Source organism: Adiantum capillus-veneris, chromosome 16 (genome assembly GCF_014529385.1).
Source record: "Adiantum capillus-veneris isolate H3 chromosome 16, ASM1452938v2, whole genome shotgun sequence".
Taxonomy (NCBI): domain Eukaryota; kingdom Viridiplantae; phylum Streptophyta; class Polypodiopsida; order Polypodiales; family Pteridaceae; genus Adiantum; species Adiantum capillus-veneris.
In genome coordinates, this window is record NC_140946.1 from 26,971,963 (window position 1) to 27,116,141 (window position 144,179).

General features: G+C 42.0%; 2 protein-coding genes across 7 annotated transcripts; one reads left to right on the forward strand and one right to left on the reverse strand.

Moving 5' to 3' along the window:
• Positions 1 to 31,323: 31,323 nt before the first annotated feature.
• LOC147438759 (ARM repeat superfamily protein) lies at positions 31,324 to 93,796 on the reverse strand. 4 transcript variants are annotated; one of them, XM_086484740.1, is made up of 22 exons: positions 93,504 to 93,796; positions 92,973 to 93,169; positions 58,434 to 58,604; positions 58,222 to 58,332; positions 58,032 to 58,109; positions 54,367 to 54,560; positions 54,214 to 54,274; positions 53,999 to 54,073; positions 47,838 to 47,915; positions 47,527 to 47,589; positions 47,368 to 47,451; positions 47,112 to 47,290; positions 37,372 to 37,411; positions 37,134 to 37,277; positions 36,938 to 37,057; positions 36,554 to 36,772; positions 36,290 to 36,463; positions 35,982 to 36,206; positions 35,384 to 35,852; positions 35,073 to 35,287; positions 34,754 to 34,895; positions 31,324 to 31,525 (listed from the first exon to the last, which is right to left on the reverse strand). In XM_086484740.1, the coding sequence occupies exons 1-22, from the start codon at positions 93,646 to 93,648 to the stop codon at positions 31,371 to 31,373; spliced, it is 3,339 nt and encodes a 1,112-aa protein (XP_086340866.1). In that variant the 5' UTR covers positions 93,649 to 93,796; the 3' UTR covers positions 31,324 to 31,370. The 4 variants fall into 4 exon arrangements, with proteins under 4 accessions (XP_086340866.1, XP_086340868.1, XP_086340869.1 ...); XM_086484742.1 differs by having other exon boundaries at positions 31,330 to 31,525; positions 92,973 to 93,148; XM_086484743.1 differs by lacking the exon at positions 31,324 to 31,525 and adding an exon at positions 33,407 to 34,617 and having other exon boundaries at positions 92,973 to 93,148.
• A 27,289-nt stretch (positions 93,797 to 121,085) lies between these two features.
• Positions 121,086 to 124,158, forward strand: LOC147438760 (GPI-anchored adhesin-like protein). Of its 3 annotated transcripts, XM_086484746.1 has the most exons (3): positions 121,086 to 123,592; positions 123,665 to 123,777; positions 123,946 to 124,158. In XM_086484746.1, exons 1-3 carry the CDS (start codon positions 121,155 to 121,157, stop codon positions 124,014 to 124,016), a joined length of 2,622 nt encoding a protein of 873 aa, XP_086340872.1. In that variant the 5' UTR covers positions 121,086 to 121,154; the 3' UTR covers positions 124,017 to 124,158. The 3 variants fall into 3 exon arrangements, with proteins under 3 accessions (XP_086340872.1, XP_086340870.1, XP_086340871.1); XM_086484744.1 differs by having other exon boundaries at positions 121,088 to 123,777; XM_086484745.1 differs by having other exon boundaries at positions 121,090 to 124,158.
• The last annotated feature ends 20,021 nt before the right edge of the window (positions 124,159 to 144,179 follow it).

Consider the following 144,179-nt stretch of genomic DNA (forward strand, 5'->3'; position numbering starts at 1 on the left):
ATAGTGGTTAAGCCGTAGGCAAGCCCTGTAGAACTCCACTATTAACACTAGGTTGGTAACCTAACAGGACATAAAAGTGTCCTTTCAGGGTTTTGAGAAAAACCTCCAAAACCATAGTAGATCCACTCATTTTGTAAAATCCTTTCATGAGGTTATAGTTCAAGGCCTACTACACATGGAAAAAATAAGAAACTTGTAAAATTTCTCATCTTTTGGTCACACCAAGCCTCCAAAGTTGATGGACCAGTACATTTTCATCAAAACAGTCATTTCTTACGTTTTGTTGCATAAAAATAAGATTAGGGATTTTTGTAGGACTTGAGATAATTCCCTGCTTAACTTCAATAGTTGGTGATCAAAACATATGATTGCTTCTCACTCACTATTTTTTGTTTTGCCAAAAGAAATAGGTACAAAAAAGTTGAATTTTTTTCATTCTGCAAACCTATCATCAGAGTTTCTATAGCCACGCTCAATACAAATAATATATCCATGTTTTCTTATTTCCCTGTTGTCCTTTAGGTTCATAAGGAGCCATGGAGCATGTCAAAAGAATAATACATCTCTTACGAAGGGGAATCTTGGGGACAAAAATGAAGTGCTAAATACAGCAAACATGAAAAAACTGGGTTCAACATTATGAGTTGTAGAATCCTATAGAAATTATTCAATATCTAGCCAAATTTGATGCTTATGACTATTGTTACTACCTACGAAATGCATATAGTTCTCACAAGAAACTAGTAATATTGAAAAAGCTATACTAGATATACTAGAATGTTTCGTTTTCTTTAATAATTGAAAAAATCAACCATCGTTGTATACTATGCAAAATAGGGTATTAGGTGCCCCAAAACTCAAGGAATGTTAGTTTTATGTTACAATATGCGACATACAAAATCAAAGCTGCATTTGGATATCATGAAAGCCACCAAAAAAATCATAGAAGAGCTAAAATTGGCCAAAAAACAAGATTTGACAATTTTTGTAATTTGGTCATAACTTACAACTTTAACATTTATTTCTCCCTAGAAGCACCAGGACATGTTGAGGACTACTAAAGATAGTTTACTAGCATTATGGACCTCACAAACATGAATTCTAGAGTGGTATAGTTGCAAAAAGTTGAAAAAAGCCAAAAACAGGACCCATTTTTTTACACAATTTAGGTTGTGAAATGTTGTGCAAGGACAAGGTTAAAGATGGAATTGATATTTCAAAAAAATGTCAAGTTTTTTTTAGCTCATGAGACAACTTTCTAGATAGATTGCACCTCAAATTCCATTTTGAAACTCTTGACATAATTCAAGGAAAATGGTCACTTAACAGGACATAAAAGTGTCCCAGGACATAAAAGCGTCCCATTACCAACCTAGTGTTAAGACCATAGCTCTCGACGGTGATGCCCCGTTAACTGCATGAAGCCATGCGCACTGCAAGGCTGAAAAATCCCTATTCTACTTACTCACAGGCAATTAATAATACCAACCATTAATAGCTAGCTTGAGGACCTCCCTTCTTGAGCAAGAAAAGAGAAACCTTGTGCTCTGATACCAATGTAACATTTAATGGCCTAAAAACTTATGTGTAGCAGAAATTAGCATGAACATAGTGGGCATTTCATTAGAATAGATTCCTAATGAGAATTACAAGAGTGCATGGGTGGAGAGAGCAACAAAAAGCATAACACCTAGTTAGATAGCATCAACAATACTTTCAAAAGAGAGAGAAATTAAGCTATTGACAACAGTTGAGGACCGGATTTTCATGGAGCTGGTCCCCCCTACAAAAGGCTTTGTATTATGGTTTCTCCCATCAAGAGAGACAGTGTACAATACAATTCTTTGTGTTCCTTCAAGACTAGCTAGTGCAATGAAGATGAAAGCTTCATGCACTAAACAAAACACTTAGAAAACACAACTTTAATTATCCCCGTTCTCAGACCCAAGACCTCACACACCTTCGAAGATGGTGAGAGCTAGCAGGGTATGAGAGTAGATTGAGAGGAAGAAGGAGTATCTTACGAGAAAGATGTACATCTCCTCACATAATCACTCATATTAGCATAGCTTTAGCTTAGTAATTAGCTTGGTAGAGGAGATGAGCATGCATTGAAGCTTGGCTCTTGGTTGGATTTGCATCCACAAGCCAAGAGTGTGTCGATGTAGGCTTCTATCTCACAAGCTTGGAGTAGGTGATGAGCTCTCCATTAAAGCTTGGGAAGAGATAGTCTTCTCTTTCTTCACACATGAGATTGTGTGAGTGTGTGTGTGATAATGCCTTGCAAAAATCAGCCCCCTCTCACTCTTGGGCGAGCCCTCTTGCTATTTGCTCTTGCTCCAGCCTCATTGGCCCTCCCCAAGTCAAGCCAATGACTATTAAGCAGCATAAGTGATAGCCTTTTGACATGTGTCCCCCTTTCCCCTTTTGTGAGAGCTTTAGGTAATTTAATAATTAAACTAAACTCTCATTGGACCCCTTTGCCTCCTGGCCAATAGGAATCAGGCAAGCCATTGGGCTCCTGAATGCTCATTGGACCCCTTGGGAGACTGTCCAATAGTCTTCTAGGAGACTTAATTCTCATTGGTTCTTTTATTAAGTGTTTTTAAATTAATTAAACTAGATTCACTCTAGCCTAATTCTCATTGGTCCACCTCCAAGGCCATCCAATAGGAATTGGGCACACCTTGTGGGCATATGGGCTAGGGAGCTGACATGTGTCCCTAATTCCCTTTGTGTAAAGGGAGCCTGTGTGTGTGTGTGTGTGTGTGACTTTCTCTCTCATCCCCTAGAAGAAGGGCTCGCCCCCTCCCATGTAGGGATATGTAAAGACTTTTTAGTTACACACAAAGCATCCAATTTCCCCTAGGGTTGACCTTTGGACACAACCTTTGAATTTTGGAACCTTAGCATTTTGGAAGTCTTAATGGGCTGAACCTTAGGGTCTTTTTAGCCCATTTTTTCACATGGCTCTTTTGCAGATGGCCCCCCTTTTGGATCCCTATTTTCCCTCCTTTGGACCCCTACAATGGCCGGTCTGCTAGCTTAACCAATATTCTACCTTTTTCTCCCCTCGCACTTCCCCACATTAAATGATCAGTTTAATATGAGAAAATCATTTAGGAGAATTAGATATTGATTATTATGACATTACCTCTCTCTTGAAATCATAGTTGTCCTCGACTATGGTGTAGAGAAGATAAAGCATATTCATGAGTCCTTTTCTTAGCGGGTAGAGGATCCCTATGTTACCCTACGACATCATTACACAATGGATGACTAGTCCATTTGGCGCTTGAGAGCCTAAGGCTGCCGCAAGCATGTCTGCACATTAGTCCTATCAATCTTCCATAGTAGAGTGACAAGCTCTACTTGGTGTTTGGGAGACATCGTCTCCGCAAACTTGATCTAAGCATGCATACTACTTCATTTTTGTGCACAATAAAGAAAAAGAGAGTCTTATATGACAAAAAAAACTTTGTTCATTTTTAACATTTTGTACATTTGCTTACTCTTGGGAAGCATTGTAAGCATTGATAGGTTTAGGTTATCCTTCAATTGTATTCCGTGCATCCATCTAGCATCTTCAAAAGGATAATTCTTAAACTTAATACGATATCGTCGGATAGTCTTACCACCTCTTAATACCTTGTCTTTATGTCGGAGAATGGACTCGGGTTGCAGCACCTCCTCTTGGTCCTCGATCTCCGGTAGGTCTTCAATAGTTGGTTCTTGAGGTGGCTCTCCTTTGTACGGCTTTAATAGGCTCACATGGAAAGCATTGTGTATGAGCCAATGATTGGGCAACTTGAGTTGATAGGCCATCTCATTGATTGGCCTAAGAATCTGGAAGGGACCATAGTACCTTTTTGCTAGTTTAGCATAGTACTTTTGGTGGCCCGTAGGATTCTTGCCCGTCGTGTGCCTTAATCGAGCCTTGGGAAACTTTAATAAGACCCAATCATTTTCTTTAAAGGCTTGGGCTCTTCTGTGCTTGTCAGGAGCAGCCTTTTGCCTTTGCTGTGAGATAGAGATAGCATCCGTAATCTTTTGAAAAGATTCTTGTAGGTCTCGGCTATACTCATCTGTAGCGAAGATCTTCCCATGTATCTTAAGTAGCAAGGGACTTTTTAATCGTCAATGATTGAGTCCTAGTTTATCGACAGTCATGGAAGACTGTTTGTAAGTGGTTGGGAAAAAGCACCTCACTCTTACTGCTGCTATTCATCTCGTGTTGGATGGGCAACTTACAAATATTTCTTTTGCTAAAGGATCTACTAAGAGCATATGTTAGCACAACGCATTTCTGAATAGATGATTTTCTTCCTATTCTAGAATTTGCTTAAGTAAGGATTTCAACTTTGAACACCTGTTGTGGTCGGGTTGGATATTGTTTCAATAGTTTCATAAGTCAAGGACTTACCAGGTATGCTGACAAAGTATGTTGGCAAGTAACCTTCATTAGGGATGAACATTTAGTTCTATGTGTTCCAATATGTTCAAAAGTCTGACATAAGGCCACACCCTACTCTACTTCTTCGTAGCTATGAAGTTTTTTTTTTAGATACTCACACGAGTTGGAAATCTGGCTCTCAACTTCATGGACAGTTGCGCCAATGTTTTCTTGCATTATTCCAGTACCTTCAAAAGAACTGAACACTGGTTATTCCTTTGGACAACTCTTAGTTATGGTTCCTCCTTTACAGTACTCAAGTGAGTTATAAATGGAGTTACCATTTAGACCCAAGTGCTTGCAAACGGACAACAATGTTGAAAATCAAAATGTTGCTCTTGGTTTCATTGAACCTCCTCACTGCATCACGTTTGGGATACCAACACAGAAAACATCAGTCTTCTTACAAAGATATCACCACTTTTGTTTTCGAGGACGAAAACTCTTCTTTAAGGGGGGAGTAATGTCAGGACAAGGGTCCTGTACGCTAGGAACTAGGATAGTCATGGACTACGGCCAAGGGTCGGGCTAGACAGGGGATCCGTCTAGGGCAAGGGGCTAGGAGCCCGCTTATATAAAGAGAGTTTGGGAGGAGGATCTCAGGTCTAGTTTCCCTAGTTCTTACACCTTTACACAAAGGGAATACTAGACACATGTCAAGCTCCTAGCCCAGTTGCTCCCAAACTCCCCTCAAATCTTATTGGATGGCCATAGAGGTGGACCGATGAGAATTAGGCTAGAGTAAATTTAGTCTAATCAATTTAAAAATGCTTGATAAAAGAACCAATACAAATTAAGATCCCTAGAAGACTATTGGACAGTCTATCAAGGGGTCCAATGAGAATCCAACAACCCAATGGCTTGCCTGATTCCTATTTGCCAGAAGACAAAAAGGTCCAATGAGAGTTTAGATGAATTATTTAATTACCTAAAGATCTCACAAAAGGGAAAAGGGGGACACTTGTCAAAACACTATCAATTATGCTTCTAATTTGTGATTGGTTAAGCTTATAGGAGACAATGGGAGGCCAGCATAGCAAGAGGGATCGACCAAGAAGCGAGAGAGGGCTGCATTTTACTCTCACACAATGCTGCACGCACGCACGCACACACACACACACACACACACACAACTCATGTGTGCAAGAAGAACTCCATCTCCTTCTCCAAGCATTGAGAAGTAGAGGCCTACACCCACAACTCTTGGCTATGGAATGCAAATCCAACCAAGCGCCAAGCTTCAATGGCATCCTCATCTCCTCTACCATGCTAATTACTAAGTTAAGCTATGTTATTAGAGTGATTATGTGAGGAGAATACTTCTTTCTCGTAAGATACACCTTCTTCCTCTCAATCTATCCTCATTCCCTGCTAGCTCTCACCATTTTTGAAGGTGTGTGAGGCCTTGGGACTGAGGCTAGGGACACTAGGTGTGTTTTTCAAGCATAAATTGGTGCATGAGGCTTCCATCTTCATTGCACCAATGAGTTTTATCAAGGAACACCAGAATTGTATTGTACAAAAGTCTCCTTTGAAGGGAGAAGCTATAATACAAAGCCTTTATGGAGGGGGGACCGGCTCCATGTAAATTCGGTCCTCAACTTGTTCTATTTCTCTCTCTTTTCAAGTATTGTCAATGACAAATTAGCTAGGTGTAAATCGCTATGTTGCTTTCTCAAATTAAGTACTCTCTTTATGCTCATTAGGAACTTGTTCTTAATGAAATGCTCACTATGTTATCAATTTCCGCTACACACAAGTTACCGATGCATTAAATGTTACATTGGTATTAGAGCTATTGGTTTCTCTTTTCTTGCTCAAGAAGAGAGGTCCTCAAGCTTCTACAAACGTTTGGTGTTGTTAATTGCAAAAGACTAAGTAGAATAGGGATTTTTCATCCTTGAAGCACGCCTGCTTTATGCAGTTAACGAGGATATCGTCTAGAGCTATGGTCTTAATAATGGAGTCCTACGGGGCTTGCCTATGGCTTAACCATTATTGAGCTATTAGAAGCTTGATAGGAACCGGTGTTGTCTTGGGTCTGTTAAACCCTCTCTTCTATTTCTTGCAATTATTAATATTCGAGCCACGGGTATAGATGCTTGAGTGCTTTATCTTTGAAGGTAAAGAGGAGTAGCAACTAGGGCTTGAAGTGCCAAAGTACAAGTAAAAATTTACACCTAAAATTTGCTAGTATGGCTGACAAGGGAAAAGAGATTAAAATGAATGTTGATAGCTTTGATTTTGCTAATGAAAGAGCAACTAATGATGCCCCTATGCTTGTAAATTATCTTGTTTCTAGGCTGCTTCAACAAGTCCTGGGCAATCCATCCCTCCAAGGTGAAGTGCTACAACAATTGCGCACCCATGGTATTTTCCAAACTCCCCACCAAGAAGAGAGAGTACCTAGGAAGCCTCCTTGTGAGACTTCCAAAAGAGGACTCTCTCCGATAAGGGAAGAAGAGAGCATCCGTACGAAGGGCTCAAAAATTTACTACTTGATGATGCATCTCCCTCTCAAAGGAGAACCCAAGTTTCAATGGTAGAACCCCCATTGAAAGAACGAGAAAGAAGTGAGTCTCCTGCCACCTCGATGGAGATGGCTCCACAAAGATGGCTGACAAAACGCTCTCCAACACCCCCTAAAGGGAGAAGATCATCACATACTTCTCATCAATAATTCAAAGAGGGAAGAGAGAAAATAAGAGAAGAAAAAGGCGAGAAAGAGGTCACCCTCTTCTCCATCTTCCTCATCCTCTTCCTCTTCTGAAGAAAGTGATGGTGCAGACAAGGAGGAACAAGGGAAGAAAAAGGCGAGAAAGAGGTCACCTCTTCTCCATCCTCCTCATACTCTTCCTCTTCTGAAGAAAGTGATGGTGCAACTCTTGAACCGCCTAAAAGAAGAGGCCATAGGAAATCTTATGCCACCTGGAAGAGGTCATCCAAGCTCAAAAAGTTCAAAGAGGAAGGAAAGAACATCTCTTTCCTTACCTACGATGGCACTTTTGGTGTTATGGACAAAGTCTTGGCCTTTATCCAACAATTCGATGCGGTGTTTGAAGATGAGGGCTTCATGGAGTCCTCTAAGCTCATGCTTAGGATCATGTTTGTGGAGATGACATTTCCCAAACACCAAATACAGCTTGTCACTCTACTATGGAAGATTGATACGGACTAATGTGCAAACATGTTTGCGGCAGCTAACGCTCTCAAGCACCAAATGGACTAGTCATCCATTCTGGGACGATGTTGTAGGGTAAAATAGGGTTCCTCTACCCGCTAGCAAATGGACTAATGACTAGGCTTTATCGTCTCTATAGGACGGCTATGATTTCAAGAGAGAGATAATATCATTAAAAATGATGTCTTATACTCCCAAATGATTTTCTCGTGTTAAACTGATCATTTAATATGGGGAAGTACCAGGGGAGTAAAAGCTAGAATATTGGTAAGGCTGCCAGACCGGTCTCTATCAGGGATCCAAAGGAGGGGAAATAGGGATCCAAAGGGGGACAGTCAGCAAAAGAGAAATGTGCTTCAATGGGGCTTAAAAGACCTAGGTTCAACCCCATCAAGACCTCCATAGGCTAAAGTTCCTAATTTTAGTTGTATTGTCCAAAGGCCAAAATAGGGGAAATATTGGATGGTCATGGGAGGACTAAAATTTCTTCCAAGGAGGGGGCGAGCCCTTATTGTAGGGGATGAAAGAGAAACACACACACACACTCCAAAGCTCCCCCTTTACACAAGGGGAATACGGGACACATATGAGGCTCCTAGCCCAGTTGCTCCCAATCTCCCCTCAAATGGCCATAGAGGTGGACCACTGAGAACTAGGCTAGAGTAAATTTAGTCTAATAAATTTAAAAATTCTTGATAAAAGAACCAATACAAATTAAGATCCCTAGAAAACTATTGAGCAGTCTACCAAGGGGTCCAATGAGCATCCATCAACCCAATGGCTTGCCTGATTCCTATTGGCCAGAAGACAAAAAGGTTCAATGAGAGATTAGATGAATTATTTAATTACCTAAAGCTCTCACAAAAGGGAAAAGGGGGACACTTGTCAAAAGACTATCAATTATGCTTCTAATTTGTGATTGGTTAAGCTTATAGGAGACAATGGGAGGCCAGCATAGCAAGAGGGATCGACCAAGAAGCGAGAGAGGGCTGCATTTTACTCTCACACAATGCTGCACACACACACACACACACACACACACACACACACACACACACACACACACACACACACACACAACTCATGTGTGCAAGAAGAACTCCATCTCCTTCTCCAAGCATTGAGAAGTAGAGGCCTACACCCACAACTCTTGGCTATGGAATGCAAATCCAACCAAGAGCCAAGCTTCAATGGCATCCTCATCTCCTCTACCATGCTAATTACTAAGTTAAGCTATGTTATTAGAGTGATTATGTGAGGAGAATACTTCTTTCTCGTAAGATACACCTTCTTCCTCTCAATCTATCCTCATTCCCTGCTAGCTCTCACCATTTTTGAAGGTGTGTGAGGCCTTGGGACTGAGGCTAGGGACACTAGGTGTGTTTTTCAAGCATAAATTGGTGCATGAGGCTTCCATCTTCATTGCACCAATGAGTTTTATCAAGGAACACAAGAATTGTATTGTACAAAAGTCTCCTCTGTACAATACAATGGGGCTTAAAAGACCTAGGTTCAACCCCATCAAGACCTCCATAGGCTAAAGTTCCTAATTTTAGTTATATTGTCCAAAGGCCAAAATAGGGGAAATATTGGATGGTCATGGGAGGACTAAAATGTCTTCCAAGGAGGGGGCGAGCCCTTATTGTAGGGGATGAAAGAGAAACACACACACACACACTCCAAAGCTCCCCCTTTACACAAGGGGAATACGGGACACATATGAGGCTCCTAGCCCAGTTGCTCCCAATCTCCCCTCAAATAGCCATAGAGGTGGACCACTGAGAACTAGGCTAGAGTAAATTTAGTCTAATAAATTTAAAAATTCTTGATAAAAGAACCAATACAAATTAAGATCCCTAGAAAACTATTGAGCAGTCTACCAAGGGGTCCAATGAGCATCCATCAACCCAATGGCTTGCCTGATTCCTATTGGCCAAAAGACAAAAAGGTTCAATGAGAGATTAGATGAATTATTTAATTACCTAAAGCTCTCACAAAAGGGGAAAGGGGGACAATTGTCAAAAGACTATCAATTATGCTTCTAATTTGTGATTGGTTAAGCTTATAGGAGACAATGGGAGGCCAGCATAGCAAGAGGGATCGACCAAGAAGCGAGAGAGGGCTGCATTTTACTCTCACACAATGTTGCACACACACACACACACACACACACACACACACACACACACACACACACAACTCATGTGTGCAAGAAGAACTCCATCTCCTTCTCCAAGCATTGAGAAGTAGAGGCCTACACCCACAACTCTTGGCTATGGAATGCAAATCCAACCAAGAGCCAAGCTTCAATGGCATCCTCATCTCCTCTACCATGCTAATTACTAAGCTAATCTATGCTATAGAGTGATTATGTGAGGAAATACTTCTTTCTCATAAGATACACCTTCTTCCTCTCAATCTTTCCTCATTCCCTGCTAGTTCTCACCATTTTTGAAGGTGTATGAGGTCTTGGGACTGAGGCTTGTTGCAATTAGGGTTGCAGAGAAACACACACAACTTGGAGAAGACGAAGGAAGCTCAAGGAACACAATGGAGAGTGTGTTACTTAGTGTGCAATGGAAAGATAGATAGCCCTAGAGTGATGGGCGCATATACAATGCTCGGGGGGAAAAACCTCCTAAAGAGGGAAAAAATGCCCCGGTGGTCCTAGTGTGTTCACACACATCACTACCACATGTATATGGTAACAAATCCCCCCTGGAGTGATGCGGTGAACGAGAGCTGGCACATGAGTAAAGGGAAGTGCCATGCCCTAGGGACAGGATCAGTCCACAAAGGGGAGTAAGCCCAAAGCTTTGCGGAAAGATTCAAGCTTCTCACGAGACAATGCCTTTGTGAAAAGATCTGCAAGGTTGTCTTGTGTTGGCACATAAGCCAAGCTGATCTCTCCTGCAGAGAGCCTCTCCCTGACATAGTGGTAATGCACCTCAATGTGCTTTGTGCGAGCATGAAAAACTCAGTTCCTCGCAATTGCCAATGCGCTCTGACTGTCAGTGTAGATAGTGTTGGCAGTGTCCTTTCCAACACCCAAATCAGCCATAAGGCGTCTGAGCCATACACACTCAACCGTAGCTGTGAAGACTGCCCTATACTCAGCCTCACAACTCGAAGTGGCCACAGTAGGTTGGTTCTTGCTCAACCATGATATACATGAACTGCCAAGCATGAAACAAAAACCAGTTGTGGACACTCACGTGTCAAAACAATCAGCCCAATCTGAGTCCGAAAAAGCATGTAAGTCTGGCGGCAATGATCCCCCCTTGGGATAAAACAAGTCAAGATGTAAAGTGCCACTAAGGTAGCGGAAAATCCTCTTGACAGCCTGCCAATGCTTAGACCCTGGGCTATGCATAAATCTTCTGACCTATGAGACTGCAAACTGAATATCTGGCCTCGTGTTGCATACATAAATGAGGCATCCAACAGCATTTTGGTAAAGAGTGACATCAGCAGGGTCGCCAGCATCATGTAGACTCAACTTCAAACCTGTTTCCATGGGAGTGGCAATAGGTTTGCAATCCTCAAGTCCAAACTTACATAGCAATGTCTCTATGTAACTTTTCTGGCACAAGGCAATACCACCATCACACTGCTTAAACTGTATACCCAAGTAATGATGCAACAGCCCCAAATCTTTCATCTTGAAAGTAGCATTCAAATCAGCCCTAAATTCAACAATATGTCTCTCATTTGATCCAGTGATCAGCAAATCATCGACATCAAGAACCACAATGAGAAGTACATCACCCTCACGCTTTACATACAATGTGCTTTCTGTTGGACTGTTACGAAAGCCTTTTTTGACCTAATGAGTGTCAGCTTTCTCATACCAAGCACGAGGAGATTGCTTCAACCCATACAAAGCCTTCTTACATCTGCACACTTTGTCCTCTTGTCCTTTTATGACAAAACCGCGAGGCTGCGTTACATAAACTTCCTCAAATATGTCACCATTCAAGAAAGCAGTAACAATGTCTGATTGATGTACATCCCAACCAAAATGAGTTGCCAATGCACATAGAAAATGTACAGTAGTCATACGACAAGTGGGAGCAAAAGTCTCTTCACAATCTATGCCTTTTTGCTGTGCATAACCCTTTGCAACAAGTCGAGCCTTATGGCGATCGATCTCACCATCCGGTTTGCGTTTCAACTTGTAAACCCACTTTGTACCAATGGCCTTTTTGCCAGGAGGCAAATCACATAAAGTCCATGTGTCATTCTTTATAAGTGCATCATATTCTGATTGCATGGCAGCCATCCAATTTTCTTAATTTTGTGCTTCATCAAAAGTCAGAGGCTCCTCAACATCATGTAAGCTAGACACAGCCAAAGCATAACAATCTGATGCATACGATGCATGGCGAGACCCTGAACGAGTACGACTAGACAAAGGTGCATCCAAGTTACTGTCACGCAAAGTGTGCACCAACCATTTTGGCATACCTCTAGCCTGCTCATTTTCAGCCCTTTCCTCATCAAGTACATCATTTACATCTGCATCAGTAATAGGCTGATCTAAAACATTTTCAGAAACCCCCATAGGCTGTACATTTGCCTCATTGGAACTTACATTCGTATTTCCACCACTGAAAAGAGGCAACAAGGTGTCATAAATGTCCTGTGAGCTTACATTATTGTCTCTGGTACATGACAGCAAGGGCTGAACAGAATCTTCCACAAACACTACATCCCGTGAAACCAAAATACGTTTTGTTTGCGGATGATACAACCTGTAACCTTTGCTTTCAGCACTATAACCAACAAAAATACATTTGACAACCTTATCATCTAATTTTCTTGGCTGCACTTGTGGCACCAAAGCATATGCCAAACAGCCAAAAACACGCATGTGCTCAATAGAAGGCTTTCTATCATGCGATGCTTCATATGGAGTAATAGACTGCAAAGCTTTCGTAGGACACATGTTAAGTACATAAGTGGCACACATGATGGCCTCAAGCCAAAAAGAATGCGGCAAAGCTTGACTTTTGACCATACATCGTGCCATTTCCGTCAGTGACCTGTTTTTCTTCTCAGCAACACCATTTTGCTGAGGTGTATAAGGCACTGTACATTGGTGTTTTATCCCACGACTAGCCAGAAATGCATTAAATTCATGAGACATATAATCCCCCCCTCGATCGGAACGGAGGGTGCCCATAGTACATTTCGAGACATTTTCAGCCATAGCCAGAAATTGTTTGAAGCACATAAAAACTTCGGACTTCGCTTTAAGCGGAAATACCCATGCATGCCTGGAGTAATCATCAATGAAAGTCACGAAGTACAGGTAATTGCCCAAGGACGGCGTTTGCATGGGCCCACAAACATCACTATGCACAAGCTGCAACCTGCTTGTGGCCCGAACTGAACCATCCTTTGGAAATTTAGAACGCTGCATCTTACCCAAAATACAGCCTTCACAAACATGTTTGACAGGTGCTTCAAGAGGTGGCAAAGAAGCAACCATATCAAATTTCTGCAAACGCAACAATCTGGTAAAATTCAGATGACCAAAACGTGCATGACAAAGTTTTGCATCTGAAATAGCCCTTGAATCTGCAACAGCATTTGCAAAATTTTGTCCACACTTGTCATACAAAGTGAGCTTATACAGCCCACGGCACAAAAGCCCAGATGCAACAATTTCATCACCAAAACTCAGATCATGAACTGTACATCTGTCATCCACAAATTTGACTACAAGTCCAAGTCTAGCAAGTGTAGATACAGACAAGAGATTCTTCTTCATCCTAGGTACATAAAGTGCATCAACAAGTGTGAAGGAATTGCCATTAGCAGCAGTGAGCACAATCTTTCCAACTCCTTGAACTGGATAAGAGGCGTTGTTGGCACAAGTGACTGAATTCCCATGAGGGACTGACTCGAGAGAGGTAAAAAATTCACGATGTGAGGTAATGTGCTTTGTAGCACCACTGTCAAAATACCACACATGTGAATCTGCAGCAACTGACAAGCATGCATCATGGACAACAGGATTGTAAGTGCACTCTACGCTAAAATCCCATTCTGCATCAACATCAGCATAACAGTCTCCTTTCACAGAAGACTCAACAATGGCTGCATTTGTAGTGGAACCAGCATTTGCAATGGAACCACCCTCTTTCTTCTTAGCCTCTTTGGCCTTCAACTTAGGACACGACTTGATCAAGTGATCATTGGCTTTACAATAATGGCAACACATCTTCTTTTTGCCCTTATCACCAGAATTTCCAGACGAAGTGCTGCAAGCAGAAGCATTAGGAACATAATTTTTGCCACTCGTAGCAGAACCATAAGAAGTGGCTGCATTACTGTTACCACCCTTTCTTTGAGAAGCAATAAAAGCCTGTTCAACTGCAGGCTGCCTAGTCCTGTTTTTTCTAGAAAGTGACTCTTGCAATACCAATGTGCATAATGCATCAAACTTGACAACTTCAGGATTTCCTTGGGTCATAAGTCTCCAAGTACTAGCAAAAGTCTTGTAGGAATCTGGTAAGGCATCAAGAACAGTCTGCACAAGGGAACTGTCTCAAATGACTTCACCTGCAGAAATAAGCTGCTCATTGATATCCTTGACACTAGCAAGGAAAGTGTCCATATCATCTTCCTCATGCATAATCTTCGACTCCAGCTCTTTACGCAGCAAAGCAATTTTAGCCTCATTACGGCTTGCATAAAGACCTGCTAGAATATCCCAAGCCTGTTTTGCAGATTTTGCTGAACAGATGTGAGGAACAATGGTGCGCTTCACAGACAAGGCAATCAATGCATGAGCCTGCGCATCCTTAACATCCCAACGAGCTTGTTCTGCCCTAGGCAATACAACTCTAACAGCTGCAATCCTTGCAGCAAGACCTGCAACATCCTCAACATCGCCTACATCCTCAAAACCAGGACGTACATCAATGCCCTGCACAATGTTCCAGACACCCTTTGACACAAGAACATGTTGCATCATATAAGCCCACATAGGGTAGTTGTCCCCATCCAACCTGTCCTCAGCAGCAAACATCTTGAACACATCTGTGTTGTCGTTGTCAGCCATGGTAAATGCTGCACCTGATGTGAAAACTGTCCGAAAATAGGAGAAACGGAGCGGGAACAACCTGTGCTATATAGCACAAACCGTAGAAGACTATAAGGCACCTGTTATGCAGAAAACGGCACTGACAGAAATTCTGCACAAAATGACGAAATAGCCTGTGCAGTACTGCCTGTAGTGGAAACGGAGGCCGAAATGAGCCCAAATCAAAATTCTGAGCAGACCAAGGTCTTAGAGCTCTCCCAAAATTTTTGTCGACCTACGAACGCTCGTCAAATCTCACTAAAATCGGAGAAAGTGAGCAGCCGTGTAATGGAGCAGCTGGCGACTAAGCCCGGGAGAACGCGACCTGCTCTGATACCAATTGTTGGAATTAGGGTTGCAGAGAAACACACACAGCTTGGAGAAGACGAAGGAAGCTCAAGGCACACAATGGAGAGTGTGTTACTTAGTGTGCAATGGAAAGATAGATAACCCTAGAGTGATGGGCGTATATACAATGCTCGGGGGAAAAAACCTCCTAAAGAGGGAAAAAATGCCCCGGCGGTCCTAGTGTGTTCACACACATCACTACCACATGTATATGGTAACAAGGCTAGGGACATTAGGTGTGTTTTTCAAGCATAAATTGGTGCATGAACCTTCCACCTTCATTGCACCAATGAGTTTTATCAATGAACACAAGAATTGTATTGTACAAAAGTCTCCTTTGATGGGAGAAGCTATAATACAAAGCCTTTATGGAGGGGAGACCGGATCCATGTAAATTCGGTCCTCAACTGTTGTCAATTGTTCTATTTCTCTCTCTTTTCAAGTATTGTCAATGCCAAATTAGCTAAGTGTAAATAGCTATGTTGCTTTCTCAAATTAAGTACTCTCTCTATGCTCATTAGAAACTTGTTCTTAATGAAATGCTCACTATGTTATCAATTTCCGCTACACACAAGTGATCAGTGCATTAGATGTTAGAGTAGGTAAGGGAGGAAACTCATCTCAACCTATGCCCATTGGCTCTCTCAAAGCCAATGCATGCCATCGTGTAGGCTCTAGCAGTGTGCAAAAGCGTATATCCTTGCTAGAATCATCATCCATATCCTGTTGGTATCCTGTAATGACCTGCATCACTCTATGATGTATCATGCTAGTGTCATTCATCGCATGACGGACAACCCCAATTTTAAACGCTTCCACTGTAGCTATTATGTCAAGTCTTGACACTAAGAGGTTGTACATGAGAGTCCCAAATGTTAATGAAATCCGTGTAACCTCAGCTAACATGCCCATGTCAACTACCTCTGCACTATGTGCAATCCCTACACCATCATGACTATAAACAAATGGATGTGACAAATCAGGGGTGCTCAACATTGTGACCATACCTGTATCCATTGTACCATGCTCTAACTGTCCTAGCATCACCATATCAGTCTCTAGCATGAACATGTCAAAGAACTCCATATCGCTCATCTCCGTGGTAGGAGACATCTCTATCCTAAGAGGATCAATCCAGTGTGTCTCTCTAGAGCATGGCCCCTCTAACTCTACATCTGTAGACATGTCATGCACAGCACTCTGGATCTCATCCACAAAAGTACATGTCTGCAAAGTCACCGAGACTGCACAGTCTCGTACATGTGACTCATTGCTCTGCTCCTTGACTGGCGAAGCCTCAAAATCCATCATGACTACTATAGTCATGCACTCAAAGAGATGTCCTACTCTACATGTCTATCCTCAGACCCTGCATGCACAATGAGCAAAGTGTCACGCTGCTCATCAGCAAAGTGTACTTGCTTAGATTGTGAACATCTGCATGGCAACGGACTCACAGAGACTATGGCATCTTTGACATCAAGAACGTAGAGAAGAGTCGAATGAGCACCGCAATGGCTCTTCACAAGCAAACCTCTCCTCATCAAGTAAGACTCATCAATCAATTGAACATGACACCCATGATCTCTAAGCTATGAGATGGAGATCAAACTCCAATGAGCATTAGGCACATATTAAACATCATGGAGCACAAGAATACTCCCATCAGAGAAACGCAAATGAATGTCACCCACACCATGAACACCATCATGTCTCAGAGCAAAAAACGTGCTAAACCACTCCCTGCTAGGAGTAGCATGGCGTGTCTAGGTGAACCTAGGAAAGTAGGAGTGTCTACCACACTTTTACTCTCAACAACAGCTAATGGAATCCTTCCCTATCTCCAATGCCTAAAATAACATCTCCTCATGTGCCCTGCTCTGCCACAATGCCAGCAAACCACACGTCTGCGCCTCTGAGATCTACCTAATACACCAACCTGTGTATGCAATGATGAACTCGCATTCCAAGATGCCATAATTGAGTGTAAAAGGAGTCTACAGATCATCCCACACAAAGTGTAAATGCATTGTCCACAAGAGCATAACCGCTCAACACACTACAAAAGAAAACTAACTGATCAAACACCTACCACCAAAACTATGGCAAACATCACACATGCACTGGATGCACCACATGTGCCCTCTTGCTGATTCTCTTTCAAACGACATATTTCTTGTTTGGGGAGATGGTATTCAACCATTGAAAGAGAGGCAGTCGGAATGGTGTTCAATGCTACAAAGTTTAGACGTTATTTGCTAAGGAAGCTCTTTCACTTCTTTATAGATCTTCGGCACTCCCTAGCAAAATAACCAAGTCCATAGCCTGGTTCATATACAAGCATATCATATGTTGGTATGGTTGTCCCTTAGAGATATTTTTAGATCAAGGAACTCATTTCATAAATGATACTATCTAGATATTGATTAAAATATTTTCTATCAAGCATTGGAAATCCACATCATCTTGTCCCATATATAATCGACAAGCTAAAAGTAATAACAAGACCATCAAGACTATTTTGGCAAAGATTGTTCAAAAGGAACCACATAATCAGTGTCATAAAATCTAGTATCTAACCAACCAAATGATTTTCTCGTATTAAACTTGTCATTTAATGTGGAAGAATAAACAAGAACAAGGGACCAAGAGGAGACACATGCTTCTAGACCAAAAGGAGAAATGGTTGCATCTCAATAGGGGTCCAAAAGGAGAGGGTCTACCAAAGAGCAATGTGCAATAAGTGCTTCTAGATTTACCTCAACAAGGGACCAAGAGGAGAGATGGTTACATCTCAATAGGGGTCCAAAAGGAGGTAATCTATCAAAGAGCAACGTGCATCTAATGGATCTTAAAATACCTTAGGGTTAGCTTCATTAAATACATCAAAAGTTAGTGTTAAAAATTCCTTTGACCTTAGGCAAGCTAGGGTGACCTTAGGTGGGGATCCTACCCAAGCATGAGGTGCTAAGGTGCTTAAGGTATTTGTGGGAACCTTGCCTAAGCTTGAGGTGCTTCTCATGCTTAAATGACTAAGGTGCTTGAAGTGTTCAATTCAAAAATGATCTCTCAAGAGGCATAAACGGTTTTCATGCTTAAATGACTAGGTGCTTGAAGTGTTCAATTTAAACATGATATCTTAAGAAGCATAAAGGACACATGTCAAGGTCCTCCACATGTGGCCCTCAAGATGTGCTTGAATCCTATTGGATAGGATTTAAAGGGGTGGTCCAATGAGAATTTAGATGCATAAAAATAAATAATTAAGTTCTTTCTTTCAAAGAGGAAAAAGAGGACACATGTCCATATGATATAATTTAATAATATGAGAGAGAGAGAGAGAGAGGGGGGGGGGGGGGGGGGGGGGGGGAGGGGGGGACACACACACACTCTCATTGTGGGAAGTGCAAAGTGCAAGAGCTACATCTCCTTCTTCAAGCTTGTTGAGAAGTGGAGAGCCTACACCAGCACTCTTGGCTACGGAATGCAAATCCAACCAAAATCCATGCTTCAATGCTTAAGCTTGACATCTTCTTCATCTTCATTACTATGCTATTATGCTATGCTAATCAAGAAGAGTGATGATAAGTGAGGACTATTTCTTTATCCTATGGATGATTCATCTTCCTCTTCCCTACCCTCATTCCCCGTTAGCTCTCTCCACCTTCAAAGGTGTTTGAGGCCTTGGGACCGAGGATTGGGATAGTTAATGCTTTTTGCAAAGTTTATATTATGCTTGTGATGCATGAAGCTTTCCATCTTCATTGCATCACCTAGGTCACAGAGAACACCAAGATTGTATTGTATCAAGTCTCTCTCAATGGGAGAATATATAATACAAATGCCTTTTGGAGGGGGGACTAAATCTTGTCCTCAACTATTGTCATGTTCTCTAATACTCTCTCTCTTACAAAAGTATTGTTCATGCCAAGTTAATTAAGTACTATGTTTATGTTGCTACCATCAACCCTCTATGTTCTCAAAGTAATCTCACAAAAATGCTCACTCAATTCTCTTAATTCCGCTATTCTCAAAGTTCAAAGGCCATTTCCATTACAATCAAGATAAGAAACTTCAGACAACATTGTGGGCATTTCAAACAACATATAGGATTACCATTGGTATGGAACGAAGAGTGTCCTACCACTGGAGTTTGCAGTTCCCAGTCTTAGACTTTCAATAGAACATGATATGGATTATTATTCAAATATGAAGAAAAGATAGGATGAATTATTGAAGCTAGACAAAATCAAGCAAAGAGCGATACTAGAATAAGATGTAGTTCAACAAAGAAGGAGATACTAGCTGAGGGAATTCTCGAAAGGAGGTTCAATTTTGCTCTATCATTTTAAGTTAGGACCCAAGAAACCCAACGTAAGAATAGGATGGTTAGGACTACATGAAGTGGATTGGGTGTTCTCTAGTGGAATAGTAAGACAAAAGGATTTATATAGACTAATGCTACCTATTCTGTATAATGGGGCCAAGATAAAGCTTTATTATTCAGCACCAGTAGGACCCCAAACACAACCAGCTCCATTATCAGATACATTAGATCATAAATTGAGGTCATGAATTTATTCTTAATTAGATTTGATCGAAACAAATGCAACAACAACTTTCAAAGCGTGCTGTTCTGAAACTTATCAGGCATGGGACTCAAAGAGAGAATCTGAAAAGTGGACTAACATCTAAACTAATATAGGCATCAAAATTTGAAGAGTCTAATGGTAACTCAACATTAAAGGCCAGATGTATTTAGGAATCAAGATGATAATGATTACAACCTAGGTGCATGACATGTCAATAACAATTGTTATATCCCCAAGGTGCCAAAGGAGTGGGGCATTCATGGACCAAATTAGAGTTTCCATGCGACCGGTGCACAACCCTAAGACCATTTCATCACATCCTACATACACACACAACCTTTTTCACAAGAATTCTTTGTGCAAGTTTGCAACCCTATTCACATCTAGTTTCCATTGCCAAGCTCCTCCAATAAGTTCTTATTCTCCACCTAAGGCACTTCTCAGAGATCAGATAAACACCCAAGAGTGCCGCAGCTAGGCAAACAAAATTAGCAGCACAAGAGTTGGAGCTTCAAGATGTACTTCAACCTACAACAAAATAAAAACAACAAACCACCATCTCTTTTTAGGCCATCAAAATTTATTCCTTCAAAGAGGAAGAGAAGCAACTATTGAACGAGTGGGGCATGCCACTTCTGCTAGAGTTAGCCAAATCCCCATTGATATGTCTCTGATTGAATAGGTAGTTGAAACCTTCAACCTAAACACAACAATAATGAGCACCTAAGAGTCTTCTAATGATCCTAATCTCATCTTGACCTTAGGGATAATAATCTACATGCCATTCTCATTGATTTGTAAAGTTACTTTCATCAGAGAATCGCTCTCATCTTCATATAAGTTCTATGAAACATGAGAATTCAAGTTTTGTAATTTCTCTCATTTATCTTAGATTTCAATTGATTTTCAATTAAAAAATATTTTAACCAATGATAAAATCATGAGGCTTTCCATCAAGGGGGTTAATGTGTGAGCAAGGGAACACATGGGTTATCCTTTCTTAGACTTGCAAACTCATGTATCTAAGAAAGAGAAGTAGAAGTGAGGCATATGAGGCATGAGAAGCATTAGAGATATTGCAATTGCATCATCTCAACCATGTAAATATTAAGCCCATAAAGGCTTCACCAATACTTTGTATCAGAGAATCATTGAGTCACAAATCAATAATACAGAGTGGTGATCCTTGATAGCTATTACACAACCCAATTTGGCTGTGTACACATCCCAAACTATAAAAAACGGGCAAAAAACTTTGGCTCCATCCATGGGAACATGCATGACATTTTTAGGAATAGAGCATCCATAAGAAAGTCCATGACCTATTCTACGTTAGAGGGATCATGTGTAGATAATCAATCCGTCACATTTGTTCTATTAGTCCTCCCAAACAAAAGACAAATAATGCAACACAAGGAAAGAAGTTGAAAGAAACTAATGGCAAAAGGCTAACACCGCTTTGTTTCAAAGTAGCATAGCTGGGACAAGCTTAAGAATGAGAGGAAAAGGGAATGGTATTAAGGCCACCAACACAAGGTGGGAAATTGGCATGTTTGCACCAAATGTGCTTGTCCAAACTTGACAAACTAGAGCACAAGGAGGAGTCAGTTACAAGCTTGAAGCCATCACGTCAATCTACTCGATAAAGGCTCACTTGATACAATTGTAAATATAAAAGTTAAAGTTGTGAATCCCGCATTGGTTGTATGTGGTCCTGCTTTTGGTTCCATGTGTTAGCTTAGCTATAAACATTCCCCCCTTCCTAGCTAGTGTCATCCTAAAAGGTTGGTTGAAGGGGTGGAAAGAAAGGCAAAGCCAATACATGAGAGCCTACCTATGCGTAAAGAGCCAAGGGTTCTTTGGTTGCAGAGAGGTGGAGTTGTTCCTATGCCCAAGATGCCAACTAAAGAGGTTCCAACTATTGAAGAGGTGCCAAAGATGCCAAACAAGGTGAAGGAGATATGTCTAGGTATGGTTGCTAAGGTTTCTTTGGTTTGTGCTAGAGATCAGAAAGTGAGGTTTGTGCTAGAGATGACAAAGTAAGTTTTGTAGATGAGGTTGAAGCGATGGAGATAGAATGATTAATAGATCTCGTTAGAAGTGGAGGTGGAAACATGCTATAGCAGTTCTTTAGATGCAGATACAACCTATGAGATAAATTCTTCCTATTTGAGATATGATGATTTTGATCTCTTGCATGTTGGTAAGGGTGTGGTGGATATGTGTGAAGAGCACAACAAAGAGCAATCAGTTATGTTGGATGGAAGCCAAATGGAAGTATTCAGGCCTACAAATGAGGATATGTAGGTAAAGATGGTGCATTATGCCTATGGTGAAGTGGACCCATGTTCTATTTTGGTGGAGATGGATAGAGATGAATATGTGCATGATGAGGATACAGGATCTTATGAGCAGGGAGATTCTACTGATGTTATGCTCTAGGATAATGTGGTATGGGATGATTTTCTTTCTTCTTTGTCTGAGGATGTGGTAGTAGAGCAGGTGATTAAAGTAAAGGATGATGAATTTTGCAGGTAAGAAGTGATGGTTGAGCTATCTAACCACTTTTTGTGGAAGGGCTTCATGATGTTTGGATTGAGAATGCTACATGTATGGAGGCAAGCTTGAAGATGATGATGGTGGAAGAACCTATGATGGAGGATTGGTCAACACAACAAGTGGGTCCTATTGTGCACAAGGAGGAATCCCTAGTTGCATGACCTTGTCCAAGATTTCAAAAGAGGTATGTGCTTCATGGTTGAAGGGTATCCTTGTGAGTGCAGTTGTGGGGGTTATCCATCAACGTCAAGTTCTCTCTGCTTTACATGGTTGGGAGGGAGGGCTAGGTATGTATATAAAACAGGATGGTGTGCACGATGGCACTCCGTTGGAAGGAGGTTGGACGCAGGGTGATGCTTGGAGTGGTGAAGATATGATATGGGCATTATGTGTACATGGTTGACTATGTGCTTGGGTGCAACATTATGGTGATTTCTACAGACGAATGGATGTGCTCAATGCTAGGTGTTTGATGCAGGTGGTTTAACTAAGGAGGGGGTTTGGCAACCTACTTGAGAAGAGGTGGCATGAAACAAGAATAAGACTTTGTACATATGATAGCATTTTTTGTTTTGCTCAATAGTGGTTTCTAGTTTTGCAGTTCCCAAAGTTCAATAAACATGTTTTTGGTTGAACATAAATGTTCAACAAGGGGTTAATGATGGTGTAGTTAAAGTTGGTAAATGCTATGAATAGTGCAAGGCAAGGGTATGGGAGCTTATAGGTACATGCTAAAGTGGTAAGACAGATATGAAGGTCAAGGGTAGGCAATGGGTAGTAGTTGTGTATGATTTATGTGGTTTTTTGGGCCAAGGTACTCTACTATTGTGCCTATTTAAGGTGGCTACTCAAAGGGTTCAAAGTGTATAAATGGAAGTTCCAAAGGTGGTCCTTGAGGTTTTCTCTAAGCTGGTCCAAATGGCTCCTTAAAGGAAGCTACGGAGTGCAAGCTATGGCAATTTCAAGGTAAAAGTGATTTGCAGATCCCCGCCAGATTGGACAAATGCAGAAGGATGGTAGGAGTGGATGTGAGTACGTGGACCTAAAGTGATTGATTTATAATTCATGTCGGTCTCTTTGGATCAGCAATCAAAGTTCAAACGGCCAAGCTAGACAATTACAAGGGCAGCTCTGTGCCAGTTGGGTTGCCTTGGTAAGTGTGCCATGAGGGATTTTCTTGAGATTTCCAACATTTTCAAAGGTGATATGGAGCATAAGAAGTCCATTGGAAGGTACAGCTCATCAATTAGGGCTCGTTGAAGTTTGTGGATAATGGTGGTAGTGGAGGGTGATTTCTATCCAATTGGGGGCTCGTTGTTTGAGGGCATGCAAAGGCAAAAAAGAAGCAAGATTTTTTTGGGATCAAAGTTAGCAACGTAAGCTTCTACTATGGTTTTAAATGAGGGGAATCTGAAAAGGGAGCAGAGAATGAAGCAAGCTCGAAGGCAGTAAAAGAGGATTTTTTTGTTAGTTTTGCAAAGGTTTTTGGAGGGTGTGGACGGGCAGTCTCCGTGGGAATGCCATGTGGCGAGACAATGAACCCACATGGGGTGTGGGCGGGTAAACTATCATGATATATATAGTGGTTTGTACCTCCCCATAGTGCAACATAAGGAGAGAGAGAGAGGGAGCTCCAATGGAGCCCTCCTCACCCCTCCCCCGTGGGCATTGCGAGCGGGCGTATCGGGCGGGCGGGGACTCTGGCGCACTGTGGCACTGTGACGGTTGTTGGCGGTGCTTCAGTGCCTTTGTGTGTCTTACGGTGATGCTGGTGACTTTGAGGTTGGAGCATGTTAGGGGGTGTTTGTATGAGAGTTTCCCACGGACCCCCTCCCGTTTTACTGGAGACACAAAACCTCTTACTTGGACCCCATGGTGCCGTGCACCACTGCTATGAATAGGGACCCTTCTCGCATAGATTGGTGATCAAGGAAATTGGGTTAAGGGATGGTTCTCATGTGTGCATGTAGAGTAAGTGTCAGAAAAGTGTTCGAATGCAAAAAAAGGAAAATCCACCCCAATAACGGGCCCCCCTTTTTGCCAATTGGAGGAGCAACTTCCTAGAGGATTGCAAGGAGCCAAGAGGTTTTTGGTGTGTGCCCCTCCATGTAAAGAAGTTGGCCATGGTGTGGCCCAAAGGAGTCTGTATGGGGTTTGTGCATGGTATTTTCATTGGAATTGAAGCTACCATAGAGAGTTGCGATGCAAGCTGTGGTATAATCGTCCAAAATGGCAATTAGCCTATATGTAACTTGCCTCCGACAAGAAGTCCATTGATACAAAGTGGATATATAAGTAGAAATGTCATATACACAATGGAAGTGATTGCTCAAGAAAAGGGCATTAATTTTGTTGACTATAACTCCCACTCATCGTATGATTACATTGTATTGTCTATATACTGATAGTCTATAATTCTTGGAATATTAAGCACTAGTTGGCCATAAAACACGTTGCAAAACATGAAAGCTGACATGAGAAGGTGATGCGGCACAACCTTGTGGTTTCAAAAAGGGCAATGAACTAAATATCATGAGCTAAAGGAAGCATAATATGGACTAAAATAAGCACCGCATTGCACATCTCATTTTAGAGGGTTTTCGCAACAGTGCCAATAAGAGCACCTTGTATATAAAATGGACAAGTGATATATTATTTCTCATTGTTCTTAATTTGAATGATTTATTCCTCATGTATCAAAGTGGGATACATAATGCTAAAATGAAGACTGATCTTAGCTCAATATTTGGCATGTTAGATACGGGTCCCTTACATCATAATTTGGGATTTGGTGTAAGCATAGTGACGAAGGGATCATTTTGCACGTGGAAAACTATGCGTAGGCATTAATGCATGGATTTGTTCTTGCGTATGGAAGACATGTTGCCTACACCTATATAATATCAAGTCTTTTGATGTCTCTTTATATTAGTGGGTCATATCCTATTCATTCGTGTATGCATTAGTGGGTCATATCCTATTCATTCGTGTATGCATTAAAAAACCAGACGCTCAATTACAATGAGAAAATTTATGCTTAGCCTAGAAATAGGCATTGGGAGTCAGTTAATATTCGATCTTTGAGTACTTGGTTGGCACTAGGAAACTTGGTTTTCTAAATCCCAAGGGGAGTCCATTGCATTGGGTTTATCTGCTTTTATAGCCTCATAATGGCCTTGTCGGTATGACATGCCTATGTAATGCGTAGTTTTTTGTTATTCTCAATAGGTCATGAATATCACGATCGAGGGACAAGCAACATATTATGGCCAATCCTAGTACTAAGTCTCAATAAGGGGGGGTTTGACAACTATGGTTGAGTGTGTGGCTTAGATACCTTGTGGCTGATATGGGGGTTTGGACAACACTATTCCACCACTATCTATGTTGATAGTCATAGTGCATTTTCATTTGCAAGAAACCAAGGGTTTCATGCTTCTGCAAACCAAATTGAGGTGCAAGGAGAGACTCTTTGCAAAAGAGATAGGCTCAGCTTATATGCCAACACAATCCACATGGCTTGGCACTCCCTTGAACTTCATGTATCAACTATCATTTACCACATTGGATTTATCACCATATTAATATAGTGATGTGTGTAAGCACCCTTAAGAACATTGGGAATTTTATTTTCTTCACTATAGGGTTTTTTGCTCCATGCATTGTATAGATGCCCATTATTGTAGGGCAAGCTCTTCCCTTTGCACTTCCACACTAAGTAACACAACCCTTTGTATTTTCATTTAAAATTTTCCTTCTTCTCTAGGCTTTGTGTGTGCATTTATGAAACCCTTCCAATGCTTGTGACCCAATCATTTTTCAAAGATTTAAAACTGCTTAAAGGAAAAGCATACAAGGTAATGAAAGTTAAGGATGTGCAAGTGATTTTATTGCTCCTTAACGTATAAAGCACACATCCTTACCAATCCCAAAGGCGTTTACATGGTTTTTAAATGTCTACTCTTAACATCTAGCTAAAATTGATCATACCGTGAATAAAGATCTCCCATTGAGTGAAATGAGACCTTCTTGCAAACAGCTATGTAACTTCACCCACAATTGGTATTGTACCCACATTCCTAATGGTTTTTTTAGAGATTGCATATCTTGTATGAAACGCAATCCTCCATTCTTCTTAGGCACAATGAACCATCTATTTGCATATGGTGGGCAAGAAGGCTTCCAAATACCCATGCTAATCTTATGGTTGAATAGCTCTCTAACCTTTGCCAAATGTGCTCTTGGAACTAGGATTGGACGCAAATTCCAAGATACATGAGAGATAGTGAATATGACCATATGTGCAAAGACATGAGGATCAAGACATTCGAACTCATGTGGGTGAAATGCAAAAGCCTACCATCTCTTAAAAGCATTTCTTTAAAACACGTTTTCTCTTCTTGTGTTCAAAACTCCTCACAGCTAACCTTTATTTCTTTTAGAGATCTCAAAAGATCCTTTCCTCCAATACCTACTTTAAGTTTGTATTAACTTCAATGTCGGATAGTAGTTTATATGCACGGCCTTTTGTTTTTGTTTTCCTTGCTCTTTCTTCTTTCGTGCGGATGCTTCTTCCATAGGAACCTCAAGAGGAGGAGACACCCGCAATGAAGCCTCATAACAAGGTCCTAGATCTTCCTTCTTCCATCTCTTGTAACCCTCTTGAAGTGGAGGATCCTTGGTCCCCATTATCACGTTACGTTCTCTTCCACAATTGCTTCATTGTTATGACATTTGCAAGATAAGCATACACTGATAAAGAGTCCATAGGATCATCCCAACTTGTTGTATAGCATATGCAATCACCAACTTGTTGTAATGCCTATTTAGTTGCTTCATTGTTATGACATTTTGCAAGATAAGCATGCACTGATAAAGAGTCCATAGGATCATCCCAACTTGTTGTATGGCATATGCTATCACCAACTTGATTTAATACCTATTTAGTTACTTTCCCTTTTTTGGATGACGCCAATGCATATGGCCACAAGCCATCAACCTCCTCAAAAACATCATGAATAGGCTTTGACCTTTCTTTGGAATCGGCTCTATCTTCATTCCACAGGTAGCGGCCTCCACACTACAGAGATGGCATGATTGATCGCCATATCGCCATATCCTCCAATTAATTTCACAAACCCCCTTTTCCAAATATAGTTCCTAATGGCATATCTGTCTCCCATAAACGGATCTTCTCATCCTTAAGAAAATACAAGATCTATTTTCAAAGAATCAATTGAAGCCTTTTGTCATGGTTTGCGCTATCACACCATATACATCTATGCACAAACCTTTCTTTCCTTTGGGAACTTTATCTAGAAGGTTGTTCTTCTCTTTCAAGCCTCACCAGCTTTAACTTTATTTCTCACATGTCCTTAACAAATTCATCAAGCATAGAATTATCACCTTCGGAACTCACAATAGTAGGCTTTGTTGGAATCTATAGCATGCTGAGGTAGAAGTGGCACCATTGACGACCATCTTGTTTCTACATCGTCGCCTCTTCACAAACAATGAGACCGCATCCTCAACCTCTTTCCACTAAACTTTTAGTCCTTGTTCTGTATTCTTGTTCTCTAGTAGAAACTCTAACTTTGCTTGGAGTTCACAACATAGAACTGAAAGAAAAAGATCTCTTTTCACTAGCCAAAGTACCTCGCTCTATTCTTGACACTTGAGCATAATGTCGCTCAAACTCCCTCAACAGTTTAGCAATGGAAAGTCCCTCTTTTGGCTTGGTAACGCATTCTAAGAAAGTTCTTCAAAATCCTCCATGAATTATTCCTCATTTAGAGCTAATTTGAATTTCTCCCAAGCTCTTTTATGCTCCTCCTTGATTCCCCTTACCTAGTCTCTTCTCTAGTTTGAGAGAACATAACAAGCACAAAACTTCCAATCATCTCTACCGCTCCTACCGGTTGTAATACAATCTCCTTCACATAACTCAAAAAATAATTTGTGACATCTTTCTCTTCAAGCTGGTCCATTTTATTCGCCATAGATTGAATGCTTTTGTTTCTAACAACTCCCTTCTTTCTATTGGTTATTCTTGTTGCATAAACATAGCAAATGCTTGAAACATTTGTATTGCACCTTGATCAAAGCGCATAACGTGTTGTTCTTGTTGATTAAAACTGATGTAAGTCCACCATTAAAACTCCTTAGTTAGCCAAGTCATTTGGATGCTTATTTTTTATGTTACTTTAACCTAAATTTTTTCCAAAATATAAGTAGAAATGGTTGTGTTATGGGACCAAAGGGTAGGAACCTCACTCTTCAACCAAGCCATCCTCTCCTATTTATTGAACGGAGAGCCTTCATGCCGGTTCCCACTCTCCCGTGCTCGGCCACGCTTGCCACAGTTGGCCTCACATTATTTTCTCTTTGAAAAAGAGTTTTTGTCCTAAAAAACAAAAGGGATAGTTTTTCTTAAGAACACCAAAGTTTTCCCAAGTGGCACCTTCTTCATGTTTATCTTTGTACTTAACCAATGCTTATCGATGTACATGATGACACATACATAAATCATGATAGTCAAGGATGCGCTTGGTTGGCTGGGAGATTTAATGAAGTCACCTAGAACATGTTGATCAACTACATTGCCATCCCTATGCAAGCGTTTATGTAAACAACTTAATGAAAAATCGGATGAACATGAGAATGCACCAGTTAAAGAAAATTTGTAGGCCATATCTTCAACCCACTTAGGTGTATTAAAATTTTGAGACATTTTGAATGTTTTGGAACACGTAAGGATACCTCTTCACTTTCGTAAAAGTGACTTGCCAACATTTTTTATCAGCATATTTCTTGTATCTTTATTGTGCTTATTGAGCATTTTGATGAGCAATCTTGGAGCATATCCAAACGATGTTAGATAAAGTTATTGACTTGCTAGATTCTTTCTATAGCTAACTCTACCAGAAGTGGTGACTTATGTTGAAACCCGTACATAAGCATGAATGAATTAAATCGAGTAGTAACATGGTTACATTGCTATAAGCAAGTTATTGGATAGGGAGATAATCTTTATAATCTATTTGATTTTTGCTAACATATACTCGTAGCATATCCGCCAACACTTGGTTAACTCATTCAGTCTGACCATCCATCTCTGAATGATTTGTCGTACTGAGATTGAGTTGTGTTGCAGTCCTGTAAAGGCAAACCTCCAGAAGCCACTACTAAACTTGGGATCATGATAACTGACAATATTGTTAGGTAACCCATAGAGTCTATAAAGATTTTCAACAAATAACTTGCCTAACTAAGGAGTTAGTGGTGGACTTACTTCGAATAAATTTACATACTTTCGTCAATCTATCTATAATCACCTATATCGAGTCATTACCTTGTACCGTTTCATGTCGTGGCAGATACACAATATGAAATAAAAACATTTACCTCATCTTTTATAAAACCATCTTTTGTGCATGGGGATAAAACCAACAATGTATATATTGTGATTTTTTGTGCATGGAAATAAAACCAACAATGTATATATTGTGATATATGCAAAATCGACTATTGTGGTTGCTATACCGATCTAGGGAGTCGTTGCCTTGGATGTAGCATTATTACATGCTTTTTCATTTGATAACATGCCTAATTTGGTCTAACAATGTACATATCTTGTGTTTTTTGGTGGCACACTCGTCTTGCTTACAAACTCCTTAGTTAGCCAAGTATTTGTTGACCATCTTTATAGACTTTATGGGTTGCCTAGCAATATTATCAATTATCGTCATCCAAAGTTAAGTAGTCGCTTCTAGAGGTTTGCCTTTATAGGACTGTAACACAACTCAATTCAACACGACAGATCATTGAGAGACGGGTGGTCAAACAAAATAAGTTAACCAAGTGTTGGCGGATATGCTACAGGTACATATTTGTAAAAAGCAATCAAATTATAAAGATTATCTCCCTATCCTAGAATTTGCTTATAATAGTGCAACCATGTTACTACTCAATTTAATTTGTTCATACTTATGTAGGGTTTCAATCTCAGTCACCACTTCTGGTAGAGTTTGTTGTAGAAAAAATTTAACAGTCAATAACTTTATCCAACATCATACGGATATGCTCCAAGATTGCTCATCAAAATGTTCAATAAGCACAATAAAGATACAAGAAATATGTTGATGAGAAACGTCGACAAGCCACTTTCATAGAAGGTGAAGAGAAATCCTTACGTGTTCCAAAACATTCATAATGTCTCAAAATTGTCATATACCTAAGTTATCTCTTAGATATTGTGGCCCATTCAAAATACTAAAGTGAGTTAAAGATATGGCCTACAAGTTTTCTTTAACCTATATTCATCCGGTTTTTCATTAAACGCTTGCATAGGGATGGCAATGTTATTAATCAACATGTTCTAGTTGACTTCATTAAATCTCCCATCCAACCAAGCACATTCTTGATTATCATGATTTACGTACATGTAATAATGTACATCAATAAGCATTGGCTAAGTGCAAAGACATACATGAAGAAGGTGCCACTTGGGAGAACATTAATGTTCTTAAGAAAAATTATCCATTCTGTTTTCTTAGGACAAACGCTTTTTTAGGAGGTAGTAATATGAGGCCAAGCGTGGCCAAACACGGAAGAGTGGGAACACGCATGAAGGCTCCCCGTGTTATAAATTAGGAGAGGATGGCTTGGTGGAAGAGTGAGGTTCCTACCCTCTGGTCTTATAACACAACCATTTCTTCTTTGATTTTGGAAAAAAATTAGGTAAAAATAACATAAAAAATAAGCATCCATTACTTGCCCATCCTACCCTCCCCCCCCCCCAAACCTTCGACCCCCCACAATAACAAAAAGCATAGGGCTCAAAGAGAGATATGTTCAAAAGTAGACTTAGGTCTATGCTAAAAAAAGACATTATTTCTACAACATGATGTTTGGTTTTGGATACAAGTGCATGGTGAGAATTTCATCAAGGTCAATTCCTTGCATTGCATCATTAGATCGATCCCTACTCTATCATGTCTTCTCATTACCTTATTACCAAGTAAAAACAGATCTAGCAAATCTTTACAAATCTAATTTTAGTTAAAAGGAAACTCAAACAAATAGTCGAGCTAGAGTGCTCTCGCATAACATCAAACAATAGTCCATATTTCTTCTTATTAACTCTCAACAAGATACAATCTTGAAGAGCTTACAAGGGGCATAGCAATCATAGTTGTTGCGTCTGTTCCATGACATAGTTTGCAACAATGGAGGCATATCGTCCTTGCAAGTCACATGAAAGTGCCTGCAAATAGAAAAGACCATCGTGCAATCGAAACCTACAAAGCAACCATGGCAAAACAAAAGGGAGAAAGTGAGACACAACACGTTATGTGTACCTCCACACTCGGAGTGCTACACATAAACGCAAGATGATAGACGAAGAGCAACATGAGCACTAGATACAATCTCCTCCCATGCAACAGTGGGCACCTAAGTGTGGTAGACTAGTTATGCCATTTCCCTCTTGAATAAGAGGTCTTGAGTTCAACTCTCCTCATCAAATAGATCTTTAAAGTCTCTTGGGATAGTATTCTACAATGTTAAAATTCTCTTCTCTTCTTCCTTTTACAAGTGTTTAATTTATAAAAGAAAAGTCTACCTTAAAATAGGTACATTCCACTTTGAGTAAAAAGAGAAATTGTCCATATACTCTATTTACAACATGATCAGAACTTCTCTTAGTTAGGAGATAACAATTGGTGTATGTAGTTTAAGACATGTGAAATTGATTTTTTTTTGGAAAAGAAAAGGCCCACCAATATGTAGCCATTCATTAGTAATTGGTGGGCTTTTTCTTTTCAAAAAAAAAATTCTAGTCTTTTAAAATGTTAAGGATTTTATCAAAACATTTAGAAGTAGGATAAAGCCTTCCAGAAGGGATGCTTAAGGGTCTTGAATCATGAGACGAGAAGGTTCTTGAATTTGATTAGTTTTTATCACCATCATATTGATGATTAGGAAAAGTCTAACTTGTAGAAAAGTCTTGCAACAACTTTTGTGCCATATACGTTTACTTGTTTCTAGGGATACAATTTTAAAGGTAATAGAGAAATCTCAAAAAGTTGTTGACATACTCTTTCTTTGTGTAATCATACTACATTGACCATTAAGGACACAAGCAAATGATCTCGTCTTCCATGTGCACATGCAACTTTTGTGCTATGGCGACTTGGCTTCTATGCCAAAAACTTGAAGCCCAACATTCGAGTCGGAAGACACGCACACTTGCGCACACCAATATTCTTTTGCTCATGAAATGTTTCTTTTGCTCATGATGATGACAAGAAGATCCATCTCTTGCAAAGCAACTACAAGCCTTTATTACACTCCACATTAAATACCCCTTCACTCTTCACATTAAATACCTCTCCAATTTCAAAATTCCCCAACTACCACCTCGTTTCTGGCACTTTTTTATATTCTTGAAATAACCATAAAAGTTTGACAAAATATACCCCCGTTCAATTTGACAAGCATCTCTCAAGGTATTATGTTAGCAAGCTTATATAAGAAAAGTCATGCTTACATTGTGGGCTCATTAGATAAAATTGTAGGGTTTTTGATGACACAAATGCCACTATTTGTAAGCTCATTGAAACGCAGTTAAACAAAGAGCTTTATCATCAGGTTGAATCAACTGTAAAATTTGAACCAATCTGTCCGACTATGGTACAAGGCTATGTTCAGAAATTTCAGAACTTTAAGGGCATTCTGTGAATTACACCACCTGCTAGTTGCCCTCCTTGTTTGCACTGTTAAAATCACTAAGGTCTCAGAAGGTTGAGATTTGGAAGCAAAGGTCCAAAAAAATCCTGTGGACATTTCTTGACAAGAGGACATCCTAAGGCTGGCTGATGAGGCCGAGCAACTTGGGACACTGTTTGCATTGCTTAAATTACTAAGGTCTCAAAGGTTCAAATTTGGAAGCAAAGGTCCACAAAAACCCTATGGACATTTTCGGATGAGGACATCCCAAGGCTGGCTGATAAGGCCGAGCAACTCTCGTCCCAAGTGGCTAGGCAAGCTGAATCAAACCAAAACTGGTCATATGCGGAGGCTAGATAAAGCTCTAATTGCTGGGAAATATTGGTTAGGTGTAATCTGGATTGACAAACTCATAATGCCATGTAGGATAGACATTAAATGTACTAGTTAGATACAACTTGGAAGTGGAACACGATATACTTCTTATATACCTAGATGAATCCAGGATAATAAGCCCAGATTCACCCTTACAGGAAAGTATAGACTCATGGTAGTCACTCACAAGACAATATAGACAATATAAGCATCAGCTCCTTTATGCATAGTGTTGACTAAATACTACGACATCAAAGCCCAGTAGTGGGTGTAACTCTAGGTACCCTCCCAATACAAATATCTGCATACTGCATGTATTGGTGAGAGAGCTGGCCAACAGATGTTTTGTTTTAAGGGCTGAAGTGCTTCAAGTACATCTAGAAAATGAATGGTCAGCAATGGTTTGTTCCCCTTGTGAGACTGGCAGATATGTGAAAAGAAATAAGAGGACCTTCTTGGCTCAAGTCATCATCAGGATGAACTAGTCCCATAGCTCCACTTGCATCTATTGAAGAACCACTGTTGAAGGACTGGGGGCCAAGTAGATCATTTTTTGCCCTTAGATAAAGCAAGCCAGTAGAAATGTAGAATTGAGAAATTGTTGGAGAGCCTGAAGCGAAGGGATTTGTTGGCACTTACTTGTAGACAAGCTGTTTAGAGAGAATACTCACCATGCTTCTCAGCATCGGTGGGGATGTAACAGCTCCATTTAATTCCTCGCACTCTTTTTGTCTTGCAAAACCTGATGGCCCTTGTGCTCCTGCCATCTATGGAGCTCAGCGCACTCATTGCTGCCCTACAGCTCCATTGCTGAACACAAAATGCTCATGAGAAACCTTTGGATTCCACTTTGCTTCTTGTCGTTGATGATCACATTCACTGAATGCAGCCTTTGCATAGTACCTATTTCAGGCCTGCCCTTTCACCATGCACTTTGAATGCACCCTGCACCTTTTATCTATTTCAGGAACCCAACACCTGCTACCCATACTCTCAATATGACACAGTATCTCTCTGTATAACTATGTTACAACACACTGTAGGACAAGCAAAGGGCCTGAATAATTCCTCTATTCCAAGGGACATCTCTTCTGACACGCAGATAAATATAATTGCATGTAGTCGTTTTTGTACTTGAGTCAACCGAAAAACTGAGCTGAATCTGGGAAATTGTCCACAAACTCTGCCACTAGCTCATGGGGCAAAGGAGTCTCACTCATCAGCTTCTTGCCATAATTTTGTAGGAAAGTATACACAGATGGCATTTGGTCACTAAGACTTAAAACACCTAAAATACAGACAACAAGAAAACATCGTAATTTGGCACCTTGAAACAGACATCGAGGTATAAATCTCTGTAAAATCTATGCATGCTTTGTTTCCATCCTTCTTTTGGAAAAACACCAAGGCGGAAAGATGCTTACCAATTTCAAGCTCACAGCCATCTTCCTCTTCTCCACCTTCAGCTTCTTCTAAGGTCTCCTTTTCTAAATCCTGTGCTCTTTGTGCATATCTCTCCAGAAATTGATCCTCAGTTTCTTCAAGCGTTTCATCATCTTCTGAATCCTGTGTATAATGTCAACCAGAAGGATGAATGGGGCATATTTGCATATAGAGTCACGACATTTGGGTTGACCAATGCTCCAGCTACTTTCAAAAGACTCATGACTCACACAAAAAGCGAGGAGATAAAATGCACACCAGTATATCGCTATTGAAAATTTCCAAAGAAAGTTTACTTACATCATCCTCCGCATCAGAGTCATCCTCATCCTCATCCTCCTCCCCGTCATTATCAGCTTCATCTTTGCTCTCCTCCTCAGCCTCTTGCAGCTCTTTAAGCCGTATTGATAGTGTAAGTAGAGAAACAGAAAATTTACGCCTAAGATCAAGGACTTTTGCATCCTGAATCACATTCTCCTTGCAAAGCTCTTCAAGCATCCTTAGCAGAACTGCCACTGAAGACATACAAACAGCTTTGAGCCAAATAAACGGCATCTCGCCGGATTCCTAATCATAGATCTAAGAAAATTCACTGCAGAGGTATACATTACCAGCTATTTTCAGTTCAGATTCCAGTGTGATCCCCAGAGCCTCTTCTGACAATGATAAGTCTGCAAGGGCTTCCCCCCAAGCCAGCAGTCGTGACCCAGCAGCGTCATTCTCAAACAGAACTCGTGCAACAGAATTCGGACAACAGACGTAGCACATAGCAATCAACAGCACAAGAGGTTTTGCTAAAGGTGCTTTACGGTTGTTTAGTTGCATCAAGCGCTGAATAGCAACTTGAGTGAAACGAACTGAAAGCACAGGTGTTATCTCCTCACTTTCAAATGAAATTCTAGACACCTGGAGAAGAGAATGGCCCAGTCTACAAGCTCGCCATGTAGCAGCAGGGTATGCTGTTTCTATCCCAGAGCTGAGGAATGTGGTGATCCCTTCTAGAATAGAGCGGGGTCGGACAGGGACAGCTGGAGGAGGGGGGATTGGAGCAAGCGCAAAATGTGGCAACGGGAATTTTCCCTGGAAATTTGAAGCATATAACAAACATAAAAGAAAAAAATTAGATGCAAAGCCATCCAAACCAAATAAATCAATGCACGTCTGCTTCTTTCAAACCATATTTCTATCAAGAATGCCAGTTAGTCTTACTTGTAGCAAGACAATCTCTTTGATGGCATCAAAGACTGCAAGGTCCTCCTCTTCTTCCCAAGCACTCCATTCAGCAATCAAATCTGACCATGTCGGCAGAATCTCTTCAATTCTCCATTTCACAACAAAGTCAGCTTCTTTGGCATATTTGATCATCACTACAAGAAGCGCGGATGCATCATTTAGGCAAGATGAAGGTGGGGAGAGATCTGGATTGGTTCGCTCCTGCAAAAAGTCGTAGAGTTAAATAATGAAATGCAGCTCATCCTTCCGCGGGTTCCTTAATGAGACTAACAGCAAGGCTTTACCTCAGGATGAGAAAGCCAAGCTTGTTGCAAAAGCTCTGAGATTGCACTGCCTATAGCAATGCAGCCATTTTCCCAATCAGAGGGTTTAATAACAGCTTCGCCACCTTCCTCAGAAAAAGCACAGTCCCAGCTTTGAGCCAAAGCTGCAAGCGCAGAAAATCCGGACTCCACCACCTAGAAATCAATAAGCAGAAGAGAAAACAAGCCAGCTTAGACCAATCAAGTTAATTTTTTTATAATCTTGTTTGTGGCAAGATGATATACCTGGGGCCATGGTTCAGGAATGGGAGGAATACGGCTGTAAAGATCAGCTCTTACAGCTGATATGATAGCCGGTATGTGAGGTATAATCTCCTCTTCACCTACATCTGCTGCAGTACTGAGGAACCGGAAAGCAACACTGGCTTCATCATTGTCCTGTGATCGCCCTCCCGTCACGGCAGCTTGAAGTAAGGGCAGCCATTCGGTGGGTTTATATTCTTCCTGAAACAGAAATCAATGTACAACTACATAACAACTGACACGGGGAAGACGCGAGATGCTTAACAGCACAAGAACAGAGAGAGAACGAAAACACGACTATTTTGTTACTGCTGAATGGTTTAACATTGATGTAAAGTATATTATCATCACAAGATCGCTCTATACCTCAAGAAGGGAAGAGAGGGCTGATGCTGCAGAGGTGCGAACTGGCCTCCAGGTCAAATCCCTTACATCAGGAGCCAGAAAAGCCTTAAGCAGCGCGTTATAGATCTCCTTATTACTTTCCTGATATATAAAAATAAAGAATCCTGATGAGTTTTTGAATATCTAAATTCAGCGCTGGAAAAGCTACTTATAGTACCTCAGGTAGGCAAGATGCGAGCTGTCCTAGAACCCAGTTAGCATTGGCAAGTAGAAACGGCGAAGGAGATGTCATCTTGTACAAACACAGCACGCGATTGTGAAGCAGCATCCGCAGATGATCAGGTCTTTGAGCTTTCAAAAACTGCCACAAAACTTGAGTAACACAGGCTTGCAGTCTGAAATGAGATAAATCCCCAGTTCTTGGTCCAAGTATGCAAGGACAGTTTCAAGCCTACCTGCTGGAGACCACCATACGCCAAAAGAGCTCCATAATAGCTGCCAACGAGCACATAATCCATTCAGACCACTTTCAGGCTTGAGATTCAAAAAATCATAAGCACTGATGAGAACAGCCACGTGATTTCAGCTTGTCAGAGAATTATATAGTGACATCAAGAATAATCAATTCATCATACAAGCTACCATGCTCACATGTGTAACATCATATAATAATAAATAGCGAAAAAGATATTCAAACTCACAAGCCACTCTCCCATTGCAGCAGTGCTAGTGAGAAGCACCTTATGAAGTACATTCTCGAGCACCATCACAATGGAAGGTTCAGATAGTTTTACGTTGCAGATATTGAAAGCTATGACAATTAATTCCTTCGAATTTGCGAATGCTTTTTCTACACACTATCTACGTATGTATGCAAGTGAGAATAGGTGTATATACACACAGAATTATGTCTATTAAGCCACAGAGAGTGAGGGCAATAGAATACACTACGACAAAGACATAATCCCTGCTAATGCGTTTTCTGTTGAGTTGAAAATTCAAGCCAGGTAAAAAGGCATTTGGGCAAGTGAGTTTATCATGTGTACATCTGTCCTCCTACAGAAGTCACCTACTAGCCATATAGGAGCCCTTTTTTATGTTATCCATACAATTATAGATTCATAATTATGCAAAGATTAGTTTAGCAAATATGCATCATGTACCTACATGTCCTTCCATTTTCCAGTCAGTTTGTAGCATTTTTATTTTGTACTTACGTCCTTTTTCCTGGATAGCCAAAAGGCACACCCATGATTTTCTCATGGCCCGATTTTGGCCTCTAGTACCATTAATCAAGCTGGAGCAAGGAACAGAGGTTCCTTCAAATGATTGTTTGCCCTCAAATCCAGAAGCAAAGACTTCCAACTATCAAAATTATATTACCTGAGTGCAAGAAAAAGGAACAGACGCACATCCCCCCCCCCCCCCCTCCAAGTTTATGTGCTAATAAACTTCTTTGTATTAATTCAAGACACTTTTTGCCAATCGGAAAGCCTAGAGTCCCCTAGTAGTGGAGGCACTAGAGAAATATCGGCAAGTCACTGCTGAATGTGCTGCCGCAAATGCCGATAATGAGGTCCCAGCTCATAACGAAGAGCAGCAGCAAGAAAAGAAAGAACCTCTCCTGAGCCATCCACCACTTGATCAATCTAGCAAATCCGTTTTTGTGAAAGGAAGTATGCTTGTCCACCCCCCCCCCCCCCCCCCCGGCATCTGAGACATATAGTGCTTGCCATAATCACTAACCACACAATGGACACGCATAACAAAGCGGAACCACGTGGCATCCATATCTATATGCATATGGGAGATCAAAGGTGGGATTATATCCATCATCATGTTACAGAAAACTTCATGCGTCAACAAATATGCATAGTTGACATGCAAAAGCCGTTTCCTGGGCAAAGAGGCAATATCTGGAGACGGGCTAGAGTCAAACATACAAGAGCATGATCCGAAAGACATAAAGTATAGTCAATCCTCATATCATACACAAAGGCATCATACTGTTGCCTATGAAAGAGATACCAGCAGTCAAGGCGAGCCCGGTAAGAGGAACGAACATTATGCTAGAAAGTGAATCCCTACTGTCCAAAAGCGGCCACAAGTCCAATGCTTTACAAGAACGCATCATACGATCCCATGCCTGACATTCTATATGCAGCATGTGTGACTTGCCAATAGTATTGTCTGCAGGGTTTGGTGCATAAAATCTCCACAAAGAAATGCATCAGAGCGCCAAGAAACACCCAGCAAGGAAGCCAGTTCTCCTATAACCGCTTCCTTTTACAAACACACCACCTTATCTCATGCCTCCGCTAGAGACTTATTATCATTATAGGAAGCTTCGTTTGAGATGCAATCTTGAGCAGGGACACATAATTACGGGAAGAAGCTGGGGTTCGCATCTTAACCGTCTTTTTGGGAACGATCCAAGCATCTCCCGCTGTGTCCTTGTCTTTGCCCTTTCCTATCTCTTTCTCTTTTTCTTTTGAAACTATGGAACGAGGTGTTGTAGACATCGATACATGTTTCCCTTTGCCCTTGTGCACAAAGGAGGCGGTGCTAAAGTCGAGAAGCACCATTCTGTCTAAGTTCCAGTGGGGACTTTGGGGAGAGGAAGTTGCGGAGGCGGTAAGGCCGAAGGAGAAAGCTGCAAGTGCGGCTCCGAACATTCCGATTGCATGTGACCGAATTTACCGCAACGAAAATACGAGTTAGCAAATTTGCCCCATATCAGCTTACAGGGATATTTCCCTACCACTGAGTCACCTGAATTTATCGTTATACCTGCAAGCGTAGGGACATCTATATCCCACAAGAATAGAATCTACTAGTGTTCGCATCCAACCTGGGAGGACAAACCACTTTTTCCAACTGGGCAGCCGACAGCAGAAGAAAGCGACGCCATGTACGAGGAAAATCCACCACATCCACCCATACTGGGCATTTATGTCGAGGATAATCCTTAGAAAGAGCCCATGGCAATACATGTGTCATTTGCATGTTAAAAAACAACGGCCACATTTCGAGCAGGGCATCTCTGGCCTCACTGTCTGCCAACAAAACCTCATAAAATAGTCAAGCTCCAAAATAAACTCCTCGAACCACTTGTCGTTTAAGAAAGAAATCCACCCATTGTCCCACATCCTGTGTCGTGAGGATTTCTTTTTCAGGTTCTGGACCCTCCCAAGCCCTACAGGCGTCCTCAAAATCTTTGTGTAAGCATTCTTTCTTTGCGTCTTTTAAAATGTAGGGATTATCTGCATAAAACCTGAGCAGCTAATTTCTGGAGTCTCAACTTCGAAGCCAACAACCAAAACTCTGTACACCAATCTACAAGTCACACCGGAGCACACCAATGACTGAAACTTTCACAGGTTTGTGCATGCCACAGTTCAGTACATAAGTCGCACTTTGATTTCTAAAGCTTTCTGACAATGGTGAACACACTTTGTACAACTTGCAGCTCTTCTTCTTCTTTTTTTTGTACACACACACTTACTGTACACTTTTTTGTAAATCTGTTGCGCACACCCACACGCTCACTCTTTCACACACTCTCTCTAACCCATCACACTACACACACACTCACACACACAGACACACTTTTTTTAAATGTAAATCACTAGTATTAATTTACAAGTGGGAAACCTCAAGACAAGGAAAACCCACTAGAAGATGATATACAACAGAAGAGAACACTAGTGTTCTCATGGAAAGAAAGCTAAAAACAGTCAAAGAAAATTATGCAGGCATCAACGGAATATCTCCAGCCTCCAAGGCATAGTGTAACGATTGCCCAAGCGACAATTTAAAGTGGTGAAAAGGATTAGCCACAGAGCCACGAAACATCTGAAGGTTGTGTTGGTTCCATAGGGCCCACAAAGCCCAAAATCTGACCCAGCTAAAGAATACCTCAAACTGAGAATGCCGAGGCTGTATCACATCAAAGAGCCAAAACCGTCTATGAAAGGCAACTGAGGGGAAACGAAGATGAAGGGAGCCAAGAGCCTGCGATAGAAAAGACGAGTGTCTACACTACCACAACATGTGCGACATTGATTCCTCAACAACACCACATCGGGAACATGAAGAGGACATGATATGCCTCGATTGTAGGAAGGTACTGAATCTCCCGCCAAACATGACAATAATGAGGACCCAATGTGAAGCGTTGAGCCGCATCCCGAAAAGGCAAAACATGCCCATCAATATCAACCACTTGATCAACCTACGATAGTCCTTTTTGAGAGAGGAAGTATGCCTGACGAGGAGAGCGCTGAGTCAAAGTGGCTGAGAAGACCTTACTCCAATGAATACTCTCCAATCTCAGAGAATTCCCAGAAGGGAATTGACGACCATGCCATGATAAATGCAATGTAACAACCCTCCAATCAACAATAAGGGAAGAAGCAAAGGGCCAACCTGGAATACGGCCTTCAATCTTGCCAAATATGACCTCCCAATATGATGTATGCCAATGACCAAAAGGAGACATAACAATATTGGCGCATAGATAAGAAAGCATTTGAGTCCAAGGTTACTGCTGGGCCACCAGAGCTGGTGGCAGCATGGCTTTCTTGGCGTAGACATGTTTTCGCAAATCCAAAATGTTCAATCCTCCAAGGCGCTTACAAGTGCATATTTTATTCATAGAAAGAAGCCTAAGGCCTTTACGACGAGAGGAGGTGCGCCAAAAATGCTCCAAGATGCATGACATGAGGCTATTCAATCTTTGTTGTGGCTAGGATAAGAGAGACGCACAAGTAGTGGTCAGGTAGATAATTTCCAGTAATGCAATTTAGATTCAAGGCGATGCCATACCCAATCAAGCTTATGCTTAGCAGATACATTCCATCCAATTGGATATCCCAAATGACTCACTAGAGAGTGAGAGGAAACAATCTCACCCGGCCATAATACCTTGTGCCATTCATGAGCATTGAGAGGGATCAACCTAGATTTGCGAAAGTTAACTTTCAGCCCAGCTGCCAATCCAAAGAGATGGAGAACATGCATAATTTGTCGAACATCCTCATAATGATTCGGAGGTGTGAACAGTGAATCATCCGCATACCCTTGACCAATAAAATGCATTCTAGATGGCAGTGTCAGGCCATGTAAGTCTCTAGCTAAGGTTAAGGACTCTAAATGCATAAACAAAGGATGAGAAGCAATAGCATAAAGCAAAGCACTAAGAGGGCATCCTTGCCTGACAGAACGACCTAGAGACCAAGGATCAGTAATGTAACCATCAAGCAAACCAGTGGATGTGCTATGAGCATATAAGAAATACACCACCTGCTCAAGTTTAGGCCCAAATCCAAGCTTTTGCATTACCTCAACGATGTAGTCCTAAAGGACCGAGTCAAAAGCTTTTTCTATGTCAACCTGCAAGACCAACACATCCTGCTAGGTGTACTTTGCATATTCCATACCAAGAATGACATTTGCCAGATTATCACTAATTTGGCGTCGTGGAATAAAACCATATTGAGATTGATGTATGCTTGAATGCACGTAATCTTTGATACGGTTAACAAGCATCTTGGCCATTAACTTATAGACAACAGGCATGAGAGTGATTGATCGCCAATGGGAGGACTCCTCATATAGGACCTGTTTCGGCAACAATTTAAGAAGGCCCTCTTTCCAAGAGGATGGCATGTGCTGTTGTTCCCATGCCCTATTCACCATAAATAGCAACGGGTCCTTGAGATGATCCAAAATGAAATGAAAAAATCAGCAGTGAGTACATCCCAACCCGGGGATTTCCCACGGCCCAAATGCCTTAAGTTGTCCTGCAATTCCTCCTCAATGAAAGGAACCTCAAGCTCATGTGCTTGCTGCGGGTAAAGGATCGGATTTACATGCGATAGAAACAAAAAACGTGCATGTCGTGCTTCAATGATAGGAACCTCAAGCTCATGTGCTTGCTACGGGTAAAGGATCGGATTTACATGCGATAGAAACAAAAAACGCGCATGTCGTGCTTCCTGTGAAAGATGAGTAGGAGCCGCAAAAACAGTCTCATAATGTGTCACCAAAGCTTCAGCAAGCTCCTGCATTGCAAGAAGTCCACTCCCCAGATGGAAGTTTAATTCTTTTGATAGCTTGATTTTGTCTAGTATGATGTAAATGCTTGAAAAACTGCTTGAAAGCACAATCTTTATCTTGAAATGCATGCTGTCTAGCTCTAGTTTGCCACTTGGTCAATTTTCTTTGAGCATCGAGGCGCAATATATTTTGAACTGAAAATAATTCAGCTAGCTGAGCTTTAGAGAGCTGAGAATGATTGACCAATTGCATAAATGTCTGACATGTACTTTTAGCCTGTTGCACTTGCCTTCGTTGGCGTGACATAGACTTTTCCGTACTCTTGAATGACATGTTGAACTCGCATAACAAAACAATACCAAGCCGTGTCAATATGACCATACATCTGGAACAAAAGAGGCGAAATGGTATCCACAATCATATTGCGAAAGGTTTCACGTGACAAATATGCATTATTGATATGTAGCAACCGCTTCCTCGGTAATGTGGCAGCATCTTGCATGTAGCCAAAGTGTAATGATACACTTATGGTAGCATGATCCGAGATGCCAAGCGTATAATCAATACTCATGTCACATATACAGTCCTCATATTGTTGCATATGCAGAATATACAATCGATCCAAGCGAGGATGATAAGAGGACAACGCATTGTACTGGAAAGTGAATCCTGGATCATTCTTATGCAAAGAATACCACATATCCCATGCATTACATCGTGGCATCAAGTGATCCCATGATTGCTTTTCCACGGCTAGCATATGAGAATGACCAGTCGTATTATCCCAAGGATTCGATGCATTATTAAAATCCCCACAAAGAAATGCATTCAAGCGCCAATTGTAATATGCCATATAGTCCATAGCCTCGCCCTATCCGCAGAAGCTGTATAGGCATTTACACCTGCAAATTCCAAGACTCCCCATTCACCATACATTGGAATACCATCCACCTCCCAACAAGATCATTAAAAGCCAGAATTGGTTGCAGTTCATGACGAATAAGCATAAGCACTTCTGAGTAATCACCAGATCTTGCATAGGCGATCCAATACCCACCCCGTAGCAAGATATCTGGCCAACATACTCATGTTGATTGTGCTCTTGTAAAACTACGATGTCTGCCTTACATGTATGTACATATTGCCAAGTAAGCCGCCACTTTGCGTGATTGCTTAACCCACGCACATTGTATGAAATGCACTTTAAAGAGCTATGCAGTATAACTAAGATGTACAAAGGGCAAAGAAAGAGGATAATTTAATTGTTGTTGTGCATAAGCACATCCTCATCAACCAAAGGTGGATGAGGAGGTGCTACCTGATAAGACTCCAGCAATATCGAATGGGATGTACTGGGCGAGGAAGAAAGAGATTCTGAAGTATCCCCTATGACTACATCCTTATAGGAGCGAATGACCTTGTCCCAAGCATCTGCCAAAGACTTGTTATCGTTGAGAGAAGCTTCTTCTGAGAGGGGTTGGGAGAGGAGGAAGAAGGTACATAATTGCATAAAGAAACCTCATTACGTACTTCAATCACTTTTTTGGGGACTGTCCAAGCCTCTGTGACTGAGACCAAGGCCTTGCCTTTATCTTTACTCATATTTCACTTTATCCTTTGTCATTGTGTGATCCACAAGCGTATTAGACAATGCTTGTTTCCCTTTGCCTTTATTTCCACCAATTGCCCCTGTAGGAGGAGAGATTCCAGTGATTGTGGCCTCACATACAGCTCTGGCTAGGGAAGTGGATTGCGGAGGAGGCACAGCTGGGGGAGGGGGGGGGGGGGGGGGGGGGGTTAGGTTCAGGACACTCTGATTGCATATGACCGAATTTACAACAGTGGAAACAAGAATTGGCAAATTTGCCCCATTTAAGCTTGAAAGGTCGTTTGCCAACAACAGGATCACCTGAATTTACTGTAATGCCTGTTGGCGTAGGAGTATCAATGTCCCAAAGGATACAGAAACAATTAGTATTTGCATCCAACTTGGGCGGGCAAATCACCTTCCCCAATTGAGCAGACAGTAAAGGAAGAAAGTGACGCCATGCGAGGAAAATCGAGCACCTCAACCCATACGGGACAGTTGTGGCGAATCAAGCTCTGATAATCTTTAGTGGGAGCCCATGGAAGGACATGAGTCATTTGCGTATTAAAAAAGAGCGGGGACATTTCCAACAGTGAATCCTGCGCTTCCATTTCAGATAACAACACTTCATAGAAACCCCTTGCGCCAAAGTAAACACCACGTACTGCTTGACGCTTTAACAGGAAATCAATTCATTGCCCAGCATCTTGTGCAATAGGCATTTTACCGGGGGGAAATAAGATGACTGCATTAAAGGCGTATTGAGCAACCGGATCCATTAGCTCTTGCACTGGAATACATACTTTTGTAATAGGAATAGGGCCATCCCACATTTTACGTGCATCCTGAAAATCCTCCTGTAAACAATCCTTGATAATTGACAGGGCATCCATGGTGGAATCATCTACTGCTTTCCTTCTTTTGTAAGTACACGTATCTGCACGCTCCATGGAGGACTGAAATGACAGCAACTCTGAAGGGACGGAGGGGAAACACCTCCTTCTACGCTAAGTACACACGCACATAGCAGCTTATGCACAGGACAGAGACTCACACACGCACATACCAAACCTAAACTACAGAGACGACGAGCTGTGCAAGACTTGCGCTGAAAGCTGACTGTCGAGGAGGGCAGTCCAGCGCTGGAACAGAGAGGAGCAGGGGCGCAGGAGCAGGACCGCTACCACACACACACACACACTGTCAAGCTCGCTACCACACACCACTGTATACACACAGGCTCGCACCCTCACGCACACAGACACACACACAGCCTTGATACTGTAGACACAGAGCAGCAGATCGCACAGGCAGCAACAGGGCGTGCAAAACCTGTTAGGGCCCCCACAGACACGCGTGCTGGGCAGAAGGCGGCCCTCATCAGCAGCGCCGGGCAGATGTCGCGCTGGGCAGTAGGTCCGCTTCACACACACACACACACACACACACATGGTGCCATCACCCCAATAGAACCACACTCAAAGGAACAATCCATCTTGCACACAACACACACACACACACACACACACACATGAGCATGCATCACTATATAGCAATGCCTATTGAGTTACTATCAAGGCAAGCTGCAAAAAATGCGAAGAATTAAGACAATAAAAAGGCCATTCATTGTATGTATTGTTTTGGTCTCACAGGCCACATTGGCCTTTTAGAGACGTTTATGTATAATCTCCCAATCTTTCCATTTTTTCTCTTCCCCTTCTGTTGTGCACTTGGACATGGTACCAAAGCTCAGCTAGAGGCTCATATTTCCTTTCAATTATTTCCAAAGCTACTACTGACTGCCACAAAAGGAAGATTTCAAGGCATCTCCACGCTCATGAGAGAGATAACCCACCGAGAGGGATGATTTCTGTGATATCTTGCATGTTCTGTATTTAAGAAAGTACACTTGATTAGGCAGTTTATCAACCCTTAGTTTTATGCTTATTTTCCTTTTTCTCTTATCTGAAAGATTTGAGCTATTATTAGAAGCATACTATTGCTTGCTAAGAGCCACTGAAAAGATTGGCAGCTTAAAGAACCTTGATACAATCTAGCTTGTATGATCTCACAACAAGTGCTACATACTAAAAGGCCGACCAATTTTTTTTTATTTTTATCTTACTATGAGCCAAAAGAACTCCGCCCTCCAAAAGCGTTTAACCACGAGCTAAATTGGGCAATGATTGGACAACAGAACTATTAAATCAAATGTATATGCAGAGTTTAACAAGTCTACAAATTGGGCTTAAAATTTTTTGGGTGATAACCTCAGAATGTGAAGTGTGACAAGGAATACAGTTGCCTGAGAAGAGTCAAAAGAAAAATGGATGAGACCTAAAATTGTCCTGTCCAGACAAGCAGAGAGACATGAACAAGCAGAGAGACAGGGTGTGTAAATTGGGCAGTTTTTATGTAGCAGGAAGAAGGCAATGCTTCGATTGCATCAAAAACTTTTAACACTCCCATAGCTGTGATAATGAACATGTAACAAATGCCAGTCATATATCTTTGGTATAGATGATGATTTTATATGCGAGGACTCACTTGACAACAGGCTCTGAGGTTAGAGGGCTATTATCAGCTGGGACGGAAAATTTGGAAAGGAAAGGAACTACTAGTAGCTCTCCAGCAGTTCCCTGAGAATCTTTACTCTTTCCATTCCTTCCTGCTTTTTTCCTCTTTGTGGCAGATACAATGTTAGACGCCACAACTGTTGGAGGTCCCTGCACCATTCTTATAACGTTAGGTGAGGCCAAAGAATCAAGACCACTAAGAACCTAGAATGTCAGAAGGTTCTAACCTTTGATGTTGAAATTAATCCTAGAAGATTGAGAGCACTTCTTCTTGGAGTATACAAGTCATCCCGCCAACCAGTCGTATTATCCTGTTCACTGAAGATGTTGAGCAGCCAGAATAGTTTGTTTATGCTTACCAACAAACTGTGTAGAAACAAGATTACCATGTCTGAAGGAAGATTTTTCCTCAGATACTCTTCTTGATCCTCATTCCAGTCTAATATATCCTAATAAAAACAAAATGAGAGGAAATCTGTTCAACAAATTCATTTTAAGTCTGAATGATAGATAGTCAACTTCCATAAAAACTTATCAGCCTCGAGCCAGACATTTTAACATTAAGAGCTAAACTATTCAAAGAAAATAATTCAAGGTAAGGCACGGCCTTTTATGCAGCAACTGCCAGATTAAGATCAGGCACAGACTCCAGACAATAAAATTACCTTCAACTACAAGAAAAGTTTATGTTAAGTACCTTCTCTTTCAACTTCAACGCAGGAAAAATTGCTCCCTCCAGTAAAGAAGAAAAATGTGAGGATATAAGACGCCAGCCCTGCAATCATGTTACATTCAGTCAGAAATTATTTGTTGGACTGAAGTGTTTTTTTTTTAATGCATTTAAAAAATCAGTCACCCAGTCAAATCATGTATGAAAAATTAAATACTAACTGCCATAACTTATACCATATAAACTGTTGAGCTTTGGTAAGAGAACATTGTCTGGCATCTTCTCAAAGTGCAACAGAAGAGAGACACGAGCACGACGCACGCAAGAACACGAGATATGAAGCCAGAACTCAATAACTCCAGAGGGCAATGATACAAGATGACCAGAGAGTGGACTGGGCTGCACTCATATAGTGAGCCAATACTGGGTCACACAAAACCTTTAAAAATACCCAGCACAAGAAATCCACAAATCTCGGAACAAAATATACAATGGGTAAAATGTCTGGTGCAAACCTATATGTGCCTAGAATTGTTAAATGCGGCGCAAATGTTGATGGTGATAGCTCAAGATGAGTGCTCTGCATGTACACAAGGTTCCTATTACTTAATGAGAGATGTGTAAAGAATAGAGAGAGAAGAGAGAGAATGGAATTGTGAATAAAGATTCTGTGCATGAGAGAGAGAGAGAGAGAGAGAGAGAGAGACAGAAGATCAACACCAAATGGGGTCCCAAACCCCCCTCCAAGGGCCCCCCACTCTATTGCTAGAGTGGTATTTGCTTTAGATTGCACAAATGCTGACAAAATGGCTCTAAATGCTGAGACATTGAAGGAATCATGCACTTGAACACGTACTAACGGTGCTTGAGAGGCTAAGGGATGAAAACTGAAAACGATAGTGAAAGTTGAAACTGGCTTAGATCTACAACATATTGAGGTTAATGAAAATGTTAGGGGCTGATCTGATGCTGATGGAGGTTGAGGGTGCTCGTGATGAGGCTAGGGGGTGAAATCACAAGGCTGAAAACTGAAAATGCTGGCACCTTATGCTGAAAACGCTGTTCTGCTGATGTTGTTCTGCAAAACGCTAGGGAAGGGAAAATGCCAGAGAGGAGAAAACGCTAGAGAAGGTGTTGACTGCTGAGGGCGCTGGCTGCCCCCTGAGGGTACTAGGTCCTGATCATAGGACACGGAACGGGAACGGGAGCCTCCGGAACGTTTCCGGAAGGGAGAGGGGGGGGGACAGCGGAACGGGAACCGGGGCCAGAACAGTAAACCTAAAATATGCCATGGGGAGGCCTGTTTTTTGACTCTTGAGAGCTTGAGGCTTGAGGGAGAGGGTCAGGATTATCTAGGGGAGGATGGGAAGGATACCCACCTCCCCCCCAAAAAAGCATTCAAATAGCACTGCCCAAATGTCCTTTTTTTTTAAAGGACTAGATTTTTCAAATTTTAAAAATCTGTGTTCCGATCCACGTTCCACGTTCCGCTTGTTCCAAGGTCCGTTCCACCTACCGTTCCGGTTTTGCCTAGGGACGGAATGGCATTTTGTTCTCGTTTCCGTTTCGAGGGAACCCGAGGCTTGGGAACCGTTCCGGGAACGAGAGGGCCCCGTTCTGCCAGTTCCCTGTTACACTGGGACTCTTGATCCTTGCAAATGGAGAGCCAAGGCTCTCATTTATGGTGGAGGAAGAGGGAGGTCGAGCACTAGCCAAATTTATCCCCCACGACTTCATAAATGGGTCACTTATTAACAAATATACTTACCAATATGAGTTGCTTCACATGCTATTAACTACCAAGGGTTATTCTAATGACTAGGGTCGTAAATGTGAACACTCCCTAGTGCTTACACTTAGCAAACACTCGCAAATCTTCTTGTGCAATCAAAAGGTATGCAACTAAGTAAAGTGTCTGGACATGCGCGTCCTGCGAATACTTCCTAGGTTGTACTAAACCCTAGAAGTAGTGTCACGTGCACATCTAACCGTATGTGCATGTGGACAAGCTACTTCAAGTCCAGGGTTCATGTCGTCTTAGGAAGTGTCCTGGCACCTTTGTGAGCCTGTGCGCAGGCCGTGCATGTCTAGGCACTTAGAGTAGTTGCATATCCTCTGGTTGCACACAACATGATCATCAGCATTACAGCCAGTAGCCATCATGAGCATTTTTCAGTGCACAGAACCTATTTTCCCTATTTTAGCCATTTTTCACTTATTATTAATAAGTGACTTTGTTGGGAAACTCGGTAGGGCAATTTTGCTAAGTTAATATAAAAGAAACCTGGCAGTCACTCAGTAGAGCAAAAGAAGCAAAGAGAGCACAGGCTACCTATTACAGCAGGCCCTCTAGCATTCCTTCTCAAGCAAGAACCCTCAACAAGAAGTCCCAACGTTTTCTCATAAGCTGCATTACTCAGCGTTTTCAGCTTGCAGACCATCTTCAAGCCTTAGCATTTTTGGATAAGCAAGATCGCCAAGCGCTTGCAGATTTCAGCCAGTCCTAGCGTTTTGCTCCATTGCATATCGCTAGCAGAATTCAGCCAAGTATCAATTTCAGCCAGCGTTTTTGGGATTATCCACTAATGCAACAGAACTTGCAGATTTCAGCCTAAAGAACCAAGCGATTTTGCCCTACTGCAAAGCCTCTTTGTTGCATCACAACCCTCGCGAAGAAGCCCAGAAACCCTAGCGTTTTTCAGCCAAGAATAGCAACGTTTCCAACCCTGCTACAATAGCATTTTCAATTACCCAAGACAGCGTTTTCAGCCAGCAGTCCTCAGCGTTGTCGTCGCCCTCGTCGTCGCCCTTGTCTCCGACTTAGATCCTCATTGCATCATAGCATCAAGTACTTGCGTCAACACCTTGTATCAAATTTGTGCAATCAATAGCATAGACTTCTCTCGCCATCAAGAGAGGGGCCCTTGGAGGAGGGTTAGACAACAATCTGGTGTCGTATTCTCTTCTCTCTCCATCTCTCAGTCTCAGTACCTGCATTCACAGTGTCTTCCAGTTTGTTTGTGATCATTGCACTCTCTCACTAAAGAAACGGAAGGCTCTCCCTTCCGTAAGTAAAAGGAACCCTTGAGCACAGTTCGGAACACTCATCTTGAGCAAAGTTCAACATTCACTTCCGTTGCACCTTACAAGTAGGAGTTACAACTTGTCCACATGCACATAGGGTTAGATGTGCACGTGACAAGAATCCCTACCAAGAGGGTGAAAGGGTGGCTAACCCACAACCAAGGGCCTGAGTGCACATGAGAAAAGTCGTAATCTGGAGTAAAAGCATTTGAAGGGGGGTCTAACCACCCCCCCCCCCCCCCCAAAACAGATGTTGAGAAGCTGCAGAGGAAAATGTCGGAGTCCTAGCAAAAACTGAAGAGTTGAAATGCGCGTCAAGCCAAGAAACTACGAACCGTCCAGCACCAAGCAAAGATGACCATTGCAGAGGCTGCACTAATCAAGTCAGCATGGAAGCTAAACATAATGGCCAAAAAATAGAACAAGTCACGGAAGAGGATAAAATTGGAAGTGCCAAAGATGAGTGTATCATAGACCATCAGCTAGAAGCAGGCGGAGAGAGGCGGAGAAGTGGTACCCCCGAAGCACAACACTGTGACCAAAGGAGAAAGACTGTCTGAGGACGAGAAGAAACCAAAAGGAACTGACATAGGAGTAGGGCAAAGGGACAAATGAAGTGGGTAAAGGGTGATGTTGGTAGCAGATAACTCCACTGAGGCATTCCGAGCAACAAGGGTAGAAGCTATCTTGATCTCAAATGAACCATAACCATCTGTATCTCTAGCTATTGTATATCCATGTCTCCCACAATAGGTACCAGGTAACATCAGGTCGATTTTCCTAGGTAGTAGCGCCATCCTGAGTAATAGCTCCACCACCACTGTTTGCTAAAGCGATGTCACTTGCAACAGGGTCAAATGAATCTCGATCTTAAAGATGCTTAGAAATCTATTGCAAAGCAGGTAGAAGATTCTCCCAAGTGGTAGCACAAGCAGAGGAAACAAGGGACTGGTAAAGAGAGTCGTCTGCAAGGGAAGCTTGGCCAAAAGTTGAGTATCGAAGTGATCGCCTCGCCACAAATGGAAAGCTCGCCTCAAAGCTGTTGCATAAGAGCCTAAAGAGAAAGGAACTACTAGTACTGCACATTGAGTATAGTCTTCTCAAGAGCAAGAATCTTACCGAGGGTAACCGCCTCATATAGGTTGCAAAGGTAGTCCTGAACCTTATGTGCCGATCGATATGATGTAAGGGAAATCATAAAATCTGCACACTTGATGCAAAGGTAAGAAGACACCCTGTGGTTGGTCTAGTTCCAAGTATCAACCATGGCTTACATAACAACTGATGATGAAGTACCAGATTCGGTAGTTAAGAAGCCAGTTGAAGAGGTAGGAATCGCCTAAGTAGAAACAGTAGTCGAGAAAGCTCAAATAGTAGGACAATTTTGTCTGTCCATAAGCCAATCCCACAAGTTAGTCACCATAAGAATAACCATGATCTTCATCTTCCAAGCTGTAAAGTTAAAACCATCCAACTTCTCCAATGGGTGAAAGATAGGCATTACATTGCCGAGCATAACTACATGGGAATGTAAGTACACCAAAAAAATCTTAAAATCTTGCGAAGTAAAAACAAAGGGTCGAAGAAGATCTGAAAGCGACGCCCAATGAATCAATAAACGTCGATGCGAGGATGGAATATGTGACCCAAATCGATTCATAGGATCCAAGAAATCGCTGAGAGAGCCACAGTATCCGGCCAATATCCATACAATAGAAGGGGGTTGGTAGCACAAGCCGAAGCCGGTCATCGAGAAATCTCGAGAGCTAGAGTGAGGAGCAAGGAGAGAGAATACCCCAGCTGAAAACAGTGAACTCAAAGAATCCAAAGGCCGGCGACAAGGTCACATGGAAGAGAAGCTGAAACCGCCACCCGGTACACATTAGAGGGCGGTACTAATTCAATTACCCTTTAATTTTCACACAAAGGATTGAGAAGAAGAGAGGGCACAGATGCGTCGAGCAACTAGATTGTCACTGGGCACACAAAGACCGACACACTGTAGGCCCCAAAGACTAGCGCCCCTTTCGGTATTTCTTTATTTCTTTTAAAAACAAATGATCCGAACACTAAAACCAAACTCCCACCAAGCTGTCCAAACCTGTCAAGGGCTAAAATTGCAGGTTTTCAACCCAATTTCGGCAACATAACAACGCCAAAATCTCTTTAGGTCAAAAGTACAAGTCTAGGACGAGTTCCCTTGCATTTTAGAAGCTTTCCAGTGAGTTGTAAGTAAATTTCAGTGTGCTGTAACTTCTTGTTTTGGTCATTGATAGGTGCCCAAACTCCCATATAACTACCCCAAGGCCTCCCCAAAGCTTTCCAGGTGTTATGTCGCAATTTAGGTGCGATACCCTAAATCTGCAAATAAACGCAGCAAGCTGAAATTCTCTGTTTTGGATCATTTTGAGCGGAGCAAACGTCTATGAGTGTCTCTGGAGCTCCCGCACGCAATGGGACACTTTCCTTTTGATTTGCACGAGTTTTTACGCGAGAAAACTCTCTTGTTTCGCAATCTGTCGCAATGGACCCGTGCGTGCCTATGCGGGATTAGCAATTAGCTAATCCGGTTCTTGTTTAGAAGGCTCTTGCCTTTGCAAACGTGCATAAAATCCACAAGAATGTACATAGTCATCTGAGGAGCCCAACTAGTGGGACATTACCATATGTGTAAGGGAGAGACAGATGCACGAGAGCAGAACCATCGTGCTACATGAGACAAGGGAGAAGGCAAACTTTCCATTAGAGTTGTAAACTTGAAAATCCACTAACAGAAGCCAAAAACAACCCCCACTCTCATTTTGGGCGCCCCCAACACCTGATCAACTAGATCTACCTTTTGAACGCAAAAGAGAGCCTTAATGGATAAAACTCAAGCATGTGACAACTAGCATTAGCATAGACAAGGAGCAGTATACGCTGGATACAGCAGAGTATCCAGATCTGCATTCATAAAGAGCAATATGACCACAAATTTTAAGTCATTTTATTCAAGCAAAGAAAATTTTAAATCCTCAGTTGCAGACCTCTTCACAGCTATTATATCAAGAACAATTGCACAGAGAAATTTAAAATCTGAAAAGTGTGAAGATAGCTGTACTTACGGGCCCGGTCTCAAGAATATTGGATATAGCATCAAAAGCTGACGATATCACACGTTCCTGCATGGGATGCAGATCCTAGACCACAAGAAATGGTATGAAAGGATAATTTCTTTCCAACGTCCATGCAGCAGTAACTAAGAATGTGCATATATGTGGAGCAGTCCAAGAAAGTTTACTCCAAAGACACTTGAGACAGGAGTAATGACAAGAACTACCTTTGCAAAAGCTGCCTTTTTCACTATATCCAGTAATGCACTTGACAATTTGGGTAAAAGCCTGAAATTTTATCATTTATACTTGTTACAGTTAAGCATATTATCAAGGAAAGACAAGTTCATTGGTAAGAGGCTAATGCCAAACACACATACTTGTCCATGTATCTCCTATGGCGGGTAACTAAGGTGCAAAAAATTTGCAGAGCTCTCTTCCAACATTTTATCCTGGGGAATTGATCCACCTCTTCCAGTTTGGACTGCACCTCAGCACACCCAACTAAGAGGAGCAAATCTTCACACCAGTTTTCCAAATTTGGTAGCAAAGAAGACGGCATATGCGATTTAACCTGCAAAAGAGATGAGCAGAGAAATTAGATATTTTGCACAGATCGTAATAGTGTGAACTTCTTGCTTTTCATACCATCATCAAAATGTAAGACTCCCAAAGTGTAAACATATCATGAGCATACAGTTTCTGGATAAGAAAGGGTGCATCAAAAACCTACATCCAAACGCAAATAAGGCAACAACTTAGTTTTGAACCTTCAAACTTAAAACATCAAACCCTTTCACGATCTGTCTGGACTTTTTCCTTTATAAGAAACTTCGTAGCAGAAATCCCTTGGAAGAGCTCTCCTATGAGCTCTCTACCTTGGAGCACTACTTAGAACTGTCCACCTGTCATAATAATCAATATCTAATTCTCCTAAATGATTTTCTCATATTAAACTGATCATTTAATGTGGGGAAGTGCCAAGGGAGAAAAAGCTAGAATATTGGTTAAGTTAGCAGACCGGCCACAGTAGGGATCCAAAGGAGGGAAAATAGGGATCCAAAGGGGGGGCCATCTGCAGAAGAGCCATGTGAAACAACGGGCTAAAAAGACCCTAAGGTTTAACCCATTAAGACTTCCAAAATGCTAAGGTTCCAAAATTCAAAGGTTGTGTCCAAAGGTCAACCTTAGGGAAAATTGGATGCTTAGTGTGTGTGCCCAAAAAGTCTTTCTGCATCCCTACATGGGAGGGGGCGAGCCCCAAAGCTAGGGGATGAGAGAGAAAACCACACACACACACACACAGGCTCCCTTTACACAAAGGGAATGAGGGACACATGTCAGCTCCCTAGGCCAGATGCCCACAAGGTGTGCCCAATTCCTATTGGAAGACCCTTGAAGTGGACCAATGAGAATTAAGCTAGAGTAAATCTAGTTTAATTAATTTAAAAACATTTAATAAAAGAAACCAATAAGAATTAAGTGTCCTAGAAGACTATTGGACAGTCTCCCAAGGGGTCCAATGAGCATTCAGAAGCCCCATGGCTTGCCTGATTCCTATTGGCCAGGAGGCAAAGGGGTCCAATGAGAGTTTAGTTTAATTATTTAATTATCTAAAGCTCTCACAAAAGGGGAAAGGGGGACACATGTCAGAAGGCTATCACTTATGCTGCTTAATTCCTATTGGCTTGACCTGGGGAGGTCCAATGAGGAAAAAGCCAGCCTAACTTAGCAGCTAGGGCTCGCCCAAGAGAGAGGGGGGGCTGATTTTTGTGGGGCATTCCACTCTCACACTGACACACTTGACCATGTGTGAAGGAAAAACACTCTATCTCCTCCCAAGCTTTAATGGAGAGCTCATCACCTACTCCAAGCTTGTGAGATAGAAGCCTACATCAACACTCTCTTGGCATGTGGATGCAAATCCAACCAAGAGCCAAGCTTCAATGCATGCTCATCTTCTCTACCAAGCTAATTACTAAGCTAAGCTATGCTAATATGAGTGATTATGTGAGGAGATGTACTTCTTTCTCGTAAGATACTTCTTTTTCCTCTCAATCTACTCTCATACCCTGCTAGCTCTCACCATCTTTGAAGGTGTGTGAGGTCTTGGGTCTGAGAACGGGGATAATTCAAGTTGTGTTTGATTAAGTGTTTTGCTTGGTGTATGACGCTTCCATCTTCATTGCACTAGCTAGTCTTGAAGGAACACAAAGAATTGTATTGTACAATGTCTCTCTTGATGGGAGAAACCATAATACAAAGCCTTTTGGAGGGGGGACCGGCTCCATGCAAATCCGGTCCTCAACTGTTGTCAATAGTTTAATTGCTCTCTCTTTTGAAAGTATTGTCGATGCTATCTAACTAGGTGTTATGCTTTTTGTTGCTCTCTCCACCCAAGCACTCTTGTAATTCTCATTAGGAATCTATTCTAATGAAATGCCCACTATGTTCATGCTAATTTCCGCTACAAATAAGATTTTAGGCCATTAAATGTTACACCACCCAACCGTAGGAGTCTCAGGCTTATATAATCCTCGCCAGGCCGTTCACACTTTGGACAAACATGACCCAAGCCTACGTTGTGCCCGGGCTACACACCTCTATGGCCGTCTAAGCCTCCTCTAATCCCGTGTAGTCCACCCCTGAGCTCGGCATACACAGTGTGCTCTATGCACCTATCGGTGCATGCCCTGCGTGCTCCTTGGTCCCGATGCTATAGATGACGCGACATTCCCTGTCATTTGTAAGTCTCCTTTTACCCTACATAAACTTTGCTCTTCCCAAAAACAAAGCACTCACCCTTAAAATACTTATTGCAGGAATTAAGTGTCTCTGCCCCTCATTACCCAGAGAAGTTGGTATACCCCAGGCCTTTCATTTAGCATTATCCTGCCTTTAGAAAGTGCAAGGACTTTTCACCTGGCTGTAGCTGAAGCTTGAGAATTATCAATTGAGATAAGGTCACCACTCAAGACCAATTGCAATTCATGCAGTAGCAGACCATTAGGTCACCAAACTGCAGTTAAATACTTATTAGTAACAACCACACCCTGACAAGGTCAAGGCATGCATTGGATGATTTCTAAGTTGAAACCTAAACTGAACTACACAAGAAACATCCTTAGAAATTTCAGAAAGTCGCTGCTAATCCAGTGATGATGCGGCATGCCTCAATTATCGGCATATTTCACTTTCAAGTGTACAAAAGAAACTTGAGAATAAGAAATAAAATAAGGTCTGCTCTTGCTAGAGTGTCAACCTCTGCTCATGTAGCAGCTCAATAAGTCCCTTGTGCTTAAGAACTCTAAAATCGTTTCCAAATTGCGGTTATAGAGAACAGTCCCATTGCCAATCGATTCCAAGCATCAACATCTGCTGATGTAGCAGCTCAATAAGTCCCTTGTGACTTAAGACCTCCAAATATTTTCCAATTGCAGTTAGTGAAAACAATTTCATTGCCAATCAGTTACGAGCCCTCACTTAATGTTCTAGAAAAAGGTTTAGTCTTCCAAATCCTGATTGTTACTAGAATTTCCTTACTAACCCTGGACATTCTCTTCTTGCAGTACCTCTCACAGCTCACGAAAGATTATGTGACTTCTTTACAGCTGTCTTTGCTCCAAATGAAACAAGCATATCCTTTGCAGATTTAATATTTCACCTTTACCACTGAGATTGCCCCTTGAAACCCAAAGTGCTGCATCATCTAAAAAAACCTTAATCGAGTACTTTACATCAAACTGCTGCTATTGATCTTGTTATGTTGCATCTTGCAATATATCAACTGTGCTCTACAAAAGAGTGGAGGTTCTAACCAACCCTCTAGCCTGTTGGCACCCCAAACCTGGTTCTGCATGTGGAGAGCAAGAAAAACTCCGTAATCATTCAACAAATAGACATTTTATTGGTAATCTCTACCGCACAATTTTTTAAACAGCTTGATGGCATCCATTTATAAACTTCAACTAAACAAGCCTCTGGGCATGACTGTCCATAGCAATGAGTGCTTGGCCTGATTGAGAACAAAATGAATACAACTTACTGCTAGGTGAAAACATTTGCAGAGTACAAGCAGAGACCCATCACTTGAAAAGGCACTGCATCCTTTGGTCAACCTTACCTGTCAGCACACCCAAAGTATTTTCATTGACGTGCAAAAATCATTCATCAAGTAGCTTGTTCCTTTCGGGCTTCACAGGTAAGATCTAGAGGAAAATGTGATCACAACATACCTCCTCGACAAGTGAATGGAAAAGCTGGTGTAAAGGAGCAAGTAAATCTTTTGAAATTAACTCAAGCTGTTCTGGAACTGGTTCTCTAGCAAGTTTTGGATTCATAAAATACTGCAAGTAAAACATTCCACCAAGACATCAACGTCTGGTCAAGCCTTGTTCAAATATAAAAGCAACCTATTTTTCCCTATAAAATGAGACAATTGACATACCCGAAATGGCTTGACCATTGCTTGCAAAGCAACAAGAACATTGTATGCCCTCATTTCCGAGTTTCCTGTTTTGCTTAGTAGACTGCTCATCTGAAGTGCAGTCCTCATGGCAGAAACTAGTTCTGGCCATGTATTCGTTTGGACAAAATCGTTGTCGAGAATAATTTGGAACTGCAAAGGTAAACATGCAAGCAATAACTTTACTTTCGACGTCTATGCTCAAACCGTGCATCTAACAAAATTCATTTTTTCTCCTTTTATCATAACCTTTAAAGTTCATAAATTTTGGAGTTTCCAGTTGTGCAGATTGTCTACATAAATAATTTGACCTACCCAGTTTATCTCCATTAGAACACGACTCCTTGTGTATGACTTGTTAAACGGAGACATGCAAAAGCACATGGAAAATCGACACAAGGTACCTCCAAAATGATATTCTACCCAGACTTTCTCCACTAAAGACACAAAAAAGCCAAGTGGTTGTTTTTGTGTGTTTTGGAGGCACGTCTCTCTAGGAATCATAACTAGTCCAAAGCACGGGTCCTCTTTGTTGTAGTACCCATGGAGTTTTAAAACGGGAGGACTCAAAACGGGGTTTTAGAGGTTTCGAGAGGTTTCAATCCATGTTTTGAAACACCATCCTAGAGGTTTCATTAAAAATGTCGAGCTAAATGTTGGCATATGCACATAAACACTAAATCATCATGCACATTGCACATCTCAAAGTCAGACAGAACTTAGGTGTATTATGTGCTAGAAAACTTATGCTTACGTGAAACTTGAAACTTCAAATAGAAAAGATGGCAACCACACAAGTGAAAATTTATGTCCTCAAAGAAATGCAAGGTTTTAGAAACGTTTCCCCAAGAGTTTTTGTTGAAGAAATGGGTTTTGAGGCAACTATGGTCTTTGCTGGTTGGCACTATGCAGTATACTAATATATTATGCATCTCATAGTATAGTTTTTGAGATTGACGGTGTGTATCATGTGGTCGAGGGTCCTCCATCCTCCTGAACCACCGACTTTGATGTAAACCTTACTTTAGCAAAAGACTTTGATACATGGTGTCATGATCCTAATGTTGAAGTCTCAATCTGTTTTGTCACTGACTCTGATGTTGATGTTTCTTTTGAGATTGATGGTGTGTATCATGTGGTCGAGGGTCCTCCATCCTCCTGAACCACCAACTTTGATGTAAACCTTACTTTAGCAAAAGACTTTGATACATGGTGTCATGATCCTAATGTTGAAGTCTTGATCTGTTTTGTCACTGACTCTAATGTTGATGTTTCTTTTCATTGTCATTCAATAAATTTGACTGTTGATGTGTCTTTGCTTGAGCACAATGTGCATTTGTCTGATCATGATGCTACTCTAAAAAGATATTCGGATTCTATTCTCAAAGGGTTTGTTGATGTGTTCTACCTCCACCATCTAGTGCAATCTTGATCACAAGATAGAGATTTTGCCCAATAGCCATCCCGCCTCTCAGCAACCTTATAGGTTCAGCCCGAAATAGGTAGCTAGCTAGCTACAAGCCTATCTTGGAAAGGGTTATATTGAGCCTACTAAGTCTTCGTGGGGTGCTCTAGTTCCTCTCGCTAAAAAGGACGACGGTACAATGCGTTTCTGTTTAGATTACAAGGGTCCCAATAAGGTCATTGTCAAGAACAAGTATCCATTATCTCGAATGGATGACCTCATGGATTGACTCTCTGGCACCCGATACTTCACCAAGATCAATCATCGGTCCAGTTACCGTCAAACATAGACACTACTGAGACTTAGGGGCATTATGCGACTGCTCTATATACGATACCACATCGGCCCCCTCTTACCATTACCATCGGGGCCCCGTCCTCATATCTGTACGTTCTTTACTCATGATACACGCAGCCATTGATAGACTACATACAAGCAGAGCATATGACCATGAGGGGCTGGTTGTTGGACATTTGCAACATGCACAAGGTACATTGGCACGTTTACTAGCAAACATGCTTAACAGAAATGTAGTTGAGGGCTTCAGTTGGAGCTCTAACATCATTGTGCCGATATTAAAGACGGGGGATCCTACGTCACCTAGTAACTATTGCACAATCATGATATGCCATACATTGGCTAAGATTTATGCTCCTGTGCTTGAACACGAGCTCGGTCGTTGGGCAGAAAAAGAGCGTGTAAGAGCACGTGGGCAGGCTGGATTCATAAGAGGTTTTGCTACCCTTGATCACATATTTACTCTTCGAGCCATCATCAAGGAGGGTTGAGCGCGTGGGCAGTGTATCTATTGTTGCTTTGTCAACTTCCGCAAAGCCTTTGACTCGGTGCCTAGAGCAAGGCTGATGCGTAGATTGTATGATCTTGGTGTCCCAGGTAAGATTACATGGGGTATCCTTGCACTAAACAAAACAGTAACAAGTACAGTGCGCACATCTGAAGGCCTCTCAAAGATTATTGACTCTAACATTGGAGTGAAGAAGGGTTGTCCACTCTGTCCTACTCTTTTTGGCATGTATTGATGAGGTTTTAGATTATATTGACAGAGATGGAGACAGAGGTGCATTGCTATCAGGGACTTGGATACCCCTGTTGTTGTATGCGGATGATCTTTTGCTCATTTCCAAATCACCAGAAGGGTTACAGAGCCAGCTAGATACATTGGAGAGATACGCACATGATACAGACTTGTCTAGAACCTCAGCCAGACCACCGTGATGATTTTCAATACTACAGCACAATGGGTGAAAGCATCAGTGCCAACGTTTCTATATGGCGAGGAAGAAGTGGAGCTGGCTGAAAACTACACTTACTTGGGGGTTATTTTCACAGGACCCTCCTTCTCCATAAGAGAGGCAATAGCCTCTCGATTTACACGAGGATATGCAGCCCTCGCACGTCTGGAGCAGATGTGTTCAATAGTACAATTCCAAGAGCCCCGAACTAAGCTATGGCTGTTTGACACGCTAATGACGTCCACACTATTGTATGGAGTTCAGATTTGGGGACCTAGTCTTCACCACCGCATGCAGTCTGGAGAAACCTCTGACAGGTGGAGGGTGATGGAAAAACCACTTCTTCAAGCTGATCCGATGCAAGGCAGCAATACCCCATGAGATTGTTAGAGCAGAATTGGTAGCTACTCCGATGGTGGTTGAGATTGGCCCTCGAATTATCCCGCCAACTAGCTTTGGGGGGTGACTCCGGATGTTGGTATTCACAGATGTCAGAGTGGTTTCAGTTACATGGTTTCACGATGGACAGATTGCCACCTTTTCAGTACTCCTTGGATGCACCATCGCTCGCACTAACTCGCCCGAAATCAACACGATAGTCAGACAGGATCTTACACAGCTCAATACACAAAGGACCTAGCTGAGCCCCCCTCAGGAGTTGGGAAAGAAAATGGCTTCTTATAGAGAGCACTTCCTTCACACTTCCGAGGATGGTTTCGTTGTGCGGCCGAGATACATGGACTCACACCTCTCGCATGGGCTCCGATGCGTGATAGGTCAGCTTTGCACTACCTCTCATCAGCTACACATGGAGACAGGGAGATATACTTCGATACACGCAGAGGAGTGGATATGCGAGCTACGTGACATTGAAACAGAGACGAAGGGACACTATATCTGCCGATGTCCAGTGTATTATGAGCACTGTGTGGAATTCCGCGATTTGAGCTGACAACTTTTGGCGCCAGTTTTTGGACCAGATGCTTTTGGAACTTGCAGCTTTTCATGTGATTGCTTTTGGGGCTCTGCTTTTGGGGCAACCCCTGTAAGAATAAAACTTAAAAGAGCCTTTGGGGCCTCACTCTGTAGAGCATCTGGACGCAGAGTCCAAGAGCAAAGGTCCTTCGGGAGTTGCACTCTGCAATGATTAATGAAAAAGAAATACCCAAAGGGGCTCCAAACTTTGGGGCCAATAGCATGTCGGAACTTCCCAGAGACAGATATGCCCGCCTTGCACTTGAGTCCTCTTGACAGTTAGCCATGCAGGGAGATACAGCATGCTGGTATGGGGAGATGACATCATGGTTTCAGGCACATGGGTTCAACATAACAGATTGCCTCCCTTCCAGTACTCACTAGATGCACCCTCTCTGACTCTTACACAGTCCGAGATCACCAGGCTCATCCGCCAGGACCCGACTCAGCTAGACACCAAGAGGACATGGATACAGCCAGCACAAGAGGGAGCTGGGCACGAAGATGGCTTTCTACAGAGAGCATCTTCTCCAACTTACGCAGGACGGTTTTGTGACGAGGCCCAGGTACATGGACACCCACTTGTCTCATGGGGTACGATGTGCTATTGGACAGATACGCACATCTTCACACCAGCTGCGGATCGAGACTGGGAGATACAGTGGAGTACCTGCAGAGGCCAAGACATGCCCCCAGTGTGACATCGAGCCTGAGACAGAGTTGCACTACACATGCCACTGCCCCGTCTACTACGAGATACAAGGCCACTTGCATTGCTTGTTCAGAGAGGGCTTTGGACCACTCTCCAGAGTCATGCGGTACGAGGATCAGAGATGCTTGGGTTTCTTTTTGCTGGAGCTGCGCAGACACAGAGAGAGCATGATGAGAGGAGAGGCTAGCCAATCTCAGAGACAGATCACGGACTTCTTTACAGTAGACACTGGACACCCGGAGGAGTTACTACCACAGCAGAGCTCGTCGCCTCACGCCAAAGACACGCTGATCGACCGGGCGACCGAGCTGGGGAGATCTAGACGCCTGCGACTATGGAGGACTACACAGCACCGACAGAGGCTGCATCGGAGGATTCGGATCACTTTGGCTCGACATGCAGGACGCCCCGGTCAGACTACTAACCGTGGAGGAGATTAATGAGATCCGCCAGTGACCGATGCTGGATCTCTTGTGATTTTAGCTATCCCCACCTTGCAGTTTAGGATTGCATAGTAGTCATTTAGTCATTTTGTCATATTGTCATATAATTTCATTTCATTTCATTTTGTTACTCGGACTTTGTATCAGATCCACCACATTGTAACTTTCAGGTCTCATAGGTCACTTTGGTCTTTTGAAGACATTAATATAACATTTCATTTCATTTCATCTCTCTCTCTCTCTCTCTCTCTCTCTCTCTCTCTCTCTCTCTCTCTCTCTCTCTCTCTCTCTCTCTCTCATGGTGCAACAGCGCACTGCCTAAGCAGGGCATGTAGGGCTTGCGCAGGAAGTGCAGAGGCAGCAGAGCTAAAGGCTGAGGGCAGAGAGCGTGCAGGTCTGGTGCAGCCATCGCGTAAGGGGTGGAACTCTCTCTCAGCGCGTGGGCAGCCCAGCAGGTCTGCACGTTGGCACATGTAGATTCTCAGCACGTGGGCAATCAACTCAATAAGGCAAATTAAAGCAGCACGCAATATGTCTGGTGCAGCACCAGATACACAGGAGGAGCGTGACCTCTTCACCACTCCACCAAAGGCAAAGCATACCTTCCAACGAACAAGGCAACGAGATGGTATCCTGTCACCAAGTCTGCTGAGAGCCAAAAAGGCCGCCAAGTTCAAAGACGAACACATGTACGAGAAGGTTCAGATCATGATTAGAGCGGAGATGAGTGCTCTAAGAGCAAATTTTGAGGAGGAGGTGTGTAGTGCTATGGAAGCACACAAGGTCGATTTGTCCAATGCTTTCAAAGCCGAAATGCAGCACTTTGTGAGAGCTGAAGTACAAATAGCATAGATTTCTTGGCAAGCGAAACTGGATAAAGCAACAGCCACTTGGGAAGCATGGAAAACCGAGATGCAAAAGTCAATTGGTGAGAAGGATGCAATGATTGAAGAACTACGCAAGGAAATCGCATTTCATAAAAGCAAACCTACAAATGAGGGAGAAAATCAGCCATGCATGGTGGAGGAGCTGAAAAGCATTAAAGAGCAGGTTAAAACCCTCCAGGAAGAAGAGCATCAAAAGACAAAGGAAGCTTCATCATGGGTTGATATTCTCACTAGAACGCAAAAGAAGGCTGAGGAAGCAGAAAAGTGGATTGAAGTGGCAAAGAAAGGAAAAGGGGGAGTACATAGTCTCACACCCCCGTCCACCATCATCAACATGACATTAGAAGAAGAACAAAAAAGAAAGACAAGAGCTCTACATGTACGTGTAACCGGGCTCAGAGACTGAGACAAGGAGGAGGAGGAAACAAAGGAGCTCTTGCTCATGATGGGAATCACAAGCCCTTTGCATACACGAGCTTGGAGAGTGGGCAAAAGAAGTGAAGGAGAGGGAGAATCTTCAAGGGAAAGAGCACTCATTTTACGCTTCCCAACTATGGAGGCAAAGAAATAATTTTTGAAGAAGAGACCCACCCTCAAGAAGACAGGTATCTTCCTTGGAGATGACCTCACGCTAGCACAACTCACACACATGAAGGAGGTCATGCCAGAGATAAAAGCGGCAAGAGAGAAGGGGAAGATTGCTTTCTATAGAGATGGGAGAGTAGTGATTTTAGAGCGCCGCTCCGCATGACGGTGCGAGACCTATGGGACCACTCTTCATATGGAAGCATGGAACTGCAATGGATCATTTCGGTTGGATGTGGGGGCGTTTCAGGACAGCTATTTTGGGAGAGACATTGTTTTTTACTCAGAGACACACCAGGCTCCGGGACAGCTTATGCCACATGTATCTGGATATAGGTGGGAGACGACATGCAAAGCAGAAACTAGATCTGAGCTCAAAGGACGGGGATCTGGAGGAGTAGCTGTCTTATTCAAGGAGGAGCTCCAACCACTCATACACATTGTTCGCAGAGATGAGCAGGCCAGGTATATGTGGGTGAGGCTGAGGGCAGAGACTGGCCGTTTTCTTTACATTGCCATATGCTACTTTCCTCCTAGTACTTCAGCCTATGCTACGTCCAGAGGACAGTCCCCCTTCTCGGTCTTAGATGATGATATCTGGGAGTTCTCTAGAGATGGTGACATTATCTTGTTGGGTGACTTCAATGCTAGGACAACTCAGATGCAGACAGCTTTCTATGATACTTCAAAGGAGATAATGAGGGAGTTGGAGACCAGCGACTTGGGCTTGTCTAGGGCTTCACAAGACTTGGAGCACACAGTGTACGGGAGATTCATAGTAGAAATGGGAACTTCACATGGTCTTGCCATTTTGAATGGCCTGCAGAGATTTCCAGAGGCGGGGGGGGTTTACTTGCTTCCCACATAGGCATGGCGCCAGTACACTGGACTATGTTATGACCCAGCCCAGTTTCATATCTTCTATTCATGACTTCACGGTCGGCTCCAGACCTATTGGTATAGCGGTGGCACGCACTCTTGACCTTCACCATATCATTTCGTTTCAGTTCAGCATCTCTGGCACGGCCACCGCACATGCCCGTTACACCTTTACACGAGGGACTGACTCAGTTTATATGGATGGGATCTACAGGCGCCTATGTATAGAGGAGCCAGGCCGCCCTCTAGACGAGCTCACTCAGATCTTGACAGATACACTACATGCTGCAGCAGTCGAGGCCCTCACACCCAGCCTGAGTCCAGACACCGCACTGGGAGTATGCCCCAGAACAGCTGGTATGATGATGAGTGCAGAGAGATGGGAGCTACACTTTAGAGGGAGGTACTTTTAGGGATTATCACACACAAACAATCGCAGGTTCTCTTTCGACGCCTAGTACGGCGAAAGAAGAGAGCATATCTTGCTCAGCTCGAGGAGTTATATCAGCTTTTCTTGAGCCAGGACTTAGGGGAGGCATGGAGGCGTTCTCACGAGTATTCTTCTACACTTGCCATTACATCTACAAAGACTTGGGGTACATATGCAACCTCTCTCTAGTCGATCCCAGGGCAGCAGTCCTTACCTGATCCTCCAGAGCCTTGTCCACAGACGTGCACTTTCTTCACTGCTCAGATGGTAAAGAAAGCCCTTGACAGAATGAAGACTGGGAGAGCTTATGACCATGATGGTTTGGTGGCCAAACACTTTATGCATGCTAGAGATATGCTTGCACAGCTGATTGCAGTGATGTTCAACCGAGCCATGTGTGAGGGATTTCCTAGCACTTGGAGCTTATCCACTATTGTGCCTATCTTCAAGGCAGGAGACCCTATGGAGCCAGGGAACTACCGTACCATCATGATTGGACACACTTTGGCTAGGCTGTATGCATCTATTATCGAGCATCACCTCAGTAGATGGGCAAAGAGACAGGGCATACGGGCTTTAGGACAGGCAGGCTTCAGGAAGGAACTCTCTACTCTTGATCATATACTGACGCTCAGAGCTATCATTGAGGAGGGTAGAGCGCACAGCAGGAGGATCTACTGTAGCTTTGTGGATTTTCGCAAAGCCTTTGACATGGTCCCTAGAGCAAGGTTGATGCACAGATTACATGAGCTGGGTGTGCCCACAGAGCTGATTTGGGGGATTATGGCCCTGTACAGGACAGTAGTGGGACGGGTACGCACTCCAGAGGGTATGTCTGGTCTAGTTCACTCCACCATTGGGGTGAAACAGGGATGCCCACTTTCCCCTACTCTCTTTGGGATGTACATTGATGAGGTTTCAGACTACATAGAGAGGGACGGTGGCAACGGAGCACAGTTGGCAGGCACATGGATTTCCTTGCTGTCATATGCGGATGATATTGTCTTGATTTCTGATTATCCAGAGGGGATGCAGCGTCATCTGGATGCTTTACATAATTTTGCTCACGATAGTGGTATGTCTATAAACCTTAGCAAGACCAATTTACTTATGGCCATCAAACAGTGGAGTATACAGATGCATACACATACCTGGGGGTGGTCTTCAGCGGCCCAGTGTTTTCTTTGAGGAGAGCAGCAGAGATGAGACTGACAAGAGCATATACAGCTTTGGGGAGATTAGAGAGGATGAGTTCACAGATCCAATTTCAAGAACCTCGTACAAAGCTTTGGCTCTTCGATACCTTAGTGACCTCAGCCATGCTATATGGTGTTCAGATATGGGGCCCTTCTGTGGCTCATAGCAGTCGCCCTAGTAGTACTGATGGGTGGAGATGCATGGAGAGACCTCTGGTTTCCATGATTTCGAGGATGATTAGAGCCAAAGCCTCTGTACCACATGAGATTATCCGCGTAGAGCTGGCTGCTCCCCCGCTAGTGGTAGAGGCACTCACTAGATCAGTCTCCTTTTTACATAGCATCTGGGAGCTCCCCAGAGACAGGTATGCACGTTTAGCACTGGAGTCTTCTCGACAACTGGCTTCACAGGGAGATACAGCATGTTGGTATGCACAGATGACCTCTTGGTTCCAGATTCATGGTTTTAGCATAGACAGGCTACCACCCTTCCAGTATTCGCTCGATGCACCCTCCTTGTCCCTTACTCGGACAGAGGTTAGCAGACTCATCAGACAGGATGTGACTCAGCTGGATACCAGGAGGACTTGGATAGAGCCGACCCATGAGCTAGGCACGAAGATGTCTTTCTACAGGGAGCATCTTCTCCAGCTCACAGAGGACGGTTTTGTGACTAGACCTAGCTACATGGACACACAACTGTCATATGGCATACGATGTGCCATTGGTAAGATACGCACATCTTCTCATCAGCTGGAGATTGAGGTGGGTAGATTTAGCAGAGTACCAGGTCTTTCTACAGGGAGCATCTTCTCCAGCTCACAGAGGACGGTTTTGTGACTAGACCTAGCTACATGGACACACACCTGTCATATGGCATACGATGTGCCATTGGTAAGATACGCACATCTTCTCATCAGCTGGAGATTGAGGTGGGTAGATTTAGCAGAGTACCAGCAGAGGCTAGGATATGTCAATTATGCCATTTGGAGCCAGAGACAGAGCTGCACTATATATGCCATTGCCCAGTTTACTATGAGATACGAGGCCGTTTTCATTGCCTCTTTAGGGATGGTTTTGGGCCACTGTCTCGAGTTATGAGGTACCAGGATCAGAGATGCCTTGGGCTATTCTTGCTAGAGCTGCGCAGACACAGAGAGAGCCTCTTGAGGAGATCAGAAGGGAGACAGTCCCTTAGGGAGATCACTGATTTCTTTCGTGGGAGACGCACCAGTCAAAGGAGCAGGATCCAGAGCAGCCTCCAAGACCTACCTGCACTAGAGGTATACTGATTGACAGAGCCATGGAGCTTGGGAGATCTAGACGCCCGCGATTGCGAGGATCATCACTACATCGACGGAGGATTCATCAGAGGATCAGGACCATTCTAGCACGATATGGGAGACGCCCAGCCAGAGTGCTTACTATGGAGGACATTGATGAGATTTGCGCCTGCGGCCGATGCTGGACATCTTGGGACCCTGATGTGCAGATGCTCCCTCACCCTCAGCCTCTTCATTTGCATGAGTTTGTATCATTGGATTGTTGTACTGGCCAAAGAGTCTCTAGTCAATGCCCCCGCCCCCCCCCCCCCCCCCCCTCTTAGCTTGTCACTACAGCTTTCAGTCTAGTTTTTCTTTCCTAGTTTTTTCATCTTTTCAGTTCTACAGACAGTGTATCAGATACACCATTTTGTAACCATGATGGTCTCATAGGTCATTTTGGCCTTTTGTAGACGTAAATATATCATTTCATTTCTCTCTCTCTCTCCCCCCCCCCCCCCTTCATACACCGCATGTGGAAACTTCCCAGAGACAGATATGCATGCCTTGCACTTGAGTCCTCTCGACAGTTAGCCATGCAGGGAGATACAGCATGCTGGTATGGGGAGATGACATCATGGTTTCAGGCACATGGGTTCAGCATAGACAGATTGCCTCCCTTCCAGTACTCACTGGATGCACCCTCTCTGACTCTTACACAGTCCGAGATCACCAGGCTCATCCGCCAGGACCTGACTCAGCTAGACACCAAGAGGACATGGATACAGCCAGCACAAGAGGGAGCTGGGCACGAAGATGGCTTTCTACAGAGAGCATCTTCTCCAGCTTACGCAGGACGGTTTTGTGACGAGGCCCAGGTACATGGACACCCACTTGTCTCATGGGGTACGATGTGCTATTGGCCAGATACACACATCTTCACACCAGCTGCGGATCGAGACTAGGAGATACAGTGGAGTACCAACAGAGGCCAGGACATGCCCCCTATGTGACATAAAGTCTGAGACAGAGTTGCACTACACATGCCACTGCCCTGTCTACTACGAGATACAAGGACGCTTCCATTGCTTGTTCAGAGAGGGCTTTGGACCACTCTCCAGAGTCATGCGGTACGAGGATCGGAAATGCTTGGGTTTGTTTTTGCTCGAGCTGCGCAGACACAGAGAGAGCCTGATGAGAGGAAAGGCTAGCCAGTCTCAGAGAAAGATCACAGACTTCTTTAGAGCAGACACTGGACACCCGGAGGAGTTACTACCACAACAGAGCTCGTCGCCTCACGCCAGAGGCACACTAACCGACCGAGCAACCAAGCTAGGGAGATCCCGACGCCCGGGACTACGGAGGACTACACAGCACCGACGGAGGCTGCATCAGAGGATTCGGATCACTTTGGCCCGACATGCACGACGCCCGGTCAAACTACTGACCATGGAGGAGATTGATGAGATCCGCCACCGATCGATGCTAGATCTCTTCTAATTTTAGCTATCCCAGCTAGCTCATTAGTTCACACCTTGCAATTTAGGATTCCAAAGTAGTCATTTTGTCATATTGTCATTTTCATTTCATTTTGTTACTCGGACTTTGTATCAGATCCACCACATTGTAACTTTTAGGTCTCATAGGTCACTTTGGCCTTTTAAAGACGTTAATATATAATTTCATTTCATTTCATCTCTCTCTCTCTCTCTCTCTCTCTCTCTCTCTCTCTCTCTCTCTCTCTCTCTCTCTCTCTCTCTCTCTCTCTCTCTCTCTCTCTCTCTCTCTCTCTCTCTCTCTCTCTCTCTCTCTCTCTCTCTCTGATACTGTGGTGGCTCTCTCTCTTTGATACTGTGGTGGCTTCGGCTATGCTTTATGGGGACCAGATTTGGGGACCATCTGTGGATCAGGATAATTGGAAGTCAATGGAGAGACCTTTGGTATCTATGATTTCCCAAATGATTAGAGCCAAGGCCTCCGTACCACATGCGATTACCCGAGCGGAACTAGCTGCCCCTCCGATAGAAATTGAAGCTCTTACCAGATCAGTGTCCTTTATACATGGTTTGTGGGATACAAATAATTGCCGATATACTAGATTGGCCCTCGAATCCTCTCGACAATTAGCAATGAAAGGGGATACATCATGCTGGTATGCGCAACTATCCTCGTGGTTTCAGAGACATGGGTTCAGTATGGAAAGATTACCCCCCTTCCAATACTCTCTTGAGGCTCCATCACTGGCAATTATACGAACGGAGATGAATAAAATCATCCATCAGGATCTTATACAATTGGATACTAAGAGGACATGGATAGACCCTACACAAGAATTGGGCACGAAGATGGCCGACTACAAAGAAAACTTCCTACAGTTATCTGAAGATGGATTTGTGATTCGCTCGAGCTACATGGATACCCACCTGTCTCATGGTTTGAGATGTGCTATTGGTCAGATTCGTACATCCTCACACCAACTGGAAATTGAGTTTGCCAGATTTAGGGGAATCCCACCTGAGAGCAGAATTTGCAAGTTATGTGGAATGGAGCCGGAGACAGAATTACACTAAATATGCCATTGCACCGTATACTATGAGATACGTGAGCGTTTCCATTGCCTATTTAAAGAAGGCTTTGGACCTCTAGATAGAGTCATGCAATACCAAGATCAAAGATGCTTAGGCTTGTACCTACTGGAACTACATCGGCACAGGGATAATCTAATGAGAAGACAAAGAGCACTACAGCCTCAGAGGCAGATCACAGATTTCTTCGGATCGAGAGAAGCAGGAGTGGAAGGAGAAACAAGAGGCCAGCAGCCAGCACAAAGGAGTACCCACATTCATACCAAAGGCACCCTCATTGACAGGGCGATTGAGCTTAGGAAATTGAGACGACCACGACCGAGATGCAGAAGCACACTTCACCGGAGGAGACTACAACAAAGGATTAGAAGCATTATAGCCAGACACCCAGAATGCTCCTAAGAAGTTTATTTAATACTTTGTATTTAGTTTTTCACATTTATTTTCACACTTTCACACTTTTCACACTTAGTACTTTAGTACTAAGGTACCCAGACATTGTAACAGATTCACCACTTTTGTATCAGTTTGGTCTCATAGGTCATTCTGGCCTTTTGAAGACGTTAATATAACATTTCAATTCATTTCATTTCTCTCTCTCTCTCTCTCTCTCTCTCTCTCTCTCTCTCTCTCTCTCTCTCTCTCTCTCTCGTCCGCATTCACATACGGCCAGGAGAAGGTAGAGTATACAGATGCTTACACTTACCTTGGAGTGGTTTTTAGTGGGCCAGCATTTTCATTGAGGAGGGCAGCAGAGACTAGATTGACCAGAGCCCATGCAGCATTGGGTAGATTGGAAAGGATGTGTTCACAGGTTCAGTTCTAGGAGCCTTGGACAAAGCTCTGGCTCTTTAACACTTTGGTGGCCTCTGCATTGCTTTATGGAGCTAAGATTTGGGGACCTTCATTGGATCATCACGGGAGGATAGGCCGCAGTGATGGATGGGGGGACATGGAGAAGCGTCTGGTCTCTATGATCTCGCGGCTCATTAGAGCCAAGGCTTCGGTACCACGTGCTATTGTACGAGTAGAGCTAGCTGCCCCCCCACTAGTGGTTGAGGCGCTCACTAGATCTGTCTCCTTCATACACCGCATGTGGGAACTTCCCAGAGACAGATATGCAAGCCTTGCACTTGAGTCCTCTCGACAGTTAGCCATGCAGGGAAATACCGCATGCTGGTATGGGGAGATGACATCATGGTTTCACGCGCATGGGTTCAGCATATACAGATTGCCTCCCTTCCAATACTCACTGAATGCGCCCTCTCTGACTCTTACACAGTCCGAGATCACCAGGCTCATTCGCCAGGACTTGACTCAGCTAGACACCAAGAGGACATGGATACAGCCAGCACAGGAGTTGGGCACGAAGATGGCTTTCTACAAAGAGCATCTTCTCCAGCTTACGGAGGATGGTTTTGTGACGAGGCCCAGATACATGGACACCCACTTGTCTCATGGGACACGATGTGCTATTGGCCAGATACGCACATCTTCACACCAACTGCGGATAGAGACTGGGAGATACAGTGGAGTACCAGCAGAGGCCAAGACATGCCCCCAGTGTGACATCGAGCCTGAGACAGAGTTGCACTACACATGCCACTGCCCCGTCTACTACGAGATACGAGGCCGCTTGCATTGCTTGTTCAGAGAGGGCTTTGAACTATTCTCTAGAGTCATGCGGTACGAGGATCAGAGATGCCTGGGCGAGCTGCGCAGACACAGAGAGAGCCTGATGAGAGGAGAGACTAGCCAGTCTCAGAGACAGATCACAGACTTCTTTAGAGCTGCCACTGGACACCCGGAGGAGTTACTACCACAACAGAGCTCGTCGCCTTACACCAGAGGCACACTGATCGACCGAGCGATTGAACTGGGGAGATCCAGACGCCCACGACTGCGGAGGACTACACAGCATCGACGGAGGCTGCATCAGAGGATTCGGATCACTCTGGCTCGACATGCGCGACGCCCGGTCGGACTACTGACCATGGAGGAGATTGATGAGATCCGCCAACGACCGATGTTGGATCTCCTGTGATCTAGCTATCCTAGCTAGCTGTTTAGCTGCTTAGTTCACACCTAGCAGTTTAGGATTCCATAGTATTTTATTTTGTCATTCTGTCATCTTGTTACTCTTGTTACTCTGACTTTGTATCAGATCCACCACATTATAACTTTCTGGTCTCATAGGTCACTTTGGCCCTTTGAAGACGTTAATATAACATTTCATTTCATTTTCATAACATTGCTCTCTCTCTCACTCAAAGTTCAATGATTTGAAGTTTCTGTTCATGTGTTGCTATTCATTCTGGCTTGGAGTGTCCTAGCCTGTTACAGTTGTGTAAATCTGATTTGATTTATTTACAAATGGGAAACCTCAGAGTGAGGAAAACCCATCAGAAAGATAGATACAAAAGGAAAGAACACAGAAGTGTTCCAACGGCTAGAAGCAAACAAAGAATAGCTGTAGGATATCGGGGGATATGTTCCCAACATCAAGGGCAAAATGTAAGGATTGCCTAAGTGATATCTTGAAAAAAGGAAAGAGATCCGCCTCTTGCTGATGGAACATGCGAAGATTGCGTTGGCGCCACAAAGACCATAAGGACCAGCATCTAACCCAAGTGAAGAAGGCTACAAATTGTTGAAGGTCAAGAGGACCCTGTCACGAGGACGTGGCAACTGTTAACTATGTCACGAGGACGTGGCAACTACTAACCTTAGTTGTTGGTTTCTTTCCAATGATTTTTGTCTTATTTTTGAGACCCTCTTTTTGAAATTGCAAATGGTTGGACATTGTATAGCCAATGTGAACAGTAGTTTCACCCGCAAACGGAAAGTTGGTCGGCACTGGAATTCGTATAGTAAGAGGATGTCTAGGCTCAGTTCAAGATCATATAGGTCCACCTGTCGCACTTAGCAAGTTGGTGAATACTAGGATATGAACTCAATAAAGGCATAAAGCCAAGGTGGAGTCACCAAAGGAAAGTACCCGACAGTTGGGCCACATTGCATTTTTGGATGCGGTCCCAATGGGGATAGATGGTCGAAAGACCAGTGGGAGCCCAACGGAAGCATATCCTAAAATTTAGGGAACTGCTATTTTGGGCCATGAAATCTGTTCGCGTCAATACCTCCAGAATGACAAGGGGAACATTTCAGAACTCTGCTGCAAAGTCGACTGGGCAACCAGTCGGAAGATTTTTAAGAGGTAAGCCCAAAGCGGAAAACTGCGTGTAAGCGTGCCAAGTGGCACATTTTCTTGAACTTGCATCATGCAGAAGAGGGGGCGCTCGATTTGTAGCTTGGAGGGGTCTCATTTGCAACCTCACAGGTTAAGAGCTATTGGCTGCAAGCTTTCCCTCTCATGTACAGTGTGGTGCAAGAAGTCATGTCCTGCACACCTCACACTGCTCTCTCTCTCTTCCCTACGTGCAGTAATGCGATGCCCCACAAGAGGGCTCTTCATATGACTCATGTACAGCTGTGTGGATATATGCGTTTTTGTTGAGGCAAGAGCCTCTCTGAGCAGGAACAGGAGTAGCTAACTGCTACTCCAAAAGCAATCACCGGTGAGGGTGATAACCACACCATACAGGTGCGTTTTCAGTGTTGGTTATTCACTGAGCTTTGACTGTTTTTCAGGCATACGGATGCCAGAACCATTGGGAACAGTGCCCCACTATTAAAGGACAGTTCGAGGACTGTTTAGGGCTGAAAACAGGGCAAAAACCAGTAAATACAGCGTGCTGAATTTACTGTTTTTGGGCAGAAATCAGAGGGTTTATGCCAATGGAAGTGAGTTCCAGCAGGGGAATTGGTTTCGGACAAGTTTTGGGGCTGTTATGCTGCCGAAATTTTGCCAAAACAGGTGGTATCTAACTGGATATAGGTAAAGAATTCCCAGGACCCTTCTTTGTAATCTACCCTCTTAAAAGGGGAACCAATTTTGGGGCCTACAGGTTGTCGGCGTCTACTCGGAGCATTCTAGCTTCCGAGCAGTGTGTGCTTAAGTGTTCATTCCCGTCGCAGGTTCCCTTTGCAAAGTACTCTCTCTCTCTCTCTCTCTCTCTCTCTCTCTCTCTCTCTCTCTCTCTCTCTCTCTCTCTCTCTCTCTCTCTGTGTGTGTGTGTGTGTGTAAGAATTTCGGGTGAAAGCCAAAGCCTACCGCCCCACGGGCCGGTTTCAAACGCCAAAAGCCCAAAACCGTTTGTGGAAAGTCACCAAGGGAAATCGAAGGCACATACATGATGATATGCGGGCAAGGAAGGCCTTGGTGACACGACAATCCCAAAGCAGGTGCATAACAGTCTCTTCACAAGCTGAACATCTGATACAACAAGAAGATATACCTAGATGAATCCAGGATAAGCCCAGATTCACCCTTAAAGGAAAGTGCAAGGTATAGACTCATGGTAGTCATCCACAAGACAATTTGACCATCAACTCCATCATGCATAGTATTGACTAATACCACGACATCCCCACTAACGTCGTCAGTGCCCAATAGTGGGTGTAGAACTAGGTACTAACATATGCTCCCAAACACAACACACACCACACTCACACACACATGAGCATACATCAACACAAAGTTCAACGTGTTGAGTTTCTGTCATGACTCCGGAGATCAAGGGCAGACTCAACCATAATGAAGCCACTGATGTGACGCGCAGCAAGGAAAGTTCCAACAGGGAGAACTCCCAACAAGCAATGCCAAAGAAACAGACGGTCTTTCAGAGGCAAATGGCTCTTCCAAATTGCAGTAAGAGCCTTTCTCCACCATAAATCAGATTTATGCAACGACCATAGCGCATTACAATGATTAGCCAGTCAAGAATCACGCGGAAGAGAGGCGTAAATGTTGTTGGCAGAAATGGCATCAAAAGATGTTTCCCATAAAGTCCAATCCGTCATACGGTTTCCATCAGCCAATGGTGGAACAGGCACGAAAGCAACCAGCATTTCTGAAGTTCTTTCCAAATCTGGCGATAATGCACACCCAAACAAAAGAGTTCAGCCGCTTGAGAGAAAGGAAGCATATTCCCACACATGTTAACTGCATCATCCACCGTACATATTCCTCGACAAGAGAGAAAGTATGCTTGACGTGGCAAACGGTCGACAAGAGAAAATGAGAATGCCCGACTCTAGTGAATGCTTTCCAAGCGTATAGAATTCCCAGCTGGTTGTTGTCTGCCTGCCATGAAAGATGAGATGTCACCGCTTTCTAAGCGATGAGTAAGGCAGAAGTAATCGAGCAACCAGGAATACGACCATCCATCTTGCCAAATACCATCTCCCAAAGGAGGTTTGCCAATGACCGAAGGTAGATGTGATAACATGCTGACACAGCGAGGCAATCATGATTGTCCATGGTTGAAACTACTGAGCAAGAGTAGGTAACAACATGGCCTTCCTTGCTAGAGCATGGCGGCGAAGATCCAAAATATTAAGCCCCCCAAAGCGCTTCGGGTGCAAAGTTTCTCCATAGATAACAAACGAAGGCCTTTCTTTTGGGAATCAGTGCGCCAGAAATGAGACAAAATTTCATACATAAGCGATGCAAGGCGAAGAGGAGGCCAATGTAACAATGGCAAATAGAACTGAACATATGCCATCATTATGCTCTGGACAATACAGAGCCAAACATGTAACGGCCAAGTGGACAAATTACCAATAGTGAATTTTAACTGTAGGTGTTGCATAACCCAATCCACTTGCTGGGTATTGGTTACATTCCACCCAATAGGATACCCCAAGTGTCTGACAATCACATGCGAATGAATTATCTCTCCACGCCACAAAAGATGATGCCAGTCACATGCATAAAGAGGCAGTAATTTGGACTTTTTGAAGTTGACCTTAAGGCCAGCCGCAAGACGAAATGTATCCAAAGCCTGCATAATCTCACGCATATCATCCTGGTTATTACGAGGCATGAATAATGAGTCATCAGCATAAGCATGGCCAATAAAGTCATTCCCAAATGGTAATTGCAACCCGTGAAGATGGCCAACGGAAGTCAAGTGATCCAGATGCAACAACAACGGGTGGGTGGCAATGGCATACAATAAAGCGCTAAGGGGACAACCTTGCCTGACAGAGCATCCAAGTGGCCAAGGATCAATCAAGTCACCATCGAGAAGGCCAAATGACAAACTGTGAGCATACAAGAAATAAACAACATTGGCTATTCTAGGACCAAATCCAAGGGCTCGCATTGTTTCAGCAATGAAATCACATTGTACCGTATCAAAGGCCTTTTCAATGTCCACCTGCATCACGAGTACATCTTGCTGGGTATATTTGGCATATTCCACACCAATCAAGACATTTGCCAAATTATCCATGATCTGGCGAGGAGGGATGAAGCCATATTGAGTAGGATGGATACCTACAAGAAGTGACTCCTTGATGCGATGCACAATCATCTTAGCCAAAATTTTGTATACGACCGGCGACAGGGTAATCGGCCGCCAATGCGAAAAATGCTCGCAAAGCGCTTGCTTGGGCAATAGTTTCAGCAAGCCTTCTTTCCAAGACAATGGCAAATTCTGCTTATTCGACGCAATATTCGTCATATGGATCCAAGCACCACATACACCCACGCGCGCACACACACATATACAACTACGCGCACACACATACAATTGGGAAGTCTTGACTTTCTCCCATCCCAAATCCCCAGTCGATCAAGAAAACGAGAAAAGAACACGGGAAAGATGGCGAAGTCGAAGGAGGAAGTTGGGAACAAGATGAGTAAGCTAGACGACAAGATTAAAGATAACAAGAAGATAGTCATCGCCTCCATCACCACCAGCATCAACCAGCTCATGAAGCTCGAGAAAGGAATGGAGTCTTGCCAAAGAGAAGGAAGCATGGAAGAAGGAGAAGGAGAAGTTGGAGAAGGAAAGAGAGAAGGAGGAATGGAAGAAAGAAAAGGAAGAGTTGAAGGAGCAAATCGAACTCCATCGTGCTTCTAACGCATCCCTCACCCCCGAAGAAGGAGGGATCAAAGCGGAAGCCAAGGAAGCCCTCAAGGAAGAGATCACCAAGGCTCTCCCGGCAAGCATTGAAGACAAACTGGAGGCCTCCAAGGAAGGATGGGCTGAAGTAGTCAAGAAGAATATCAAAAAAGAGACGAGAGCTAAAGCCCAAACAGATGAAGCGCTCATTATACACAACCATCGAGGAAGAGAAGATGCAACAAGCCCACCGCCTCAATGTACGAGTGATGGGCATCAAAGAAGAGGAGGGATCCACACCCAAGAACGATGGGAAAGCCCTATGCATTAAACTTGAGTACAAAAAAGAAGAGGAACCACCCTTCTCTGTCACGAGCACATCTAACCCTATGTGCATGTGGACAAGCTGTACCTACTTCTAGGGTTTGGGTAGCCTAGGAAGTGTTATGGCACCTTTGTGAGCCTATACGCAAGACGTGCATGTCTAGGCACTTAGAGTAGCTACATACCCTCTGATTGCACAACCCATTAGCACTAGCATCAAGACCTTGCACCAAGCATAAGCATTTTCATCGCACAGAACCTCTTTGCCCTATTGCGTGTAAGCCACCTCTTACAGCAAACTTTATTAATGACACACACATATATTTGATTTGTCTCATAGGCCGACTTCGGCCTCACATAGATTCCAACATGACTGCTCATCATCACTGAAGTGAGAAAACCTCCGCCCTGCGCCTCCTACAATTGTTCTGCGCGCCACACAGCGGCGTCCTATTGAAATGAGCTCATCAGCTACTGTCTATGGACTTCTTGTTCCAACTCGCAATATTGGGTTTGGGATATGTTTGTCCCACTTACAAGTGCTTTAAAGTCATAGATTGTGGGAAAAAGCCTAAATCTGAAGAGCTATACACGTGCTGTCAGTCCTGAATTGTGCTCCTGCCTGGAGTTTCTTTTGAACGAGTAATCTCTTTGGAAATCTGCTTAAATTCATAATTGTGCAAAAAATCTCCAACCTCAGCTATCCTGAATTATAGTCCCACTACGAGCCCTTCGTATAGGTAACGCCCAAAGAGACGAAGCTGGGCAAAAACGAGCTTTTGGAAAATGCAACATAAAGGCAAACGCAGTAAAGACCAGCTCCCTAGTAGTGAGCAGGTTCTGAGCATGGACCAATCAGCTAACCTCGAGGACGAGGATATTTAAGAAACCCCGCCTAAATCAAAAGCGACATTTAGGCGGAGGTTTCGAGAGAGTGCACTATCGTCGGGTTCACTGAGAGCAGAGAAGCTGCCTAGAGTCAAAGATGACTTAATATATGAGAAGGTACAGGTGATGATCAAGGCAGAGCTGAGCCTTTTGAGGGGTGACATTGAAAAAGAGATGTATGCAAATGCAGAGACTTACAAAAAAGCAATGTATGCAGATATGAGGAAAGAGTTGGACAAAGAGTTGTTGGGTAAGCGTGATGAGATGTACACATCATTGAAGGCCGAAATGCAGATGATTGTGAGGGCAGAAGTGAACGTAATGGAATGCATGATGCAAAAAAGATGAGAGGATGCACTTGTTGCGTTTGAATCCTGGAAATCAAAAATGGAAGAACGCATAAGGATGCAAAGCACTTAAGGGAGACCTCCCAGCTTGCAAAAATACCCCCATAAAGGAGGGAGAAAATCAACCCTCGATGATAAAGGAGCTCGAAAGCATTAAGGAGCAGGTGAAAACTCTATGGGAGGAGGAAGAGTAGAAGGCACAAACAACCTCTTCATGGGCAGAGCACCTATTCAAACACAGGAAAAGGTTGATAAAGTTGAAAAGTGGATCGAGGACGCAAAGAAAGGAAAAGATAAGTTGCCTGAAGCCATAGCGACATCCACCATCATCAATATGACAATTGAGGAGGAGCAAAAGAAAGAGACTAGAGCCCTTCATGTCTGTGTTATAGGTCTCAAAGACATTGGAAAAGTAGTAGTTCCCACCAACTTATGGGACCCCGTCCAATGGGGCCCAAGTGACATAAAAGGCATTAAAATAAAGTTGGACCCTCACACACACACAAAAAAAAGCATAAAAACTGATGACATGGTAGCCAATACGGACGCCCGAATTTTGCGTTGACATGTTGATGTGGCAACCTGTACGGATTTCCGGATTTCATGTTGACTTGATGACGTGGCAACTGTACGGATTTCGGCAAAACGCGCTAACAGTTTTTGGCCACCCGCTTTAGCGGGTTGCTTTTGAGTTTGAATGCTTTTTATGTAACTGCTTTTCAAGGCCAAGGGCCTTTAAATATGTGCAGGGGGCTCATTCTCTGACACTCTTCCCGGGTGGAGGTGCAGAGCGCGAGTACCGGCATTGTACTCAGTCCAAGTAATATAAAGAAATACCGAAATGGGCGCCAAGGTTTGGGGCCAATACTCTCTAGGGTGGAATTCCGCCACTCCGTGTCACGTGTGCTCTCTCTCTCTCTTTCAGCTCAATTGCTATGGAAGTGCTAAAAGTCTATTCAATCTGTCCTTTTCCGTTGGCACGTGGTGCATGTCCCATGACAGTGGTATCAGATCTTTAGGCGTGTGCTTTTCTGAAAGCATACCAGTCCCACCAAAGAGCAGACAAAGCAAACCAACGCTTCCAAAGTCGATTCGAATTTTATTTAAAGTATCTTCGTGTCCCGACCCCGGACTTATGAGGCACTCCCACCCTTACTTCATCACACATCGGACGCGCTCCCAACTTCATCGCTCTGTCTTACAGGGCATAATCCATAAAAATCACTTGCAAGAGAAGGATCCAAGATTTATTTCAAGCTCCTGTTTTTCTCATAGGTAGTGTCATGCAGTGGTGAATGTCTACAGCTACCAAGCCGCATGCTCCAAGGACTTCGCAAGCTTTCAAGAGTACTTTTGCCTGAAGCTATATTGTTTTTGACATCTTCCTTCGGAGTGCAACTTCTGGCAGAGTGAGGTATCCTGAAATGCTTGCCATGGAAACCCTACCTAATAGATTATAACTTAAAATTTCTCGATATCTCTCAGTAGGTGTCTCTTCTCAAGCTGATAACCTTGAAGGTCCGGTGTGACTGCCATGTCTTGGGACTACCATCGCCGCCAGAGGAACACTGCCTGTCCAAGAGCTGATGGACCATGTTGTGGTCAGCTACGACCTTATGCAAAGAACCTAACCCTAATTTTTGGTGCGGGTTTCAAAATGGAAGTTAGTCGACTTGTCGAGCTCGACTGATATCGAGATTGCTTTTTTTAAGTTTGAGTTCTGTTTGGAACTTGTTTGGTGATCTTGTTTTGGAATTTGTTTGAAATGGGATATCTGTTTTAAACCTGTCTTGGTGCCGATTTGAATTGTTTGACTTTGGATTTACTAATAGTTTCAATGATTGGTGATTTTACTCTTGGGTGGAGTACTGAGAAATGATGTTTGAGAATGCTTGTTCATACTCATGGCCCGACCCTTGTGGTTATTTGCGGGGGGAGTATTGAATGTTTAAGAAGTGTTGTCTTTACTCATGGCGCGGACCTGGATGGTTATTACGGGGGGAGTATTAAGAAGTCTGAGCAGTGATTACTCTCAGCACCTCCAAACAACACAGGCTACAGTCTGGGGGGCGTTTGGTTGTAAAAGGCCTCTGTATCTCCCGGCCCGGACCTTTTTAGGTTATGCGGGAGGACTGATGAGGGAGTCTAAATACCTCCCGGTATGGACCTTGTTAGGTTATGCGGGAGGAGTGTTCATCAACGGCTCTATGTTTCTATGTTTTGTAACATGCATATGTGAGCATTCATGTTGCATTGTGATGTGCCAACCACTCATTATTCCTTATTGGATGAGATACTTCTTGGAGTTTGTCCACTATCGTACCTATCTTAAAGTCAGATTCCTATGGAGCCTGGGAACTACCGCACTTCATGATTGGATACACATTGGCACGGTTGTACGCCTTGAGCAACAGTTAAGTAGATGGGCAGAGACAGAGTGAACGGGCAACAGGACAGGCGGGTTTCAGGAGAGGTTTCTCTACTCTTGATCATATTCTGACAGTCAGCCATTATTGAGGAGGGGAGATCACGTGGGAGACGGCTCTATTGTTGCTTTGTGGATTTCCGCAAAGCTTTCGATACAATGCCTAGATCTAGATTAATGCCCAGACTGCAGGAGATGGGGGTACCCAAAGAGTTAATTTGAAGAATCATGGCTCTATACAAGTCAGTAGTGGGGCATGTACGCACTCCAGAGGGGATTTCTGATTTGGTTCACTCCACTATTGGGGTGAAACTGTAAGGTGCAGCGGAAGTGAATGTTGAGCTTTGCTCAAGATGAGTGCTCCGAACTGTGCTCAAGGGTTCCTTTTACTGACGGAAGGGAGAGCCTTTCATTTCTTTAGTGAGAGAGTGCAAATTATCACAAACAATGTGGCAAACACTATGAATGAAAGTACTGAGAATGAGAGATAGAGAGAGAAGAATACGACACCAAAATGTTGTCAAACCCTCCTCAAAAGGCCTCACTCTCTATGGCGAGAGCGGTCTACTATTGATTGCACAAAACTCTACAATGCTTTGGGACTTGCCGACGATGTCGACGACGATCAGGACAGCGACGAGACGGACTAAAATCTGAAAACGCTAAGGACTGAAATCTGCATCTTTATCTGTTGAATTCTAACTCTATGTCGGTGACGACGGCGATGACGACGATGCAACAACGACGCGCTAAAAACGTAGATGCTGAAATCTGCATTTTCCGGGCTGAATCTGCAAACTTCGGTGGATCTGACCGTGCGGCGAGGATCTGCTGCGGGAAGGTGAGGTCTGCGAGGTTCGGGACTTGTATTGCGATGTGTCTATGCTGAAAATTGAAAACGCTGGTCTATCTTGTGGATCTGTCGCAATGAATCTGCAAAACGCTAGATGATTATGATGATGCAAAAACGCTAGGCTGAATTCTGTTCTGCTGTGGAAATCTCCTAATGCTAGGGCTGATTTGTAGTCTTCTGTCGCCAGGCTGCTGCAAATGCAAAAACGTTGGGCTTGTTCTATTGGAAACGCTAGTTGTTGTTGATGTAGAAAATGCTAGGGTCTCTGCTCCAAAAACGCTAGGTGTCCTGTGGGGGTCCTGCTGAGAAGGTGTCTGTTGAACACGCGGTTCCTACTGCCTCTTCTGCCAAAAAGTGCTAGCGCTAGGTTGCTTATATACATGCTTGGTAAATTTGCCCTACCTAGTTCCCAACAAAAGTCACTTAAAAATTATAAAAGAAAATTGGCTAAAATAGGGAATATAGGTCTATGCACTGTAAAAATGCTCCTGATGGGTTTTGATAGAAATTTGATGGTCACGCTGTGTGCAACCAGAGGATATGCATCTACTCTAAGTGTCTGGACATGCACGGTTTGCGAACGGACTCACAAAAGTGCCAGAACACTTCCTAAGCTAACTGAACTGAATTGAACCCTTGCCATGAAGTAGCTTCTCCACGTACACATAGGGTTATCCCCTCCTTTTCAAAGTGAAGTACTGATACCGAATTGTATGGCGTCGAGGGAGATCGCCAACAACGTCTGGAATCCTAGAAAGGACTCTTCGCCGACCCACTCTGCTGCGTGGGTCATGCGATACTTGAACTTCATAAAGGTATGCAACACTTGCTTCTTTGGGCCGTGCCGAAAGCGACAGTCATTTGTGGCTCCTTCAATGCTTCAACTTCGTCGATAGTCATGCGTCTACCTTTTTCAAGAATTCAGAGGATGAAAATTCTTGAAACGACATATATACCTAGATGAATTGAGGATAAGCCCAGATTCACCCTTGAAGGAAAGTGCAAGGTATAGACCTATGGTAGTCACCCACAGGACAATATAACCATCAGCTCCATCATGCATAGTAATACCACGACATCCCCACTAACGTCGAACGTACCCATTCCATGTAAAGTGACTCGAAAAATTCTAGTCCTTCGAAAAAATTGTGCAAGCAATGGAGATGAAGATAGAGACGGAGTGTCAAACCGTTCATCAAACGCACGCAAACAATGGATTCGAAACTTGTCTTTCTAATCTAAATCAATCAACTGTGGCAAATCACAATGGAAATGTCGATGCTTGATGCTCAATCCTTGTGCTCTTTCGGATATTGTGTCATGCCAAGGAAGAGACATGGAATGTGAATTCCTTGGGTACATTCATTTCATCTTTTCATGAGTAATCCGCATACATCCCTGCTCATTCATGGAATCGTGTTCAACGTACAATATGCCATGCCTATGAAAAGGGATCACATAAGGACGGTGACTAAAATACAGGAAAGCATCACGAATGAAACACTCGAACAATGCCGCGTGTTGACTAATCATTCGAACACATAATACTTCCTGAGAGAGTTCTTTGGACCTTGACTCAAGAGCCAAAATCAGTTCTCCGTGATTGATCGAATCTGCCTGTGGGGGTTCTTTGGACCTCGACTGGAGAGCCAAGATCGATTCTTCGAGATTGATTGAATCTACAATGAGGTTAGCTTCACTAGACAAAGTGTCAACTAAACCATCATACTTGTGAACAATCACAGCTTTTTCCTACAAATCATCATGCTCATGAATAATCACATCTTGATCATGTAAATCATAATGCTCGTGAATAATCACATCTTGAACATGCAAATCATCATGCTTATCATTATCAAGCAAATCATGTGTGTCATGCTATGGAAAATAAGAGACTGAGAGAGTCTCCTTCTCTTGATTCTGTTCAATCTGCGCCTGCACACTAGAAAAGAGTCAAAACAACTCTTGCATGTGTTGGGCTCTCTGTTCGGCCGCCAAGCGCGCTTGCTCGCGCTCGCTATCCAATTCGGCTCTTCTTTCTTTGTGCTCACGCTTTATGGCTGCCCTTCTCTCTTCGTGTTCACGTGCTATGGTTGTCGTGCTTTCTTGGTACTTACTATCAACTGTTGCCTTTCTTTCTGATTTTTCTTCCTTCATGTTCACGATCAAATTCTGCCTTTCTTTCTGCATTTCTTGCTTCGTGTTATGACTTCCTGCCCATCATCATCTTGTCGAAAGCCTCCATAGGAGTTAGTACAATCCTTTGCGTAGATGGGGAAGAGGGAGCATCGGGAAAACCTCCTGGTGGGAAAAACTCTTCTTCGCCACTCCCATGCTCACCACCTCCATGCGAAGTATCCATTCCGCTTTGGGTGATGACCATCAACTGAAGTCTTGGGTTCTTAAGTTCACGAGGAACTTGGGTTCTTGTGGGTCTTGGGTTCTTGAGTTCTTGAGGTTCTTGAGGTTCTTCTTTAGCTTGCAATTTGTGTTAGAGAACAATCTTCAATTACCCAAGCTCTTCTATTTTCCGCGGGTGCACCCCTTGGCGGCCTTGCACTCACACCTAGGTTGCTTTTTCCCACCTCATGTCGATTGGCCGGTCGCTAAGTGCACGGTCCGCTCTCGATGAGTGAAAGAGAACAAGAGGAGGCTAGATAAGCCCTTCTTTCTTGGGTTTCCTATCACTCTTCAAAAACACGATTAAAAAAAAAAATCATGTCTGAAAAAAAAATTCGGTGGTTCTTGTGGTCCTTTCCTTGAGTGATACGGAACACTGCCAAAGCTCTGATACCAATGTAAGGTGCATCGGAAGTGAATGTTGAACTTTGCTCAAGATGAGTGCGCTCCGAACTATGCTCAAGGGTTCCTTTTACTTACGAAAGGGAGAGCCTTCTGTTCCTTTAGTAAGAGAGTGCAAATGATCACAAACAAAGTAGCAAACACTGTGAATGAAGGTACTGAGACTGAGAGATAGAGAGAGAAGAATACGACACCAGAATGTTGTCAAACCCTCCTCCGAAGGCCTCACTCTCTATGGCAAGAGCGGCCTACTATTGATTGCACAAATCTCTACAATGCTTTGGGACTTGCCAACGATGTCGATGACGATGAGGACAGCGACGAGACGGACTGAAATCTGAAAACGCTAAGGGCTGAAATCTGCAAATCTTTATCTGTTGAGTTATGACCCTATGTTGATGACGACGATGCAACGACGACGTGCTAAAAACGCAAATGCTAAAATCTGTGTTTTCCGGGCTGAATCTGCAAACTTGGGTAGATCGGCGAGGATCTGCTGCGGGAAGGTGAGATCTGCGAGGATCGGGACTTGTACTTCGATGTGTCTATGCTGAAAACTGAAAACGCTGGTCTATCTTGTGGATCTGTCGCGATGAATCTGCAAAACGCTAGATGCTTATGCTGATGCAAAAACACTAGGCTGAATTCTGTTCTGCTATGGAAATCTACTAACGCTAGGGCTGATCTGTAGTCTTATGTCGCCAGGCTGCTGCAAATGCAAAAAACGATGGGCTTGTTCTGATGAAAATGCTAGCTGTTGCTGATGCAGAAAACGCTAGGGTCTCTGCTCCAAAAACGCTAGGTGTCTTGTGGGGGTCCTTCTGAGAAGGTGCCTATTGAACACGCGGTTCCATAAAGTGCTAGCGCTAGGTTTCTTATATACATGCTTGGTAAATTTGCCCTACCTAGTTCCCAACGATAGTCACTTAAAAATTATAAGTGAAAATTGGCTAAAATAGGGAAAAATAGGTCTATGCACTGTAAAAATGCTCCTGATGGTTCTGATGGAAATCTGATGGTCATGTTGTGTGCAACCAGAGGACATGCATCTACTCTAAGTGTCTGGACATGCACGGTCTGCAAACAGACGCACATGAGTGCCAAAACACTTCCTAAGCTAATTGAATTGAACTGAACCCTTGCCATGAAGTAGCTTGTCCACGTACACATAGGGTTAGATGTGCACGTGACACAAACAGGGCTACCCACTATCTCCTACACTATTTGGCATGTATGTGGATGAGGTTGCTAACTACATTGAGAGGGATGGTGATAGAGGAGCACAATTGGCAGGGACATGGATCCCACTATTGGTATATGTTGATGATATTGTGCTGATTTTTGACTCACCGGAGGGGATGCAATGTCATTTAGATGCTTTGCACACATTTGCCCGTGATAGTAGACTGTTTGTTAAAGTCGGGAAAACCAAGGTTACGGTGTCAGCACCCACTTTTACATATGGCCAAGAGACGGTGGAGTATACAAATGCATACACCTATCTTGGGGTAGTCATTAGTGGACCAGTGTTTTCATTGAGGAGCAAAAAAACTAGATTGACGAGAGCTTATGCAACCTTGGGAGGATTGGAGAAGATGTGTTCACAGGTTCAATTTCAAGAACCTCAAACAAAGCTGTGGCTTTTCGACACTCTAGTGGCTTCATCTATGCTTTATGGGGTTCAGATTTGGGGACCCTCGGTGGACCACCATGGCAGATCTGGTAGCAATGATGGATGGAGATGTATGGAGAGGCCTCTAGTCTCTATGATCTCTCGGATGATTCGGGCTAAGGCCTTAGTGCCACATGAGATTATTCGAGCCGCGCTAGCAACCCCCCCTCTCTCGTGGTCGAGGCCCTTACTAGACCAATATCCTTCATGCATAATTTATGGGACCTTCCCAGAGATAGATATGCTCGGCTAGCCCTTGAGTCATCTCGACAGCTAGTGCTACAGAGGGACACAGCATGCTAGCATGGGCAGATGACATCATGGTTTCAGTCACATGGTTTCAGCATGGATAGATTGCCTCCATTCCAGTACTCCTAGATATCAGGATCAGAGATGCCTCGGGTTGTTTTTGCTAGAGTTGCACAAACACAAGGAGAGTCTCTTGAGGAGATCAAGCAATGGGAGACATTCACAGAGGGAGTTTAATGACTTCTTTAGAGCAAGGACTCAACAGCCAAATGAGCATGCTCCACAACAGACTCCAGAGCCCACTTATACCATAGGTATATTAGTTGATACAGCCATTGAGCTCGGAAGAGCTAGACATCCACGTTTACGAGGGCGACCACGACATGGACGGAGGCTCCATCAGAGGATCAAGACTATTCTAGCTCGACATGGGAGACGCCCAATACGACTATTTACAGAGGTGGACATTGACAAAGCTCTTCAGCGACCGATGCAGTACTTTCTCAAACAACACCCGATGTTGGCTATATGCTACTTCCCCCCAAGTACATCAATCTACTCCTCACCTAAAGGACGGTCCCCTTTCTCCATATTGAATAATGACATATGGGAGTTCTCTAGAGATGGAGACATCGTTCTCTTAGGAGACTTTAATGCCAAAACGGCCAACTCTCAAGCAGTATTCTATGATACTTCTGAGGACATGCTCAGAGAAGTGGATTTATCATAGAGGGGGCTTACTAGAAACTCACAGGACAAAGAACACACTGAATATGGGAGACATCTCATGGAGATGGCCACTATACACGGTTTGGCCATACTTAATGGTCTAGAGAATTTCCCTTTATCTGCGGGATTCACATGCTTCCTGCACAGGCATGGGGCCAATACAGTGGATTATGTCATGACTTCACCAAGCTTTATTTCTAGTATCGAGGACTTTCAGGTGGGACCCAGACCGGTTGGGATTGCAGTGGATCATGCTCTCTTGACCTTATCAATCTCCTTCCAATACAATGCCTCTCAAGTACAAAGGAAGAAGACACACACAAGATATACTTTCACGCCAGAGACTAATTCAGTCTATGTGGAAAAGATCTATAATAGGATGTGGGCAGCCGAGCCAGTATATACTGTAGAGGAGATTACTTCTCAATTAACGGAGATACTACATGGAGCAGCACAAGAGGCATACCCACATACTCAACCTGATCAAAAGAGAGGATCTGGGAACATGCCTCAAAACAGTTGGTATGACGAGGAATGCAGAGAGACGAGAACCCAGGTCCAGAAAGAGCTTACACTTCGGATCATCACATATAAGCATTCTCGGATTGCTCTTCGGCGTATAGTACGTCGCAAGAAAAGGGCATTTTTAGCCAAACTGGAGAAGGATTTATATCAGCTCTTCTTGAGTCAGGACTCACATGAGGCCTGGCGTTTATTTCACGAGCACTCACCACCTCCGACGATTACTTCTCCTGAGATTTGGGGTCAATATGTAACATCATTATATATGGTATCCAGACAACCACCATTACCAGATCCGCTAGAGCCATGCCTTGCTACTAGTACTTTCTTTACTACGGAAATGGTGGAAAAAGCCATTGATAAGATGAAGACAAGAAGAGCATATGATCATGATGGTTTAGTAGCAGAACATCTGATCCATGCTAGGGATCTACTTTCAGAAGTCCTTGCTCGCTTGTTTAATCGGGTCATGTGTGAAGGATTACCTGAATCTTGGAAATTATCTACTATCGTACCTATTTTCAAGTCAAGGGATCCTATGATACCCGGGAACTACCGTACCATTATGGTAGGTCACACATTGACCCGACTGTATGCATCCATTCTTGAACAAAAATTGAGTAGATGGGCAAAGAATGAGGGCATAAGGGCAACAAGACAAGCTGGATTCAGGAGGGGTTATTCCACTTTAGATCATATTCTTATGCTCAGAGCCATTATTGAGGAAGGAAGAGCAAGCGAGAGAAGGATGTATTTTTGCTTTGTGGATTTTCGGAAAGCTTTTGATACAGTACCAAGGGCCAGATTGATGTGCAGGATGCAAGAGTTAGGGGTCCCCAAAGAGATTATTTGGGGGATCGTGGCCTTATACGGGTCAGTAATTGGTTATGTACGTACTCCAGAAGGGGATTCCAACATTGTTCATTCCACTGTTGGAGTCAGGGATGCCCACTGTCCCCTACTTTATTTGGTATGTAAATAGATGAGGTATCAGATTACATTGATAGAGAGGGTGACAGAGGTGCTCAACTTGCAGGATCATGGATCCCTTTGTTGTTGTATGCAGATGATATTGTATTGATAGCAGAATCACCAGATGGAATGCAGAGGCAGCTAGATGCATTACATAAATTCGCGGAGGATAGTGGACTGTCGGTAAACTTGGGTAAAACCAAAGTTATGGTGTTTAACACCACACCGCAGTGGGTTAGGAGATCGGCACCTACATTTGCATATGGCCAGGATACAGTAGAGTACACAGATGCATACACATACCTTGGTGTGGTATTTGCAGGACCGAAGTTTACTCTTAAGAAAGCAGCGGATGCTAGATTGTCCAGAGCCTCTGCGGCCTTGGGAGGGTTGGAGAGGATGTGTTCACAAGTGCAGTTTCAGGAACCACGAACAAAACTTTGGCTCTTTGATACTGTGGTGGCTTCGACTATGCTTTATGGGGTCCAGATTTGGGGACCATCTGTGGATCAAGATAATTGGAAGTCAATGGAGAGACCTTTGGTATCTATGATTTCCCGAATGATTAGAGCCAAGGCCTCTGTACCACACTCGATTACCAGAGCGGAACTAGCTGCCCCTCCGATAGAGATTGAAGCTCTTACCAGATCAATGTCCTTTATACATGGTTTGTGGAATACAAATAATTGCCGATATACTAGACTGGCCCTCGAATCCTCTCGACAATTAGCAATGAAAGGGGATACATCATGCTGGTATGCGCAATTGTCCTCGTGGTTTCAGAGACACGGGTTCAGTATGGAAAGATTACCCCCCTTCCAATACTCTCTTGAGGCTCCATCACTGGCAATTACACGAACGGAGATTAATAAAATCATCCGTCAGGATCTTATACAAAGAGGACATGGATAGACCCTACACAAGAATTGGGCACGAAGATGGCCGACTACAAAGAAAACTTCCTACAGCTATCTGAAGATGGATTTGTGATTCGCCCGAGCTACATGGATACCCACCTGTCTCATGGTTTGAGATGTGCTATTGGTCAGATTCGTACATCCTCACACCAGCTGGAAATTGAATTTGGCAGATTTAGGGGAATCCCACCTGAGAGCAGAATTTGCAAGTTATGCGGAATGGAGTCAGAGACAGAATTACACTAAATATGTCATTGCACCGTATACTTTGAGATACGTGGGCGTTTCCATTGCCTATTTAAAGAAGGCTTTGGACCTCTAGATAGAGTCATGCAATACCAAGATCAAAGATGCTTAGGCTTGTACCTACTGGAACTACATCGGCACAGGGATAATCTAATGAGAAGACAAAGAGCACTACAGCCTCAGAGGTAGATCACAGATTTCTTCGGATCGAGAGAAGCAGGAGTGGAAGGAGAAACAAGAGGCCAGCAGCCAGCACAAAGGAGTACCCACATTCATACCAAAGGCACCCTCATTGACAAGGCGATTGAGCTTAGGAAATCGAGACGACCACGATCGAGATGCAGAAGCACACTTCACCGGAGGAGACTACAACAAAGGATTAGAAGCATTCTAGTCAGACATCCAGAATGCTCCTAAGAAGTTTATTTAATACTTTGTATTTAGTTTTTCACATTTATTTTCACACTTTTCACACTTAGTACTTTAGTACTAAGGTACCCAGACATTGTAACACATTCACCACTTTTGTATCAGTTTGGTCTCATAGGTCATTCTGGCCTTTTGAAGACGTTAATATAACATTTCAATTCATTTCATTTCTCTCTCTCTCTCTCTCTCTCTCTCTCTCTCTCTCTCTCTCTCTCTCTCTCTCTCTCTCTCTCTCTCTCTCTCTCTCTCTCTCTACGTCCAGAGTGCACATGAGGATGGATCTCCACCATATCTTCCCCCCTTCTTTCATTGTACTACACATTGTATTTTGTTTCAATCTTTTTTGATTCTGGACATGGTATCAGATTCACTATGTTGTAACGGCTTGGTCTCATAGGTCATTTTGGCCTTTTGAAGACGCTAATATATCATTTCATTTCATTTCTCTCTCTCTCTCTCTCTCTCTCTCTCTCTCTCTCTCTCTCTCTCTCTCTCTCTCTCTCTCTCTCTCTCTCTCTCTCTCTCTCTCTCTCTCTCTCTCTCTCTCTCTCTCTCTCTCTCTCTCTCTCTCTCTCTCAGACTATAGCAGAGGATTCGAGCCATACTTTCTCGACGTCCAGAGTGCAAATGAGGATGGATCTCTACCATATCTCCCCCCTCTCCCTCCCGGGCCACGATTGTGACTATGTTAACAGCATTACATCTACTCCTAGTTGCAGATACGCGAAGTGCCATGCCAAGGAGGACCCCTACGCTTGGATGGTCAAACCCCTTCGCCCGAAAGACGTCTCTTCCCAAAAGCCACACTCCTTCGATGACTGGTCAGACCCCTTCGCTCTACGAGCGCGACTCTTCGCCCAATGGTTGCAGCTCTTCGCTGAAAGGGTGTGTCTTTACGTCTAAAGTCGTGTCTCTTCACCAGGAGAATTGTCTTTTCATTTGTCTCTGTCTCCTATATAAGGAGCCTATTGTACTCAGTTTCAAGCACTCGTCAATGAATCAACACAGAGTCTTCTGAGTCTTGTTTCTGAGTTTAATTCAAGTTTCTTAAGTCTTGATCATGAGTTTAAGTACTTAATTAAGGATTAGTACCTAAAATCCTTACACCCCCCCTCCTCTCTCATTGTACTACACATTGTACTGGGCACCTTTTGTATTAGTTGGCACATCCATACAGTCCCAGTTTGTAGTAGTATTTTTTGTTTCAGTTCTTCTTTTTTATTCTGGACATGGTATCAAATTCACTATGTTGTAACAGCTTGGTCCCATAGGTCATTTTGGCCTTTTGAAGACGTTAATATATCATTTCATTTCATTTCATCTCTCTCTCTCTCTCTCTCTCTCTCTCTCTCTCTCTCTCTCTCTCTCTCTCTCTCTCTCTCTCTCTCTCCGTCCATGCATGCTTCTCATCCCTTCAACTCCAAGTCCAACTTAAGATAAGAGACAGCAAGTGACATCATTGAGACAAATGCTGCAATTGGCATTTTAACCAGGACATACCGCTTCTGCCAAAGTCTTCAGTATATAAAGGTCTGCACGCAGCAGTACATCAACAAGCTGATTCCGAAACACAGTTCTCTCATTTGCAGCTATGAACTCTGGTTTATGCCATTGGGCCTTGAGAAGGTTCTTTAGGTATGTAGCAGCTGCAAGGCATCTCCCGCCATCTATCGGTCCTGTATATATGTCATTGATACCTTCTCAATTGAACAGAAATCAACGTAAATCTATGAGGAAATAAATGGAGAGATATAAATAAGCAAGCGAGTTGCATGCAGGAACTATCATAATTACATTTTAAAAGAGACCCAAAAAAAAATCTCATGAAAAACACTACAGTCAGAGAAGCTATTTGATAACTTGACCAGATAGGTTGTCAAATATTGCGTCCCAAGAACTCTCTAATTCTGATTGTCTGTGCTTTAAAACAATGCTCTTGGTTGCACTTACGATCCTCAAATATTAATATCACTCACTTCCAATCCGCAAAATTCGCCTCAACAAGGCAAACGGCTGAATTGCAAGATGTACCTGAAGAGAGAGTGACGAGGATGAAGGGAAAGCCGGGAATGGACTGCGCGGACTCCAAAGCAGCTGTTGCAGACCTAATGGAGGCCTCATCCGAGCTAATGGTTGAGGCAAGCAGCAGCTCCACCTGCTCCGTAGAAATGGACATGGTCTTGCCGCAGAGATCGAAGCAAAGTCCCTGGATGCCGTTTCGCGCACAGAGAGAGACAGAGGGAAGAGCTTCACCGCACTGGCAACACGCTTTTGTCTTCCCGCCAAACTTTTGGTGCTAGAGACTCGGACTCCATTGGGACGGGGTTTCGAACTCTCCTCTTTGCTAGAAGATTCCTCTTATAATTTGGGTGTGTGGGTACTGGGAAGCATCACATTGAAAAAAAAAAAATTCCACTTATATACCTTGATTTTCAAGGTCAAAATTAACTTAAAATTGTGTGCAAATACTACTTGTGCCTTGACGCGCATCCAATCAGACGTCAGACATTTATACTCCTATCAACATTTCCCCCTTGAAATGTTACATGGGACACATCTATACGATTTTACATAATGTTCTCCCTTATGTGAATGTACTAAGCTGGCTCAAAATGGGAACGTATTACCTCAATTAAGGCATTGTCTTATCCCACCGAACTTAGAACTCAAAATGGGAAGGTACTCCCTCAATTAAGGCATTGTTTTATCCCAAACTTAGAACGCATGGATTGAATTTTGTGCCAATAAGCCAGAAGCATAGAATCATAATGACAAGCCTACTCATGACAGTTATGAGCCCAAAATGAGAGAAAATATGATAGACATATGTGAAATGATGGAGAGCTAGCAATAAGGCGAATAAGCATGATGGCATTATCATAACGATGGGGATACAAAGTGGGTGCCAAGCACCTTTGTACGCATTATCTAGCCAAGTTACAAGTTTATACTTGGAAGAGTACTACTCAACAAAGTTTGTAAGGCTTAGACGTTACGCACCGTCAATGACCATAGAGCAACAAGTAGCTCGCTTTTGACAAGGTTTAAGAAAATCAATTAGCTCGCGATTGGAAGCCCTCAAACCTACCACTGTACAAGATGCTTTACTACAAGCTAAACCTTTAATGAAGGAACAAGGGAATACAAAAAGAATGGAACAGAATCAAAGCTTCAGCGATAGATAACCCCAAAGAGCTTATGTTGCTAATGCGCAAGATCCTCCACGTGTGAATGTTCGATGCTTTGAATGTGGAGAGTTGGGACATTATCGGAACACTTGTCGACGATTGACTAATGGAGCAGCAATAGCAAGTGCAGCAGACTAATGACCCACCCTTTTGGATATAAGATCTAGTGATAAGAGTAGGAGTACTCTCACTTTTTTCTCGAGATGAGGACATCTCAAATCCCTAAGTTGGGGAGATTGTAACGTACCCAATATTTTTTGATAAAAATGTTTTATATACTTTGCAAATATTTAAGGTTCGCATTTTGTTAAGTCATAAAGCGTTGTAACGAAACGATCAGATTGAGAATCGAACTATGAAACTATTAATTATGGACTTTATTCTCTTGAAAACAATACGTTGATGGGAAAATTTAAACCTCATGTCTATTTCTAAGGGTAAGAGTTGACCCTTAAGAAAGAAAGAGCGTTTTTGGGAAAGAGAGAGTAATTTTAGGAAAAGAGGAGTATTTTTAGAAAAGAAAGAGGAGGGAGTCAAGTTTAGAGTTCTTAACTTGGAAGCCAAGCTTCTTTTAAAATTAGAGAATCGAAATCGCGTATCGGAATACTTCGTGACCACAATATATATATATTTTTTATTTTTTTTTATAAAAAATTATTTTTTTAAAAAAAAAAGCCATGAACGTACGCAAACTTATCTTTCTAGTTTTTGCTATTCTTAGCTTATGTTTTTGGCTCTTGAGAGCCTATATAAAGACCCCTCTCCCTTCACTTTGAATACAGCACACTCTGAGAAGCGGAAGTTGTCTTGCTTTGACGTCGGAGTTACCTTCTCTCCCTCAAGCTCTTACCTTCAAGCCATCTCCATCTCCAAGTCTTTCTCTACCATCGTCGTGTTGCCCTTCAGATTCTTGAGTTCTCTTTCTCTCTTTCCCTTTTCTCTACCTCGTTACGATGGCTCCGAAGCGAGTGACCCAAAGCTCGAAGGATCCTCATGTCGTTCCATCTTCACGAAAGGTGCAAAAGAAGATATCATCTGCTCCAATCATAACTCAAGCGGAGGTATCGACTCCAAAAGAAGGTGAAATCGTCCAATCTCAAACACGGGACGTAATTGAACATGTCACTAATCCGGTAAGATAAATTTATAATTTTGCATTGTTATTCATGTTGACCTGGGAAGTCAATCATAGGGAACCCCTTAAACCCTCCAAGAAACAAGATTCCATCACAAGAAACAAGCAAATGTTTTCATAGATTGGTGAAAGAACTGTTTGATAAATAATCACTGTTTGTTAAATTGTTATTGTTCCATAAGTTGTTACTGGTTGATATGAAGAGTTGGTTAATCATGTTTGAAGAATCTTTTAAAGACAAGAATTATTAAAAGAATATCTTTTGCTCCTCGCGGATAGCGAGATGATTCCGCAGTTAGCGGAGATTAGGCTGAGGTTATCGGCTCTCTTTTGTTCCTCACGATTAGCGGGATTCCTCGCGGGTAGCGAGATGCCTGGCGGTTAGCAAGATGCATCACGGGGTTAGCGGGATGCCTCACGGTTAGCAAGATGCCTCGTGGGTAGCGGGATGTCTTGCGGTTAGTGAGATGGGAAGGTTGCGCAATTCATGACTAGCGAATAAATCCTTTGCAAAGGCTCTGTTGGTTAGAAGAGAAAGTCCGCGGATAGTGGCAACTCATGAGAAATTGGAAAAGTTATTTTTGTTGAATTGTAAGGATGTTTTCATCAGGCCTTGTTTGAATTGTTTTGGTATTGTTTGAAGGGCTATATAAAAGAACCTGTGTCTGGAATTAATTAAGGAACATTGTTTGTATATGTAAAACAATGTGGTAGTAATTAGAAAACAAGTTAAAAAGTGTTAGGGTAAGGTGAAAAGTGGGGGCTGGCTCAGGTTGCCAGTCAAGGATGGGTGGTCTCGATTAGTCGAGAAACTCCCCACTCCCTCTTACTAAAAGAAGAGAAATTAGAGACTCATTGTGCATATAGTTGAGAAGTCCAAAATATGCGTGCCCTTGAAAGATGTGGACCCGATTAGTGGAGTACTTTTCACAAGATTACTAGTTAGTTTAAACTCTGTTTCATATCATATTCAGGGTTTATAAATGGCTGCCATGCCTCTTAAACGTGGGGAAAAAGGCGTTGTTTATGGATTCTAAATATGCCAATAGGATTTCATCTTTATGTTATAGAAAATAGCTTTTAATTGAATCCTTGATTTATCGACCTAGCTTGTGGCATATGACCCTTACAACCGCGATCACTGTGGATAGAGGGCTTTCTCTCTTTTGTTGCTCGTATCTCTACTTCGTGGAAACGGAGTAGGGTGTCATCAATGGAACTTGAAAATAAAGGAAGGTCATCTATCAAGTCGCCTCAATCTTTCGGGGTTGGGGACCTCACATATACATACCCCTATACGCATTGTAACTTGGCTAGCTAATGCCTACAAAGGTGCTTGGAAACCACTTTGTATCCATCATTAGGATAATGCCATCATGCTTATTTGCCGAAGACATCTCATAGAGAAACTTCTAGCACAATAGCCTCTTCTTTATGAAACTTCTGAATATTTCTAAACCATAGCTCAATTTATACCTATATACATACCTCTATACTGTATTGTTTCAAGCTAAAAAACTCATTCATCTCTATCTCTTCATGGACAGAGGGTAAGTATCTTTCCTTCATTGCTTGTTTGATTTCCCACCAACTCTGAGAGCTCTAATACTCCCATATCACGGCAATGTTGTTTCCACCATAATTTCGCTTCCCCTTAGAGGCGAAACATCCCTAGCATCGCTTGATTTGTAGGTGTGGTCCTTGTAGCAGAGAAGTAATCATCCATAGCTTCAATCCATACTTTTGCATCTTCCTCAATATCATCACCCTCTCCTTTAAAAAAAGGCGATTGCATTTGTTTGAGCAACAAATTCTTTTCTTAAAGCTCCGTGTAAATAGGATCGTTTTGAGGGTTTTCCAACGTAAAATTGATTTGAGGACTCCCCTGAGTGTATCTCAATGTTTATAATAACTCAAACCAATAGGGTATTTTTCAAACTTAGACTTATCCATTCCACTAATAACAGCTCAATCGTATGACTTAACCAATCATTACTTATTCCCGATGCATTAAAACTCAATCACATGATAACCAATCTTGACTTCTCTTAGTCCATCAAAACTCAGTCATATGACTTAACCAGTCATGACTTATCTCAATCACATGACTTAACCAGTCAAGGCTCATTCAATCCACAAAAAAAACTCACTTTCATGACTTAACCAGTCAAACAATTTCTTTGTATAAAAACAACTCAATCTTCTATTCATAAAATCATCAAAATGTCATATATAGGTCTACAAAAGACCTCTCCATGAGAAAACATAATAGAGGTTTCAACCATAACTATGGTACACGTCAATCGACATAACGTAATATCTCTACGAGTCAGATAATGGGTATAGAAACCATACACATGAGGGAGCTCGAAGTAGCCAATTAAATATTTTTAACATAAGCTCTAATACCAATTGTGAGGTCCCCAACCCCGAAAGATTGGGGCGACTTGATAGATGGCCTTTCTTTATTCTCAAGTTTCATTGACGACACCCTACGCCGTTTCCATGAAGTAGAGATACGAGCAACAGAAGAGAGAAAGCTCTCTATCCATAGTGATCACACTTGTAAGCGTCATACGCCACATGCTAGGTCGATAAATCAAGGATTCAATTAGAAGCTATTTTCTATAACATAAAGATAAAATCCCATTGACATATTTAAAATCCATAAACAACGCCTTTTTCACCATGTTTAAAAGGCTGTAAACCCTAAATATGATATGAGACATAGTTTAAACTAACTAGTAATCTTGTGAAAAGTACTTGACTAATCGGATCCACATCTTTCAAGGGCACGCATATTTGGGACTTCTCAACTATATGCACAATGAGTCTCTAATTTCTCTTCTCTTAATAAGAGGAAGTGGAGAGTTTCTCGACTAATTGAGACCATCCATCCTTGACTGGCAACCTGAGCCAACCCCCACTTTCCACCCCACAGTCACACTTTTTGGCTTGTTTTCTAATTACTACCACACTGTTTTACATATACAAATAGTGTTCCTTAATTAATTCTAAACATAGGTTCTTTTATACAACCTTTCAAACATATACCAAAACAATTCAAACAAGGCTTAATGAAAACAGCCTATAATTCAACAAAAATAACTTTTTCAATTTCTCATGAGTTGTCACTACCCGCGAACTTTCTTTGTCTAACCAATAGAGCCTTTGCAAAGGATTTATTTGCTAGCCGTGAATTGCGCAACCTTCCCTTCTCGCTAACTGCAAGGCATCCCGCTACCCGCGAGGCATCTTGCTAACTGCCAGGCATCCCGCTACCCGCGAGGCATCTTGTTAGCCGCCAAGCATCTTGCTAATCGCGAGGAACAAAAGAGAGCCGATAACCTCAGCTTAATCTCCGCTAACCGCAAAATCATCTTGCTACCCGCGAGAAGCAAAATATATTCTTTCAACAATTATTGTCTTTAAATGATTCTTCAAACATGATCAACCAACTCTTCATATCAACCAGTAACAACTTATGAAACAATAACAATTTAACAAACAATGATAATTTATCAAACAGTTCTTTCACTAATCTATGAAAACATATGCTTGTTTCTTGTGATGGAATCACATTCTTGTAGGGTTTAAGGGGTTCCCTATGCTTGACTTCCCAGGTCAATATGAATAACAATGCAGAATTATAAATTTATCTTACCGGATTAGCGACATGTTCGATTACCCCCCTTGTTTGAGGTTGGACGAGTTCACCTTCTTTTGGAGTCGATACCTCCGCTTGATTTATGATTGGAGTAGATGATATCTTCTTTTGCACCTTCCGTGAAGATGGAACGACATGAGGATCCTTCGAGCTTTGGGTCACTCGCTTCAAGGCCATCGTAACGAGGTAGAGAAAATGGAAAGAGAGAAAGAGAACTCAAGAATCCGAAGGGCAACACGACGATGGTACAGAAAGACTTGGAGATGCAAATGGCTTGAAGGTAAGAGCTTGAGGGAGAGAAGGTAACTCTCTGACGTCAAAGCAAAAGAGCTTCCGCTTCTGAGACTGTGTGTATTCAAAGTGAAGGGAGAGGGGTCGTTATATAGGCTCTCAAGAGCCAAAACATAAGCTAAGTCACATGACTTAACCAGTCATGACTTATCTCAATCACATAACTTAACCAGTCATGGCTCATTCAATCCAAAAAAAAAACTCGCTTTCATGACTTGACCAGTCAAACAATTTCTTTGTAGAAAAACAACTTAATCTTCTATTCATAAAATCATCAAAATGTCATATAGAGGTCTACAAAAGATCTCTCCATGAGAAAACATAATAGAGGTTTCAACCATAACTATGGTACACGTCAATTGGCATAACGTAATATCTCTACGAATCGGATAATGGGTATAGAAACCATACACATGAGGGAGCTCAAAGTAGCCAATTAAACCTTTTCAACATAGGTTCTAATACCAATTGTGAGGTCCCCAATTGGGGCGACTTGATAGATAGCCTTCCTTTATTCTCAAGTTCCGTTGACGACACCCTACTCTGTTTCCACAAAGTAGAGATACGAGCAACAAAAGAGAGGAAGCCCTCTATCCATAGTGATCGCAGTTGTAACGGTCATACGCCACAGGCTAGGTCGATAAATCAAGGACTCAATTAGAAGCTATTTTCTATAACATAAAGATGAAATCCCATTGACATATTTAAAATCCATAAACAACGCCTTTTTTTCCACGGTTAAGAGCCACGGCCGCCATTTATAAACTCTAAATATGATAGTCTAAACTAACTAGTAATCTTGTGAAAAGTACTCGACTAATCGGATCCATATCTTTCAAGCACTCGCATATTTGGGACTTCTTAACTATATGCACAATGAGTCTTTAATTTTTCTTCTCTTAATAAAAGGGAGTGGAGAGTTTCTCGACTAATCGAGACCACCCATCCTTGATTGAAAACCTGAGACAGCCCCCACTTTTCACCCCACACTCACACTTTTTAGCTTGTTTTCTAATTACTATCACACTGTTTTACATATACAAACAATGTTCCAATTAATTTCAGACACAAGTTCTTTTATACAGCCCTTCAAACAATACCAAAACAATTCAAACAAGGCCTAATGAAAACAACCCTATAATTCAACAAAAATAACTTTTCCAATTTCTCATGAGTTGTCGCTACCCACGGACTTTCTCTGTCTAATCAACAGAGCCTTTGCAAAGGATTTATTCGCTAGTCGTGAATTGCGCAACCTTTCCATCTCGTTAATCGCGAGGCATCTTGCTAACTAACAAGCATCCCACTAACCGCGAGGCATCTTGCTAACTGCCAAGCATCCCGCTATCCGCGAGGCATCCCGATAACCGCGAAGAACAAAAGAGAGCCGATAACCTCAACTAAATCTTCGCTAACCGCGAAATCATTTCGCTACCCACGAAGAGCAAAATATATTCTTTCAACAATTCTTCTCTTTAAATGATTCTTCAAACATGATCAACCAACTCTTCATATCAACCAATAACAACTTATGAAATAATAACAATTTAACAAACAATGATAATTTATCAAACAGTTATGTCACTAATCTATGAAAACATTTGCTTGTTTCTTGTAATGGAATCACGTTTCTTGGAGGGTTTAAGGGGTTCCCTATGCTTGACTTCCCAAGTCAACATGAATAACAATGCAGAATTATAAGTTTATTCCGGATTATGACATGTTTGATTACCTCCTATGTTTGAGGTTGGACGATTTCACCTTTTTTGGGAGGCGATACCTCCTGTATTTGAGGTTGGACGATTTCACCTTCTTTTGGAGTCGATACCTCCGCTTGAGTTATGATTGGAGTAGATGATATATTCTTTTGCACCTCTGTGAAGATGGAACAACATGAGCATCCTTTGAGCTTTGGGTCACTCGCTTCGGGGCCATCGAACGAGATAGAGAAAAGGGAAATTAAGAGAGAAAGAGAACTTAAGAATCCGAAGGGCAATACGACGATGGTAGAGAAAGACTTGGAGATGGAGATGGCTTGAAGGTAAGAGTGTGAGGGAGAGAGCTTAAGGGAGAGAACGTAACTCCGACGTCAAGGCAAGAGAGCTTCCACTTTTGAGAGTGTGTGTATCCAAAGTGAAGGGAGAGGGGTCTTTATATAGGCTCTCAAGAGCCAAAAGCATAAGCTAAGAATAGCAAAAAGTAGAAAGATAAGTTCGTGTACATTCACGACTATTAAAAAATAAAAATAAAAATATATATTTTTTGTTTTGTTTTTGTGGTCTTGGAGCATTTTGATACGTGATTTCAATTCTCTAATTTTAGAAGAAGCTTGGCTTCCAAGTCAAGAACTCTAAACTTGACTCCCTCCTCTTTCTTTTCTATAAATACTCCTCCTTTCCTAAAATTACTCTCTAAAACGCTCCTTCTTCCTTAAGGGTCAACTCTGACCCTTATAAATAGACACGAGGCTTAAGCTTTCACCATCAACCTATTGTTTTCAAGAGAATAAAGTCCATAATTAATAGTTCCAGAGTCCGATTTTTTATCCGATCATTCCGCTATAACGCTTTTTGACTTAACAAAATGCAAACCTTAAATATTTGCAAAGTATATGAAATATTTTTATTGAAAAATGTTGGGTACATTACAATATACATGCATAAATGGAGCTAAGGTTTAGAAATATTCAGAAGTTTATAAGAGACGAGGCTACTGTGCTAGAAGTTTCTCTATGAGACGTCTTCGGCATGTGAAATATTTTGTGAGGATGGCATATTGTTTCATGTTTTTCTCACTAAGGGTATGTACTCCCTTAACACATATACACTTCTGACAACACTAGTGAGGTGTGCAAGCATGCTTGTGATTCTTTGGGGTAGTTTTCCCCCCTTCAAGAGGTTCTTTCATGAGATTTTTATATTTGTCCATCACTTTGATGATACCTTATATTCATATGCACACTAAGCTATGTGTGAATTCTTGCAATCCTACTTTCGACATTGATTTGGCAAGCATTGGTAGGGCATTTGACACTTTTGAGATACCACAAGTTTTTGTTCTTTCGTCAAGTATAGTCAATGGTAATGGCAAAGAAAACATACTTTGTTTGTTGGTTAATGTGAGGATAAGTTGGACGGAATTAGATCCATAGTGTGTGCATATCTGATGTACCATGTAATTCTTGACTATAGGTTTATGGAATATTACACAAGATATTGAAAGCTTATTCAAGGTTTGCAATAGATTCAATTGTTCTACATAGTGCTATTATTGAGCATAGTGTTCATGCTCATGCCTCACTGAAGTACCTACTAAGCATACCAATAATGCCCATTGTAGGTAAGATGACACATAAATTGCAAAAAAATTGTGGGACCTTAGAGAGTGAGATTGAAAGGAAAGGTGAGTCCATGGATTTTCTCTTGAAAAGTCTCATAAGCAGTTAGAGAGTGTGCATAAAGTAAACACATTTGCCTTAAAGCCCCTTTCAAGAGCAATAATACCTTTGTGAAACACATGGGCCTTGTATACGATAATAAATGCAAACACACAAGTTGTGTATGTGCAATGGCACTGCCATGAGGAGTAGTGGAGAAGGTGGGGAAGCAATATTATGCTTTAGTACTTTTTTCTCAGAGGACTTGAAGCCGCAAATTGTTTGTAGATGATGACTATGTAGGATTCGATGGAGCTCACTTGCCAAAAACATATAATTGTTGACTCCTACTTCTTTTTAAACTTATCATATGAAGTCATTAACATTTCTTATCTGTAAGAGAAGGAAAAATAAATTGGGGCCTCAACATTGTTCAATCTCTCTAATGTCATTTTTTAGAGAGGCAAAAAAAACAAAATATCAAATATCAAAGCCATACCCAAGCTTCTTAGGGGCCTCAAAAGATAAAAAAGCCATACCCAAGACGCAATGGACACTTTCCTTGTTGGTATCAAGGATATTAACGAGCAACTTATTTCTGCGAGCGAAGTCATTTCTGACAGTTCCCTTGTGCAGATTGTTCTTGATGCTTTGTGTAATGGAAATGGCATATGAACTTTGAGAATAACGGAATTAGGAGAATTAAAGAGAGCATTTTTGTGAGTCTACTTTGAGAACATAGAGGGTGAACTTAATTGATGGTAGCAACATAATCATAGTACTTAATTAACTTGGCATGAACAATACTTTTGCAAGAGAGAGAGTTTAGAGAACTTGACAACAATTGAGGACCGGATTAATGTGGAGCCGGTCCCCCCTCCAATAGGCTTTTGTATTATAGATTCTCCCATCAAGAGAGACTTGGTACAATACAATCTTTGTGTTCCTTGTGACCTAGGAAAGGTTCATGCATCACGAGCATAACATAAACGTTGTAAAAAGCATTAACTATCCCCCTCCTCAGTCGTGCAAGGCCTCAAACACCTTCAAAGGTGGAGAGAGCTAGCAGGCAATGAGGGAGAAGAGGAAGAAGAAACATTCGTAGGAGAAAGAAATAGCTCCTCACTTATCATCACTCTTCTTTCTAGCATACATAATAGCATAGTAATGAAGATGGAGAAGATGGCAAGCTTAAGTATTGAAGCATGGCTCTTGGTTGGATTTGCATTCCATAGCCAAGAGTGTTGGTGTAGGCTCTCAACTTCTCTACTAACTCGGAGAAGGAGATGGAGCTCTTGCACTTTGCACTTCACACAATGAGAATGTGTGTGTGTGTGTATGTGTGTGTGTGGGGAGAGAGAGTATACCCTCCAAGCTAGCCCCCTTCTTCCTTGGTCGACCCCCTCTTCTAGCTCATGAAGAAGCTTATCGGACCCCTTGTGACCAATCACATGCATGGTGCATATCAAGCAAGCATGGTATCCTTGGAACAAGTGTCCCTCTTTCGCCTTTGAGAGAGAAGACTTGATAAATGAAAAAACAATTAATCAAATCAACTAAATTATCATTGGACCCCTTGGGAGGCTAACCAATAGGCTTTAGGCACACCATGAGGAGGAGCTTGACAAGTGTCCTATTTGGTTTCTTGGTACCAATCTTGCCTTGTGTGAGGGTGTGTGTGTGTTCTCTCTCTAGCCCCTAGAATGAGGGCTCGCCCCCCCTTGTGTAGGGATAAGCATTTGACTTTGTGGAACACCTTACCCTCAAGCACCTTAGTCATGGAGCGCCTTAGCACCTTAGTCATTAAGCACCTCAAGTAGGGATACACATTGACTTTGTGGAACACCTTACCCTCAAGCACCTTAGTCATGGAGCACCTTAGTCATTAAGCACCTCAAGCACCTTAGTCAGCAAGCATGACAAGCACCTAAGCTTGGGCCGGGTTCCCACCTCAAGCACAACCCTATAACTTTTTTAAGGTCAAAGGACTTTTAACACTAACCTTTGGAGGTCTTTAATGAAGCTAGCCCTAAGATCTTTAGGCTCCATTAGCTAGCCTTGCTCTTTGACATATCATCTCTCATTTGGACCCCTTTACCATTGGCCTCGTGTCGAGATAGACCCGTAAGCACATGTCTATATTCTAACCCTTGTTCCCTTTTATTCTCCCATATTAAATGATCAGTTTAATATGAGAAAATCATTTGGGTTGGTTAGATATTAGATTTTATGACACTTTGCTAGGTTCTTACTAGACTTTTGCTAGTACTTGGAGACATAGATCCAAGGAAATCGTGAAGTTGTCAAGTTTGATGCATTATGCACATTGTTGTTGTAAGAGTCACTTTCCAGAAAAAATAGGGTTAAACAGTGTGCAATTGAAGAGCTTAGAGGAAAAGCGGTAACAACAATGTAGCCACTTCTCATGGTTATTCTACAACTAAATCACATGTTCCTAATGCTTCTATTGGTAGCACTTTGTATAGGACTTCTTGTGAAAAGAGCAAAAAGCACTTGATCAAGTAGTGTCCTAAGTTGAAGGCAAAAGAGTCTAAGAAGAAAGAGGCTGGTTCCACTACAAGTACAACTAACAGCAAGTCATGAAAAATGACAACAAAATCATGCAAACGACAACTCAAGTCCAATTTTCCAAAAAACATGATAAAAGGGTCACATTTTGAAGATTATTTGAAAAATAACCATATTATTTTATGACTTACTTCAAATTTTTTAAAAAAATTACCCACTTTTAGACATTATAAAATTCACTTAAGCACTAGTCACTAGTATTTTTTCATGCCCATGATCAAATTACTGCAGTGTAAAAAGCTTTCACTGACTCAAACAGGACATGTCAAATGCTAACATGGTAAGTGAAACCTTTGAAGTTTTATACTAGTTGTAAGGTGTTATTTTTTGCTTTCTTCTTACATCTAAGATATTTTTCTACAGGATAAAGCCAAACATTCATGGATATAAGCTTGATCTCCTTTCTTGGGCTTGTGACTTTGCTACCATTGGATTTTACTCATCTCTAGGTGTGCAAAGTAAAGGATCGTATAATTTTGCGGTGAAACCAAATCGCACAAATGTTTTTGAACGACCAAGAGTCTGCAAAAAGTTGAAACATACCGGTGTAGATGTACAAGGAGTCATAAATCCATATCAAAAGCCTCAACTTTTGATGATGGATCTGATTGATTTACTCTCAATGAGAGGAGAATGGGTAATGGACCTCTTTGTGGGGACAGGCACTACAATTGTTAGTGCATTGAAGCGAGGCCAAAATCTGGTTGTTGTGGAATGTGATCCATTTCAAGTTAAATTTATTGAGCAACGAGTCAGAGCTCTTAAGGAGCTACCAGATGAGTTCCAAGAGGTGGGAATGAAAAGCATGGCATCTGATCCTCGCTTCTTTGATGCATCTGGAGAGCCACAATCTCCAATTGGTAGTGAGAAAGTTGGGATAGTTGATCTTGTGGATTTTGAACCAGATAATGTAGAGGTTGAGGAGCAAGCTAGTGACACTCCTCTTCAAATAACTTCAATGGGAGAGGAGACAAGGAATGAGGAGGAAGAAGATCTTCCCATTCAAGCATAGTTTTTATGACTTTAAACTCATCGAACTATGTTTATGTTCAAAAACTTGACATTTTGATGTGAAGATACTTATTTTGATTTGTGCTTTTTATTATTTGCTTAAATTCTCAATGTTTTCAAGTTTATATGGCATGTGATGGAGTTTCATTGTAAGAATAAAGCTTTTTTGAGCTTGCTTGGAGAAAATCCATGCATGCAAGCCCAATATCTTCACATTTATCTTGAATGTTCTTTGTATATCTATCGCTTATGTAGTTCTGAAAGCACCATGTCTATGAAATATGATATGTAGAGTGACAATGTTGGTTAAGGACTACATTAAGATCAAATTTTTTGTTTTTATGGCCAATTTTAGAAACTAGAGAATTGTAGACTGTGCCTATGTTGTCTTTTTATTAAAATAATTAGCTTTTTTTTCAGATCAAGAATTCATCAAGTAGTTCTATAATATAGTAATATGACAAACTAGCTTTTTTATTAAAAGAAAAAAACTATTTTTGTGATGCATTTTTCTACTTAAAAAGTGTTATTTTTTATGTTGTTGTGAAATTTTGGATGCACCCTTGCGAATGACAACTCACAACTCGTGCTACTTTTTTATGACTTGCTGCTAACTATTGTAGAGTCTTCTGTGAAAGAAGATTGTGATACTGATCTAGATGCATAATGGGCATTTAGTGCAGAGTGCACCTATGATCCTTCTGTCCGTGATGCATCTATGTCAGTTGCTGCAGATGCTCACGTGTGGTACTTTGACAGTGGTGCTACAAAGCACATTACCTCTCATCGTAACTCATGATCCTTCTGTCCGTGATGCATCTATGTCAGTTGCTACAGATGCTCATGTATGATACTTTGACAGTGGTGCTACAAAGCACATTACCTCTCATCGTAACTTGTTTACCTCTCCTGAGGATGTCCCTCATGGGAATTCAGTCACTTGTGCCAACAATGCCTCTTATCCAATCAAAGAGAACCTTTTCTTTGTATCTTCACTCTCTAGACTTGGTCTTGTTGTGAAATTGTGGATGATAGATGTACAATTCATGATCTCAATTTTGGTGATGAAATTGTTGCATTTGGCATTTTGTGTCATGGTTTGTATAAGCTCACTTTGTATGACAAGTGTGAGCAGAATTTTGCAAATGCAGTTGTGCATTCAAAGCCTATTTTAGATGCAAAACTTTGGCATGCACATATGTGGCATATGAATTTTACCACTTTGCTGCGTTTGTAGAAATATGATATGGTTGCTTCTTTGCCACCTCTTGAAGCACCTACAAAGCATGTTTGTGAAGGTTGTATTTTGGGTAAGATGCAGCATTAGAAGTTTCCAAAGGATGGTTCAATTAGGGCTACATGCAGATTGCAGCTTATGCGTAGTGATGTTTGTGGGCCCATCAAACGTCGTCCTTGGGCAATTACCTTTACTTCATGACTTTCTTTGATGATTATAGGCATGCAGGGTGTATCCGCTTAAAGCAAAGTCTGAAGCGGTTATGTGCTTCAAGCAATTTTCGGCTATCGCTGAAAATGTCTCTAAATGTACTATGGCCACCCTCGGTTCAGATTGAGGGGGGGAGTATATGTCTCATGAATTTAATGCATTTCTGGCTAGTTGTGGGATAAAGCACCAATGTATTGTTTTGTATACACCTCAGCAAAATGGTGTTGTCGAGAAGAAAAATAGGTCGCTTTACAAAGATGGCACGCTGTATGGTCAAGAGTCAAGCTTTGCCACATTCGTTTTGGCTTGAGGCCATCATGTGTGCTACTTATGTACTTAACAAGTATCCTATGAATACTTTGCAGTCTATGATTCCTTATGAAGCACGGCATGATCGAAAGCCATCTATTGAACACATGCGCATATTTTGGTTGCAGTGCATAAAATTGGATGATAAGGCTCAAATGCATTTTTGTTGGTTATAGTGTTAAAAGCAAAGGTTACAGGTTGTACCATCCACGGGATGTTGTGTTTGTGAAAGATTTTGTTCTCAACCAGTGTGGCTATCCTCACCCTTTCACTATACATAGGCATGAGTGAGTTAGGAGACTTTCCCCATATCTCCTTAAAAACCTCAATTAGCTAGTCACTAGGCTAGTTGAACCAAATAAATAAATAAAAATAAAAAATAAAAAAATATTATGGTCCTTTTGTGTATAAGTATTTTATTCTATATAAGGCCTAAATATGAGGATTTTTTATTATAATTATTTTTTGTATTTATTTAAATATTTCTACCTAGGTGTGCGATATTGGCCTATGTGTGCTATGTACATTGACTCACCATTACCACAAATTTTCTTACCATTTTGCATACTCCTTATTCCATATAAAAATATTTTCATGCAAGCTTCTCTTATTTTTGGTGTGAATCTACTCCAAGGAAAAACCTCAAAAAAATACCTTCCACCATCAGTCATTGCTTTTAACTAAATTCCTATTTTCTATCGGTATTTTTTCTTACCTCATCAATAAAAAAAAATGAGGGCCCTTCTCATTTGATTTCCTATATTTATATATATATATATATATAACTCACATTGTTCTAGATTCTATAAATTGTTTATATATACTACCCTTTTTTTTCATCATATCCATATATTATATTTAAGCATAATCCACAACCATGCATATTTTCAAACCCCTAGGAATTTATTAGGTCATGCTCTCATGCAAGGAGGGTCTCACCTTTGGAACCTTATGCAAATTCAACAAAAAGAGGGCCACTGAAGAACTTTTTGTGAAGAAAAATAGGCTTTTTGGTGGGATTTTTTATATCCATCTCCACTCTGAATTTGAAGTGGTGGTTAAAAGATAAAATGTGGAACAAGAGCTGAATAATCACCTCAAAAATTTTGATAATTTTTGAAGCTAGCACCGGTGAGATAGGATTTTGTTGGTGGACCCCAGTATGTCCACTTTTCTCACAAGTAGCCCATAGTCTTCTCTCACCTCTTTTCACACTTCTACACACGCACACACACACACACACACACACACACACACACACACACATTTCTCTCAATCCCTCACTCAAACCTGCACCTTCCACGGTTTCTCTCACCCTCTTCACCATTAACCTCTCCTCTTACTTCCATAGCTCTCATATGAGCTCTACATATACATACACCATCTCTATGCCTCTCTCTATTACTTCTGAAGTACAATTCCATCTTACCCCTTCTCTATATACATAAAATTCAGCATATAAACCATGATTAACCTCTGCAAATTAGATATTTCATCAACTAAATTGCCATTTTCATCGCGATAATCAACCTTGGTGGTGGTGGCATAAAGAAGAGAAGAAGAAGAAGAGGATTGACAGTCGTTTTGAGAACCTACACAAGTAAGTCCAAAAATTCTTCAAGCTTCACCATCAGAAGGATTTTCTCACTTCATTCAACCATCTTACTTCAACCATCCACCTCATTCTACCCATTGTAAATATATCATTAACTTTCTAGTCATTACTAACACTAACCATTAACATACTAACACAAAATAGCCATTGACCTAATCATAAAAGACACCTCACCTCAAGACATGTGCATAGTAACTCTCTCTCTCTCTGTCTCTCTCTCTCTCTCTCTCTCTCTCTCTCTCCTTCCTTAAAACTCTACTTTCGTATTATCTACCATCAATAATGCTCTTTTTTGAGCCCACATCCATGACTCAAGCAAACAAAGAAGGCTGCAATGTTTTGATTAAAAAAAAAATCATGATCCTGATTTGTTAGCTTGTAAATTAGGATTTCCAATAACCTTAATGAGGGGTCTCCAACAATATAAATAGGCCCCTCTCCTTCTTGGAAATCATCTCCAACATCTCACAAAGCACCCTAACACTCTATACATGAGGAGAGACTTAGGCATAGCAGCCACTTTGTGTGCTTCACCTTTGGTGTGAGAGAAGATTTCAAGCTACACATTGCAAGTGAGAGAGCGTGAGTTCAAAATCTCAAAACCACTATTGTATATGTTCCTCCATCATCAATAATTGAGGTTTGGTGCATCAAAGGCGTGATTCGACGTTCAAATCTTCGTCCTTCCATTTGTGTAATACGGTTCGGTGAATTCAAGGTGACTTGTGTATTTTAAGTTTCTATCATTTGATCTTGTTTGAGAAAGTGTTTTAATGTGTTTTTCATTGTCAATTATGTGTCCATTGTAAGAGGGTATTGTGGTGAGAGGTCTCCCACACCCTAAGACAGTGTGTGTGTGTGTGTATTGGCAATGTTTAGTATTCACTAAGCATTGAGTTAGCTTTGTACAAGCTCTATGATAACATCATAGCAAACCTTCTCCATTTACAAGTCACAAACAAGGTATTACGCAAGTTCCATTCCGCTCTTTCTTCCCTTTGCTCTGACTCTCTCTTGCACCATTTGGTGTGTGTCTTTGTGTGAGATTTCTTCTGTGCGTTTTGTTGCACCTCCTCTTGGTTGTGACAAAATCTCTCTTGCGTCCTAGTTCGCATCTCATAACTACGTGGTGCCCTTATCTTATTTGGGTTTGGCTGTGGGTTTGTTGTTGTGTTGTGCTTGTGGTTGCCCCAACCCCAATTGAGTAGCACGGGAGCCTTGAGGGGTGTTTAGAGGTCGCCTCTCTTGTTGCCCACCCTGAACCGCCTCATCAATTTAGGTTGGAAATGCATTGATGTCTAGTGCAATGAGTGGATCCAATGTTGTGTGTAAACACAACATTGTAAATACTCTCCTTAGTAACCTCTTAATAAATTCATATTCAAGGTTGACTATATTGTAAGGGTGGGGCAAGATCACTAAATCTATAATTTGTTAAAATTAACTTACTCTTTAAGAACCTTACAAACGTTTTGGAGCTCAAATGAAAAATGCCAAGATTGTTTTGAAGATTCAGTATTTGCAACTTCTCGCGAAGAAAGGTACTACGCTTTCTACTCCCATCAATAATGTGTGGAGTCTTTCGCTTTAACTTGCTTGAATTGATGCTAAATTAGATGAAAATAATGTTTAAGTTGTTCTTATTAATAATGTTTAGGATTGGCGAGAATACAGAAACATTGTTATTAATTTTTTGAATCTCTTTTCTCTCAAATTTATAGGAGTGGTGGATTATCTTCAAGAGCAATAATGTGCTAATTCAAATAATAATCTTATCATTAAAGAGGTGCATATTCTTGGTCTCAACCTCAAGAAAATCAAAGACAATTTGTTGTTATTAATGCTTCTCTTTGTGGTCAAGGTGAAAACATCAAGTGTTCAATTGGTGGACAAATTAGTCATATTTTAAGAGATTGCTTTTACAAGAACAAACAAAAGGTCAATTGGATAAGAGATAAAAAAGATGATGAACCAGATGCTCTACTTATTGGTGTTGCAATAAATCTTGTGTATGATGAAGAGGAGTTTCTAAATTAGTTTATCTTGTATTTATTGCACAATATTTTTTTTGCAAAAGGGATAAACATTTGCTCCATAATGAGCTAAGCCCCCCTTCACTATGGAGTATAATCGCACAAAACAAATGTTCGTAGATCCACTCCTATGGCGTAGTCTCTTTGGTAAAGCCTTCATACAAGAGGAGTAAATCTAAGAAAGCAAAGACATCACTCTAAGGGGACAAATCTTAGCTTCCAAAAGTTGAAGGACCTACAACATATTCACAACTTGTGTAGGCGACCATAGCAAAAGTGGATAACACTTGATAGGGGGGATTATTGGATAATCAAGCATCACCCATTTAGTGCTAAATAATAGCCATACAAGTAAAGTAGCACATTTACATTAGCATGCATAACCTATAAGCTCTTAAAGCTTATAATTGGTCATTTTTAATCGAGAGTAAGCTCTTTGAATTGCACGTTTCTCTCTTCTTCTCGCTTTCTATGAGTTCATGGCACTCTATACCTAACAATTTGGGTTGGAAATGCATTGGTGTCTAGTGCAACGAGTGGATCCAATGTTGTGTGTAAACACCCTCCTTAATAACCTCTTAATAAATTTGTATTCAAGGTTGACTATGTTGTAAGGGTGGGGCAAGGTCACTAAATCTACAATTTGTTAAAATTAACTTACTCTTTAAGTCACAAACTATATTCTTTTGTGATCAAAATGCATGTTTCAGGTTGAAGGTGCGATTTAATTTCTCTAGGCTAGAGAGAACAAATTGTTAGGTTATGTGGGCTTTGTCCTATGTTTTGTACCTTGTCTAGTCTACTAAGATGTCCGTGTGGCATAAAGCATGTGATAGCATGTGGATACTTTCCACTTAAGATGATGATGTATATGGAGAGGTTTTGCCCCATGATGTGCCCACGTTGTCACCCTCTTTCAGGCTTATATAAAGAGGCTTGTAATCTCTCTTTTCTTATTTATGTTCTAGTGTATGCTTTGAGTGAAGATCAACTATATCTCTATCATTTATCACACACATGCACGCATGCACACACACGCATACACAAAAACATATACCATGAATGCTACTCGCACTACTCCGCTCTAACCCTAGACAATGATTGTACTTTCTCTAAAACAAGCCACGCCAACATGAATGACAATTATAGAACTAGATATGATCTTTGGAACATTCACAAGCTACTAGGATTTGCTCTAGGGGACTCAATAAATATTTTGGAGAACAACATGCACGAAGACATGATCTTGATGTGACATTTTTACTACCCAAGAAGCCCTTGTAATATGGGCATCAAAATGTCTACAGCACCTGCACTTAAAGATGGTGGGTTCATTTAAGAAATTGAGAATTATTTTTTTGGGATCAAAACGGCTTAAAAATGACCCTTGAGCCATAATTTTGTGTCCCAATGGACATGAAGCTCAGGATAAGGTGGGGAGGTTCAATTTAAAAATGACCCTTGAGCCATAATTTTGTGTCCCAATGGACATGAAGCTCAAGATAAGGTGGGGAGGTTCAATTTAAAAATTGGTTCAATTTTGGCCATAAAGCACAATTTTGGCCATAAAGCAAGTAAAAGTTGATGTTTTGGCCTTTTTGACAAGGTTTTTACAAAGTACTTGGATTTGTGAATTTTCAAAATTTTCCTACAAAACCTTATGGCGTCATCCGACCAAAGTCCTTGACTGACATTAGGAAGAGAATGGGGTGTTGGAGGGCCTCTTTATTCGCCATGAGCTTATGGAGGTGATTAACATTTTGATGAATAGGTGTACGTGATGTGTGCAAGAATGGTGGGTGTGTAAGAGATGTGTAAGAGTGATCAAAGGATGCACTTTTTTCCCAAAAAGGAGGTGGACAAATTTATGATTTTTGGCCTCCCATAAGTCCCACATATGATCTCCGATTTGAGCGGAGATCATGGATATACAATCTACACATCGAGCTCTTTCCGTAGATATGCTACATGATATGGTTTTACCCGCTTGATTTTAAATTCAGTTTTGGGGGGAAAGTTTGAATTCAAATAAACTAGCCATTTTTCTTGTTTGAATTCAAAAGTTGTCCTTTGATTACTTTCTTAATACTAAAGGTTTGACTTCCTTAAATTGCCAAATAAAGAGGTCCTCCTAGACTTTGATCGGATGACACCATAAGCAATAAATATCAAGTTTCATTGCACATGGGATCATTGATGGGGCCTCATAACCCAAATGGAGCAAAGTCTATTTACCCGAGAAGATAAAGCACAATAGAATCAAGCACGCTAAGGAAGCATTTGCCATCATTACAGTCATTCTCAATGATGGTAGCGGTGATTATATTGCTTGCACAAATTTGTCTGCTCTTGCATGGAAAAACCTTCACAAATGTTTTGGAGCTCAACTGAAAAATGCCAAGATTGTACTCAAGATTCAGTCTTTGCAACTTATCGCGAAGAAAGGTACTACGCTTACTACTCCCATGAATAATGTGTGGAGTTTTTCGCTTTAACTTGCTCGAATTGATGCTAAAGTAGACGAAAATAATGTTTTAGTTGTTCTGATTAAGAATGTTAAGGATTGGCAAAAGTACAAAAACATTGTTATTGATTTTTTGTCTGCTCTTGCATGGCAAAACCTTCACAAACGTTTTGGAGCTCAACTGAAAAATGCCAAGATTGTACTCAAGATTCAGTCTTTGCAACTTATCGCGAAGAAAGGTACTACGCTTACTACTCCCATCAATAATGTGTGGAGTTTTTCGCTTTAACTTGCTCAAATTGATGCTAAAGTAGACGAAAATAATGTTTTAGTTGTTCTGATTAAGAATGTTAAGGATTGGCAAAAGTACAAAAACATTGTTATTGATTTTTTGAATCTCTTTGATCCAAAATTTATATGAGTGGTGGATTCTTTTCAAGAGCAAGAATATGCTAATTCAAATAATAATCTTATCATTAAAGAGGTGTATATTCTTGCTCTCACACTCAAGAAAATAAAAAACAACTTGCTGTTATTAATGCTGCTCTTTGTGGTCAAGGTGAATACATCAAGTGTTCAATTGGTGGACAAATTAGTCATATTTTAAGAGATTGCCTTTACAAGAACAAACGAAAGGTCAATTGGATAAGAGATAAAAAAGATGATGAACTAGATGCTCTACTTCTTGGTGTTGCAACAAATCTTGTGTATGATGAAGAGGAGTTTCTAAATTAGTTTCTCTTGTATTTCTTGCACAATATTTTTTTTGCAAAAGGGATAAACATTTGCTCCATGATGAACTAAGACCCACTTCACTATGGAGTATAATCGCATAAAACAAATGTTTGTAGATCCACTCCTATGGTGTAATCTCTTTGGTAAAGCCATCGTACAAGAGAAATAAATCTAAGAAAGCAAAAGACATCACTCTAAGGGGACAAATCTTAGCTTCCAAAAGTTGAAAGACCTACAACATATTCACAACTTGTGTAGGCTACTATAGCAAAAGTGGATAACACTTGATAGGGAGAATTATTGGATAATCAAGCATTACCCATTTAATATGGAGCTCAACCAAAAAGAATGATAATAATAGCCATACAAGTAAGGTAGCACATATACAATAGCATGCATAACCTATAAGCTCTTTATATAATTGGTCATTTCAATAGAGAGTAAGCTCTTTGAATTGCACGTTTCTCTCTTCTTCTCGCTTGGTATGAGGTCATGGTGCTCCATAACTAACAGTGATAGCATGTCGATACTTTCCACTTAGGACTCATTAAATATTTTGGAGAACAACATGCATGAAGACATGATCTTGATGAGACATTTTACTACTCAAGAAGCCCTTGTAATATGGGCAAAAAATTGTCTAAAACACCTTCATTGAAAGAAGGTGATTCATTAAAGAAAATGATCTTTTTTTTTGGGAACAAAACAACTAAAAAATGACCGTGAGCCATGATTTTTGTGTCCCCATGGACATGAGGCTAGGGATAAGGGGGGGAGGTTCTATTAAAAAATTGGTTCAATTTTGGCCATAAAAGCAGGTAAAAGTTGCATACACAATGCAATGTATGTATATTTAGCAGCACTCTCCCAAAGGTGCAAATAGTACTAATTGTTGATCTGGCTCTATCAGTGGGTTTGTGAAGCGTGTGTGAGTTGCCATGGTGTGCTTATAGCACTCTTGAAGCACTTGCATGTCTCAATCTTCGTTCTCCTTTCTTATGTTCTCACTATTACATATATGAGGCTATATAAACTTCAATATTTATAATGTGGAATAGGTATCTTAAAGTGTAAAAAACCTATTTGTTTGACATTAATGTTCATTAAAGGGATAAATCCTTAAATAATCACCACTAGCAAAAGTTGACAAAAATAATACTTTAAGAAGAGTACGTGGTCTTATGGATGGAAAGTTTATTTCTCCACCTGTGCAAAATTACTTGGGATGTTATTGAAATTTTAGAGTTTTATCTAAGCCAAAAAGGAAAAGGGCAAGGCTAGAAATAAATAAATACTCGCTCTCCACGAAGCTTGTTTCTTGATGCATTGTGCTTTGGATGGACATACACACCTCCTCCTCCTCCCATGTTGGCATTTCTCCTTAAGGACTAATGAATCCTCAACCTTGTCGATAGTATTCAATGATGGACGTACACACTTGCTCCTCCTTTTACGTTGGCATGTCTCCTTAATGACTCGTAAATCCTTTTTTCTTGGCAAAACTCACAATTGTGAGTGATTGTATTAGAAAGAGAACAAAAAATTACAGATCAATCTCAAGCCCAGGCCGAGCCTTGAGAGGCGGATATTACATCAGACTTTACAACCATAAAGGCTTTGATCGAATGGCTTGTCTTGCCCAAATCCTATCATCCAAGTCATGACTTTTACTTATCGTATATATCAATTCTTTGCTTTCTTGAATAATTACAGAGAAACTGGCCACAAAAACTTCATTATTGAAGACACGGCAGTTCCTGACCTTCCAGATGTTGTAGAAGAAGCAAAATCTAACAATTTGGGTACAGATAAAAAGGGCAGGACTTCGAAAGCGTTTTCCTCCAAGAGAATGATCCTTCTTGAAGAAACCAATCTTCCACGTTCTTTGAATCCATTTGCACACCTTCCCTGCCAAACCTCTTATGGTTGGACATTCCATAAAAAGGTGTGACAGGTCTTTACTAGCCCCCCGACAGCCAGAGCATCTATCGAATCCTATACCTCGTGCTTGAATCTCGACTCATAAATCCTCAACCTTGTCAATACTATACAAGGACTTTATGAACCAAGCTATCTTTGATGCCAGCTTACCATTATTATTTGATTTCCTTTAAGAAAAAAAACTTATATAAGGATGTAGCAAGTATTATTTATATTCCCCTGAAGAAAAAAAACTTATAGGATGTAGAAAGTATTATGAAAGAATATCCCTATGAACATTTTCCCAATATTATCATGCACATATGTTTTTTCCACCATCCCTCTTGTATATTAGACTTGCCAACACAACCGTTTGACTAGTTCTAGTTCATAAGAATATCCCTATGAACATTTTCACATTATTATCATGTGCACATGTTTTTTTTCCACCATCCGTCTTGTACATTCGGCTTGCCAACACAACCATTTGACTAGTTCTACTTCATTTAGTTTTTTATTCCAACTAACAATGTGTAGGACTTATAAAATTTCCAATTCTTTCATTGTAGCACGATTCTTTGTGGATATGATAACTTTAAAACTATGCTTCTTTTTTTCGGAAAATTCAAAACAAAATCAATCTTAGATTTAAGAATGAGAGAACCATTTAGCAAGCTAGATTAATAAGAGAGGGAATATACTATCCATTGTTTGCTTCTTTGTGATCTTTGAGGGTTTCCATTGCATAGAAGGAGAATTGAATCAAGTTGGAGAAGAATTCTCCCCTTGAGTTAGAGGAGAGGTTGAATTAGGTTGTTTGGTACTCTTCTTGCACGAATAATCTATGATTTCTCTCCACCCACAAAGCAAGCAAGATTTTTGTTCTTAAATCTTATGGATGGAAGGAAGCTAATGTTATCATCCCTTTGGTTAAGAGTTTAATGATGAATTTTTCTCATGACAACAATGATCATTGGCACTCGAGATTTCCATTGGTGGTTAACCTCTTATTACAAAAATTCAATGATAGTCTTGATGAAGGGGTTACTGTAGTGGAGCATGTGTTCATTCCACGCATATTGAAAAGAGAGTGGGCTCCCTCTTTCAAGAGTCAGGGAGAGTCGGTTAGGAAAGGTAAACGGTAGTGATCCTAAAAATTCATTATCTTGTCCCTAGCACCTTACTTACATTTCTCGCTCTTGCCTTGGGTTGACTCAGAATTCAAAAGTGAATCTCAAAAGTCATAGGTGGGATTGCACTAAGCCTAGGTTTTTGAAAGCGCTTAAAGACAAATTAGATTTTTTGAGGCAAATCTCAAAAATTTGTAAGGGGGGTTACACTAAATCAAGGTGAGACACAATACTTTCTCCCAAAAACTCAAAAAGCCTACATATGAGAAATTTTAGGGGCAACTTTATTATATTTGAAGGCTATCACACTCAATTTCTTTACTTTGTAGGTTTTCTCACCTTCAAATCTAAAATTTAGAGATAAATTTAAAAATATGTAGGTGGGATTACACTAAAGCAAGGACTTTTCAATCATTCATCTATACTATGTTTTTTTCAAAAACTTTAAATGCAAATTTACTATATTTTAAGGCTATTGCACTAAACTTCTTTGTGAGGGTCTCCACATGTCCCTGCTGCTGGTTGCCCTCCTTTCTATAGACATATTAAAGAGCCTTTAAAAATTACATGAAGTACTCCAAATTCAATGCAAATCAATTCTTTCCCAATGCCTTGAAATAGTCAAAATTGTACACCTGACATCGTGTTAACCTCTGTGTGTGTGTGTGTGTGTGTGAGAGAGAGAGAGAGAGAGAGAGAGAGAGAGAGAGAGAGAGAGAGAGAAAATCCACCATTTTTCAACAACGTGCAAGCTATAGTATTCAAAATTGTATGCCTCACGACTTGCATGTGTGTTACGCATACGCGTGTGCACTGTGTGTGTGTCACCATCACCGTGTGTGACACACACACACACACACACACAGCACTCTGCCACTAGCAACTAGACAAAGAAAGAGAAAGAATGAGGTGGGTCACCAAAATTAGAACCAAGACCTTGATTAGGGTAGTTGCTGGTGATCACATATAGGTACAATAGGCCAAGCGGTGGTGCTGTGATATATAGCAACAATAACTTGGTTGCGAAGCAGAGTTGAACAGGGGAGAGGCACTGCTTTCTTGTGGGGAACGCTTGGTAGTAGCAAATGGGTGCTCAAGGCAATGGGTGTCCATGGGTTTGCTCAAGACACTGAGTGTTTGGGCTGAGGAAAAAGAGTTGATGGCTTAGGTGGGAGCACCTGCAGCCATGACTCGACATAGTGTATGTGTGTGTGTGTGTGTGTGAGAGAGAGAGAGAGAGAGAGAGAGAGAGAGAGAGAGAGGCTGTGTGTGTACGGTGGGTGTGTGTGTGTGAGAGTGTGAGAGAGAGAGAGAGAGAGAGAGAGAGAGAGAGAGAGAGAGAGAGAGAGAGAGAGAGACTTTCCTTGGTAACCTGGTAGCCCTTCAAAAGTGACCCTAGAGCGTAGCACCAACCAAAACCTATCTTGCTTCAACCAATAGAGGGTCATGAAAAGCATGTTTATTGGCAAGTCATGGTTTTGATAGCATGGCACAACAAAATCAAGCTGGTAGAAATATGATACATTGTTGTTGGTTGATTAGCAAGGAGATATGGGCACTTTGAATTTATTAGAAGTTGTGTGAAGAATGAGTCGTTCGCAACCATTTGACTAAAATATACTCCATGTGCTCATTGAGAAAGAGAGAGAGAGAGAGAGAGTCCTCAAATCAAAAGAATTGAGAAAGGGAGAAAAGGTGGAAAAAGGGATAGCAGAGATCTACTCGATGAATCTTGATCTCAAGATCTAATATGAGAGAGAGAGAGAGAGAGAGAGAGAGAGAGAGAGAGAGAGAGAGAGAGAGAGAAAGAGACAGAAGGCATAGCTATGCATTGTTATCTTGCTAAAGTGATTCCAAGGACTATAGTTTCATTCTGCTCACACGTGGGCGAGCGCACACACACACACACACACACACACCCCTACCTATATATGTCTCCGCGCGCGGGCTTGAGTGTGTGTGTGTGTGTGTGTGAGAGAGAGAGAGAGAGAGAGAGAGAGAGAGAGAGAGAGAGAGAGAGAGAGATCTACAATTTCCATGATTTTGTTGGCTGTAGCAACGCGCGGGTCACATACTAGTTGCTTATGAAGATTGGGGCTAAGGTCTGCTAGATAATAGCATGTGGAGTAATAAACCCACCTTGTATATGTAAGGTGTAAAGGAGTTTTGACATGCAAATGTATGGCAATGTGAGCCCTAGAGAGATGGGGGCCTTTGATCCCATTGAGGTGAGAGAAGTAAGGCTATTGTCACGCGAGGCTTAGTTATATGTAACACAATCGACAAAATCTGATAGCGTTCACCCTTTTCACCGTCTTAGTATTGCAACTATGCCTTTTTATGCATAGTTTTGAATCTATGCCAATTTTTAGCCGGTTAGCCCGCTTTCTCTCTCACCTATCTGTGCGTCACTCTCTTTCTCACTACTTGGTGTTCCCGGTTGCATTTTGAACTACCGTACCTAACTTCGTCAGAGCTGTTGAGACTTACAAATTACTAAGCCTTGCGTGACCATGCCCTAACCGTAATTTACGATGCTTGTGAGGGAAGCAATGATAGAGCGTGCTCCTTGGGAGGGAGCAAATGCTGCAAACCTGACCTCCAAAACATTGCAAATTTGAAGTTGGCTGTTTTCAATTTTCATCGGAAAGACAGTCTGCAATATGACCAGACTCCAGAGCCTTAGCTGAAGGTGCATTCAAAATTCTGAAAAAGTAACCGTTGTTTCCCTTAAAGGTCCATTTTGCTTTGGACTTCGTTAGAAAAGCAGCGATGGTGGCCTCCAAGGAGAACATACCCTCTTGCTCTTCTTCCTCGGCTTCCTGTGCTCATCGCCATCACTGTTCCTCTACTCTGCGTGCTCCTCTCTCCCCCATTCACCATAACAGCTCCTCTGGTCGCCCTCCCGAGCACCCGACACTTGCTCATCGTCGCGCTGCTGCAAACCCTAGCAGGGCACCTCTGCCCCTCTCCGGGATAAAGAGCCCTCCCCTGCTCCCTCACCATATCTTTCGCAATCCCGCACTTCCCCGCTCTCCGAAGCCTAGCAGTATCAGTGCTCGAAGGCTCCTCAAAGATGGCACCCCTCATGTCGACCTGGACCCTCGCTTCAAGACCCACAAAGAGAAGGATATCGCCCTGGCAGCTTCTACCCCCCGCAGAAATAGCTCTCTTCACTTCTGCAACCCCCCGCAGGCTAAGCGCCAGACTCAACTCTTTGCGCAGCAGAAGCCCTCTCTTAACCCCTTCTTTCCGGTTAAACCAGGGTCTTGCAACCAACCATGGGTGGAGCATCCAGAGAGCGAAAGGAATGAGAAGCCCTGCCGCAAGAAATGGCGCAGGTATCCCAGAGAGAGTGTGCTGAGGTCTCTCCGAGGTGGTGAGCCCCATTCCCAAGGAAGCTCCTTAGGGCCTGGTGCAACAGGCATGGAGAGATTGAGCCAAAATGTGAATCCTTGCTATGATGCCAACTCTAGCCCGAAGGAAGTAGAAGGGCCTGTGCAAGAGCCTGCACTCAACGCGAAAGGAGAGTCCTTCCAACATCTTTCATTTAATGTATATGCCTGTGGGAAGTTCTCTTCTGGCAATCAGGTTTTGGAATGTTCTCATACAAAAAAGGAAGAAGAGAATCAAGAAATGGTTGCCTCCTTTGCCTGTGACACAGGTACCTTTGATGGGTCCATGGAGGTTCCATCGGATGACAAAACCATAACGGTAGACCTTGCCGTTCCCTGCAGCCCAAGTTCTACCCAATTTGAAAGAGACTCTCTATCCCTAACTCCACCCCCACGGAGAAGTCTCTCTCTAACTCCACAGGCAGAGAGCAGTTTAACTCCTCCAATGCAGCCCACACAGTCTCCTGATTTCATCAAGCGTGATGGGATGCGTACATTGCTCCCCGTTGATGGAACTTGTTACGCAGTCCCGAGTGCCTTGGTGAAAGACAGAAGGAAATGCAAACCTCGGGGGGTGCTCACAGTTGATACTGGTCGAGAGATAGTGAGCTCAGCAGAGTCGGAATTAAGTTATGTCATGCAACAGTCTTTACAACAATTGCCCACTCCTGCTGTTGCCTCTGTAGAATGGATGGTGGATGAGAAAAACAATTTGGTTGATGCACCCAGCCCTGAATTAGTGTCGGCTTCGATGGATTTGTGCAGGATGAGCCTCCCAAAACTTTCTCCGGCTCAGGATGGGTTATTATCTGAGAAGATAACAGAATCAAGACAATCACAAGACCTCACGAATGGGTGCAAATTAAATGAGGGAAAGCTTCAACTTGCATCATATTCTGCCTCTGGTTATGAGTGGGCAATGTCATCGTCTCAAGATGTGCTACTTTCTACCCAGCGTGCAGAAGTCAAGTCTTCAAATCCTAGGCGATCCATAGTATTCGAAAGAGATGAAGATTTGGACAGAAGTCAGTGCGACTCTACAAATTTCAAATCCACCATTCTGCACAATATTCTCTTTGAAGATGTTCCTGAGGCTGCCACAGATCATTCTGATGAGGAATGTGGTGACTACCTGCATGCTAAAGAAATTTCTCCATTAGGAGGAAGCCCTCCGTTTGAATACTCCCTCCTGGAGTCCCTTGAAAGTATGGAATCTGTCAAGATTAAGCAAAGGAAGTGGTCTGAGGATATTGCAGAGGAGTTGATGATTTCAATGTCAGGTCCAGCAGTCTCCCCATTGTCATCTCAGGAGCATGGAACTGATGAGGACAGTGCTGCCAATGCGGTTATCTCAGCTTTGTGTAATAAAGTAGGGCCTCTTGTCATCAGAGGTGGGGACCAGAATCTTAACTGTGATAGCAGACCGTACAACACTGGGCCACAGATTGACAATGATATTTCATCACGGCTCGCGATGGCCAAGTTTCTGTGTAAAATTACTGCTAATTATCTGGACGATATTGCAACAAGTTTGGGCAATGCTAAGGCTGAAGACGAATCCGAAGGATGCACTAGTAAAGGGACCGTTGACACTGCAGACAATATGAGCTTGGAGCATTCCTCTCTCTTGGCAGGGAGAAAGAAAGTGGTGGAATGCTGCTCATTGTTAAGAGGCCTCACTCTGGAAACATCAAAATCAAGAGAAGGCAGCAGCAGCACATCGGAATGCTCGGTCAACCAGCCATCTCCTTTAGCCAATGAGGATACTGCTGACTCCTTGCAAGCCCAAGTCCGTTCGAGGCGCCGGTCACGCAGGTTTGAAGCACGGCTTTCCTCGCTCTCTGATGATCTGAAAGAATATTATGTGAAATCACCACATGAATGCAGATTGCTAGGGAATTCTCAATCTTTTGCTAAGGTCCCTTTGCCTGTTGCAAAAGTTGAAGTGGAGGCTTGGCTACCCAGCAAGTCCTTTGTTGCAGGTTCTTATTTATTAGCAGGTATCTTTGTAATTAGCCATACTTATTATAGACATGTGAAGCGGGCCGAACAAGTCATTCTTTAGCAGAATAGTACAGGAAGAGCTGCTTTGGCTTTGCAGCTAATAGGTATGCTAATGCAGACAGCATGAATGTCAGGTTTTAATGCTGCCAACTTTTCATTGGCAGGATGGTCTCGCTGCAATGAACCTGGACAGAGAGCCAAGATAAGGTCTTGGCTTTGTCATTCTACTTACTGAGCTGAGTTAACATATGTTCTTCTCTTTCTCAATGTACTCGGGAGAAGTACATTGCCTCCGACTTCTAAGCCTCCGGCCTCTTTCTCTCTTGTCTTTCAGCAAGAGTTGTTGATACTTTTGGAGCAGCTTCCTTTGGGTGTCATTGCCTCCGACTTCTAATCTAAGTCTTGAAATGTTTTCTGCACAAGTTTCTAACTAAATAGAGTATAGCTAACGGCATGGGTCACTGCATATTGGTGATGTGATTGTTGATAATATGTACGCATTGTGGGCCTGATGGCTGGGATGAAACCCGCAAAAGAATGGCTCTGATGTGATCTTGCTTGAATCTCACTTGAGTTGGTGGTTCCTCTTGTGATGGATGGCCTTGGTTTTCACACCAATAGGCGTTGTGGTCTTAACTTGACATGGGCATCTCACTCGGCATAATTCATGTTGAAAGTAAAATGTTTATTGGTAAGACTTAGACATCTCACTTGGAATGAAGCCCTGGATATGTCCAGAGTCAAGTGTTTATTGGTAAGGCTTGGAGGCAGGTGGAGACCCCGATGAGGTAACTTCTGGGTAGAAACTCCCCAAGCAGTCTGATGCTTGTGCAACCTCAATTGGTGACTTCCCTTGTTTTGAGTGATGATGGCCTTGACTGATGAGCAAAAATGGGGCACGTATGGTTGATGAGGTCTTAAGTGGAGATGACGATGAAACTTTCCTAGCAGTCTGATGTTTGTGCAATCTCGAATTGGTGGCTTCCCTTGTGATGAGTGATGATGGCCTTTGATTTATCAGCAAATGAAGCATGTATGGTTTGTTGAGGTCTTAAGGGGATACGAGTATCTTGAGTGACTTAACGCCATGGTATTGTGCAAGGTGTTTGGTACGAACAGCATCAGCATAAGCAGGGAGTGATCGCTGGATGGTCTGAATCTGCCTAAAAACTGTACCAAGAGAGGCAGGGCAAATCAAGAAAACAATGGAATGTCTGCTAACATTGGCATATGAAGTGAAGCCTAAGCTCAATGTTGTGTTGTCCCTCCTCCTCCATAATGCATTGGTGCACTTGAGTTCCCTGAGCCCTCTCTCTATAAGGCATTGGGCACTTAGAGCTGGGCACTGGATTATTGCTTTAGCAAAATTTGTACCAGTGATAAGTGATTTAGTGCCATTGCTTAGGGGAATGTGTTTGTCACAAATTAGCAAAAGAGTTTGGTCAGTTTGAGCAGGTGGGACAAACGTGTCATTACATTTTAGCCTGCAGGCAAGTAAGTGCTCTTGTTTGCCTTATTAGTTATACATTTTCTTCACAATCTGATGCGGGAAGGACGGTTGATACTCGGGAAATTTGATACTCAAGAAATTACAAAAATATATTCAAAAGATTGAATTGAGATAGAAGGTCGAACTTTCAGTGCCAACACTAAATGAATCACCTAGATGATGTTACTGTGTTTTAACTGGACATTTTGTGGAATGCCCACAACCCTATCTAGCTTAAACCTATAAGTACATAGTTTTTGTTTCTCCAAAACAAGGCTAGCCAAAAAGGAAATGTACTGATTAGATCCAGCCTCTACATGTTCCACATTCTGCATGTAGATCCTACTTATCCTCCCACCTCTTAGATTTGAAAAAATTTGTTACTTTTTTCCATCCTTTGGTGTGTGCTCTAGATCTTTTCCTTTGTATGCACCCTCTCTTTAAAATACATTAGATCGATTCTTCAAAAAACTTCATTTTCCCTCTATAAGGCCATACCCTTGTTAAAACAAATGACACATAGTGTGTGAGAGTGAGACTCTCAACCATTCACTCCATGGAAAAAGCTTCATTTTCTCTCTTTACACGCCATATTTATGTTAAAAAATGTGGTAGACGATCAAGTGATATATATATATATATATATATATAGAGAGAGAGAGAGAGAGAGAGAGAGAGAGTGATAAATTATATTATACACTCTACAAAATGCCATAGAGATGGTCCTATAGGAATGCTTCTCAATGGAATTTGTACTTAAACAGGCTCCCTCAAATTTAGCCTTCATGTTTGCCAAGTGTGGCATTAAGTCTCACTACCCTCCACCATAACCTTTGCTAAGTGCCAGTGACTATTTCATGGTGTGATGTGAAGTAGGGAAAAATTGTTATGAGATGTTTGCTTAATTGTTACCACATGGGTTGACAATGATATTAGATAGCATACCACATGGGAGGTCTTACCACATACATAAAGCATGGGCATTATTTAATACCCAAATGTGGAACAAACAAGACAAACAACAAGCTCATGCATTAGGCATTATTTATTCAATTAGAATAACTTTGAGATAAACATTCATTAGAGATTCCTATAGAGATTTTGGAAGTCCCTTTGTGAGATGCATAGAGTAGGCCTTACGAAACCTTTCACCTCATCTTCGTAGTCATTGTGGCTATGACCTTCTCCATCTTTGAGATCCTTTATCATCTCCATAAAGTATGCTTATGTCATGGAAATCCTTCTCCTAATGTCCTACCTTGTGGCACGTCACAAACAAAAATCTTTTTGTAATGATTGTTGGGCTTACCTTTCTTGTTGCCAATGTAAAGAGCTTGAATCTCATTAATGTTTAGTCCCTTGCTATGTGTTCTTTCTTTCCCTCAAGAACATAAGCTTGGACATAAATAATTTGCAAATTGGTTAGCAATATGAGCACATTATCATATTCACGATAAAGTGTCATTAAATCTAATATCTAACCAATCGAAATGATTTTCTCATATTAAACTGATTGTTCAATGTGGGAGAATAAAGGGGAACAAGGGTTAGAATATAGATATGTGCTTACAAACCCATGTCAACACGGGGCCAATGGTAAAGGGGTTCAAATGAGAGATGGTCTGTCAAAGAGCAAGGCTAACTAATGGAGCTTAAAGACCTTAGGGTTAGCTTCATTAAAGACCTCCAATGGTAAAGGGGCTCAAATGAGAGATGGTCTGTCAAAGAGCAAGGCTAACTAATGGAGCTTAAAGACCTTAGGGTTAGCTTCATTAAAGACCTCCAATGGTTAGTGTTAAAAGTTCTTTGACCTTAGGCAAGCTAGGGTTGTGCTTGAGGTGGGAACTCGGCCAAAGCTTGAGGTCTTGTTGTGCTTGCTGCCTAAGTTGCTTGAGGTGCTTGTCGTGCTTGCCGAGTAAGGTGCTAAGGTGCTCCATGACTAAAGTGCCTGAGGGTAAGGTGTTCCACAAAGTCAACATGATCCCTACTCATGAGGGGGCGAGCCCTCTTTGTAGGAGCTAGAGAGAGAACACACACCCTCACACAAGGCAAGCTTGGTACAAAGAAAGCAAATAGGACATTTGTCATGCTCCTCCTCATGTTGCCCTCATAGTGTGCCTAAAGCCTATTGATTAGCCTCCAAAGGGATCCAATGATAATTTAGTTAATTTAATTAAATGTTTATGCATTTATCAAGTCCTCTTTCTCAAAGGGGAAAGGGGGACACTTGTCCCAAAGCTACCCTTGTTGCTTGATATGCACTAGACATGTGATTGGCCAGGCTTGTGGAGGTCCAATCAAGGGCCAGGTAGTGCTAAAAGAGGGGGTCGACCAAAGCAAGAGGGGGCCAGCTTGGGGGGTATAGTCTCTCTCTCTCTATCTCTCTCTCTCTCTCTCTCTCTCTCTCCACACAACACACACACACACACACACACACACACACACACACACACACTCATTGTGTAAAGTGCAAAATGCAAGAGCTCCATCTCCTTCTCCAAGCTAGTATGGAAGTTGAGAGCCTACACCAACACTCTTGGTTGGAATGCAAATCCAACCAAGAGTCATGCTTCAATGCTTAAGCTTGACATCTTCTCCATCTTCATTACTATGCTATTATGTATGCTAGCAAGAAGAGTGATGATAATTGAAGAACTATTCCTTTCTCCTCCAAATGTTTCCTCTTCCTCTTCCCTACCTTCATTCCCCGCTAGCTCTCTCCACCTTTGAAGGTGTTTGAGGCCTTAGGACTGAGGCTGGGGATGGTTAATGCTTTTCACAAAGTCTACGTTATGCTCATGATGCATGATGATTTCCATCTTCATTGCATCACCTAGGTCACAAGGAACACAAAGATTGTATTGTACCAAGTCTCTCTTGATGGGAGAATCTATAATACAAAAGCCTATTGGAGGGGAGACCGGCTCCACATAAATCCAATCCTCAACTGTTGCCAAGTTCTCTAAACTCTCTCTCTTGCAAAAGTATTATTCATGTCAAGTTAATTAAGTATTATGGTTAAGTTGCTACCGCTAAATAAGTTCACCCTCAATGTTCTCAAAGTAGCCTCATAAAAATGCTTTCTCTAATTCTCCAAATTCCCTATTCTCAAAGTTCATAGGCCATTTCCACTACATAAAGTGAATTAAGAAGTACAACAATGGCAACGTCTTCTTCATTGTTGAGGGATATTCTTAATATAGAGGTCAAATGACTTTGCACATAATCAAGATGAACCAAAGAGGTAGTGGGCAACTACATTGCAAGCTTCAAGGACTTGATGAGAAACCCAAACTTCAAAGTTGTTGCTTGCATGTCCAATACAATATTAATTTGATCCGAGATAGCTTTTGCAGAGTTGTACCCATCATTTGGACATACGAGGATGTTTGAGGTCTTTTATTTTCCTTTTAACGTTTAGAGAGAGAGAGAGAGAGAGAGAGAGAGAGAGAGAGAGAGAGTGCTCTAGGCCAATGAGAGGAGGGCTTGGGTGACGGAACCTTTATTTTTAAAACTGTTTTTGGATAATGAAATTTTTTTCGAAAGAAAATCTAAGGTAACTTTCCATCACGTGGTCCTTTTACCTCAAATAGGTTTCTTTCACCGACCAAAAAGTGTTTATGAATCTTCTTACGCCTTCTTTTCCCTCCTATTCCCACCTCTCTCCTCATTCCACCATCTTCATCTCCCTCCTCTTCGCACTATTCTCTCTTCACTCATCTTCTGTGTGTCATTTTTCTCAAGCAATGGAGTCCACCCGGTCTAAACACCCTACGCAGATGTACAAGATGTACTTGATGTAGAAAGGGTTGAGAATGAAGAGGCTAGGGGTATGCCTAACTGGCTGGTGTATACTTTGCGTGATAGTAAATTGGATGCACTGATATCTAGTCGTACTCATCCATGTTCTTGCCATGCATCATATGCATCAAGTTGTTATGCTTTGGCTGCTTCTAGTTTATGTGATGAAGAGGAACCTCTTTCTTTTGATGAAGCACATAATTCAAAAAAATGGATGGTTGCAATGCTGCAAATAGATTATGATGCAGTTATAGAAAATAAAACTTGGTCTTTATGTGAAGTGTGAGGATGAGGTATATCTCATCATCGTTTTATATGTAGATGATTTGTTGAACACTAGTCCAAATTGCTAAATATAAAGCTAAATTAAATGCTACTTTCAAGATGAAAGACTTGGAACTTTAGCACCGTTACAATTTAAGAAGTGTGATGGAAGTACTTCTTTGTATCAAGCAAGATACATAGAGACAATACTACGTAAGTTTGGATTTGAGGACTACAAACCTATTGCTAATCCAATGGAAATATGTTTGAAATTCAGTCTTCATTATGTTGGAGATCTTGCAAATGTCACTCTTTATTAGGCTGATGTTGGATGCCTTATTTATGTATGCAATACAAGACTGGATATTCAAATTTTGGAGTCTCACAAGTCAACAAATTTATGCATAGGCCATGATCTAAGCATTGAGGCGACAGGCTGCAAAAGGATCTTTCACTAGTTGAGTGGCACTTTACGTCTTGGGTTGTTTTATCTCAAGGGGGGATCATTGAAACCAGCTTTGCATTCTTTTTGGACTCATTGGGCTCGTTGTTTTGACAAACAAGTGTCCACACGTGGTTTTTGTTTCATGCTTAGCAGTTCATGCCTATCATGGTTGAGCAAGAAGAAACCTAATGTGGCCATTTACAGTTGTGAGATTGAGGATAGGGAGGTCTTCACAATGACGAGTGTGTATGGCTCAGACACCTTATGGCTAATTTGGGCATTGGACATGACAATGCCAACATCATATACATTGATAGTCAGAGTGCATTGATAGTTGAGAGGAACCCAATTTTTCTTGCTTGTATAAAGAACATTGAGGTGTATTATCCACTTTGTCAAGAAAAGACTCTCATTAGGAGAGATTGACGCAACTCAAGGAGTCGACACAGAACAACCTTGTACATTTGTTCACAAAGGCATTGCCTCATGAGAAGTTCAAAGCTTTCCACAAATTTTTAGGCTTGCCTCCCTTTGTGGATTAATCATGTGCGTAGGGCATGGCACTTCCATATACACTATGTGATAGGTCTCATTCACCACATCACTTTCAAGGGGAATTTGTTACAATATATGTGGTAATGATGTGTGAGACACACTTGGGATAAACTGAGGCACTTTTTTCCTCACTAGGAGATTTTTTCCCATGCATTGTGTATACGCCCATCACTTTAGGGCTATCTTATCTTTCTATGTGCACACTAAGCAATATACTCTTTGACGTGTGCCTTGAGCTTCTTCATCTTCTGTTTGCGGGTCACCGCGACGGACGTCCATAGCATAGCCTTTAGGCATCAACATAAATATCAATACCAGGGAAGCGACTCGGATGAGGCATGGAAACTCAGTAGGGTGTCAATCCTAATGAAGTGAACTCGAAGAGATGCAACTACTAACTCTACAAGCAAATCAAACGCACTAAAGCCAAGTAATTTGCCTATGTCCTTCTACACAGCTCTACAGTGATCACACCTGTTTACCATGCAAATCATATCGGATTCGCACGAAAGTTGAAGGGAAGCTACAGGGGACTATCAAGAGCATATCCTATCATTGTCACAACATTCTGGATGGGTACACGGATCGCGATCGTTCATCCCAAAGTACGCAAAAACAGTAAACGGATGATCCTAAAGGGTCGTTTTTGGGTGCCTAAAGCCTCTCCTAGGGTCAAAATAACATAAAATACGCATATAAACACTCAAAACAACGATTTAAGGCCACAACGGTTGCGTTTGATACCTACACCGAATCTTGAATGCTTACACTTGAATGAAAGAGCAGAGTAAGAAGAACACAATGCAATAAACAATTCTAAATTTGGATTACCGTAGCCACAATAGTGATGATTACAAGTTGGAGCCAAGAGGTCACTCCCTGTGCGTACAACAATAGTCACTTATCTTCCAAAAAATATCCCCCTTTCTCACTAACCTTAGTGTATTATATACCTACGGCTTTCTAAAGTGGCCCGACGGCCAACTTCTCATGGACCTTTACATACATCATTGGAAAAATTACATCTTTGACTTAGACTTGACATAGACGATTGTCATTAGGCTTTTATAGGGTTTGATGTATTAAACATCGGGAAAATAATGTGACCACATCGAAACTTTGGCCGGCTGACCCAACGGGCGCCTTGGCTAGGTGGACACTTGTATGTTGTTATCACCTCCAAACACTCCCGCTTTCCTAGCTCATGTCGTCCCTTGACACGACCATTTGTAGTCTGGTCTTCTTGTTGATGAGACTCCCCCCTTCCTTGATTGAGTTATATTTGGCATGTTTTGCTTGTTCAAATGGGGTGCCCATTTGCCTTTGATTGATGAACATGTGTTCTTTGTGATTTGGATGTTGTGGACGAGGCATTTGTGCATGTTGTTGCACATCTTGCTTTACCTTTCCATTTGTGCAGTTGGTCTATTGATACCTGCTTCTTTGGATACTTTGCCTCCTGGTGCAGTTGACTTTTTATTGGAGCTCATATCTCAAAATGTTTGAGACTTTGACATGTGTGCACTGGCATCTCCAATTTGATTTTCTTTGCCACTTTGTCAATAGAGCTTTGTTGGTATCTTTGAAGATAAGAGCTGCTCTTGTTGAAGCGTAGTTGAACAATGTGGCCCCACTTTATCTCTTCGAAGATCGTGGAACAAATTCTTTATTGGTTTCATTTGATGGAAGGAATATATACAATAGAATAGTGATGGGTGTTTCTAAATTAGGGTCTAGAACCTGAATGACCAAAGGGAAAAACCCAGTGGGAAAATATGCCTTTGGTATACTCTCTTATTGGGGTTGAACACTTGGAAGTTGAGTACCTGTTCATGCAAGGTGAGTGCTTGGGAGAAATAAAGTAAGAGTGCGTAATGCAAGTGCCAATTATGGGACACTCTATATGCACACAAGAGTTCTTTCAAGAAAATCATACGGTGTGAAAAATGAGTTGTTGGGTGCTTCAAGGAACAAATGTAGCACATGTGATATCCAAGGACATCTCAATAGCTTCCACATTTCCAAGAAGGGTTTTTGATGTTGAAGCTTCTCTTATTCACTTTACCAAACTTAAAATACATAGACTTGGACTCTTATGCTCACCTATACCAGCATGAGCGACACAACATAAATATGCTCAACTCCTCCACCTTGAGCAGTACCTAGAATAGCTAAGACTCTTAGACCACAGAGAATATTACTTGAAGCTTTGGGACTAATGCCTTGCTCATTTAGTGGCTTAGCTGCTCGACTCTTGACTTTTATGCCATGCATTTTTAATGGTGACTTGGACTTACATGTTCATGGCCTGAAACCCAATGCCATAAGTTCTTGAGATTAAGGCCTCTATCATTGATTTGGTCTTTGGATGCCACCATCTTTTCAAGTAAGTTGGCATACTTTGACTCCTCTAGCTTCTTTTGTTGCATGGGATGTTCCGTAAGGAGGCCGCATTGTTGTACCTTTACTTTTTCTTCTTTGTGAGGAGCCTGAGTTTTCAACAGTGGTTTTGGGACCCACTTTGTTGGTCTTAGTGGCTTGGTTGGTCTTAGTGGCTCTAGGTTGAGCAACTACTTTGGGTAACCATATTTGGGTGTTACCTTCATAGAATCCTTGTGCTTCAAGTAGCTTGACGGGAACCATTCTATTCTTTGTCTTCATTTGGCCTTGTTGGGTAGCTTGATAAATCTCTGACTTTGGTACCCATATTTGTTGTATTGTTTGCTTCTTTGAAGCTCTTTTCTTTTGCTTCTTCTTTCTCCTAGTTGAGTTGGTTGTCTTGCGTTGAATGCTCGGCTTGTTCTTTGTGGGGTTTCTTTGTAAGGGTGAGAAGTTCCATGCCGTTACCTTGGGCTTTTTGGCCCAAACATCATTTGAGGCCACCCAACTTGTTGCCTTTTGTTGTTGAGATTGTTCTTGAGAGTGTATCCAAATTGGATCTTTGACTTTAATGTGTTCCTTGGATACCAACACCTGCTTGACATTTCTTTGCTTCTTTTGGAGACTTTGCTGCGATGGAGATTTAGGTTGCAAAACCTTTTGTTTAGGGATCCATTGCATTGTTGAAGCTTTCGTTCTTGACGTAGAGGCTTTGCTTGAGCTTTGATGTGGGCTTGTCAAAGGTAAAACTATCTTGCGAGGATGATCTTCTTCAATGTTTAGTTTGGCCTTAGCTTTTTCTGTTGCAGATGGTTGTGTCTTTTTTGTTGATGTCTCTTGGACCGTCTTTGTTGTTGTTATTGATGCTTTTTGTTGTTGCCCGAAGAAGATATTCTTCCAACTCTTTGTTAGGACTAGAATTTCTTTGATGTGATGTGAGTCAACTATGTTGAAGTTGTCTTTGAACTCCCCATGACTCAACTTGAGTATTGCCTCCGCTATGCCAAAACTTGGGATTGGTGTTTTGGCACTGGTGTGTACTCTTTCCTCCACTTCTTTAATTATCGGCTTTCCCATCATTATCCAAGTGCCATATGACATTATATTCTTAGTAGCATAAGGATCAATTGCGGCCGAACATGTAACCTTGAGCCCTGTTTGTCCGCATAAATTGAATTTGATCAATGTGGGATATTTTTCATCTTTGGCTTCTTCCTCATTCTTCCTTTGATCTTGAGTTTGTAGAACATCTGTTGATGTGGAGCTTTTCACATCTGATTCTTCCTGTACTTTCAACTCTGCATCATTTGAAGTTAGTTTCTTTGGAGTAGATGTTGTTGACTCTTCAAGTATGTCAATGATGACATCTCCACATGGTTATATTGCTCTCCTAGTTTGTGTTTGTGCAGCATCCTCCATGAGATAGCTATTTGTCCCTCTATTTTCATTCTCACAAATCTCATTAGCATTTCTCAGCACTTTCAACATAAAACATGAAACTAGGTCGTAGCCTTCTTCATCACAAAACTTGGTTGGAGTTAGCTCATTTACACACACATCCAAGGTTGCCAATATTTGAGTCCATCCAAATGGCTCAAATAATTGCTCTGAAAAGGGTTCTGGTACGTAAGCTTCATCGTCCATTTATCTTTCTAGGATGCAATCCTCCTTCACTGAGCTTCCACACTTCGAAGCACCACATATCCAAAGTTCTTGTTTGGTTTGTAGCCACGCAGGTATCTCTTTCCCATTGACTATAGTAGAGTCAATTTATTCTAAAGGAGTTCTATTCACATCTCTATAGCTATGGTCTTTTATGCTTATTTTTGTCGTAATCTTTTTATGTCTCAAGTAGATATAGTCATAGCCCCAATCTTGAACCATCTTAAGTTGACGCATGAAAGGTCTTCCTAAAATGATATCAAAATTGTTCCCTTTTCCAAAATCTACTACTGCAAATGTATGTTCAATTCCACAAGAAGTCACAATAATTTGCTCTAGGATACCCAGAGGTTTTTCCGTGTATCCATCTGCAAGTTGCAGCTTCATTCTAGTTTTCCTAAGCGTTGGTCTACCCCATTTTTCCCAAATGTCTTTTGTGGAAATGGCTACTCCAGCCCCACTATCAAGTATAGCCAATGTTTTAACTCCTTTGTATTCCACAGGTAAGGTGGTGTTTCCTTCTTCTCCTTCGCAATATTCCCCCACCTTGTTTATTGGCACAGGTTTAGCGTTTGCACTTTCTTGTTGAGTTTTGTTTGATTGTTCATTTGAGGGTAGATCTTGAAGAGGTGTTTTTTAAGCAGTTCAGATAGAGTATTGGTGCATTGTATTGGAGCTGACATCAACTCTTGCATACTCTTTGTATCCATCATCTTGGATATGGATTTCCTCTGAGATGGCACCACTCTAGTCTCTGAGTTTGCCTCATGTTCTCCTATGTATGAGGGTAAGGTCTTCAAGGACTCTGGTTTGCTTTCAATTGATTCCGTCCCTGCATCTCCATTTAGAGATTGAATGTCTCCCTGATAGACTTCATGCCCTATATTGACCTCAGTTATAGGTGCAGATTGGAAAGTCGCACTTCCATCTTTTGCACTTCTAATTGCTTCCCACAATTCATTTGGCCATGGCTCATCTATCTCTGGGATAGGTGCCATAAATTGTGATCTTGACCGTGCATCATTAGTGGTGTTGGCCACTACTTGATCATCTAGTTGAATTTCTAGGTTGTTGGTTTCTTGTGTTGCAGTCTTTGCTTGCACATCCTTTTGTGATTCTAGCTCAATGTTTCTTTGAGTTAATGTTTCAACAACCTTTGCCTTAGGCATTTCAAATCCAACACTTTTTGGTTTTGTTTCTGGAGGTGGAATTGGTGCTTCAGGCTCCATCATTGCCTGTGCAATTTTTACCAATTCCTTACACATTTTCAACCTCTCAGTCTCTACCTCATCATGAGGATATTTCTTCCCTCGTTGCTCTAGGGTTTGGTTGGGTTTCAATCTAGCATCATATGCTTCCAGTGCAGCATCTAATGGCTCTAGGACTTTGTCTACCAACATAGATCCTCCGGAAGACTCCTTCCTTGGTTTCTTATCGCTCACCACCGTTTTGTTTTCCCGTTCTTGTTTTAACTACTCCTTTGTCTCTTGTAATTCTGTTTGTAATGCAGTTTGATTTGTAATTGTTTTTGCTTTAATTCTGTCTCTTTTGGCTTTCCGGGATTTTCTCCCAGTCCTCACTGACACATTAGTTGTTTTCCCTTGTTTGGTTTGTTGATCTTTCTCCTCATTAGCTTGGTTCTCAGCATTTTCTTTTGCTTGGGCTCTAGTCACTACCTTCACAGGAATTTTGGGTTCTGCCTCTGATCCACTTGGAGAAGGTAACACTCCCAAAACATTCATTGTTGTTTTCCCTTGTTTGTTTGGGTGTTTTGGACAATTAGGAACAACGTGTGTAGTGGTACACTCCAAACAATATCCAATTATCTCTACACGAGAACAATTCTTGGCCCAATGATTACCTCCACACTTGTAGCATGGTCCATCTTGTTGAGTCACTAATGGCACAATTGATGGTTGTTCTTGCTTAGCCAGAATGGTCTCTGGTCTACGCTCTTGATTGGCTATGAACATCAGAGTGTCCTCATTCAATGAATAGAGTTTTCTCATAGGTTCTTGCCCTAGCCTAGGTTGTGATACCTCAGCTCTTTGTAAAGCCCTTGATACAACCCTATTTTGAAATAATGGATGATTTGGTAATGGCATTTGTTTTTCTATTTGATGTCCAAATAGTATCCCCCTCGTGTAGGTTTGATCATAGTAGCACTCACTCATCTCATGATTGGTCCATTTTTGCTCAATGGCACACCATTTTATTCGTTGTGCTACTTGCGCTGCTAGCTCATCTAGGTTGGTCATTAATTGGGACATAACCACTTGCCTTGTGTTGGTTTCACTAGATGCTAAAGGAGCATTATCGAGAGTGATCTTTGTATCACCAATTTCCTCGCCATAGGCTTTACAATTGTCAACTAGGTATAACACTTCTCTCGTGACTTGTTCAAAGGAAGTACATCCTTTTAAGTGCAAATCTTTCTTGAGAGTTTCATTTTTCAAACCCTCTATGAAGAGAATTGATAATCTTTCATCCTGTGGTAACTCGCGTTCCAGACATCTCTCTATATATTGTTTGAAGCGTAGCGATGCTTCCTTCACTCTCTCATCTTCTTTTTGCTTGAATGCATAGATTTGGGACACTGTGTTATGCTAGATTCCCCTTTTAGAGAACTCCACAACAAATTCTTGCAACAGTTGTTCAACGTTTGAGAAGGAATTTTTGTCCAACGGTTGGAACCAATTCAATGCTATCCCTTCCAAGGTTAAGCCAAATCCCTCATACTCTGTATGAAAATAAAATACTTGTTCGGCTCTTAACACTTGTTTGAACAAGGATGCATGTACGTATGGATCCCTGAATCCATCATACTTATTCTTGACACATTTGGCCAATTGATATGGTCTCATTGGTTCTGGTTCAACCATGTATCTTAGCGTGTTGGGGTCTCTCACAAAGCCATCCCTCGTTCCTTCTGCTCGTCTTGGAGCAAATCCTGGTGGAATCCCCTTTGAGACATGTTTTGGAAATGTTGATGGATTTGTAAGTCTAATTGGTGGTCTCTTGGTTCCACTCAATGAGGTAGGAGCTACACTCCCGTGAATAACTATTTTGGATGTTTGAGGTCCATTTGATTCCATAGTTTCAATGTTAGCTTCTTGCAAATCAGTCTCAAAAAACCCTGGTACGCTTACACTCGGTTGAAAGTAGTAAGCAGAGATTGGAGTACCCATGTATGTATATCTTTCTAGCTCAATTGGGCTGATAAGTTTGTACTCTCGTCCATACTTATCTACCATTAGAACTTGCACTCCTTGGTCATCTGTGTATGTGAAGGCATAGAGGTTCTTGTAGTCTGTCAACTCTTCAATGATGGAATTTAAACATCTATAGAAGTTGTTTTGATCCCCAATAGGTAACCTATAAAGGCCATCATAAGTGTAATCCGTTAGAACTCTCCTGGCTTCATTGGTTTTGATGAACCTCACATTGGGTTTGTTGATTAGAGGATGCTTCTCCTCTAAGTCTCCAACAATTTCCACTTTTGCTCTTCCAAACTCCCGCATTTTAGTTGATTGGTTTAGCTTTCAGTGAGCTACATGATCACTTGACAAGTATCCATGAGCCATGCCTTGAGGTTTGGCTTGATATGATTGATAAGCCTCATGGTCTTGTCTCAACCCTCTTGTTATAGGTGTTGCAATATTTCTGGCTGTTTGTGTAGGCGGCATAGCTCTGAGTTGAGTGGGAAACCCTAATGATGGATGAGTTGTCATGTTTAAGCCTCACTCAATACTCTCAAGATGGTCCTTGATAAGAACACCTTGGCTTAGTGCACACAATCCCTTTTTGTCCATGGTTAAGTCTCTAAAAAGTCAGGCTTTGGTGCCCCATTGACCTTTGGATACTGATTTTGGGTACCCTAAAAGTTTGCAAATGGGAATCCTAGCAAATTTCACTCTAAAATAAAAACTAGTCAAGGGTAGATTCCTTATCTCACAAGCTTTCTTCCTAGCTATAGGAGACTCAGTTTGGAGTTGTGTGTCAAAAGTTAGAGCAGTTTTGGTAAACTGCACTTGAAACAACACTCAAAACAGTTTCAGGATCAGGACACAAGGAGATTTCATGCTTGTATCTTGGTTTCCAGAGGGTATTTTTCACTCAAACTTGAGATTTGGGATGTACTCAAGTAGGTCTACAAACTTATGAAGTCAAATACCCTCACTATGTAGAGGTACGCCGATCGCGATAGTTGATCCCATGTCACAGATTTGGAAGATTTTTGCACAATAGCTAGCCCTTGATGTCTTGATACTAAGTGTCTTTGTATTTTTGAATTTGGAGATGTTTTGACCAATGAAAACCCAAATCCCAGGTGGTTTTGCGATTATTGGCCTGATTGTGTAAATGGGACTTTTGACCACTTTCTTTTGCTTTTTTGACCTTCCTCCTTTTGGAAAATATGTTGCACCAGATGTCAGCTACCTACTCACCAAGTCTCAACTCAAAATGTCACTGGGGTACACCGATCGCGATTGTAGTTCTAGCTCCTTTTCAAGTGAAACTTGTGGATATGGTAGACAATGATGTGTACAGTCTACTCCTCAAATATGTTTGAATTTGGACAAGAAAAAGTCAAGTTTTTACCAGATCTTGGTCTGCTGCAATGGTTTTCTGACTGTCTGCTGTTTTTGGCTATTTTGGTGACCTTTTTGGATTTTGACATCTCCTGGTATCTTATATAACCTAGGTGTATGTGTGGGTTAGATCTGGGGCTGAGGTACATTGATCACGATCGTAGTTTGGAGCCCAAATTGGATGAAACTTCACCAGCTTGTTCACTAGGCTATTTTAAGACTACCTGCCAGACAGTTTTGTATTTGGACTCAAAAAAGTCAAGAATTTACAGTTTCTTGGTCTGAAGTGCCCGATTTTCCAATTTTATTAGGTTTGATTGATTTTGATGTTTGATTTGGGATTTGAGAGATACCTAGGCTTGTCCTATGCACAGGCTATCCCTCTGCATGGTTTCTTCCCAGTTTTGATGTGTTTTGGTCTACTGAAAGTCAATTTCTATGCCGATTTAGCAGTTTTTGACTTGGATCTGTATTCAGTGGTTTTGACCAATTTTTTGTGGTTTTTGACCCTAGGTCCTTTAGACTTTTATGTTTGTATACCCTTGAAGAGTCTACTCATCAAATCTGGTACAAATCTGAGGTCTAGGTACACCGATCGCGATCGTAGTTCTGCGCCCAAATTCAACCAAATTTGGCATGCTTGTAGACACTGATGTTTTAAGGCTATCCCCCAAGTCTTTTTGCATTTGGATCACCAAAAGTCAAGATTTTACAGTTTCTGGGTCTGTCAGGCTAGTTTACCCAAGTGGCCTGATTTTCCTTGATTTTTGATGTTTTTGGGTGTGGTTGCTTTAGACAAACTTATTTAGAATCTTATCAGGAAGGCACATGTCAAATCTTGTATAATTCTGACACTGAGGTACACCGATCGCGATCGTAGTACCAGAGCCAAATCTGATGAAATTTTACAGGATCTCTTTGACAAGTATTTCCTAGTGTTTGGTGCTACCACTTTGTGATTTGAATCAATTTCAGCTCTGTTTGGTCAGATTTTCTAATTTCAGAGTCTTATGGCCCTTTTGCCAAAGTTATGGTTTTCTGGTGTTTTTGACTCTATCTTTTGTCCCAAATTTGATTGGAATGTGATTTACTTATCCTACTCGTAAGTATAGAAATGAAAGAACATAAGAAAATGAATCAAACAAAACAAACATGATAAAAAACAGATGATGGATTAGTACTCAATCAATACAAAGAAATTTGAAGAGAAAAAATGCTTAAAGCAACCTCACTCACAACTCCCTATATCTCTCAAGAGTAGATCTAGCCAGTCCACCGACCCTAGACTCCACTAAGCACTAAACCCCTGTCTAGATGCTTCACTGAAATGTAAATGGAATGGAAATTCTCTTTTGGAATAATAAGAAAACTCTAAATATGCACTCGGTCACTCATCACCTAAGATTCATTCCCCGGTAGCGGCGCAATGTTTGCGGGTCGTCGCGACGGACGTCCATAGCATAGCCTTTAGGCATCAACATAAATATCAATACCAGGGAAGCGACTCGGATGAGGCATGGAAACTCAGTAGGGTGTCAATCCTAATGAAGTGAACTCGAAGAGATGCAACTACTAACTCTACAAGCAAATCAAACGCACTAAAGCCAAGTAATTTGCCTATGTCCTTCTACACAGCTCTACAATGATCACACCTGTTTACCATGCAAATCATATCGGATTCGCACGAAACTTGAAGGGAAGCTACAGGGGACTATCAGGAGCATATCCTATCATTGTCACAACATTCTGGATGGGTATACGGATCGCGATCGTTCATCCCAAAGTACGCAAAAACAGTAAACGGATGATCCTGAAGGGTCATTTTTGGGTCCCTAAAGCCTCTCATAGGGTTAAAACAACATAATATACGCACATAAACACTCAAAACAACGATTTAAGGCCACAACGGTTGCGTTTGATACCTACACCGAATCTTGAATGCTTACACTTGAATGAAAGAGCAGAGTAAGAAGAACACAATGCAATAAACAAAACTGAATTTGGATTACCGTAGCCACAATAGCGATGATTACAAGTTGGAGCCAAGAGGTCACTCCCTGTGCATACAACAATAGTCACTTATCTTCCAAAGAATATCCCCCTTTCCCACTAACCTTAGTGTATTATATACCTAGGGCTTTCTAAAGTGGCCGGTGGCCACCGGCCAACTTCTCATGGACCTTTACATACATCATTGGAAAAATTACATCTTTGACTTAGACTTGACATAGACGATTGTCATTAGGCTTTTACAGGGTTTGATGTATTAAACATCGGAAAAATAATGCGACCACATCAAAACTTTGGCCGACTGACCCAACGGGCGCCTTGGCGAGGTGGGCACTTGTATGTTGTTATCACCTCCAAACATCTTCTCCAAGGTGTGTGTGCATTCTTGTGACCCTAATTCAAACAATATAACTCAAATTAGCTTTTGATATGTGAGTGTGTGTAGTGAATGTCGGAAGGGTAAGACACACAAAATGTGGTGGAGTGCACAATGAGAAGCATACTCATTCACTCCTTATTAAACCAATAAGTGAACTATATTAGTGATGGGTTAGTGGGTATCCGGCCTAGTTGGCATGAAACCCGAACAGAGTCTCGCTTGAAGACCAATGTGGCCCATGTATGTATAAACTTGTACATCTATAAAGCATGCATGTGGCTTCACCCTATCCCCATTGAAATGAACTAGTCACTTGACAACTATTTTGCCTTTAGAACTTCAGGGTCATATGTCAAATATCAAATCATATGGAAGGGAATGAATCAGACTTCATATGATCATATGGGAAAGTCAGACAGTTGAACTGAAGGAATAGATTTAGATAATAGGAGCTGGGATAACTCGAAGTTAGATATTCAGATTTATGAATTTAGTACAATTGATGTTGCACTCAATGCTCAGTTACAAGACAATACAAGAGTTACAATGGCTCATGAGTGATACAATTGAGGTCTGCCACCGACCAACAGACAAGGCTAATCAATAGACCGCTAAAATGAAAGTAATGGGTTCTATTTATAGGCGCATGCAATGGGTTTTGATTGGGTAATTGATTGTATAGTTATTGATTAGTAACTACGGGTAACTCCACTATCCTTTGTAGAAGCTGCTTCAAGGGGTAGGTTCCCACTATCTACATCCTCCTTGCCTTTCTTGAATTTTGGCGTTTTCCCAAAATTCTAGACCACTGGTATGATTTCAATGTTTGTGCTTAGCCCTTTGTTTGTATGGATCTTTCTTCAATGCAACCTTTGGTACTTGCAGGGGTGGTGCTTGAAGAACTCCAAGCCTCAGTTGACCTTGAGGGAAACTAGAGATGGCATTTTCCTTATGAATGATTGTATCTATGCCTCCTTCTCTAGTTGCTCCCTTCTCTCTATGAGAATCTCTTCATAGTGTGTGAGAGAATGCTAGGTCTTCATATCATGATCATATAAAGTTTTTTTTTAAAATTTATTTATAGTGAGCCATGGCCTTGCCAACTTGTGATAGATGGATGCGGTGTGGATCCTTCTAGTGAGTCTCGTTGATTTGCTTTGTTTCCGGATTCAAACAAGACCTCAGTCATTTCTCTAAGCTGGGGTTCAAAGCTAGCTTTATTGGCAAGTTCCTTTTTAGGAACCTTGGATGCCTCCACTGATGGTTGAAGCAGCTCATTAGTGTACTTGATGAGGAGACTGATCAAGGCTCTCCACTAGATCATCATACTTTGGAAGTTTATTAAATCATCTTAAAACTCAGACATTGTGCTATTTAGTTTGGTGTCATTCAAAATTGAGTTCCAGGCAACCCATAGTACATGCTTGCTTTGTTCATACCATTCCCTTATCTGATCTATAATCCTGATGTAGTGCATCTGATTAGTACATTCATTACAAATGGGATAGATAATTGCATAAAATTTAGGTAGCTCATCATCCTTCATTGGAAGTGTATACATGATTATTGATGAGTTTGGTACTACCTCAATGTACTTGAGGACTATTTGATTCTCCTGCTACATCATTTTTGGAAGTATTCAAACTAAATCAAAAAGACTTTTCAAGGCATGTTCTTGTTCTTGACTGTCATTCTGGCTCTGAGGCCTTGATTGCTGGATGTAGTATTATCTAGGATGGCTTGTAGCCTGTTGATCTAGCATTCTTCTGGCTCATTTTCATTTTTAGTAATAGAGCTTTGATCTCTATTCTGATATCTTGCGTACACCTATAAGTTGGTTTACTGCCCATTAATACTTCCAGTTGAATACCTAGCTTTGAATGTTCATAGTAGTTAACTACTTTGTCTAGAGATTCATCTTGTCAGGACAAGGGCAAGGCTAGGGAGTCACGGACTATCGCAAGGCTAGGCAATGTGGACAGGGGATCCATCTAGGGCAAGAGGCTAGCCTGCCTTTATAATGGGAGGTTTGGAGGAGGATCTCAAGGTCTAGCTACCCTAGGTCTTATACTGGTATCAGAGCCAATCACTTTTTTTTGAGACATAAAGGCATGGAGAGCCACCCATATCTTTAGCTTTTGCATGTGCATGAGGTGTGAAGCTGCTCTACACAGGAAAACCGATGGTGCTCTCTGTGTGGGCAACCCCACTTGAGAGGAGGGAAGGCGACTGAAGCACCTGTGCAAAACCGGGCCGTTTCGGCCTTGAACAGTGCGCGAGCCCGAGTTGAGGAAAATTCGTCTCCCTGGTGGACGCAACCAAGCACCTCACGTGGCACAGTGAGCCTTCCTCGCTCTTGACGGCTTTGCAACAGCACGCCATCACTTCTTGGGCTTGGTTTTTCACACGATGCCCTAAGGCCAATGACCTTGGGCAAAAATTGTTAGCATAGGGTGCATGACCACCCTGCCATACACCCCATACAAGCCAAACACGCCTCGGAAAACATAGTTGGGCATGCTTTGATTCTCGGCGTACCTTTTAGCAAGCCATGAGTAATTGACGTTGCAAAATTTTGCACGTAATTACTGTATGGTAATACCTCCGGATTTGAACCTCAATTTTGTAGTCGGCCAAGGGCAACATAACCTCGCCGACAAGGGCCGAGAACTTCTTCGATTGGCCGTCGATTTCTTGCAAATTCTCCAAATTTGCAAATTGCAGCACTGCATCAAGGTTAATCTACAACGGCTTTAAGGTTTTCAAACAAGTATTCAACATCACTTGTTTTCTTCGGAAGCTCGAATCAACGGCGACGTGTT

Excerpts from the sequence above, each read along its gene's own strand:
- LOC147438760 (XM_086484744.1), top strand. The coding sequence starts at position 121,155 with ATGGTGGCCTCCAAGGAGAACATACCCTCTTGCTCTTCTTCCTCGGCT. Across the intron at positions 123,778-123,945 it reads AGGTTCTTATTTATTAGCAG|GATGGTCTCGCTGCAATGAA; the intron begins GTATCTTTGTAA and ends TTTCATTGGCAG.
- LOC147438759 (XM_086484740.1), bottom strand. The coding sequence starts at position 93,648 with ATGTCCATTTCTACGGAGCAGGTGGAGCTGCTGCTTGCCTCAACCATT. Across the intron at positions 58,333-58,433 it reads CAATGGTCAAGCCATTTCGG|TATTTTATGAATCCAAAACT; the intron begins GTATGTCAATTG and ends TTTTACTTGCAG. Across the intron at positions 37,278-37,371 it reads CGTATGGTGGTCTCCAGCAG|TTTTTGAAAGCTCAAAGACC; the intron begins GTAGGCTTGAAA and ends GTTTTGTGGCAG.